Source organism: Mytilus trossulus, chromosome 1 (genome assembly GCF_036588685.1).
Source record: "Mytilus trossulus isolate FHL-02 chromosome 1, PNRI_Mtr1.1.1.hap1, whole genome shotgun sequence".
Classification (NCBI taxonomy): domain Eukaryota; kingdom Metazoa; phylum Mollusca; class Bivalvia; order Mytilida; family Mytilidae; genus Mytilus; species Mytilus trossulus.
In genome coordinates this window covers 6,475,820-6,619,998 of record NC_086373.1, presented here as the reverse complement: position 1 = coordinate 6,619,998, position 144,179 = coordinate 6,475,820, and the positions used below count along the sequence as shown (strand labels likewise).

Here is a 144,179-nt window from a genome sequence, read left to right as displayed (position 1 = left end):
TATCGGACTTCAATATTTTTGGTTGTAATGAATTTTCTTAGTGTATGTTAAAGGTAATTCATAACACCAAAAATTAGTATTGTTTTCGCAACAGTTAAAAAAGTATTGCCAGTTATATTTCGGTGGTGCTTAACTTTTGGCGGACTGTACAGATTAAATATTTTACAATACAATCAAAAATAACAATTTGTTAAAAAAAGAAAGAAAAAATCAAGACTAGTTTCTTTTCTTCTAGATGCTCATTTGCGGATTGATATCTGACTGGCGATTACATTCTGATTTAGAAACTTTTGTAAATTAAACATTATGTGGTTATTAATTACTTCTAGTAATAGAGAGATTAAATGTTTGATTTCGTTGGTATCAAATCGTTGAATGTCTATATTATAACACGCATTAAACTTAAACCAACTATTGATTTGGGTTAATAAACGTTTGAAACACTTCTAAAGACTTATTTGATAGTAAAGAAGTAGTTCAAATGGGCCTGATTTTGTCCTTTAATAGGTGATTTGTTTTCTCTCCTTGAACAAAAGTTATGTTAAATTTTCCTCTGAAGTTAAAGAAAAACAAGCACTTTTGCGTTTTAAGATTATGCTTGTAAAATTTTGCAACGATATGTATGTTCTTAATTGTCATGAAAAGAATACCAGCGACTTAAAGACAAACATCAGTATACAAAACATTACATAAAAAACACGTCATTTAGTAGTGGCTGCTGAAACGATGATACATTTAGGAACCAATATCACATGAGCAGCGTTATTGATGTAGTGTTATATAAACATTGAAATATACAATGTTATGTATCCGATGTGCTTTTTCTATGTTGTATATGGGCAGTGATAATACATGAGTGAAAATATCAACCTTACAACTCTTAAATATATATATATGTATAGGCAGGTTTGGTATGCCACAAAACAAGGTTCAATCCACCATTTTGTCTTAAAATGTCCTGTGTCCAAGTCATGAAAATGACAACTGTTATAGTTTGTTTCTGTATCATTCATGTGGTCATTTTTATAAATTTCCTGTTTACAAAACTTTGAATTTTTTCGAAAATCTAAGGATTTTCTTATTGCAGGCATAGATTACCTTAGCCGTATTTGGCACAACTTGTTTTTGAATTTTGGATCCTCAATGCTCTCTAACTTTGTACTTGTTTAGTTTTATAAATATTTCGAATTGAGCGTCACTGATGAGTCTTATGTAGACGAAACGCGCGTCTGGCGTACTTAATTATAATTCTGGTATTTTTGAGAACTATATCTGTATTTTTACATTTTAATGTTATGTAACGTTGTGTCGTAGTTCTATTATATTGATGCGTTTCCATCAGTTTTAGTTTGTAAACCGATTTTTTTTTCTCTATCGATTTATGAATGTCGAACAGCGGTATACTACTGTTGCCTTTATTAAATAGTTTTTGTTTTTTATTCTTTTATTTATAGAAGTTTTACCCTGTACCTTTCGAGTAACATTTCAACCAACAATTCAAGTTTTTAATTTTTGAGGTAGCACCTTGTCATCCGCATGATAGTATTTTAAAGGGTGGCGATAGTTATCAAAGGTACCAGGATTATAATTTAATAAAAGACTTTAAACTCATAAGTCGAAAAATTAACTGGTATCTAGGGGGAGGGGGTTGTTAGTTCATTGTATCTTTTTTTATTGACTATTTTGATATTGTATGCAGGGTACAAATAAACCGTTACCTTATCTCTGTCTAAACATATACTTTATGAATTATCCTGTACAGAGTAAATGGAGTCATCTACAGGACTATCGAAGTTTGATTTCCTAGAAATGCCAACTGTGTACGTGAAATAATTCTAAACAGTATTTTGTAGAATAAGGATTGCAAAGTCACAAATTAAATTCCGAAAGTGCAGTCGTAAGAATTAAACAGTTAAAAAAGTAATACAAAATATTAAAAAAAAAGAGATTAACCAATGACTCATATTTCAAAGCAAACTACTAAATTCTAAAAGGAGCCTATAGTTCTAAATCATAATAAAAACCTAATCAATTACTATAAGAATAATGAATTTGAATTAAAAACTAGGTAACCTCTTAAAGACATCATTCTTTTGAATTAAAATCAGTCTTAAAACTAGTTGAATTATTTTACATTGTCTTATCGGGGCCTTTTATAGCTGACTATGCGGTATGGGATTTGCTTATTGTTAAAGGCCGTACGTTAAGCTATAGTTGTTAATGTCTGTGTCATTTTGGTCTTTTGTGGATATTTGTCTCATTGGCAATCATACCACATCTTCTTTTTTTTTTTTTTTTTTTTTTTTTTTTTTATAGTTATTCAATTTAATCATTTTAAAAATGATATCATCTTTTGTTCAAAACGATTTCGTAACCACTACAAACAAGGAGAAACTGCAAGGTACGACGCAAAATAATGACACGTGCAACACTGTAATGCAATTATTTCTTACTCTATCAACACGGATTAAAGAGTTCTAAGTAAGTTGGTTGACCTAAAAAAATTGGAAACGACATTTGCAAAAGTCAAGGGAATAAGACGACAAGAAAAACATTTCTATTTGTTTTGTTTTTCAGTTTGTTTCAATCTTATCTAAAGCACCAAACAAAAGTCTAATTCAATTAAATCCAGTTTATGGACATATCTGTGAAGTCCAGACTCGTATGGTCTGGATTTACCTTTCAACGCTAGATATGTCGGTTGTCCACAATAAAGTGTAGAAACAGAAACTGTTTTAACATTTCGTGTCCATTTAAACTGATAGAGAAAGGAAACAGATCGATACATAATCAATACGCTACATACTAATGTAAGCTATATCCATGTCAATTAAATTGTGATATGATTGCCAATAAGACAACTCTACACAAGAGACAACAATGACAAAGAAATTAAGAACTATAGGTCACCGTACAGTCTTTATTATTGAGCAAAGCCATTACAACATAGTCAGCTAGAAAAGGTCCCGAAATAACGATGCAAAACAATTAAAACGAGAAAACTAACGGCTTCAAACAATTTACGAAAAACAAATATATACACATAAACAAACGACAACCACTGCATTACAGACGCCTGACTTGGGACAGGCACATACAATGTACACTATATATAGTATAGTCTCGCCATTCAATGCATACCATGGTTTCCAAACATAAATATTTCGAATGATTTTTTCAATGTCTTTTTTTTCATATTTCTATATGTTCGTTAATTTTCTCCGTCATCCGGGTCTTATTTTACTTTTAGAAGGAGACATTTCAAATTGGACTATTTTCTATTTATTTGATTTGTGCATTATAGTTTGTATCATGACTTTGATAACTTTTCAAATTGCTAATTGTGTTTGTATAGGAACTATATAGCCCTTAGATGGTGTAAACTTCCAAAAAATCGTGTATTGTATATGGTGCATTGGTGTAAGATGTATGGTGCTTTGCTGTATGGTGTAAGGGGAATGGTGTAATGATCTTTGAGGAATGGTGTGATTGTGTAAAGAGCGATCGGGAATGATGTGAATGATGGTTTACGACATTTCATTGGTTAAAAACGAAGTTCGTTTTATTTCATTTTATTTTCGAATTGTAAACATAAACAATAATAATAATCTTAATATTTGAAATTAAGTTGCATAATGGGTAATTTCGGATCGTGTAAATAGAACAGGGAATGGTGTATGTTGTAAAGTGTAAAGTGCATGGTGCAAAGGTGTAACGTGTATGGTGTAATGGTACAATGTGTATGGTGTAATGGTGTATGATGTTAGTGGGAAGTTTACACCATCCAAGGACTGTACCACCACTATTTATACTTCTAATAATGACTCATTGAAATTTTGCAGTTAGACAGATCATACTTTTTACAATATTTTACGCGAAAAAAAATTTGGGTCACCGATGTTATTTTTAAGATATGACGTCATCAAAAAGTAAAGAATCGCGTTATACCGAAATATAGAAAAAGCGCATTAAATTGCTAATTACAGGCATTATTATTAAAAAACGATGTTTTACTGGTAAAACTAAAACAGTCAATTGTAACTTTTACCTTGGCTTCTTCACATTTATTTTTCTCAGTTTCCTTATTTTTCTAGGCCTTTGAACATTTCCCGCCATTTTTAATTTCGATTTATTATAGATTTTTCTTGAAATTATAAAAATCTACTTATGTTTTTTCCTTCAAACTTCTGCATAAGTTGCAGCTTCAGGGAAGATTTTAAAATCATAAATAAAAATGGGGGGTCACCGATTTTTTATATCCGCTAAAACGTAAACAATCTTATTATCGATTTTTGGCGGGAACTATAACTAACGTTATAGAACGACGTTGCTAGCATAGGAACATTTCTTGCAATGCTTGGAACTATCGGGTTGAACTAATTAAAACCTTGTCACTACAAAATATAATTACATTTTTTCAGGGTATTTTGATTACTCATTGATATCTTTATCAATCTATCGAAACGTTTAACATTTAAAATACAGTAACAGTTTATTATTTTAATAATGGTCAAAGTTGAAACAATCTGCATTTTTTAAATTGCATTCATTGTATAGGGTAAACGATTGTCTGCCTCATGCGGTATTAAAGAAATAATTCACAGCTTGCAGATAAAGAATCTTCTACCTCGGAAGAATGATGGTATCCGGACTGAAAAATAACACTTTCCAGTAGACTACAAACGGAATAAACTCACTTACTTGTATATTCGCACCAGGAAGATAAAACCTGATATGACCTGTTTAAAAATCTACAAACTCGGCAATGTAAAAAAAAGCCCTTAATGACACCATTTTCGGAAGAAATTTGAAATTGGTTAACATTTCCGTAATTACACAACGCTCCATATATATATATATATATAATCGAACCAAATTAAGTTCGACTTCCAGGTAAATTTTGAGGTCTAGTTTTATTTTGCTTTCGAACATTTATTCGAGTAATATTTCTAGTCAAAGCTAGAGTTACACTTAGAAACTTTCGAGTTATGATGTTAGATAGAGTAAAAATTCTGGAAAGAGTACATACATATTTTGAGATCCGATGAAATTAAGAGTAAGAAATATTGCAGTTTCTATTTTCTGTTGGTGCAACTCTCTCTTTGAATGTATATTCTTTTATCACATTATTTTTCATTACGGTATATGTTTTTGTTTTGCCAATACTGATTATTGATAGTTAATTTGAAAATAAATGATTGAATCGGTGTGTCAATTTAAGCATTCTCTGCTATATCATATTGGCCTTCTTTTTTTAAGAACCAAAGAATGAGAGTTTAATCAGTTACCTTTGTATTTTATAAAACTAGTTGTCTTTTAAGTCATGGTCAGAATCCGGCACTCTGACCGTACCACTGTCGACAGGCAAGTGATCTGAACTAGGGTTTGTTTATTGTTTTCATGATTTTTGTAAAACTTTCAGTGGCGAATTTTTCATGATCATCAGCATAAAACTTTGTCTATATGAGTGGAATATTCCTTCACCAGACGGACCATTAATGTGTTGGTTACAGTTAAGCAGTACTCTGTCAGACATGTAACTTTACATAAATACATGTGTGTGCACGTGTGTGTGTTGAATATTTCTCTTGATGGAGACCTTTAAAGCCAAATGTATAGTTTTCGGACAATAACTCAATAAGTGCTTTATGCAGTTCTCATGAAACTTAAGTGCATTGTTCATATCGATTGATGTAACCTCAATTTTATAGATTTTCGATTTTACAATTCTGAGATATGGGGTTTTATTCATTAAAAAGGGGGGCTTTTCCAGTTTCCGTACGCTAACTATTTCACCAATTTTCATACAACTTTGATGAATTGCTTAAATCTGTTGATGTAAATTCCGTTTTGATTTTTTATTAATTTCTTATATGACATTGAGAAGTAATGAATCTCTCTGAAATTGTTCCACAAGGTTTCATATCACAAATTGGGGTTGGGGTACATGTAATTGCTCAAAACGTTCAGGAATAAGGGTTCAAAACAAGCATTTTACTATTTTACACTAACGTGTGTTTAAGTGTATGGATCTATCTAAAATTTTACTACAAGGTTCCACACGACAAAGAGAAGGCTGGGTTGAGTTTGGTCGTGTAATTACTACAAAAGGAATGGGGGTGGGGGTCATGATTTTTCTCCAAGTTTTTGAAATTCAAATTTTTAAAAATATATCAAGAAGAAATCTCCAATTGCACAATAGTTTTTTAAGTCCTTCGACCGTATTTATTTTGTGTCAGAAACATATATTATGTAAAAAATTAGTCCAAATTCAGTATATATATCAAGCTTGGATATTGTGTCCAAACGTGTCAAAACTGTTCAACCTCTTCGGGCGTATCAGGCTGCGCTCAGTGTAGCATTTTATTGTTGTTGGTGTAGGTGATCAATATTACCAAAATATATAACTATGCATAGTGTTTGATATTCCCAGATTGTTTGACATCTAGCGGCCTTATTTTTAACTTGCTGGTCCTATACAGGTCGCCATCGGCAGTTTGAAGAAATACTACAAAATATGATTTTTATGCCCAAATTATGCTAGCATGAACAAAGCATTGAAGTGAGATTGAGTATCATGTACAATTCAATACGGTGCTGAATTTTCTTTGATATGACAGCCAGCAATCGATGTAAAATTTTGGATGATTTTAGTTATTTTATTAACGTTTTTAATTGAATATTTCAATAAATTTGATTACTCTACAAATCACTCGTTTTCATGCCCCCTGCCCTCCTAAAAAAAAGAAGAGTGAGAGGCATTAGATGTCAAAGGAACATTCGGGAAAGATGGACGACACTTGAATAATAACTGTTGTCACATGTGAAATAAAAAACGAGATCAAATAGCACTTCACACATTATTTACGTCCAGTGGAAAGTTTAATGCATACAAGTATTCAGAACGCTTTGTATTGACCCGACAGACTGCGCCGGATAAATATAAATATGAAATGAGATTTTTGATTAATTATTTAAACATGTAGTATAAAAAACTATAGTTATGACGTTTCATGTATGTGATATGAGAAAAGTGTAGAAACTCATTGTCCTATTTACAACCCTCTGTTCTACTAAAAACTACAGATTCTGGAAGGTGCACGCTTACACGCTGCTACTCTTGGTCTATTTGACCCCCCTCCCCCCCGAAAATATGCCATGAACTCTACATATCGCATCGCGAAGATACGCTGCCAAAGAAAAGTATTTGTCACCAACTTCGTTTTCGAGAAAATGGTCCGAGAGGGTACTATTTTTTTTTTTATTTTTTCAGATCATATATTGTCAACTTTTGCTACACAAATTCTATACATGAAAAAAAATATTATATCTAGCTATTCATGATCATATGTATCTTTTTACATCATTTAAAAATTTGCTGTTTTTAGCATTAATATATATGTTAATTTCGTATGTTTTTAAAAATTCATTTCTGAAAACTGCATAAGCGTCTATGTCTTTTTGTTTATAATTTGATATATGAGTGCTTTTATGAATTGAATATAATAAGACAGTTAGGAAGAGATTTATATCATTATACATAGGATCATGTATTTTATAGCCAAGTACTAAAGTTTTAAAATTAAAAATATGTGACCCAATTTTGATTTTGCTTACAAGTACATATATTTTCTTCCAAAATTCATGAAAGAATTGACATTTGAGAAAAAAGTGTTCGTAATCTTCAGTCACGTTACACAAGTCACACATACTTGTTTCTTGTATGTGCCATTGTAGTAATAATTGTTTACATGGTAGGATGAAATGGAGTAATTTCCATCTTAACATTTTATATTTGTTATTAATTAAATAGGTAAAAGTAAATTGAAGCACATTATTTATTGGAGTGATTGATTCTAGATGAAAGATATTTTTCCATTTGGAGAACCCTAGTGGTCTCTCCTCATTTTTGTTATTTAAATAGTTATATATATCTTTGGATGACATATTTTCAATTAGTTCTGGTTTTTTTTTAACAGTCAAGGACAAGTTTAATTTTGTTTTTACAGAAGTTTTCAAAGATTTGTCAGATTTTAATGTACTAACCCATTCTTTTGGAATGCAATTTTTCAATTTTAAAAGTTCTGAGATCCAATTGGTTTTTGAGGTTAGTTTCTCCAATATAAGTTTTTGTGATATGTGCCCTTTTTAGTCAATTATATCATTAATGAAAATAATAACATCTTTTATCCAATTTGGATAAACTAAACATTTTCCTTTAAATTTTATATTTTTATTACCCCACAATATTTGCTGCCTAATATTTCTAAAATGTATGATAGGCGTATTACTTGTTGGTGTATTATATGCTTCATACCAGCTCTTTAATATGTTCAAGTAAAATGAAGGTAGAACATTACTTAAATTAGGTAATGATTTTATGTTGTCAGGCATCATATGAAATATAAGGTTGTTTTTACCAAATTTATTGAAATAATATGTTGGAATAACTTTCCAATTAGCAAATTCTTTTGCCGTTAATCGTTTAACCCATGAAATATTTAGTGCATTTAAGAAGCAATCAATGTCGGTCATTTTAAGACCTCCATTTGTGTAATCTTTGGTAAGTGTTGAGCGTTTTACCTTTTCTTGTTTATTATTCCATATAAAATTATAAATAAGTTTTTTAAAATCTTTTATGTACATTTGGGGTTTTGAAACAACCGAAGCTAAAAAAGTAAGATTAGGTAAAATAAGCGACTTAACAACTGTTATTCGTCCTATCATGGTTAAATTTCTTTTTTCCCAATCAAGTATTAATTTTTTTGTCTGTTTCATTGTTTTTTCAATATTTAATTTGTCACATTCACTTTTATCGAATCCGAAGTAAACACCTAGACTTTTAATTGGTTCTTTGCTCCAGTGTATATTTTCAATTTTTTCTTTACAATGTTTAAGTCTACCTAACCATATACCTTCTGTTTTAGATTTATTCAGTTTCAAACCAGAAAGTGTTCCAAATATTTCTATTAGGTTTAGTGCTTGGTGTATTTCATTTTTTGAACTGAGAAAGAGTGTTGTGTCATCAGCCAATTGGGAAATTTTTAAACTATGCGTTTTTTCATCAAGTTTAATTTGAAACCATTTAATGTTTGAATCTTGTCTTACCCTACAGGCCAGAATTTCAACTGCTATAACAAAAATAAGAGAACTTAACGGACATCCTTGTTTTATACCACGGTGAAGACTATAGGTTTCTGAGATCCAGCCGTTATTAGACAGGCATCCTTTAGTATCATTGTATAACGTTTTAACCCATTTTAAGAAGGAGTGTGGTATTCCAAATTTTAGTAGAGATTCATACATGAAGGGCCATTCTAAAGAATCAAAGGCTTTGGAAAAGTCTATGAACAATAAAACCCCATCTATATTAATTTTTTCTGAGTAATCTATAATATCTTGAATCTGGCGAATGTTAAAACCTATGTACCGATTTTTTATATATCCATTCTGATCGCTATGAATAATTTTGGACAACACTATCTTTAATCTTTGCGCTAAGGCATAGGCCATAAGCTTAGTGTCTACATTTAATAAAGTGATTGGCCTGTAGTTATCTAATGATAATGGATCATTTTTTTTATATAATAAGGAGATAACACCTATTTTTTGGAGAGTTGTCATTTCTTCTTTTTCATAACATGTATTAAATACTTTCACTGCAGATTCTTTCAGGTATGGCCAAAATGTTCGATAAAATTCTACACTGAGACCATCTAGTCCAGGGGATTTATTTAGTTTCATGTTAAATATAGCATTTGTACATTCTTCTAATGTTAGGTTGCCCCCCAATAGTTCACTGTCATTATTGGATAGTGAGTGATCTATCTTTGTTTGACTTATATAATTTTTTATTTCTGAAGGGTCCGGTTTAGTACTTTTATACAAATTTTGGTAGTAATTTTTCCCTAGAATAAGAATATCCGACGCGTCTGTAACAATATTACCATAGTCATTTCTAAGGGCGGAAATGGTTTTCTTGGTTTGTCTTGATTTTTCAAGACCCAAAAAATATTTTGTGTTTTTTTCCCCTTCCTCTGCCCATCTGACTCGGGATCTAATTTGTGCACCTCTAGTTTCTTTTACATATAAATTTTGTAAATTGTTTTCTACATTATTTATTTCTTTTTTAAGATGTTGAGAATTACTTGATTTTTCATTTAAGAATTTTAACTTATTTTCTAAATGTTTAATTTCATTTTTACTTTCAGCAGCCTTTTGTTTGCAGTATGCAATGGTTACCTCCCTTACTTCAGTTAAGTAACTCGAGGATCATTATTTTTGGTGAGTATTTTTTCTTGATTAGTATCAATTAGTTTAATTATTATTTCTTTGTATTTTGTATCATTCAGTATACTGTTATTTATCTTAAAGAATCCTTTGCCTTTATTTTGAGCTTTAAGTCTTATTTGTAAAGAGATTGCTTGATGATCTGTATGTGATATTAGTGCAGGTCTTATGTCTGCTGATATTATGTGCGGTCTTATATCTGGGCTTATTAGAAAAAAATCAATTCTGCTTGCAACACTTCTATTGTTTTTTCTTCTCCATGTAAATTGACTGCTGTTTTGATTTATTTCTCTCCAAATATCAATAAGTTTATATTTTTTTATAAGTTGCTTTAAACTGTTAACAGGTTTATTTTGATTATAAGGGCTAATACTTTTTCTATCAAATGAAGTTAAACTTTCATTCATATCACCCCCCATTATTAATATTCCTAAGCGGTTATTGTTAATGATATTGTTTACTTTTTTGAAAAAAGAGTTTCTATTTCGACGAATGTTCGGAGCATATACATTCAGTAGCGTAAAAATATTACCATCAAGTTCTATGTTAATGAGTATTATTCTTCCATCATTATCTCTAGTTTCATTAATAGTTTTATATTTTATGTTATCTTTTATAAGAATTGTTACGCCTCTTGATTGTGAATTTCCAAAACTATGGTAAAGTTTCCCTTTTATCTCATTGTTTATGACATTTTCATGTTTTTCAATAAAGTGTGATTCTTGTATGAATAAAATATTACATTTTTGGTTTTTGCACCATAGGTTTAATCTTTCTCTCTTTTCTTTTTGCCCTAAGCCTTGACAGTTTAAGGAACATATATTTAGTTTTTCACTCATTATGGAGATTATTTATTTTTATATTACACGTCATGCACATAACTTCAGAATTATACAATAGAGACAGAAGGTTGAGCTTAAAAAGTAAATAAGTTGATATCATATTGTTAATATACACACTGAAATTGTTTACATACACATATAAGTTATACACATATAAATTATACACATATAAATAATATAGATAACAGTTGAATTTTATTTCTAAATTACGTAGTGTCATGTGTTTAAACCTAACATTAATCATGATGATGAATTTTATGTTGTGTGTGATAATCATATACATGTTCACATGTTTGTTTAAGAAAAATAAAAAATAAATCATTATGACGTTTATTTTCTTTTTCAGGTTGATGTGTCTGTTGCATAGAACATGTAGAAGCGATTTTGTATTTTGCGCAAATTTACTTTTTGGATTTTCATGATACACAAATAGGAGTATTTTTCTCACAGCGTTATGAAGACTGTGATTTTGGATATAAAGTAGAAGCATAATAATATGACAACTGAACCATGATGACTGGATTTTCCTGTTCTCTTTGCTCAACAATTTTATTTTGATATTGAATATCCTATGAATATTGAGAAGGAAGTGTACAAGAAAATTAAATATTTGTGCAGTGTATAATGTACATTTGATTGGATTTAACAAGCATAAAAGTATTGGATTTATGATAATATTTGGATTATGTCTGTGTGAAAATGTGATTCTAGAATTTTCCTGATCTAATCTGAGTGTCTTAGAAAAATGCTTAGCATGAGGAACTGCTGATGTACATGTACATGTATCATAACTCTTTTTATGCATAATGTTTTTTTTGCGGATAACGTTTACAAAACATTTGATAGTTGTGATCCAGCTTTTATTATGACATTTAGTTGATAGATATATAGAAATTTGTTTGCCGTTAAATAGATTGTGAATTTTTAAAAGATGAGTGCTTTTCAACATGTTCAATATCAAAAATAAATTACATGTATACATATATTTTTGTATTACTCTTTCATGGGAATATGTATAATCTACTATTATACCATATCCGTTTTTTTTTCCATTTTTTATAATATAGGTAAAAACAACAAAAGAGACAAAAAGAACATAGATAAATTTACATACACACATGATTATTTACAAAGAAATATTTGGGTGTTGGCCACACAAAAAAAAGGGGGGGAATTAAAAATACAATTTGTTCTTTAATCATAGTACATTGACCTGAATTATTTCGTCTTCAAATGAGTTAATGCCCTTTTGGTTTTTGAATAGGGACGGATCGTTCATGGACTTCATCAGTCGGTGTTGTTGCTGGACGCTTTTCACTGCGAGAGTCTGGTGTTCCCGCACCAAATTGAAACATTGTTGTCTGAATATTTGATTTTTTGGCTGTAGCGTCTCCTGATTTTTTCCTTCGTTTTGTTGTTTTCTTTTTTTTCTTTTTGGGGTTTTCCACTTCCTCCAAAATATCATTGGTTTTATTTTCGAAAGAAAATGTCTCTTTGGTGATTTTCTTCGAGGCCTTTCCGAGTACATTTGATAACTTTTTCGGATTGACTTTTGTTGCTGATTTTGAAGCTGCTACATGCATGTTTTCTTCTGGTGTATCATCAATTGACTCAGTGTTAGATTCGTCGCTGTCAGTGTCACTTTGAGAAGAGCTGCTGCTTTTTGACTCATTTTCGTGAGGCATGCTGTTACTCTCCTTGTTTTGAGCTTCAAAACTTGGAAAGTCAGCCTGTTTATGCCCTGGGAGTTTGCATTGTTTACAGACCCAGTCATTTTGACAGTCTCGAAATCTGTGACCATTTTGAAAACATTTATTACATACTAAGTTTTCATTTGTTGGTGGCATTTGATCTTTGTGGAAGACCGTAGCTCTATACTTTCCTATTCGGATAAATCTTGGTAGGGGTTTTTCTAAAGGGTCGCAAAAAATAATGCGGTCACCCGTTTGGCATTCTGTCAGCAACCCATCTACTCGGAGTCGTTCTCTGTTTAATTTGTGAACGGTACATTTGCCTTCATTTTCAATGGCCCTCAAAATTTGACCGTCGTCTGCAGAACACGGAACGTCTTTGACTCTGACACGTAGGTACAAGAGTGATGAGTATTCATTTGATTTAGGGTTTGTACTATACACGTTTTAAATTAGCTTGTTACGTACAGTTATCTTTTTGGTAATGAGAGTTTCTCTGTCATTCTCAGAATCTGGGTAGATGCGCCACATACCTATTACTCGTTGTAGGCCTTTCAGATGGCTCTTTGGTATACATGAGTCAATGGAGTTGTAGAGTTCGAGGTGTGTAAGGAATTGATCTGGGCTGGGTTTCACCTCACCAAAGAGGTCAGTTTCCAGAATAAATACAGGTTTTACAGAGCTAAGAGTTTCGTGAATATTGACACGAGGTTCACCATTCAGATAGTCTTTAGGTATAAGACCTAGTTTAACTGCATCATTGTATGCTACGGATGAATTAGTGTTATGGCTGACATCACTGTCATTTTGTGGTTTACCTGCAGTAGCCATATTGGATTTACTGAGGTTTTTTTTCAACGTATTTTTGTATGAATTACAAGTTCAATTTAACTAATTAAACAGTATATACACGTCACTACACTTTCATAGGTTTGTTATATCGAAAAAACAGTGGTTTGAAGTCTTGTATTTACGATTATTTCGAAGATTTGGTAAGAGCTCAAAATTCTCCTTGGATAAGCTTGAGGCCGCTTACGTACAACGACCGAGAGGGTACTAAATTATATTGAATATGCTATGAATTTCCATCGTTGTTAGTGTTGATTATTCATGATGATTAGGTGTTTTGTATTGATATGTTCTTTTTATCATAAGGGTCTGGATAGAGGGTCATTCATTTATTGATATTTATTTTGTGTTATCAATGTTTTTTATTCTTTATATTTAAGCTTCATTCTCTATTCATCTGGGTTTTTGTTTTTGGCCTTTTATTCTGCAGTATTTGCCCATTATTCTGTATTCCGTAAATTTACCCCAATACCATCAGACCCTTTTTTGTGGACACGTATTTTTAATTTGATTTTAACAGTTGTAAAAAATATGATATGTTCATTATCATTTCTCCTGCTTTAGTGGAACGTCCCTTCGAGTGGCTCGCTATTTTTTAAATTAGCAACCTTTACGACGGACAAGAAAACGGCGACGTCATAATACAGTAACGACACTATAGCGGCGCCGAGAGCGATGCGTATAAACAATAGTGTGATTTCTTTTTGATGGTTTCTATGGACTTTGGTATCAGATTACGATAAAACAAACTAGCTTTGACCGATTCACTAAAACATTTGTTCTGAAAACTTGTACAATACAGAATCTTTTATCAATCCAAACACGTTTAACTAGCATGTGTGGGAAATATTTGTTTTCATTACAAGTAACATCCGGTACAAAACAAAAATCTTTTATAACACTCAATTAAAACTACTGAATTAGACTATTTACAGGATTTGAAGTCACATAAGCAACACGGAGTCTGCCACATAAGGAGCAGAATCTGCGCACCCTTCAGGTGCACCTGAGATGGTCCCAAGTTTTTTGTGTGGTTCGTGTCGTTTATTCTTTAGTTTTCTATGTTGTGTCATGTGTACTATTGTTTGTCTGATTGTCTTTTTCATTTTTAACTCTGGCGTTGTCAGTATATTTTCTATTAATGAGTTTGGCTGTCCCTCTGGTATCTTTCTTGTTTCTTCGTTACTAAACCATAACTATAAACCTGTTCGGTTTTAAAATGAAAATCAATAAGATAGGAACAAATGTTTAGTGCAATGAAAGCTATTGATGGACAACATTAATTTTTTTTAACTTTCTGCTATGTAGGATAAGACACAGAGATCAAGCTGTCGAGATAAGGCGTGCACGTTATAACAAAAGACTTGACTGTTAATTAGTCCACTTAGAGTTTTGAAGATTTGAAGACGACATATCGAGAAACAAAATAGTTTTGAACATATAATTGTAGGATAATTTACCCTGGTGAAAGAATAATGTATTTATATAAAAATTAGCAGATGAGGTATGATTGCCAATGAAAAAACTGTACACCAAAGTGCAAATGAAAGGATGTTAGCAATTTTAAAGTTTTTTGTACTCAGTATTTGCTCGACGTTGACGTGACCTGACACCTACATCGGCAAATTTGTTTTCATCAGCAATTATGGAAAACAAAGGTATCGAAATAATCAGTTGAACTCAAAATGACTATTATTATCATTTCATACGCCGTTAAACTCATAGTGTGCGGTTCATATTGATGAAACTCAATTAAACCTTAATGCTTAATAAACAGGTAACATTATGAAACAAATTATTAAGTACACTATTTTGAATAAAACGTTTTAAAGCAGTTTTAAAACAACTACTACAGTTTAATCATTTTGAAAAAAATATTAACTATTGTTCCAAACGATTCAATGACCAGTAGGCGCTAAAAAAAAGGACTTCAAAGTACGACGCAAGACAAACGACGCCTTCAAAACTGTATTGCAATTCTACTGTATTCTATCAGTACGGATTCAAAAGAGTACTTAGTAAGTTGGATGACCTCAAATTGTTGGAAACGACATTTGCAAAAGTCAAGGGATTAAGCAGACAAAAATGACTTTCCTTATTGTTTTGTTTTCGTGTTGAACACTGCCGCAGTGCTGCCAGTTTGTGTCATTCAAATGTAAAGCATTAATAAAGAAGTCCAATTCAATCATTACCAGTCTAAGGGAATACTTTGATTTGTAGACCATATGAGTCGTGAGTTACCCTTTAACGCAAGATATGTCGGTTGTCCTCAATACAGAAGTGAACCAGAAAAAGATGAAGCGTTTCATAACCGTTTGAACTCATATGGATAGGACACATGCATGTACAAAACCAAAACGCTACAGATTAAAGTTAATTAGATCCACGTCACTATAACTGTGATATACAAAATAAGATGTGGTATTATTGCCAATGAGACAACTATCCACAAAAGACCAAAATGACACAGACATTAACAACTATAGGTTACCGTACGGCCTTCAACAATGAGCAAAGCCCATATCGCATAGTCAGCTATAGAAGGCCCCGAGAAGACAATGTAAAACGATTCAAACGAGAAAACTAACGGCCATATTTATGTAAAAAAAATAACGAAAAACAAATATGTAACACATAAACAAACGACAACCACTGAATTTACAGTATCCTGACTTGGGACAGGCACATACATAAATAATGATGTATAGTTGTCTTATTTACATTCATATCACATAGCATTATTGTTTTCAAGGAAAAAAATATAAATAAATTGCATAAGTCTTGCCAATCCATCTTCAATGGTTTCAGAATCCTTAATGTAAAATAGACGAAGTAACTTTATGTTACAAATCATTCAAAGTACACTATGTTGAAAAAATGGTTTAAAGCAGTTTTAAAACAAGTACAACAATTTAATCATTTTGAAAAAAGATATCAGCTGTTATTCAAAATTATTCTGTAACCATTAGGCACTACAAACAAAAATAGACTGCAACGTGCGACGCAAAACAAACGACGCCTGAAACACTGAAATGCAATTATTTCGTATTCTATTAAAATGGATTAAAAAGAATACTACATAAGTTGGTTGACCTTCTTATAATTGGAAACGACATTTGCAAAAGTCTAGGGAATTAGACGACAAAAAGGACTTTCCTTTTTGTAGAAACTGCCGCAGTGCTGCTAGTTTGTGTCGATTACATTTAAATATTAAAAAAAAAGAAGTCTGATTTTATTTTTAAAAGTCAGACGGAATGTCTCTGATTACAAGAAAGATATGTCGGTTGTCCTTAATATAGTGATGAGCTAGAAAACGATGAAACTTTTCATGTCCTGTTGAACTAATAAAGATAGGAAATAGGTAGGTACACGATCGAAACGCTGCAGACTAGAGTTATCTAGATCCACGTCAATAGAACTGTGACGCAAAGATGTCGTATTGACATTCATACCAGATAGCATTATTGTTTTCTTGGAAAATATCATTAAATTGCATTAGTCTTGCTAATTTATCATTTTATTGTTTCATAATACTTAATGCATAATAAACCAGGAAAGATAAGAAAACAAATCAATTAAAGTTCCCTACTTTGAATGGTTTAAAGCAATTTAAAAACAAGTACTACAATTGAATCATTTACAAAAAAAAAGACTGCAACGTACCACGCAAAACCAACGAAGCCTGCAATACTTAATATGAATTATTTGTATTCTATAATCACGGATTAAAGATAGTACTTAGAAAGTTGGTTGACCTCAAATAATTGGAAACGACATTTGCAAAAGTCAAGGGAATTAGACGAAAAAAATGACTTTCCTATTTGTTTTGTTTTCATGCAGAAAAATGCCGCAGTGCTGCCAGTGTATGTCTTTTTTACCTAAAGAATTCGAAAAAGAGTCGAAGTTCAATTAAAACAAGTCTTAAGTAATTTCTGTGATTTCCAGACCATATGAGTTTGTAGTTACCCTTTAACGCAAGACATGTCGGTTGTGCCGTATATAGTGGTGAATCAGAAACTGCTAATTTATCATTTTATTGTTTCATAATACTTAATGCATAATAAACCAGGAAAGATAAGAAAACAAATCAATTAAAGTTCCCTACTTTGAATGGTTTAAAGCAATTTAAAAACAAGTACTACAATTGAATCATTTACAAAAAAAAAAAAGACTGCAACGTACCACGCAAAACAAACGAAGCCTGCAATACTTAATATGAATTATTTGTATTCTATAATCACGGATTAAAGATAGTACTTAGAAAGTTGGTTGACCTCAAATAATTGGAAACGACATTTGCAAAAGTCAAGGGAATTAGACGAAAAAAATGACTTTCCTATTTGTTTTGTTTTCATGCAGAAAAATGCCGCAGTGCTGCCAGTGTATGTCTTTTTTACCTAAAGAATTCGAAAAAGAGTCGAAGTTCAATTAAAACAAGTCTTAAGTAATTTCTGTGATTTCCAGACCATATGAGTTTGTAGTTACCCTTTAACGCAAGACATGTCGGTTGTGCCGTATATAGTGGTGAATCAGAAACTGTGTTTACGTTTCATGTCCATTTAAACACTTAGCCATATAAAACATATAGATACACATTCACTAGATACAAACTGAAGAAATTTAGATCCACAAACTCTGATGTATAGTTGTCCCACTGACATTTATTCCAAATCGCATTATTTGTTTTTATGGAAAGTAGCAATTCCCCAAAATAGTATAGTCTTACTAGTCAATCAATACCAGGGTTTAGAAACCTTAATGTTTCGATTGTTTTTTTAACTTTTATTTCTAATTGATCTTTTGTTTTTTTCAATCATATGTTTTTTTTTTATTTTTAGAAATAGGTATTACAAATTAAACGTGTTTTTTTATTTTATTTATAAGATTAGTGATTTGTATCTAAACTTTGACTTTTAAAATCCCAAATTGCGTTTGTACTTGAACAGTACAATAAACCAAAATCTGTAATGCATTCAATGTTATCAAATTCTCGAGACAAAAAATAAAACTATTTTTGTCTTCGACGTGCAAAAACCCCACCTAACTGAATATATGTTTGTATGCGACATCCTTTATTTGATGTGACTAATGAGTTCAAAGCAGACTACCAAACAAATCATTTAAGACATGCGATCATACAAGTTACCGACAATTGAAATCATATTTCCTATCAAGTAAATTCTAGTCAAAACCTGTTGGAAGCAGCAATGCTAGTATCACATTTTGTGAACATAAAAACCAAAAGAGTACAAGACACCACATAAGGATAACTTTCCTTAAATACGTTCAATTAAAGTTTCAGAACAATTACATAATTTATGATTTGACAAAAACATGGAAGTACGACGCAAACTAATGACGCCTGCAGCACTGTAATGTAATCATTTTTTATTTTATCAGCACAGATTATTAAGGATACAAAACAAATTGTCAAGGTTACAAAATACCAAAAAAAAAACCCAGCAAATTTTCAAAACATTTTTTTTTCATTACAATTTTTATTTTTTACACTATTAGTTGTTTCTTTATGATATGGTACAAAACAAATCAACCAAAAAATCTATTCGTTTTGGTCCTAGATGTCTTTTTAAATGGTTATATCAAATAAAAAAAAAAAAACATTATTTCGTTTTTAGTGAATAAATGGTACTTTTTGCATTAAAAAAATATCTTTTTTAACTCATCAGTGGCTAATATTTTTTTTTATTATTTTATTTAAGTAATCTGTTCTTAAACTAAACGATGGTTAAATTTATGCGAGAACTTTTTTTATTTCGATATAACCTCTATTTCTCCTATAAGTTCCAAAAAATGTCCCTCCACAAAAAAGCATGCTTCTTTCTTTGTGAGCTTAAATGAATAGTGACACCATTTTTATATTTTATTTTGATATTAAGTATAAGATGAAGTTCATTTATAGACAAAATTGGGAAATCCTATAAATGAAAAAAAATTGATGTATAACCTTGAGCCTCTTTAAGAGTACATAGTAAGTTGGTTGACCTCATATAATAGGAAACGACATTTGCAAAGGTCAAGGGAATTGAACGACCACAATTGAATTTCCTATTTGTTTTGTCGCAGTCAATGTGCTGCCAGTTTGTGTCATTCTGATCTAAATCATTGAAAAAAGAGTCTAATTCAGATATTACCAGTCTAAGGGAATTCCTTTAATTGCCAGACCATATGAGTCTGAAGTTTCCCTTTAAAGCAAGACATGTCGGTTGTCCGCAATTTATATAGTTACAGTGGTGAATCAGAAAATATTTTAACGTTTCCAATCCATTTAAACTGATAAAGGAAGGAAACAGATGTAAACACAATAAATACGCTTCAAACAAACAATGTGCCTGATATTCATAAGATGAAATCATAATCTTTCAATCAGTGTAATTGAAGTCTGGAGCTGGCATGTCAGTTAACTGCTAGTAGTCTGTTGTTATTTATGTATAATTGTCATTTTGTTTATTTTCTTTGGTTACATCTTCCGACATCAGACTCGGACTTCTCTTGAATTGAATTTTAAATGTACGTATTGTTATGCGTTTACTTTTTCTACATTGGCTAGAGGTATAGGGGGAGGGTTGAGATCTCATAAACATGTTTAACCCCGCCGCATTTTTGCGCCTGTCCCAAGTCAGGAGCTTCTGGTCTTTGTTAGTCTTGTGTTATTTTAATTTTTTATTTCTTGTGTACAATTTGGAAATTAGTATGGCGTTCATTATCACTGAACTAGTATATATTTGTTGAGGGGCCAGCTGAAGGACACCTTCAGGTGAGGGATTTTTTCGTTACATTGAAGACCTGTGGGTGACCTTTCGCTGTTGTTTTTTCTATGGTCGGGTTATTGTCTCTTTGATACATTCCCCATTTCCATTCTCAATTTTATTAAAAATTAGAACCACGTCAATTGTGATGGCATACATAACGCATTATTTTTTTTTGTATGGAAAGCAACAATTCTCCAAAATAGTATAGTTTTGTCACTCCACATATACCATGCATGGTTTACAAACCTAAATGTTTCGAATATTTTTTCAGTCTTTTTTACTCATTTCTTCATGATTATTCATTTTCTCAGTCATCAGGGATTTATTCCACTTTAAGAGGTAAATTATTCAAATTCTACTTTTTTTTTATTTTTTCGATTAGTGTATTTGTAATTGTGTCATAACATTGATAACTTTTTGAATCGCAAATTATGCTTGTACAAGAACTATTACATCATCCAACCGTATGATTATACATTTATTGTCAGTTATTATTTACTTGTCCTATGACGTTTTACAACAAGATATATTTTTTATTGAAATTTGATGTTATTTTAATTTACAATTAGCACTGTATGGTCGCTCGGGACTTTGGTATCAGATAACGATTAATAACTAGCTCTGACCGCATAGGCCTTGTATGAAAACTTATACAATACAGAATATATTATGCATCTATACAATATAAACCAGCATGTGTGGGAATATTTGTTTTCATAACAAGTCACTTCTGGTGCAATACAAGAATCTTTTATAAAACTCAATTACTAAACCATAACTTTAAGCCTGTTAGGTTGTTTTAAAATGAAAATCAATAGAAGTAAGAACTAACGTTTAGTGCAATGAAAGCTTTTGGTGGACAACATTGAAAATAACATAAATTATGAAGGACAAAAGAGAGAGATCAACATAATCAAGTCGGCGAGAAAAGGCGCGCATTTTATTTGAAGACATGTCTGTTAACTCGTCCACTTAGCGTAAGTTTTACACACGACAGTATATTCAAGATATGTAAAAGAGGGACGAAAGATACCAAAGGGACAGTCAAACTCATAAATATAAAACAAACTGACAACGCCATGGCTAAAAATGAAAAAGACAAACAGAAAAACAATAGTACACATGACACAACATAGAAAACTAAAGAATAAACAACACGAACCCCACCAAATGTTTTGAACATACAATTTTTAAATAGTTTTATCCAATAAATGGATAATGTATTTAAGTAAAAAATAAGCAGATGTGGTATGATTGCCAATATAAATATTATACACCAAAGTTGAAATATAGTGAATGTAAGCAATTGTAAGTGTTTGGGAGTCAGTGTTTGCTCGACGTTGACCTGACCGGACTCTCAACCCTGCCTTATATAACAACATCAAATTTGTTTCTTTAAAAAAATATGGAAAATTAAGTTATCGACATAAAAAGTTTGACTCAAAAGGACTATTCCTATCATATCAAACGATGTAAAAGTCATATAAAGCGGTTCATATTAATGAATTCAATTATAGGAAATTTTTTTAAGGAGGATCACCTACAAACGATATCACTTTCACATAAACGTACTAAACTATCATGGTGTTTTTCCACAGAAAAACAACTCTCATTGCATTTCTCTAAAGAACAAATAAAGAGTAAATAAACTTATCATAGATACCAGGATTCATTTAATATAATTTACGTCAGATAATTTTAATAAACGGATTTAAATCCGTCTTTGAAATTAACAATACAATAATAGATAATTCAATATAACGTTTGAACGTAAAGTAATGCGTGCCTGTTAAATATGTGTCTTAAATAATATAAATCTATTTCCTCCTAAAAAAATACAGTTAACAAGCTGTATGAGAGACCAATACATGTTGTGCATGTTAAAAAAACGTCTTGAAGGAATTGAATCCTGTTATCCCTGAAAGGATATACAAACTAAGTTTTCGCTTTGTAACTAACACGCGTCTAATTCACTATAATAAGTTTGTTCTTTAAAAAAAAAATTGTATGGACATGTCCTGCATTTTACAAATACCATCTGTCCATTTAAATTATTCTTGACGAAAACAAAATTCAATAAAAAATGGGAAAGGAAATGGGGAATATGTCAAAGCGACAACAACCCTACCATAGAGCAGACAACAGCCGAAGACCACCAATCGGTCTTCAATGTAGAAAGAAACTTCTGCACCTGGAGGCGTTCTTCAGCTGGCACAAAAACAAATGTACACTAGTTCAGTGATAATGGGCGTCATACTAAACTCTGAATTTCCAATTTTTCATATTTTTTTTAATTTTATATTTATATCCAATCTTTAAATAATCCACAGAGAAGATATTTATGAATATAATTTGAAAATTTAACAAATAAAGGCAACAATAGTATACCGCTGTTTGAAAGTCATAAATCGATTAAGAGAAACCAAAGCCGGGTTACAAACTTAACCTCAGGTAAACACGTCAACTATAAGAGGAAGACAATGAAACAACAGAAAAACTGAAGTGCAACAAAAAAAAAACGACTATGCAACCCACACAGAAACCAACTATACGATAACAATTGCCATTTTCCTGACTTGGTACAGGACATTTTACGAAAACTTTGTGGGTTGAACCTGGTTTTGCGGCTAGCCAAAGCTTGCGCTCTTATGACCATGTTAATTATAACACTAAAACGTTATCTCTACATGACAGGACTACAGTACAAATAAATGCAAGAACATTACGGAAAGAGAAATACACAAAAATAAACCTTTCAATATTGAATATATTTTTCCACGAATATTTGTCGTTATAACAAATTATAATCTTTTCCACGAATGTGACGCCACTGATTCTGTGCTTAATACGAGGGACATGTTACGTGTTCTGTTCGCATTGTTAAGTATTCATAAATACAACAGATAGACCACAACTTCAATGTCAATTGGTGTCAAGGTTGCATTGGAAAATGCCTGAGCCACGTCAGGAATGTCTCAAAATGTTTTCATTCTTACGTTGGTTCATTATGTTGAACGCATGATTTCGTCAGTTTAAAGTGACTTCCCGGTGCGGTCTTGGATAAAACTATCATCGTATAGTCGTCTTTAAAAATTGTGAAACAATCCAAACCAAAATCTAACGACCTTATTTATTACAAAACAATTTACGAAACACAAAGATGAAAATTGAGAACGGAAATGGGGAATGTGTCATAGCGACAACAACCCGACAACAAAGCAGACAGCAGCCGAATACCACCAATGTCTTCAGTACAACGAGACACTCCCGAACCCGTCACTGTCCTTCAGCGGGCTCCTTTAAAAATATCTATACTAGTACAGTGATAATGGACGTCCGAATTATACACAAAAAACTTAAATTAAAAATCATACAAGACAGATATAAACCAACAACAACCAATAAACTACAGTGTCCTTGCTTGAGACAGACACATACAGGAAGGTGACAGGGCTAGGTATATAACCGCTTAATCCTCCTTTTATCTGGGACAGTAAACATCAGTTGTTTTTGGCTTAGCTTAAACGATTGGTACGAGAAAAAAAACCTTACATCAATTTAGCAGACAAAAAGCACCAATAAAAGAGTACTCGCAGTTACTAAACTAGTTCTGAACCAATTACGTCTTACAACTAAAATCATATTCTAATTCATCTTCTTTTATAATAAATCAGTTTGTTATGGTAGTATTCAAAGTATTTTAACTTGATCTGTTCAGATATATTACAATCTCCAAGCAATTAAGAGCCAATTTTTATTCTCACCGAGTTTAGGTCAATTATGTCTTCTATGACATTATTGTGCTTTAACTAATTTCGGAATTTGAAGTCTTTCTATAGATAATAATTAATCAAATGAACATTTGAAAGAAATGGAAATGGAAACCTTTCAAGTATTCCATCTTGCGCTACGGATACGTGTTTCCTATCTTCCGAGATAACCACCATAACTATATCATAATTAATCTAAATAAGGTCTCTTTTCAGACATTGTTGAGGAATTGATTTTTTAAACATAGTTATTTCAGACATTAAAGCTGAATTGTGACTAAGATGACCACTAACTAAATTTTTGACAATCTATCATTCTTTTGCTAAAGTTTTCTTACAGTAATTTGTCCGGTAAAATATCAGTCATCGGTATTTGTTGATTGATCTCAATATTTTTATCTGAATACAAACAACATCATCTGCAAGCTGCATCGTTTGTTTTCTGGTGGGAAGTTGTCGCATTGGCAGTCATATCAAGTCCTCTTTTTTATACAGCATGTTTTGAATCATATTAAATGTGGTCGACAATCCATTACCTGTTTCTATCTAGAATAAAATAATGGCCTCTATTACCAAAGAACTTAATAGTTAAAGTTTTACATTCTCCGGTTCCCCAGGGCCATAAGAATGTAAATTTTTCTGGTTCCACTAATTTTTTATATTAAGTCTTGATAGCAGCCATAATTGTATTATTCGATAAATTTAAAGTAGATATTTTTGCTCATTAAATATGTGTGTTTTTATTTCTTGTGAAAGATGTCAATATGAAACAAGACAGGTTGTCTTCATTCGGCTTATAGTTTATTCATTCGTAACTTTTATCGACATACATATTGAAAAACAACTCATTGTGTCTTCCATTTGTACATGCGCATACATTTATTCAAAATTGTATGTTTGTATCTAAAGCATGATTTAAAACTAAGGATTTTCTCACCCCAGGAGTAGATTACCTCAGCTGTATTTGGCACAACTTTTTAGAATTTTGAGTCCTCAATGCTCTTCAACTTTATACTGATTTTGCTTTTCAACTGTTTTGATATGAGCGTCACTGATGAGTCTTATGTAGACGAAACGCGCGACTGGCGTATTAAATTAAATTCCTGGTACCTTTGATAACTATTTTACCCATTATGATAAAAATGTTGCTGCATGTTAGGTATTAAAGAGTATCTGTCTTCGACGTGCGAAAGACCGCGTAAGTGAAAAATCTAAAATAGGTTTGTATACAATTTCCTATTTTTGATGTGTCCAATGATTCCAAAGCGGATTACCACATACATCATTAAAAATTCGATCAGAAAAAATACAGACAATATGTTCCTACTAATTATAGGCAAAACCTATTGTAGCAGCAATATAACATTTTGTAACCATCAACGCAAAAGGACACTACCTAAGAATAACATTCCTTGAATACGTTGTAATTTGAGTTTCATAATAATTACATAATTCATGATCTGACAATACCAGGACGTATCTAAGTACTTGCATCTTTACAGAATATTAGGTGCAGGTAAAAGGTGAACAGTTTAGCTATATTATACTACACCCAAAGTCTTGATCTTGTGGTCAGTGTCACAAATTTAAATATTAAATCCGACGCTGAAATGGTCACAAAAAGGGAGCATGTCTGTTTGCATTTATATTGCAGATTTACTTTGTTATTTCAAACTCTTGATGATGATCCATGATGACGGGCGTCACATATGGATAACTACTTATATTCTTCCACAGCAACAATAATCACCCCTTGTTTATCTATGGGCTCGTTCATTCATTTGTTTTTGTGTTGTAATTAGTGTGTTGTGATAAATGTACTGTTGTTTGTGTTGTTTGTGTTGGTTTATTTGTACAATGACGTTGCCGCTTTGTTATATACTTATAATTTTGTAAATCCTATATACGTTCATATCAGAATATATATCTTTATACAGAACATCACAGAAAACCACATACCGTAAAGTCGTTGTTAGTGGGTCCGACATGCAAATTGTGAAACAATCCTTGCAAAAAATCTGAAGGTCTGATTTCAAACCAAACAATCTAAGAATAAAACAATTCTGACAGACATCCAATTAACTTTCCATCAGTATAGGTGTATAATCATTGGGTCAGACTGGCTTAGAGTGCTTACTGAATTTAGATACAATGCTTTGCAATGCCGAAGATGTGATTAATGTTCATTTAGAAACATGATGTGATTTAAAAACGTTTAACCCATTTCTTTACCTTTTCTGTTATAGTTAACTTCAGACTATAAAGAAACGGGTCTGCAAAGAAAAGTGACATGATGTGATTTAAAAACGTTTAACCCAATTCGTTTCCTTTTCTGAACTTTTCAATATCATACAAATACAGAAACAGGTCTGCAAAGAAAAGTGAAATCAAGAGGACATAGAAATTGCATTAGCAATTGGCACTCGACGTTCATAATCTGATTCAGTACATAAAAGTTAGCATTAACAGATTTTTCCACCTGAGTAGTCTCATGAACTATCAATATTGTCTATTCTATCTGCTGTGAAAGAAGGATAGAGGATACACAGGGGACATTCAAAACTCATAAGTAGAAAAAAACCTAACAAAACAATGAATAAAAAAGTGCAACACTTTTTGATGATCGTTTTCACAACACCATATAACACACAAAACATCAGACTGAGTAATACGACCCCACTAAAAACTGGAGGTAATCGAAGATGATCCGATAGGGTGAGCAGATCATGCTCCACTTGTAACACCCTTCATTCTACTTCTGTTACTACACACCCAGTGATAAGCCAAAGTTGATACGTCACAATTGCTGGAAAGGGGAATTATTCTTATTTTGTTATAGATGATTGGTAGAAAAAAAATTAATGGACAAATAAAGTCATTTATTACAATTTATTACATCACAATAGCCATTTATAATAATATTTACATAATGAATACATCGTTGTTGAGCAAAATCTTTGAGCTGAAGAATTACCTTAGTAACGAGCCATGAAAAGGCTAAACATTTCCTCATACGAAACATCAGTGTTACCAAGATATCGTTATGGTTATTGTTGTTTTCGTAAAAAAATACTATTTAAGTTTTGAGAAAGTGAACGGGTTTTATTTTTACGTCACAAAAAATTATTACTTTGTGGCTGTATTAGAACAAACATATCATCATCTTTATGTCCTGCTTTTTAAAATTTTGTGAGACAAACGATAACATTTTAAGAAAATGTTATTTTTATCTAAATAGAGCGATAATTCAAAAAGTTTTAGAGAAAATTGAAACATATTTTTGCTTGTTTCTTAAATTTTGGAGCGAGTGAAACCGAGAAATTAATATCAATTTGAAGGAGATAATTTAAAAAAAACTTGAAATACTTGTAAAACCCATTAAATTAATGTTTTGTCGGATATTGTTTGTGAAATTCTGAATATCACTGAATTATAAATTATAAAAGCCTCGTATTTTACTCCAAACTGATTGCAATGACACATGCGCAGTTCACATCGTATCGTTGTAACCATTCCATATCGTAAACAGCAAACGTTTAACGTCTGTATACATATATGTTGAAAGTTAGATGCAATTCTCATAAATTTATGTGTTAAAGATTTTAAACTTTAAATGCGTTTGATATTTCTTCCTTGAGGATTCTATGTAATACTAGGAACATTAAATGTTATCTTATTTGTACATATAGACTGATTATTGAAGTTATCTGAATGTAAACTCATGTTGAAGTTGGTGGTATATACCAATAAAAGGATATCCAGACGCATAAGTCGTGATTTGCTATGGCATTGTCTGTTCGTCTTCGACTTGTAAGTTTTAATATCCCTTTGGTATATGTCGCCTCTCTGTTAGTATTTTTTTTTATCAAATTATCAGCTGGATTATCGTGAACATAGGTTACACTATCGTATCAATGTATTGTAACAATATCGTAACATATCTACAAGTCTGTTCATGTTTGACAAACGCCTCTGGTTCATACCCTTTTTATCACTGAGATCTCATCGAAGTCGAGGGAGGCGCGATAACATGTTCGTCAGACATTTACATGAATACAAACGTAAAAAACTAAAAGCTCCCACTTCTTGTATCCGGTATGAAGAATGGCAACGGTCGCCTCCTTCGACGACATGGAAATGATTCTTTAAAACTTTTCCTAAAGTTTGCTGAGAATAGTGCGTATAAAATAGGATTTAATGCGCTATTTAGATATAATATTAGAAATGACACGGGAGATAAAACCCGTTCAAGGTCATACATAGGCACTTTCCAAAATAACAGGAGAATTCTTATATGATGAGGAAGTACACAAACAGTAAATGAGATCACAACGGCTACCAGTAGTCTTATTACACGCCTTCTACTTCTTACTGCTCTTATACTGTTCATTCGCGTTTGTTCAGTGTTAAAATAAACACGCAGTTTGGGAACATTCTTAGTCTCTCTTGTTTTATACTCTACAAACGCGACATTGTTACAATTAAACCTTGAATGGTTAGTGTTTATGTCGACCATGTTTGACGAAGATGCCGAACTCCTTTCAGATTCCACTTTTTCACAAGAGCAGCGCTTTGTGCTCTCCTTAAGTGAGTTACGTTGGTTTTGTGGTTTACAGTATAAACATTTATCTTTTTGTTCTTTGTGATTACATACAGACGACATTTTATGCATTCTAAGAGAACGTTTCCGACCTTGACCTTCCGATGATGATGTTGTATAATAAGAATCCTCAGCTGGTATTTCTACTGGTTTTGGAGGTTTTGGAGTGCGTGGTTTTTTACTGACCTTCCAGAGTGAAATACCGATTCTACAATACATATAGGACATTAATCCAAGTGGAATGACGTACCAAATGATAAAATTGGCCGTTACTAGAGCTTTCATATTAATACGTGAATAATCAGGGAAACAATAGTATGTTATTTCACCATCCATTCCGGGCATCTCATATAAATCAAATATGAATAAATACGGCGTTCCATATACTGCTGCTATCATCCATATTATTGCTTGCACTAAAAACAGACGTTTTTGAGTAATACATCTTCTAGCTCTCAGCGGGAATCTGATGGCGATATATCTTTCCGTAGCAATGGCTGTCAAAATAACAATTGACGCCGTGTACGACATATTCCAGACAAAATAATATATCTTACACATCGCCTACAAATAGAAAGAAACACTTATGTCATATTAAACATGGAAATAAATGGTAATTTAAAATAATATTTACATTTTGTTAGTCATCACAAGGGACAATAATAGTTTTTTTTGTATGCATATTGTGTCTTGGAGACTTAGAAGACCCACTTTGCAACTGTCTGCAAATTGTCTTTAACTAGTAACTACATGGTGTATGAAAAGAACAGCATGAATGTCAACTAAATTCTACTATTCTATTATTCACTCTACATACAGACTAGAATTTAGTTATCGTTCAAAAATTCAAAAGGGAACATGTATTACATGGGTGTTGTAATAAACGATTATTCAAAATGTTTTTGATATTGACGCATAATATATCGGTGCTATTTTCCAGAAATATAGACTTAAAAAAACGCGTTTGCGTAAGCTTGCATGTAAACACAACTTGGATGGAAGAATAAACGAAATGTTGTTGTATCTTTTAAAAAATATAACGACCCAATTCACGAATCCATATTTACTTACAACGCTTTCACATTTGTGAAATTTCTAGGTATACTTAACAACATGTTTTACGATTGAATGTACTTAGCGAAAAATTACGTAACATAGAGATGAAATATTCATTGATCAAAATAGCCATAAAACTGGCGATTTAAAAGACATCGGAAACAAAGTATTAGTAAAGCTGTCCGTGTTTCTTTGAAAGGAAATAAAAATCACTTATCATTGATAGATTTTCCTATTATAAGCGATTGTCGAAAAACTTCTGTAACATAAGTGTCATTTTATCTTAAATGAACAGATGGTTCCATAGCGCTGAACATTAATATTGATGACTGCAGCATATTTTGTAAGATATCACCCAAGTTTACTTCTGAGTTATTCTTAGTTTCTTTTTAATCTTCATTATTGTTATCGTCCAAAAAAAGGGCACGAAAAGATTAGGAAAATTAAAAATGCATTATTACTATACGTTGCATGATACTTTAGTCTGGTAGAACATATTTTATCAATTACTAGTTGATCATAGCTTTCAAAATTTCAAGTACTCTAATACAATTACGTTGTATCTTTTGTCGTTACATTAGTTGTTTTTGTCACATGCTTCGTGCTAATCTGAGTCGAATCATATACAACAGCTGATTTTTACAGTTTGTTCTTATACTGTGCTTGTACATTTCTATATCCTTATAACTTATGAGGTTTCCTTATTTATAAAGGCTATATGGTGACCTATACATGCTTAAATCTGCTTCATATGGAGTCTACTGGACGGATGTCTCATTGTCAAACATCCCATTTTCACATGTTTAACTGTTGACCTTATATCTTGAATCTCATCTACAAATTGATACTAAGGCTGATTTGGCACGAAACTGTTGATGCATACTAGATTGTGAATATGAATCTTATGCCATCATTCCCCTTTTCACAATACATATGCAATAAGATAAATTTTTAATGTATTCTGTGCATGCCCAAGACTCGTAAACATTTCTGGATTTGTAAAGCAGTTTACGTGCAATATTGAATGGTTGAGTTTTGAATTGACATTAAAGATCTTGGCTCTTTTGTAAACGATAATGTTCGTTTCTAAAGAAATGATCAACCCATATGAAAGGAGATGATTTCGATTGCATCTTTACTATAAGGGAATGTTGAATGGGAGTAGAAAAAATACATTATATCTGATTACCTATGTTGCTCCAAACATTAACGCACATCATAACAAAACAATGAATCTAGGTGTATGAACTTACCCTGCCTAAAATCCACTTTTGAGAAAAGAATGTCGACAGGTTAGGCAATACACAAAACACACCAATCCAGAAATCCGCTACGGCTAGATTGGCTAGGAAAAAGTTTGTCAAACTTCTTAATCTAGCACTTTTAACTATCGCAAACAATACCATAATATTACCTGAAATTCAGAGAAAAGTATTTTATTTTTCAACATACACATTTAAGTATAAAACTGAGATATTTTCTTTGTTAAATTAACACACATATCAAACATCAGAAAAAATCAGTGGGAAAGAATCATTTTCACAGAAAAAACACAAACTACTATAACATATAATAACATAGAAAAATCCTATAGATAGAAGTACACTTATTCACATTTTCAGTGAAAATAAATTAATTCATAACTAATTTTGATAATTGTATTATTGATTTAAAAAAAAATCTCTTTTTAGTGTGTCTGTCAGGGTGGTTGTGAGTAAAATAAAATATGTCCGCATTCTCACGTCCTTGGTCTATTTAGATTAAATAACACAAAGTTGATGTCAGTTTGTTGTAATGCATTTATTCTTTGACCTGAAACTCTTGTAATATATTGACACATGATATGAACAAGTGCTTAATTGAATTTCTAATTTCAATCAGTGTGTGTTTACGCTCTCTTTCACGCATCTCCTTGAGTCCATTGTTATACTTCAGATTCTTATAAGTAGGTTACAATGGATATATATTGGAGATGAAGAAATAAATACAACTAATGTACTCGAATTAAAACACAGACAAATTGTTCTAGGTGTTGCGTCTTCAATTAGTATCCTTTACAGCTGTTGAATGTCTTTTTGAACGTACAAATACAACTAATTATTGACTGTGGTTTATTGCTTGTATTTATCCCTAATGGACCATCTGATTAGATTTACCCACAAAACGATAAAAGTAGCCTTTGGTAATCTGTGGAAAAACGTGTCATTGGAATAATCTGTACTTATATTTTTATATGTCAAAGCTTAATCAGTACCTAAATCTAAATCCGGTCCAGATGATGATCAAGTGAGAATCGACGATTTATACGTTATAGTTTTACACTAATTGAGGAGAATTGAAAGGTGTTAATTAGAATCTACTTTGGGGGTCCTCCATTGCTGTATTCTTTTAATTGTTGATGATATTGTTCTCTATTCTAGTTCTTTTTATTTTATGTACATTTTTAATTACTTTCTGTAGATTTTTAACTCTCGTTTATTTGGTTTTAGTGAAATAATTCTATATTCAGCATAGAATACCATAGGTTGGTGTTTTACTGTTTTGATTTTTTTATGGATGTTTTCCATTGTAAAGCCAGTTTAGTGGCCTATAATTATTAACATCTTTGTCTTTTGGATTCTGGTGATGGTAGTACCACATATTGGTTAAAGGAACTTGTCTCAGGAAAAAACTCTTCAGACAAAAGCCTGAGATATAGGTTTATATATTATAAACGTACTAAATTCGGTTATATGGATGATAACAATAATGACGATGGACCTCATACTTTTATAAAAATGGAAACGTCAATTTTCCGTATTTGGCACAACTTTTTGAAATTGTGGATCCTCAATGCTCTTCAACTTTGTACTTGATTTGGCTTTATAAATATTTTGATATGAGCGTCACTGATGAGTCTTATGTAGACGAAACGCGCGTCTGGCGTACTAAATTGTAATCCTGGTACCTTTGATAACTATTCCTATTTATGTGTGACATTTTTAATCATGCTGGTTTTAATTAAGATATTTATTTGTACTATTGCTTGGTACATGAAACAATTGTCTTCTGACACTATTACAATAGCTTATTAAAGTACAATGTATTTTGTGCTAATAGTATTTGACTCGATGTATGTATTAGATAGTTTAATTACGTTGCATATTTCATCTGTAACAAGTGGTGAAACATAATCCATTTATTTATAGGTTTATTAATTTTAAAAGTGTCACATATGATTGTCATATAACATTTACAGAATTTGAATCAATGGAGAATGTGTCTTGTGTACTTTCTGGGTATTTCTTCAATAAGTTTAATCTTCAAATTAGCATTGTTTGACCTAATTGAGCGAAGTAAATTCAAGGTTCCACGATTATAACTAATGACGTGTTTTTTCTTCTTTATTTAGATATAAATGAGGGTGAAGCCCAATTCTTTGTCATTAGTAATGTTATGTAATACCATTATCTTAAACGTCAAACACATTATCTAGAATTTATTTTAGTCAAAATTAAAATAGTTTGCACTTCACATTGGGATTGGTATTATAGTTGATTGTCTATAACACTATGTGCGAGTTATTTTCTAGAAAGAAAGTATAAAATGGGACGCTGTTCGTCATATGTTTCTGATGGCAAAATTCTAGATGAGCTTTTTTCAATATATAATATAACACGAAATAACTACATCTTATAGACGTTTCCAAGATTTTAATTGGTTGAGAGCTTGTGTACTTCAACATTGATTTAAAAATGTGGTAAACCAGAATTTACGAACAAAACTTTTCAGTTGGTCTCTGGTGGATAGTTGTTTCATTGGCAATAATACCACATCTTCTTATTTTTATATTAATTTTATACGAACAATAAAACTATTTTCCTGACTGATAAAAAACCAATTCCTTTAGTTGTGTACTATAAAACATTTAAGCTTTTTAAGGTTTACATCTAAAATATCAAATTGACTGTATAATGGGAAATTTAAATAGAAAGTGTTGACCCTGCATACAGTTTTATTTCCAACCTTCAGAAATCCCGGTTTATTGGACAAAAAACTAAGTTTTTTTTATTTTTTATTTCGTCACTCTTTTATAAACGCTGTCTAGATGTGTTAGTGGATTTTTCTTATTGCGATTTATCAAGTGATTGATATATGTACCCGACATTCTCTGTTCATATCATTCAATAACCTGTGGCATTACTGAAACATGAAACAAATACTTAGTTCTCAATACACTAAACACAAAGCCAAAGGTAAACATGTCATATAAATTATAAACCACCAAGGGATTTTGTAAGTTAATGGAAACTGTGAAAACAAAAGACGTCTACGTCAGGAGTGATCAATTATATTTAAATTCTTGTGACATTATTCAAATTAGAAATTGTGCTAATTAACAATTTTATCTATTGTTTGCTATTAAAATCCCATAGGAGTTCCATTCACTGTTCAAAGGGTTATTAAACTTAGAAGACAATTGCGTAGAATAAGTCACACTTTTCATTTACCGGTCGTTTTCTCTTTATTTCAAATACAAAATTACAGAACCATTTCTTCAAGACATTTTAAAACGTATGGCATAAAACAACAAGCACATTTGATATGAATATGGGATCAGATTTCCCTGGTTTTCTATCGCTTCATCCAATTATTGCATTTTTTTGCTTTTCTGAGAAATTGGCCATAGAAGTATTGATGTTAAACGTATCTTTATTTCTATATCAATCGAATTTTAGGAACCCAAAAGCCTCTTCAAAATGAGATACGTGAAGAATCAAATGACAATAATTTAATTCATGAGAAAAAGTAAAAAGTTCTGATTACTTAAGGTGTATTAATAAATTTAGACTAACTGACAAACACAAAGCACCGTTTACTGGTTTATAGGATTTTGTTTATATCTGTTCCCTGATCAATATCATTATATGTATGTATGACCCTGTGTTTGACATTAAATTTCCTATTCAGACTGATCATTTTGGGATTTCGTATATATCCACTTTAGTATAGAGGGTTATCATGATTAAGTATCAGTTTGTAGGATTTATTGTCCCTTCAGGGCAGCGAAAATATATAACATGCTGCTAAATTCTCCCATAATATAACATAGTTACATGTTAACGTTTTTATAAGTTGTGCATGACTGTTCACGCACAGGTACTCTATTTGGAATGGAGTATATGCGAATTTAGATTTAGTTGTATTCATTTTATAGAAAAGATTACCTTAGCCGTATTTGGCACAACTTTTTGGAATTTTGTGTCCTCGGGTGCTCTTCATCTTTGTACTTGTTTGGCTTTACAACTATGTTGATATGAGCGTCACTGATGAGTCCTATGTAGACGAAACGCGCGTCTGGCGTATTAGATTATAATCCTGGTACCATTGATAACTATTATCGATTGATGACTCACTTTTTTCTTTGAAGACCATTTACCAGAACATACCGTACACAACGAATATAGTAGATATAGGAAGATGTGGTATGAGTGCCAATGAGACAACTCCCCATCCAATTCACAATTTGTAAAAGCAATCCGTTATAGGTCAAGGTACGGTCTTCAAACACTGAGCCTTGGCTCTTACCGAACAGCAAGCTATAAAGGACTCTAGTAATGATTAGCGTAAAACCTTTCAAACAGGAAAATCAATGTTCTAATCTATATAAAAAAAAACGAGAAACGAAAAACATTAATGAACCACATCAACCAACGATAACTACTGAACATCATAATAAGTTTTGGTACCAACTTCTTAAAACCAGATCGTACAAATAAAGCAATGAAATGGTTCAGTATGGTATTTATTTATTCTATTAAAGTTTTTCAGCGATTATGTGTATCTTTTTAAATGCTATTTTTTTCTACATTTGATGGAAATCTTATACTTTGTACACTGTTGCGTCTGAGGATAATAAAACTTGGAAATTTTGAATCTTGGGATTACAAACCAATTACATATTCTAATTCATACGAATGTATCGTGCCCGCACTGGAATCGGTGTGATGGTTAATATAGCGTTTCCAATATAATTGTAAAGTGATGAATAAATGATTCAGTAAAATAAGTTCCATGTGTTTTTATTTGTCAGATAAACTTTCTAAAAGAACTAGTTCAATCTTTTTTTTACCGTATTGTGATACATATATAAAAAATCCCTTTGACATTTGATCAATAGTACGCACCATATTTACAAAATTAAGAATTCAAGTAGAATTAACAATCATTGAAAAAAATACAACGGTCAATAAAATGGACTTAACAGCAGTATAAGTGGGATAGATAAAACAATAATCCGCTGTGTATGTTATGGGGTGATAACACTCAAGATCCTTTTTATTGACTTATTTATTTATCAATGACATGTGTACCGTTATCTGGTGAACAAGTTACGGTATTCTAATATAACATTGTTTGATTGTGGGTAGCTTCAAGCTCATTGACAAATATTTCATGCATGTTCAGTACCAAAGAAAAGAATTGAATTATTATGATGTATCCCATGATACCATGCTGTTAAGTTGATATCTCTTATTTTGTGTTAACCGTTTTGATTTGGTGTAGATTAGATATTTTTGGAATCTGAAAAGAGACATCAATGTGTATTTGTTTGATTTTATTTTTATGTTGTCATGCCAGGGCCTTTTATGTGTAACTAAACAGTATTGGGTGTTTATAGTCGACGGCAGCGCACCCAACGTGATTTGTAATCTGGTGGAAGTTACAAATGACTGTACTGCATCTGTTTATTTTGTATTTGAATAACTCCTTATTTACATCCAACGACTGTATTTCAGATGAGAACCAATTAAACCAAAATTTCAAAACCACATAAAATTGAAAATACATTTTATAACTATTTACAACAGAAAGCATAAGTACTGGCACATATGAGATCATATAAGTTTAAGCAAGACAAGTAGTGTTGGATAGATATAGTAAACAAGTTTCCCTTGTAGAAAAGTGCTAAGGCGACCCATTTTGTTTATAGATACATAGCCAACTTCCGAGATGATCATTTATAACCAATTGGTGCTATCATCCGTGAAGAATTAAGTAATTATAATATGTTGATAAACATTATTCTGAGGTAATCCATGAATTAGAAAGGTTTCATAAGTCTATGACGTATATATTTGAGCTATTTAACTTAAAAAAAACAATGATTGGCTTTTTAGTTCAGACTCATGTAGTAGTAGATACAGCACCTTGCCGTCCATAATAACGTCGTAAAACAGACCTAAAACATTGAAAAATGGTTTATTAAAACACAGGATTGTTAATTATAATCTTGGTACCTTTGATAAATTCTAACAGATAACTGCAGGCGTGATATATTTACTTATTCGTTTAAACAAAATATTTGGTACTGGTAAACTATTTAAATGATTAAACACGTTTAAATAGAATACTGTTCAAAAGACCAACACAAAGCCTTTTTATAACTCTTATAATTATTGTTAAGTAGCATTAGAAAGTTCACAATTGGGAATCATAAACCTTATCTCTTTTCTTATTCTTTCGTTTTGAACTGACCCTCATAGTTCTTTTTTAAGACGTAAGACTTAACTTATCTGTTGTATCTTTTTATCTAAAATTAGATTTGATGGATGCATCAAACAAAGTCACAAGATATTGAATTATTTAGTGAAAGAACATCATCTTTCTAGCAGAAAGTAAAATTAAAGGATATGGCTAACTGCCAAATGACAATGAGATAAAAGTTGTGATAATTTGAACCAGGTTTTAAAAAGATGTTTGTATTAAAGGTAATTCACAACCACCATGTACGTACAATATATATATGACACTTATTTTCTTAAAAGATTTAATGGCAGTCTTGGAAAATTGTTATTTATTTCCAGATACCATTCAAGGGCACATTACTTTGATCACATTAGTTGTAAGCCAAATATGACTACCAGATATAGAGTGGGATTCCTTATTCGGTAACAGATTAATTTGATTAAACTCGTCTCGTTTTTATATACGTAGCTTTAAGGATATTTAGGTAATACCTACTTAGTTATACAGACACAAATTACATTCTGTAAATTCAATATTAAACAAACTTTTTTCAGTTAAAACCCCACAAATGTCGTCGTAATCAGTAACAAAAATAAATTAGACAATTCTATTAGTTTACGCCTTTCTGTTAATTCTGCCTAAAAAAATGAACATTAAAACTAAAGATTTGCTATTTTGAGTCCACGTAGTAATGAGTGTTGGCATTACGGAAAGTGGTTGTTTTGTTTCAATTTTGTTTTAAAGACTGTCGTGAATTGATAGTATACTCATAACAGAACTAAAATGAAAGCTCTATATCCTTGTTTATGAAATATAAGTAATTGAAAAGTTGGCAGGAAAAGATTCTCTCTAGATTTTTCGTACAATTTATTATTGGCTCTGTTTTGTTTTATATTTATTTTTATTAACTATGAAAATGGCTTATACACTAATAGGATTGTAAAATGAAACATAGGGGTAAGCGAGCAATTTTTGCAATGACACAACACGAATTAAAATATTTGAACTGAATACAAGATACTGGCTAATGTTTAACCGCGGGATATTATCGACACGGTTGTAAATCAATCCTCTATGACGGGATACCGACGGATTTATAAGTTTAATTAAGATAAATGACGTAAGATGTATCTTTTTTTATGTCTTGTATGAAAATAAAGCAGACAACCCCAATGACACACAGACATAATGATAACGAGAGAACACTCCCTAAATCTATCAGATGTCATGGAATGCTGGAGACCTGCCTGAACTTATATAGGTTACTATTCATGTATCTGACTATTCTGAAATAGATTCTCTCTATTGTGATTGATGAAGGTAATTAACAGAAATGGAGGATTATATTACAATTTATCTTAAGCTTAGGTTCATATAATGTATTGGTTTTATTTGATATACAATGTAAGATTCTTGAGATGTGTAATGTTAGATATAATTGAAGAGCAGAGATTTCAGGGAAAAAACTGCTTGATTAATGACGATTACAGCAAATAAACATGTTTTAAATTTACGGCTTGAAAATACTGTCCTGCTTTACCAAAGCGCTGCCATGATATGCATTGTAGTTTTCAAAATATCACATGATATATGTTTTTTTTTTACCAAACTACGTTGACTCCAGTTAGAATCAAAGACAGGTTCGCAGTCATGAATATATAAAAATATACAAAATATACAAAACATTCATTTTGTACTTACTTCACTGCACTTAATTACTTTTAAGGATTCAAACAATCAGCTTTGTTTTTACTTTTGTTTCATTCCTCTACGTGACATACGTGATCGTTTACCAGTCTTTTGTTTTGCAAGTATTTATAGTAAGCTATTATATCGAAAATATGTTCTGCTCACGTCTAAGACGTTGTCATATTATATAGATTCCTGCCAATATATTGTAGATGACCTGTAAGGTTCTGTAAGCGTCTTTCGGTTTACTATATCTTATTGACATATTTTAATCACTCTTAACTGTTTCAATTCAACCGGTATTTCTCCCGGAAAACATTATATAAATATATTTTCCAATTGAATACAAATATTCAAAACATGTTTAAACTTGTAAAATTGCTTTTCTCAATTTGGTGAACAGTTTGTCTGGCCGCATCAACTTACATATTTAGTAACAATAGTATTCCTTTTTCAATTTCCTGTGTCGATTCTTCTAGATTAGTTTCAATCAACACCAGATTCAAAGACAACCTATTTTAGTCATTTGTATGGGACATGATTTCATTGAAAATTCTAACTAACTTTTTTTCAGCGTCAAATTGTCTGTTCATGATCAACTGTTTTCAAAGTTTTTCATCTGAACTAAGGTAACGACCATTTAATTTCAAAAGGGGGGGAGGACCTTAAATATATTCAAATATCCCCAATTTTGACGAAAAATATTCTGATCGAGCAGATGACATAACAAATCTATTCTGAATACAGATTCCCTCTATACCTTGTAGTGTTAATTGATATTGTTGAAATGAATCAGAATAAACATACCCCTCGCTTCTAGTTAAATCGTTGCTCTTACACAACATTAAACTTGTTGGGAAACACATCAAATGCTCACATGAAGTATTGATAGAATTATACTGAGTTGACCTTTGACATTATTCTGTCTTATTATGTTTTATGATTTTAGGCTTATAATACATGAGACCAATGTCCGTTTGCCAGTGAATAGTATGGATTTTAACTTGAAATTTAAATAACTATGACAGACATATTACAAGGTCTCGTTTTAGTTATCATCATTTATCTCTCAATTCTTGAACAAATCTTTACGCAATACATAACTTAACCACTGACAAGTGGATTAATAAAATATCAAATTATGACAATAACATATGCAACGCCAAAGCTGTTTTATGTAGAACTCTGATATCATGCTTTAGATATAGGAAGATGTTGTATGAGTGCCAATGAGACAACTCTCCATCCAAATAACAATTTATAAAAGTAAGCCATTATAGGTCAATTTTGTTGTTTTATTTTTACTTGAAGGTATTTTGTCTTTACATACTATGGTTTTGGCATTACGTAAATATCTCGTATTGGTAAATCCACATTGACTAATGACACATTTAATAATGGTGAAACCATTTTTAGTTATGGCAAAACTAAATCAAGTCAATACGAAACCATATCGTGTCATATCGAAATATTATTAAGTTATGACCAGTACAGATTGAGTTATATGAAAACATTATGTCATAATATAAAACCCATATTATATAAAGAGAACATATCATTATGTAATAATAATATCAGAGTTCCACATAAGACAGTTGTTGCATTCCAGAACAACATATACAAACGTAATAATTAGTTGCATTGTTGGTAATTATGTCTATTTATATTTGTTAAAACTAACAAACGAAGTTCAATGCTACACGAATAAAGTGCAGGAGTACCTGGTTGCACCTACAATTAAATATTATAATCAGTAGGTCGAGACAGTTGGAATAACACAGGTTAACCCTTGACCTTGCACTAACATCTTTGCAGCAGACAATGAAAAGTTTAGTTCTATAACAATGTAAGTAATCCAGTCGTACCCAAAGCGAATATTAGATTAGCTAAAGTGTTTTGTATAATCTATACAGTTTTTTTTTTGTGTAGATCTTGATTAATCTGACATGGTAGACATTAACTAATTTTACATATTTCGCATATACTACGTTTATTTAGGTTCAATGTTTATGATTTAGTGTAAATGACCTTTACCCATATCACTTCCATGATTATACAACAGGTATACGAAGAGGATAACCCGCAAGTATTAAAAATAGTTGTGTCGGTGTGTCTCAGGCTTTGTTTTGGAGAGTTGTCGAATTGACAATCATACTGAATTTTCTTATTTATATATATGTGTTGATTCAGAATAAATCAAACAGTCAAGATTCAAAGCTTGTTATTGTAGTATTAACGTAGTTAGGTCAATAACATATCTATTCCTTTACGATATCGTGTTAATAGTTTGTTTAATTATCTTATACAGGGAAATTAATTATAACTTATTCATATAACTAAATGGTAAATGTCCGCTTATGATTGATAACTAATATTTACAATGTTGGTTTACCTTTTATTAAAATTGTTATTTGGATGAAGAGTTGTCTCATTGGCACTCATACCACATCTTCCTATATCTAATTATCGTATTGATAAATCATTTTCATAATCATCATAAATAAATAATAAACAAAGTGCCAGAAACATCCAATTTGCTTCATTTCAATGATAATGCACAACATCCATTTCATTCTGTTTACAAATATAAAAGTTATATCTAAAGTAATGATTTTGTAGACAGAATTTGCAGTTGTAATTACATGCTTTGAATTAGTGTATTCATCTTGTCCTATAAAAAACCTTAAATGATTTGATGTAGGACTGTTCAAAACGCGACGTTCAAAAAATATCTGTAAAGTCTGTAAAAGCTCCAAAATAACACATCACTCGAAGAATTTTATGGATAATACTGGCATATATATTACTATCTTGACAAGGTCTTAGCAGCAACTTAATTTATAAGTTGTCTACATGATAAACGGAAAATGCTATGATTAATAATAAAACCTCTAAATGGGGGATAAATGAAAAAGTAGAATTACAAAAAAACTGAACTCCGAGGTAAATTGAAAACGGAAAGTTAACTAATCAAATGGCAAAATCAAATGATTAAAAACATCAAACGAATTGACCACAACGAATATGATGTACACAATTCATGACAAATAATCACTTAGCGTACTTTACAGAAACCAAAAGCAAAGTTTTTTTTTGTACTCCAGTTCTTTATTTAAACGTCACAGCGTTATTCATTAGAACACCGTCTAGCACTCTCAAAGATGTGAAATTCTTAGCAATAAGTCGATCATGCTTCATCGGTGTATCACTGTCACGGAATATTAAAAAGTTATTATGTACTAGATTCACCAAGGAAATTGGTAAAGTCGACAAATTTTGCGGGAAACAAATGCACGAACGTATCTATAAATAATAATTAAAAAAAAAGATTTGTTCTGTTACGAAAAAGATAATAATACATACTGTATTATGGTACGTCAACATTCTTATGAAGAATAATTAATCATGATTGGCATTTAATCAAAATAAGGTATATGACTATGAAATCACACATCTACGTCAGTTACTATATTGAATGATATCAAATATTGCCAAATGTCCACCAAAAATAGACATGATCAATCAGATATCACAGGGATAATCATAAAATATGAAACATAAGATGTCATGTTTATACGTATACTGCACTTAATGGTCTCATCTAGATTCAATTACAATCATTGCAAACAATCAGATAAAAGATAGACACGTGCAATCCTGATAAACATGGACAAGACATCTGCTTATGAAATAATTGTCAACAGGTACGATCTGAAAGACGTTGAAGTCACATTGATTTATCACAAATGAATAACAAACACATTCTCTACACCATATGAATTAGGTAATACATATCAAAATGTTTTGTATATTGTTGCAGCATATATTACATTGCAATGGCAATCGGAAACACAAATCTACTGTATACATGACAACCAAACAGTAAAGCGTAAAAGTAAAAGATGCGTGAACAAAAAGTCACAATTGAGGGTACAAAAACAACACGAACCTTACCAAAAACTAGGGGTGATTTCCGGTCTCTGGAAGGGGAAACAAATCCTGCTCCAAATGTGGCACCCTTTGTGTTGCTCATGTTGTTATAAAGTCGGTAAATAGTCTAATTATATAGATAACATTTGTGAAAAAGGGAAAGGGATAATAGTTCATCAGGACATCTGGAACATATCCGATATCATATGTATAACGTATATTCCATAACGTTCAACCAACTTGGATGTCGTCCTTAATATTTATGAGTGATTATTACACTATCCACATTTAGATCTCTTGTTTTCAAAAATGAAAGGTCACAATTTTGAAGCTGAAATCATCTCTTAAGTCGTAAAGATTTGTTTTCAACCGACCCTCATAGTCAATTTTTTTAGATATAAGTCCCACTCAAATTGTAAAAGCAAAACACACACATCAATCGAATGGATAGCAACTGTCATATTCCTGACTTTGTACAAGCATGTTCGTGTGTGGAAATGATGGATTGAACCTGTTTTGTAAGCGCTAAACCTCTCACTTGTATGACAGTCGCATCAAATTCCGTTATTTTTCAACGATTCGTGAAAAAAATGACATTATCGGTAAAAATAGTCAAACTATTGTTACAACAGTCATCATTGTGTAACAATCCAAAACACATCATTTTAACTTTGTAATAGTAATAGGGAATACATACACTATTATGCTGGAAGCAGTCATCTATTGCTTTGGATTTCAATATTTTGGCCGAGAGCATTACTGAAGAGACATGTATTGTCGAAATGCGCATCTGGTGCAAGAAAATTGGGACCGTTAATTTTGTTGTACAAGTATTGTTTTGTCATATTTATACTCGTTCAAATAAAGTCACCTTTTATCCCACTTCATTGTTGAGCAAACGGTGGACAAATTTGTTTTGCTCATAACAGTCAATATTGCGGTACTCTTCGCAGTTTAAACTTTTCGCACTCTTCAAGAACATCTACTATATAGCTTATATCAAAATGAAAACTTCTGAAATGCCAGTCTCTGTAAGCAAGCCAGAGAGACATGAAGGAATTAGTTATTGGCAAGTGATGAAATTACAAGAAAGGGATTAATCAAAAGTGTAGCATAGTAATAATGGGCAAAATCCGATTTATTAATCCTTGAATTCCGTTTTTATGGATTTTAATGATGTGCCTTTGAATGCTGCAAATGTATTATAGGCGATTTGAATGGATGTAAGCATAGTGCTTTAATCTTTTAATTTGATTAATCATTATCGAATTCGTACGTCCACCTCCCCATTGTTAGCAAAGGCAACAGGTATATACAGTTATAGACTTGTTATAACTGACAGTTCACCTACGATTTACATGTGCATAATCGGAAAAATGAAAGACAGAATTGAAGCAAGTAAAATAAAAATTCGCATCAAGTGAAATGCAGATCGGCGACAATGCTCAAAATGATAGGAGTGTTAAGTATGGCTTTCACCTAATAATTAAATTCCATACATAATATAAGGTCTGGGTTCAGTTACTACCATGATTAATCTCTCAATTATCGCATAAACATTTACGCATTATATACTGTTAACATGTGTATCGCTGGGAAGTGACGTCATACAATAGCTAATTATGACAATCACACATAAAGACGTCAAAATGGCATGCATAATCGGTTACAATGTCTATTAATATTTGTTCAAAATAACAGTTGAAGTCTAGCTTATTCTATGTTCGAAGCAACACACATAAAGTGCAGGACTACAATGTTACATATGCAATTAAGTATTGTAATCACTAGGTCGAGACAGTTGGAATTCAACCTGTTTACCCTTGACCTCAGGCTTACGCCTTCTCATCAGAAAATGCAATGCATAGTTTTTGTAACAATGTTAGTTTTTTAACCTCACCAACGCAAACATCAGCTTTATAATATATAATTAGTCTTTTATATAACTCAGACAGGATTGTTTTTTGTACAGATCTTGATTAAATTGACAGCTGTAGACTTTAATTAACTGTTACATATATATATATTCCGAATGTACCGCTTTTATTTTGGTTCGATGTTTCTGATTTAATTTATATCCCTTCCAGGATTATAGAAGATATCTGGGGGAGTTGCAACGGAATCGCCTCAAAATGTAAGCGCACTTTTCTATAATATATATGATCTCAAAAGTGATATTTGACTGAATCTTAAAAAGCACTAGCTGTCACTATCGTGTTCATGACTCAAATTCTCATATTTAACTTATAGCCATGTAAATTATATAACCAAATTATGAAAATGTCTAAAACTAACATTAAGGGGCACAGGGTCGATAATATGTAGCTTCGTTTCATGTGTATTCTAAACTGAAAATGGAAATAACTATCGAGGTGACCTCCGCAGACTTTTGATGTATACATAACCGATATAAACATAATAATCGCTATGTAAAAAAAAAATCTTTAACCTTATTGAATAATTTCCTTTCTCAGCACAGTAGATCTAGAGTGATATGAAAATTTATTACTAGGAACTTCTAGTACAATGCCGTGCCTGCTCAAGCCAGAAAATCAATCTCATTAAGTTGACCAACGCGAATTAAAAAAATATAGATATAAATACAAAGCGAACGCGAACGCGTGTAATTTGATTTTTCTAGGTCTATTCAATAATATATTATGTATTAAAAATATATATGAATCATCTTTTTTGCTTGTATTAAAATGCTTTGTTTGTGTGTATCGAATCAGCTAATTTAAATGATTTAGCTTTATTTCACATTCAAAGTTAGCATTGTTTTCCTACCCGAATTAACCAAAAACGCACAAAATCCGTTATCCGTATCGAGCTAGGGGGTAAAAATAAAGTTATCATGCAAATGGATTTAATAATATCGAATAATTCACTTGCGAGTGAATTATTCATCATCAAACTTTCTTAGCTTAATTTGTACAAATTGAACCATACTGGTTACTAACAGCGTATTATCCTTCAACTTTTCCGCTCTCATTTATGATTGAACTTACACAAATCATACTTTAGATTTTATACAGAAAAGATAAGGTGAGTGCCCCTTTAAAGAAGTATGTATGATAAATGCCCTATTAGGCACGTACTTGTCAGAGATAAAAAGAGTTTAAAAAAAATGCAATATGGAGTATTGTCGCATTGACAATCATACACATTCTTTGATTTACAAATTCTACAATCATACTGTGATTATTTTGTTTAAAAATGAAATAAAAATGCACAGTTATACAAACAAATACTATTTGGTGTCTTTTTGTCTCAAGCTCTATTGTGAAGAATTGTTTAATTGGTAATCATATCAAATCTTCTTATTTTTATGTATATGTTAATTCAGAATACATTGAAAAGTCAAATTCATAACTTGTTATTTCAGTATAAATGTAAGTAATAAATTACCGAACAAAGGCACCAGATTAATTATCTTATACGGGGAAATTATAAAATTATTCATATGGCAAATTGTTAAGGTTCCGCTTATGATTGATAATTTTTTTTTTATAATCTTACCTTATTTATAAATCATTTTCATAATTATCATAAATAAAAAAGGCCAGAAACAATCAATTTGTGTCATTTCCTTGATAATAAACATCATCCAAGAAATTCTGTTTAAATGTTTTTTTTTTTATCTAAAGTAATGATTTTAAAGACAGAATTGGCAGTTGTAATTAAATGATTTGAGTAAGCGCATATATCTTGTCCTATAAAAAAACCAAAATGAATTTATTGATGAATATTCGAAACGCGATGTTAAATAAAAATCTGCATAGTATGTAAAGGTTCCAAAATAGCACAGCACTCGTGGAATTTAATGGAAAATATTGGCATATTTATTACTATCTTGCCAAACTATCATCAGTAACCAAATTTACAAGTTGTCTACATGATTAACGGAAAAAACAATAACTGTCAATCAAACTTTAAAGACGACGGATAAGGGAAAACATATGGTGTATAAATTCAAAACAACAAATCACCTATCGTAGTTGACAGAAACCAAAAGCAAAGAAATATTTTTTTTTGTATTCCAGTTCTCAGTCTAAAATTCACAGCAAAACACATCAGCTAGCATTCTAAAAAAGTTAAAATACGACCCCTAGCGGTTATCCGATATTCTAAGCAAACAGTTGACCAGGCTTGATCATTGCATCACAGTTATGGAATTATTTAAAGTTATTATGTTGAAGATGTACCACAAGAATTTACCAATAATAAAATCAAGTCAGGAATATGACCATTGTTATAATATAGTTTGTTTCTGTGTGTGTTACATTTTAACGTTGTGTTGCCGTTGTGTCGTTTGTTTTCTCTTATTTTTGAGTGTGAATTCACATTACTATAGACGTGTCACGGTACTTTTCTATCCCAAATTCATGTATTTTGTTTTAATGTTTTATTTGTTGTTCTCATCGGATTTTGTCTAATGCTTAGTCCTTTTCTGTGTGTATTACATTTTAATGTTGTGTCACCTCTTATATGTAATGCGTTTCCCTCAGTTTTAGTTTGCTACCCCGATTTAGTTTTTTGTTTATAGATTTACGAGTTTTGAACAGCAGTATACTACTGTTGCCTTTATAAATATGTAAACATTCAATCAATTCTGTGGAAAACAATTATATGAGTTTATAAAAAAATAATTACAAAGGAGCTGTCTTGTATTACGAATACAATAATAATAAATATTGTTTAATTTATCAAGATTGGCATTTATTCAGAATTAGTAACACAACTATCAAAGAACACAAAGAACACATCTACGTCAGTTTATATATTGAATGATATCAACGATTGCCAATGCCTTCTCCACCATAAATATACAGGATAAATCAGATATCACAGGGACAATCACAATCATAAGATATGAGCCAAAACATGTTATGTTTATACGTATAATCCACTTAATGGTTCCATCTAGATCCAATTACAACCATTGCAAACAATCAGATAAAAGATAGACACTTGCAATCCTGATAAACATGGACAGGACACTTGCTTATGAAATAGTTGTCAATAGGTACGCTCGGGAAAACTAGTCTGAAAGATGTTGAAGTCACATGGATTCATTACAAATGAATAACGAATACATGAATTAGGAGTACAAATCAAAGATGATATACATTGTTGCAGCATATATAAAATTGCAATGGCAATCGGAAACATTAATCTACTGTTTACATGACAACCATCATCATTTTAACTCTTAGTAATAGGGAAAACGTACGCTTCATTGTTGAGCAAACGGTGATATAAAGATTTGTATTTTATAACAGTTAATTTTGGGGTCCTGTTCGCTGTCCTCGTTTAAACTTTTCGCACAATCCTAACATATGTTTTCAAGACCATCCACGACAAATATCAAAATGAAAACTCTTGAAATGCCCGTCTCTGTACGTAAGCAAGAGAAAGAACTGATGGAGTTCGTTGTTGGGAAGAGTTAAAATTACAAGAAAGGAATTGATCAAATGTGTAGCATATTAAAAAAATTCTGATTTATAAATCATTTCGATTTGAATGAATATAAGCAGAGTGCGTTAATCTTTTAGTTTGACTAATCCTTACCGAATTCGTTTGTCCACCTCCCCACGATAAGCAAGGACAACAGTTGTATACAGTAATAAACATGTCATGATTGACAAGTCATCTATGATTTACATGTGCATAATCGGCAAAATAAAAGACAGAATTGGTGCAAGTAAAAAATAATTCGCCTCAAGTGAAATGCAGATCGGAGACAATGACCAAAATTGTAGAAGTGTATAGTATGGCTTTCAGCTTAGAATCTAGGTCATTTTGACAGAAATAATATAAGGTCTGAGATAACAGTACACACCGTTAACGTTTACAGTGCTGAGAAGTGACGTCATAAAATAGAAAATTATGAAAAAAAACACATAAAGACGTCAAAATGGTATGCACTATTGGTTACAATGTCTATTAATATCTGTTAAAAATAACAGACAAAGTCTAGCGTATTCTATGTTGGAAGCTACACACATAAAGTGCTGTAATATCAGGTTACACCAAAATTACCAGGACGAGACAGTTGGTATTAAACCTATTAACCCTTGGCTTCAGGTTTACACCTTCTAATTACACATTAGAATTCCTTGCTCTGTAACAATGATATTAATTCAGCATCACCCATGGCAAAAATTAGATAAGATTTAGTATCTTTATTTAACCTGTAGATAGCTAGACAGAATTGTGTAATTGGCATCATTCATTCCAAATCTTGTTATCTGTATGTATGTATATAACTCAGAACACATTGCACAGTCCAATTCCACAACTTGATATTTCAGTATTAGTGTCATTATGTTAATAAATAACCGAACAAGGGCACAACATAAACTATCTGTTATCAAAGTAAATTAAAGGTATGTAATACAAAGTTTACGATTGAAACAGGAAGATTGAGAAATGAACCACGAAATGAGAGAAATTGTCCACTTTGTAAAGCTGATCTCGGGGATATGTACCACTACATGTTTATGTGCCAGTGGTGAAGTTAAAGATTTAACGGGGAAGCTCATACCTCCATATTATTTAAAATATCCAAATGTTAAAAAAGTACTGGGCATGCTTATAAATTGTAATAATAGTGTGTTGTCTCAGCTGTCAATTTTTATTCAAAAGGTAAAAAAGATGCTTGTCTGATTTAAAATTGCAATAAACAAAGATTTATTTCTGAAGATGTATGATTTAAAAATGTATACTGTATTATGAAATATGTTGTGATTTATATTGTGTATAATATGCTCCTGCTACGCAGTCTTCAGAGGCTGAGTTTTCTCTAATAAACTATGAAAACGTTGAAAATATCAAATGTCCATATAATCCTTTATCTTATACAAAGCACTTATATCATTATTTATAAGGCAATCTGGCTAATTTTTGCTTATGATGGATAGCAACATTCATGATCTTATCTTATTTATAACTCATTTTTATAATTATCATAAAAAACAACAGGAAACACTCAACTTGTTTCATTCCCATGATAATAAGCAACATCTATAAATTATATTTTTTAAAATTATATCTGACATAATGATTTGGAAGACAGAATTTGCAGTTGTAATTATAAGATTTGAATTAGTGTATATATCTTGTCGTATACAAAACTAAATGAGTTGAATAATGATTGTTCAAAACGCGATGTTTCTTATAAATCTATATAGTCTGTAAAAGTTCCAAATTAACACATCACTCGTCGATTTTATGGACAATCCTGACATATTTATTTTATTTATTGTGTCTGTTTAGTTAACGCATCAATGTAACTTTAACGGAATTTGATGAGACTGTCATCAAAGTGAGAGGGTTAGCACTAAAAAACCAGGTTTAATCCATCATTTTCTACATTTGTAAATGCCTGTACCAAGTCAGGAATATTACAGTTCTTGACCATTCGTTTTTGATGCGTTTTGTTATTTGATTATGGACTTTCCGAATTGAATTTCCTCTAAGTTCAGTATTTTTGTGATTTTACTTTTTTTTTGCCAAACTATAACAAGCAACTAAAATTGCAAGATGTCTACATGATAAACGAAAAATATCATAATTGTCAAAAACATTTCAAAATGAAGGATAAGAGAAAGTATATTATATACAAAGACATGAAAACAAATCACTCATTGTCCTTAAGAAAAATCAAAAGCAAACAAACAGTTTTTTTGTATTCTAGTCCTTTGTGTAAACGTCACAGTGAAAACCTCCAACATGCACTCTATAAAATAGGAAAAACTATCGCAAGCGGTAGTCCGAAGTTTGTATTAAGAAGTCAATCAGGCTTCATAAGTGCATCACTGTCACGGATAATATAAAGTTCTAATGTCCAAGATTTACAAAAGAAATATACGAAATACAAATAGGTAAAAAATCATCAATTCTGCGGGAAACAATTGTAAAAACTTATTTTAAAACATAATTACAAATAACAAATAAGCTTTGTTCTCTTCATATGCAATTCACGGGAAAATGATAATACAATATTACATAATTATACGCCAACATTCTTAGGAAAAATAATTAATCATGATTGGCATGTACTTAAACTTAAGAACATGACTGTGAAAGAATACGTTTTACGTCACTTTTAATCGAATCTCGTTAAACATTGTCAATGTCGGTATCGTAAATGTCCACCAACAATTGACATGATAAATCATGACGACCAGAAATCCAAACAAAGATACACAACGTGTAATATTTTATCCATATTGCACGTAATGTTTGCATCTAGTTCCAGTTGTTACCATTGCACACAATAAATATTTGTACTTGTACAAATATTGTTAAACGCCAACTCGCTTCTTTGTTGAACAAACAGCGATAAAAATATTTCTTTTGAATAACACTTAATTTTGGTGACCTCTTCGCGGAATTGCAGTCCGCGTTCAAACATGCATGTCTTCAAGAAAATCAAGTCTATTACTTATATCAAAATGAGAACTCTTGAATTGCCAGTCTCTGTATGCAAGTCAGAGAAGGAAAAGATGGACTTCGTTGTTAGCAAGTACAACAAGTGAAGAAGAGATGGGATTAGAAGGAAGAAATTTATCAAATGTAAAGCATATTTGACAATTTCAGTTTATGTCTGCTAAAGGGGTCGGATGGTTCTTTCTTAACTGTGTAAAATATATTGGGGTTATTTATTTTGTAATTGGCACGTATACAAGTATACACAAAACAACTTATGAGGGTCTTGCAGCAGTAAATAGAATTCAAGGTAAAAATATTTTTGTCAGTTTAATTTTTAGCCATGGCATTGTCAGTTATTTTTGATTTATGAGTTTGACTGTTCCTCTGGTATCTTTCGTCCCTCTCTAACATTTTAAGGGTAGCACAAATGCCTATGTCAGAGGTTAGGGGTGCTATGGTATGTAGAAAGTTGCGTATCATACATTTTCTGGTATTGTTTTTATTACTGAATTGAATTTTGTTAAAGTCTCAGCAAAGTTTTAATTGGTAATTTCCCCCCATGATAGCTTATTTAAAGAAGCTCGACATCATATAGGTACTAAATTTAAGATGTTATAGATAGATAATTTTTCGTGATTTTTTCTAATGCGTATTAAAGAACTCCCAATCCATCCTCACCTGTCACAAATAGACTGGTATGGCCCATTAATAACCAAAGAAGCTCAACATCATAACGGTACTAATTTTAAGATGTAATAGATAATTTTTCGTGATTTTTTTCTAATACGTATTAAAGAACTCCCCATCCATCCTCACCTGTCACAAATAGACTGGAATGGCCCATTAATACTCAACAGATGTATAGATCATTGAATTCCATTCATTTAGTGTTGTGCGTTTGGATGCTTTTTAAAAAGTTCGACATCATATAGGTACTAATTTTTAGATGTAATAGATAATTTTCCGTGATTTTTTTCTAATACAAATTAAAGAACGCCCCATCCATCCTCACCAGTCACAAATAAAGTCTCAGCAAAGTTTTAATTGGTAATTTCCCCCCATGATAGCTTATTTAAAGAAGCTCGACATCATATAGGTACTAAATTTAAGATGTTATAGATAGATAATTTTTCGTGATTTTTTCTAATGCGTATTAAAGAACTCCCAATCCATCCTCACCTGTCACAAATAGACTGGAATGGCCCATTAATACTCAAAGAAGCTCGACATCATATAGGTACTAATTTTTGGATGTAATAGATAATTTTTTGTGATCTTTTTCTAATACGTATAAAAGAACTCCCCATCCATCCTCACCTGTCACAAATAGACTGGAATGGCCCATTAATACTCAACAGATGTATAGATCATTGAATTCCATTCATTTAGTGTTGTGTGTTTTTAGAATAAATATATCTTTACTCCGTGATTTTAAAGGATGTAATCGTGTAATTTGACTTATCCTGATCGCATTCGTACTTCAACCTCCCCGTTATGAGCAAGGACAGTTATATGCAGTTATATACATGTTATAAATAAACTCATCAAAGATACCAGGATTACATTTTGTATTTACACCAAATGCTCGATTCGTCTACAAAAGACTCATCAGTGAAGCTCAAATCCAAAAAAGATAAAAAAGATTAAATAAAGAACGAAGTTGGAGAGCATTGAAGACCAAAATTCTTAAAAGGTTGTCAAATACAGCTAAAGAAATCTATTCCTGAGGTACAAAAGCCTTAGAATTTCAAAAACATATTTTATAACCTAGTTAAAAAATATAACCATATCCATGATAATTCATGTCAGCACAGAAGTGCTGAATACTAGGCTGTTGATACCATCAGGGAATTAGAACTCCACCATTAGTGGCATCAACCTAGTGGTTGTAATTAAACTCATCCTAGATACCAGAATTAAATTTTGTATTCACGCCAGACACCCATTTTGTCTACGCAAGACTCACCAGTGACGCTTACCTGAGATCACCCCTAGTTTTTGGTGGGGTTCGTGTTGTTTATTCTTTAGTTTTCTATGTTGTGTTATGTGTACTATTGTTTTTCTGTTTGTCTTTTTCATTTTTAGCCATGGCGTTGTCAGTTTGTTTTAGATTTATGAGTTTGACTGTCCCTTTGGTATCTTTCGTCCCTCTTTTACATTAATTGACAATAAATATGAATCATATTTGCACAATCGGTTCAAGTAAAAGTAAATGTGGTGCAAGTGAAATGCAGATTGGCGCGAATTCACAAAAATATTCCAATGTAGTATAGATTAAACTTACAATTAAAGTACATTTGACAGACATAATATAAGGTCTGAAGTCACTTACTACCATGATTTATCTCTCATTTACACAATGCATACCGTTAACGTTTATACCATCGAGAAGTGACGTCATAAAATAGCAAAATATGACATATACTAATAAAGACGTCAAAATGGCATGCACTCTTGGTTACAATGTCTATTAATAACTGTTAAAAATAACAGTCGGAGCTACACACATCAAGTGCAGTAATACCAGGTTAAACCAAATTATTAGGTTGAGACAGTTGGTATTAAACCTGTTAACCCTTGGCCTAAGGCTTACGCCTTCTTGGCAGACAATGAAATGCCTTGTTCTGTATCAATGAAAATAATTCAACCTCATCCAAAGCGAAAATTATATTAGATTTAGTCTTTTGTATAACCTATACAGGATTGGTTTTTGTATAGATACTGAGTAAATAGACAGGTGCAGACTTAATTTTACATATTTAGAATATGTCATGTTTATTGTGGTTCAATGTTTTTGATTTAGTGTAGGTGAAATTCATATATGATATATGTTGACCACATTTCAAAGAGTAATGTGATACTAGCCCTATTAGACACCAATCATTTAATCCATTATTTCAAGATAGAAAGTGTTTCAAATGGAGTGTTGTCGCAATATTCACAAAGCTCTAAGCCGATTCAACACACATCTGAATTTGAAAAATAGGAGTAATTGTTTTTATGAAATTGCAGGAATTATTCGTTTCTACAATCACCGTGAAATTTTTTTTCTAAAAAAAATAAAATGCATAATTTATAAGACGTGTAAATTTGAATAATAGTGCATGCGTATTTGTAAACGTCCGCTTATGATTGATTACAATATTTATATTGTTATCTTAAATCATTTCAATGATTATCATAATTAAAAAAAGAGAAAAACTCAATTTGCTTTATACCAATGATCATAAAATACCATCTATTAAAGTCTCTTAAATTAGTTTTTTTTAATCTATAGTAATGGTTTTGTAGATAAACTTTGCAGTTGCAATTACATGATTTGAATAAGTGTATAGTTTTTGTCATATAAAAAAACTTTATAAGTTGATTTATGAATGTTCTAAACGCGATGTTCATTACAAATCTGTTTAGTGTGTAAAAGTTCCAAATTAACACATCACTCGTAGATTTTTATGGAAAATTGTAGAATATTTATTACAATCTTGTCAAAGTATCAGCAGCAACTATATTTACAAGTTCTCTGCATGATAAACAGAAAATTCCTTAATTAATAATAAAACTTCAAAATGACAGATAAGGGAAAGGATATTACGTAAAAATACATGACAACAAGGCATTTATCGTACTTAACAGAAACCAAAAGCAAAGAAACAGTGTTTTTTTGTATTCCAGTTCTTTGCATAGACGTCACAATGAAATACACTAGCTAGCACTCTCAAAAAGGTGAAATACGACCCATGGCGGTTGAGTGAACTTTTTGTCAATAAGTCGACCAGGCTTTACCAGTATATCACTGTCACGGAATAATATAAAATTATTATGTACGATATCTATAATTTTTTTTTATCAATTATAAATAGGTAAAAATTGATCATTTCTGCGGGAAACAATTGTATTAGCGCGTATTTATAAAAAGGAAAAATACAAATAAGCTTTGTTCTATCCATATGCAATACGAAATAAATAATATATATTATTACATGCTACGACAACATTCTTATGAAGAATAATTAATCTAGATTGGCATTTATTCAAAATAATGTACATGACAACTAACAAACACATTTACGTCAGTTTATATATTGAATAATATCAATCATTTCCAATGGCTTCATTATAAATATCCACCGACAACAGAAACGATATATCAGATATTACAGAGACAACCAGAAATCATAGGATGAGATACATGTTTCATCAAATTCCATTCGAAACCATTACCAACAATCATGCAAACGAACATAAAAAACATATCATGATTAACATGGACAGGAAACCTGCTTATGAAATCTGTTCACAATTATGACGCATAGATTTTCGGGTGTTCTACATGTTGATTTCGTAAAATATCAGCCGTAAGCTACATTGTAAACTTTTGAAGTAAGTGTTTGCAGCGAAAGAGCTAAAATGTTTCACATTGTGTACGCTCTTTTCATGTTATTTTTTTCTAATCTCGGAAGAGATATTGGACTATATTTAAACAAGTGTAATACTTGCTCCATCAAATGTTTCAAAATAAAAAGTGGTTCAAAGGAATGCAATATGGGGAGTTGCTGCATTGACAAGCATACCTCATTTTTTTTATATTTATATTATCATGTGAAAAAGTATTTCTACAATCACGATGGAATATAATTTATAAAATAGAAAATGAAAATGCATTTTTATAGAAACTCGCAAAGGACAAGGAATGAATACAATTTGTGTCATTTTGACTCTTGTGGCTAGTTGTCTATTTGAAAATCATACCAATGTTTCTTGTTGTTTTTATATTAGTGGTAACGTAGAAGAAATTAAAAAGTAGAGATTCAAAACTTGTAGCACACCATAAAATATCTTATATCAGTTTTCAAAATAAAGGGAATTATACCATTATTTATATGGCTAATTTCTGTAAAAGATTGATAACAAAATAAATATAATCTTATGTTATTGATAAATCATGTTCACAATTATCATAAATAAAAAAGCCAGAAACACTCAATTAGATTAATACCCGTGATAATATACAACATCAATAGCATTTTGTTAAAAACAATTTTATCTACAGTTATGATTTTGTAGACATAACGTGCAAAACGCTTCGTTCAATATAAATTTGTATAGTCTTGTAAAGGTTCTATAATAACACATCACTTGTGGATTTTGATGGAAAATGCTGTCATATTTATTATAATCTTGCCAAATTATCATCAGTAACTAAATTAATAAGTTGTCTACATGATAACGGAAAATACAATAACTGTCAATAAAACTTCAAAAAAAGGGATAAGTGAAGGGATGTGATGACTTGGAAGAAAACAAAAGCAAAGAAATAGTTGTTTCTATATTCCAGGTCTTTGTCTGAACGTCAGAGTTAACTCTCAAAAGGTGAACTACTACCCTAGCAGTTGTTCGAAATTCTAAGCAATAAGTCGATCAGGCTTCATCGGTGCATTGCAGTCACGAAATAATATGAAGTTATTATGGACAAGATTTATCAGAGAAATTAACCAATCATAAATAAATACAAATGAGCTGAGTTCTATTTATATGCAATGAACACAAACCTATGAATACATGTTGTATAATGTTGCGTCAAAATTCTAATGAAGAATAATTGATCAACTATTGTACACATAACTTCTTTCTATAAATAGCGTACAGAGACTGACATTTCAAGAGTTCGTCTTTAGATATACGTTATGGCCTGGATTTTGCTCAAAGACATTAATGTTAGGAGGGGGCAAAAAGTGTAAACGCGGACTGCGTATATCATTGATTGCTAAAAAGGGAGCGGGTTATCAGGTTACTTTTTTTGTACAAGTACACATATATATAGCAAGAAGTTTAATTATTGCATTCTTATGCAATAGATGTTGCAACCAAGTACAACATATTGTAATCTGTGTTATTTAATTAGAATGTATTTGTTATTCACCTTTGATAAATCCAACGTGGATTGTTATTGAAAATTCTGGCATATTTATTATTAGATTACCAAACTATCATCAGTAACTAAACTTACAAGTTGTCTACATGATAAACGGAAAATGCAATAATTGTCAACTTCCAAAAATGTCGTTATAAAGGGAAAGTATATGATATTTAAACTCATGACTACAAATCAATTATCGCACTTGACAGAAAACCAAACACAAATAAACATTGTTTTTTTTGTATTCCAGTTCTTGTATAAACTTCACAGTAAAAAACACCAGCTAGCACTCTCGAAAACGTATGCATTAAATTAATCAGGCTACATCAGTGCATCGCAGTTATGGAATAATTTTAAGTAATTATGTACTAGATTTACCAATTATAAATAGTTAAAAATCTGTCAATTCTGCGGGAAACATTGTATGAACGTATTTATAAAATATAATTACAAATAAGCTTAATAATAATAATGATACATATTGTATAATGTTACTTCAACATTCTTATGAAGAGTAATTAATCAATATTGTTATTTTATCATGCAAAATTAGGTACATGACTACAAAAGAACACATCTACGTCAGTTTATATGGAAAATTGCTAATGCCTTCATGATAAATGTCCACCACAAATAGACATGGAAAATCTGATATCACAGGGACAAGCAGAAATCATAGGATGAAGAGAAAAGATAAAATGTTTTATACATATACTGAACTAAAGTTTTGCATCTAGTTTCAGTTGCAACCATTTCAAACAATCAGATAACTATAGGCACGTCCAAAAATGATTAAAACGGACAGGACACTTATGAAATAATTGTCAACTTGTACGCTCTGGAAAATTAGTCAGAAAGACGTTAAAGTCACAAAGATTTATTACGAATGAATATATTATCTGCACCATGTTAATTAGGTAATACTGATCAAAATATTTTGTACATTGTTGCAACATCAATTGCATTGCAATGGCGATTACAAACACCAATCTACTGTATAAATAATTGTATTAAATGTAAGAACCGTCACGTAAAACGATATCATAAAGCTCTGATGTATTAATAAAATAACAATAGAAAATCATTTTCATTTTGTCATGTGAGAACACATTTTTTTTAATTATTCTAATATCAATTGTTTTTAAATCATAATCATATGCATGAAGAGTTCTACACCAAAACAGTTTCAAGTCAAATTCAGTTCTAATTCATATTCCATTTTTTGTCACATAATTCATTTTAAATTCATTTTCTAAAGATAGGATAATTTAATGATGATGACAGCATTTTTTTCTCAGCGAATCGCATCTTACTTTTTGTTTAAGAATAGCTTTAATATTGAATTAATGAGAAATGGTATCCTTAATTTGAAATCAAATGTCCTTAGAGTGACATGTTGTGCATTAACGTTTAATGAATCTGATACTGTCGTATTACAAACGTGAAATAATGTTCCTCGTTTACGATGACTTATTTGTAGAGCTCGTAAATTGTTTCTTTTTATGTAAAAATTAGATACTTTAGTCTATCTATGTTTATCTTTTCAATAAATGAATTCTTAAAAGATATAATTTGTTTGAAGTGCAGGTAAGTTAAACACCTTAATTAGGCTTCTAGTATGTTTCTGGATAAACACTCAAGCATTGCCCATCAAAAAGCACTTCTCTTTTTATACATCAACTAATGACTATGATTGATTTTATAAGTGTTATTTGTAAGTTATTGCTTTTGAATCTTTTATTTAAGATTGTGAGATTTTATTGTTTATTGACACTGAAAAACCAATACAAACTTCAAAAGCATATCTTTATGACCCGGTAAAACTACTAAGCAATGATTCGTGAAGTTCATCAGTGGAAAATAGTTCTGTTATTGTCTGTAAACCTTTCTGTTTACGTCATAAGACAATTCTCATATTGAATGAAAATTGTAATATAATAGCGTGTGAATGGCTCAAAGCTGTGAGGGAGCCGTGGTGTAGTGGTTAGTGCATCGGACTACTAACACAAAGGTTTCTGGTTCGATTCCCGTTTGGGATGAAAATTTCAGGAACTCAATTTTCGGCTCTCCCTTGACACCATTTGCGAGTATGGTATTGAGGGAACGATGATAGTCCGTCGGACGGGGACGATAAATGGCTGACCCGTGTTAAGAGAGAGCCATATATCTTGCACGTTAAAGACACCCTTGTAGATTTCGAAAAAGAGTAGGCTAATGCCGCTACAAGGCAGTACTCGCACCCGCAAAGTGGAAAGGGATTAATATAAGTTGTAAAAACTTGTTTCCCAATCCACTATAAACAAATATGTTTAAACTAAAGCTGTGATAGAAAAGTGTCAGTTTGACACCAACTCTTATTTTAGATTACTTTTTGTTGTCATTTTGTTATTATACTACATAATGTGTTTCCCTTATCACGATCAAATGTTCTATTTGTGTAAAGAAAAAGAAGAAATCTATCAGTAATGATGAAATGCCGTCTTTTGGAGATCTATACGCTGGTAGATCCGAGGTAAAATCAATTGTGTTTCAATCTTTAAGATACGTTCTTAAACTTGTAAATGATTTTTAACCTAATAACTAACACATGGTCTCTCTAAACAACTAAACACCTTGTCAGTACAAGTATGAACAAAACTGAGGGAGTGATAGTAAACCTGATTCAAATCGGGGAAAATCGTGTACATTGACAAAGATAGCCTCTCTTCTGTTGTTCCAACTGCCAAACGAGTCAAAATTAATGACAAAAAACATCGAACTCCAAGGAAAATTAAAAACGTAACGTCAGAAGCCGATGGCAAAATCAAAAGCTCAAACACATCAAACGAATGGAAAACCAATTGCATTTTTAATAATAAATTTCGATACCACGAACAGGAGATACCATGGATCGGTATCAAACAAATCAATAGTACACAGTCAAGGAAAGCCAATAAAGCTGTGTATTGAGGTGCTTTGAATAAATCAGCACCTCATGTTCTTTGAATGCCACACGTGGTATTACCCACAACAAATTTGAACAAGTGATACATTGTATCCATTGCCTCTTTTTTGATGAACGGAGAACGTGAATAAAATTCCAAAAAGTGAAAACAAAAACCGAGAACAGATAATTATGTACCGAAATGTAAAGACTATATATAATTAGAACTCATCTCATTTGTGTCGTAAATACTTTTTATCAATTGTACAATAGCATCAATTTCAAGACATAACATGTATAAAGTATAGGCCCTTTTTTCCTTTTTAGTCATTTACTCCAGTTTACGGCAAAGTTGAAGTTGTAATCTTTAACTGGTGAAATGCTGGTGAAATGCAAATACGATCAATATATTTTAAAGAGTTATTAAAACATTTCTAAAGTTATTTTTAATCTTTTCTCTATCAAAGTTTTGTATTAATTCGGTTATATATGAGAACAATCACAATGGAAATGATTTATCTCCTTTAATTTTCAAAACTTCAACTTTTTATATTCTAAGCTTATTTAAATACATCAAAGGTAAAACGCTTACAAAAAAAAGTCACTTTAGTTATTAAACATCGACACTTTCAAATATTCTTTATACATTACAAATACACATTTACTGACGGGTTCGTTTAAATCAAACTGAACAATTCAACATATTCCTGAAAAATACCAATTAAACCTCATACAGATTTGTTTCTCTGAAAAAAGTTGACAAAAGTATGATTTATTGCAGGATATCATTTCACGGATATTTGATTCTATAGATACCTAAAGATATATATAAAAAAATCCTTTATCACATTATTAATCTATCCAACAGTTATTAATATGTCCCGTTTATGCTTTATTGCCATTAGTAATGCATAGTTAAGATAAAAAGAAAAGTAATTAGAACTTTGAATAACCAAAGTAATTTTCATTTGATTTTCAAGCGCACTATATATCTAACCTAAACATGCTAATTTTAAGTTTGTTCACACCAAATTGAAGTAGCAATGACACATATTTTAACTTGAGCACATTGATAATATCTTTATAATGTCAGATATAAAAAAGAAGAAGATGAGGTGTGATTGCCAATGAAACAACTCTACTCAAGAGACAGAAATGAACAACTATAGTTCATCGTAATGCAATTAACGATGAGTAAAACTCATATCACATAGTCAGCTAAAAAAGGCCCCGACATAACAAATGTAAAAAAATCAAATGAGAAAACTAAATCTTTTTACAGTAAACTAATTTCCAAACGAAGAAGGGAAATGAATGTTTTTAAATAAACGTAAATTCATAATGATAACTATAATGGAATACTATAATTTACATGGTTCGCTACTGACCTCCATAAAATCCTTAGGTGCTGAGGCCTTTTCTCCTGCTGCGTTTTGTAGAAAACATCCAGGAAAATACAACAACAAGTCCTCAATGGATTATACTCACCATCTATGGATTTGTAGGGGGTCAGTAGTGAACCGTAGTACGAATTCATCGTTCGCAGGACTTTTCCTGCTGTGTTTTGTAGAAAAAACAAACAATGCAATACAACAACATCAATAGACTTCGTCACCATTTAGGGTAGACGTGACGTCATGAACCCCTATGAAATTTACTAACCCCCTACGGATCCATAGGGGGTCACCACGTGACGGCGCTAAACCAATCATAACGTGATATTTTTCCAGCGGTGCGATAAAAGTACACACATGAAAAATATTAAATTCAGAAATAACAACACTCCTGTTTCAATTTATTATTCATGACAAAAATGTAATCATCCGATTTAAATCATTGCATCCTCTTATTAGTGCATCAATTGGCATAATAAAGAGTATTACTGGTTCTAAAAGTTCTCGTCTCCCGGAAATGTATAGATGTTTCAGCCTTTTGTGTTCCTATTTAGTATAAAATAATGATCAGTATCAGGAAATATGGCTAAATGAAGAAGTAGTGAACGAGCACCTAAATAACTAGTATCAGCTTTTGCACTTATTTTACTATAAAAATCCTTTGCCTTCCATACAAAATTACTGAATAACAGGTAAATGCATGTTTACTTCCTGTACTGAAATTATCATTGCCATTATGTTTATTTCGCTTAAAAACGTAACATCTTAATTTGATTTGAAAACATAAAAAGAAAAAAAAAACCTGATTCATCATAATCTATGATTTGAAATAAATCAAATTCTATTAAATGATTAATGTTTAATTATACGTTTCTAACTATATTATAGCCTTTTATAAATCATGCATAAAACATTAAAAAAAGCATTAAACCACGAATGCTGTAGTGAACACATTGCAATCATTATGAAAATCGTGAAAGACGAACCATGTTTTCTAAATCAATATGTATTTGAATGAGGTAAAATTATATTGAAACCTTTTTCTGTTGTGCTCAAACCAGCAAACAATCGTAAAGGAGTATCACTCAACACCATTATGTAGGTATTAATATATTGATGGAATGGCGTTAAAGATGTAATTGTTGAATTAAAAAATATGAATGGACTCTTCTGTGTTTTCATAATACTAATAATAGTAAAAGTAATCGTAGTTTTGCGCAAATAGTGTACATGCTCATTGCACTACATCGCTATTTAATTTATCTTATGCTATTGCCGAATTTCTAAATGGAAATAGGCGTTGATACTAGGTGTGAATCTTTTGTTTCGAACATACACTGTAAACGTTTCTAAATCTTAGAGTTCAAAGCAGTTGATGACCCTTAACCTATTTTTTCCAAGCAAGATGTTAGTCTTCAGATACCTTTTTTAGGTTGGTATAAAGTAAAATCACAAAAATACTGAAATTTCAAATAAACTCATCATAGATACCATTACTAAATTTAAAATATACGCCAGACGCGCGTTTCGTCTTCAAAAGACTCATCAGTGACGATCGAATCCAAAAAAAATAAAAATGCCAAATAAAGTACGTGTCGAAGAGCATTGAAAAATTTTGCCAAATACAGCTAAGGTAATCCATGCCTGAGGTAGAAAAAGCCTTAGTAATTAAAAAAATTCAAAACGTATGTCATAGGCGACAAACAACAGAACTTCTTTGAAAGCCCTGCAAACAGATGATCTATAATTATGATGATTAAGATGGACTTTTAAAATAAAATGAAAGAATGATATCATCCTTGTGTAATTGTCAGAACAGTGCACGTTTTAACTCCAGTAAAGAGTTGTATCTTGATTACTGAATTATTCAAAAGAGTTCATTTTAGATTACTTCCACTCTCAGGATAATTTATTATGCATTAGTTTTGTAAGTACATGTGTATCTTTTTTCAAATTAGCTACAAAAGCTTACTTCCTTAAAAATGGTATTTCAATTATTCATGTACGGACCAAATTGTGGTTTACAAAGTTACATACCAAAAGGTATATAATTATAGGAAACAAGAGCACGAACAAATTGAATTAAGTTCGCGTAATACTTACTACGCGTACTTCGATAAAGTCTGTCGAAATATAATATCAATTGTAATAAGCATCCCTTCGGCTAAAATGATTTCCACTTATTAGTCATATTCTTAGATAATAACATCTATAATAGCTATGCACCTTTATATTTGTCCTTCTAGTATGGGTTGATGATTTATCGTAATAATGTCGGGCAAAGTAAGCATCATTTTTTTCGAACAGTCTTCGAGTTTATTCTGTCTTTAAAATACAATTTCAAATGAATTTGCTGTTGTTTTCGTTTCGAAATTACTTATGAAGGCACATCTTGTTTTAGTCCCTGATGCATATTTACAAATTATTTTGAAAGTGTAACTGTTTTTGTTCTTATTCAGCCTTCGCCTGCAAATATTAAGATTTTAGTGTTTGTAGTGACGGATGAAAGACATTTATGAAGTGATCTCAATTTTTGTAATGACTTTATGACATTTACGAATTTACTTGTACTAAATATAGTCATTTGCACATGACAGTTTATATTGATACAATAACTGCTTCGAAATGTATTCGAACAACAAAACTTGGAACTAATCATTTATAGAATGTACACAGTGAGCCGTTCAATATTTGGATTTTAATATGTCTGAATAAAATGGAACATGAAAGGTTCTTCGGATGCATGAAATACAAATGTCGTTTCATTTCATTTTTATAAGTCACGTTTGTTCAATTTACTACACAAATTAAAATATTCGGATGTTTAACTTATTATTTTTTAGTTTTTTCCTTCAAACGACTTTACATTTTGCCATTTGATTAAAGACTTTCCTTTTTGAAATTACTGCGGAGTTCAATATTTTAATGATTTTACTTGTTCAATATTAGCAACAATAAAATAATGTTCGGTATACATAAGACTCACCATTTGCGTTCGAGTCATTTGAATAAACAAAAGTTTTAAAAATACACCGAACAGGTAAATTAATTGACTTGTAATATATACTAAAAATCAACATTTTCCTACTTGTGTATATTTATTTTATTTCAATGTGAACTATTATTGTTAGGGTTATTTTGCAATAAGTCTCCATCCAAGTCAAAATTTTTAAAATTAAAGCATTATAGTTCAAAATGGAGCCTTGGCACACACCGAACAGCAATGTGCCACCACACAAGACAAATCTAAAACCATTTAAACAGGAAGGCCAACGGTATAACTTATTTAAGAAACGAGAAACGAGAAACACTAATACACCACATTAACAAACGGTTTCTCGTAACACTGATACACCACATTAACAAACGACAACTAATGAACATAAGATACCTGAAAGTACAGTTTAAATAGATTTTGGTTAATTTCTGGGACACATTAAAAGAAAATTTTGTGTTAATACACGATGAATAAATTCATATTTTGAATTAACTTGTAACATTTAACCATAACATAAATAAAATCCTTGGTTAGGATAAAAAATGGATTATATAACAATGCTATATAATGTTTGTCAGGGACTACTTATTTCTTGACATATCAATACATTTTTACGACAACCTTGACATCAGATTTTTTAAAACTATGGTTATTTATTTTATTTATGGAATTTCCTCGCATGTCAAACTGATGATGCAATGAATTGTTTAAAATTTCATAGAAATATTTGAATAAAAAATATATATACAATTTAAGTTACGGTTCCGACTTTATTTTTCGTCTGTTCACTTCTAATTGATTTAAGTAGTATTTCAAAAAAATAGTTCTCAAAGGTACCAGGCTTATAATTTAGTACGCCACAAGCGCGTTTCGTCGACATAAGACTCATCAGTGACGCTCATATAAAAAAAAATTATAAAGCCACACAAGTACAAAATTCGAATGCAATACAGATTTATAATTTTACAATTAAAATTTTAATGAAAAATACCGTTTAAGTTATTTTTAACTTTAAATGACAAAAATACCGTTTAAGTTATTTTCACAATTGGGTCGATATCGTCACATGTGAACTGTTGGCTCTTGAGAGGTTCCGCACACTAGTAGCCATGTCTTTGGTACTCGCATAAAATCACTGATTTTGGTATTTAAAAAAATATCTAGCATTCAAACGTGAGATTTAGCAAGCTATACAACTAGGCTTAAATCCAAGTTTTTATTTGTAAAATACATGTTCAAAGTTCGGAATTTGACAGTTGTTTTTTTACTTGTTCCGGCGATTGAAAGTGTTTGATTGTTTGACATTCCTGGAATGTTTTCGGTAACGCCCTTTTCATTCAAATATTAAGGTTCAAACATTCTAGATAAGGATAGGTCAACAAAGGTTCTTGATGTTTGAGATACAAGTGTAATTAGTACTTAGAATTATCAATCATTGAAATACTTGATTATTACCACATTGATATCACAGTATTTCATTGAATATGTTTATAATCGATTAGGTCTAGCTTTATATGAACTTTTCAAAAATATAAGTCCCATTATTAAATATGATTTCTTCAACCTGTTACAATGTCATCAAAACGATTTTTCACCGTACATTTATTATTGGTTTAAGTACGGTGATGACATAATAGAATTCATACTTTATATAAGTCTATTTATTTGGTGTGAAAGGCATCACGAGAAAGAAAAACTTATTAAAATGTTTTAAACTTTCCCAAAACCCTCCATTGTTTCGTTTAGATATTGATTTTCTATTCTGTTCTGATTTGCTTTTTTTTTTAACTCTATATATTTGTTCTCCTCTATTTTTGTTATTCATCCAATAAAGATGTTAGTACCAATGCAATATAGAAACATTTATTTTGTTTTTCATCAATATTTCAAATGTAATAAAGGGTTGTGACTAGAGTGGCAGAACGTTGTAATTATTTAATGCACAAGTATTTGTTCTTTTTGTAAGATAAATGTCAGGTATAAGACGTTATCAAGGTTTATTCAAACTGCTTTACATTAAATCAAGCCTCTTAACGCTTGTGGCAATTTCGAATAAGTCTTTACACTTGTTATTTGCCGACGATTTAATTTTGACTGTTTATGTGAACTTCATATAAAGTCAGGAGGTTGACCTGATATTCCTTTTTATTTTACAACCAATTGAGCCGAACAAGATTATATATGCATTGTTAAGTTTGATCTTTAAGTAAACGCTGTTCAATAATATTTTTATCGTTTTGAAAAATTTGAAAATGCCTGCACGAAGTCAGGAAAACGACAGCTTTTGTCCATTCGTTTTTTGTGTGTTCTGTCATTTGATTTTGCAATGTGACTACGGACTTTTCGATTCTATTTTTCTCTGAGTTCATTTTTTGGAGGGATTTTACTATTTTTTTTACTTTTTCTGAAAAACAGACTTCGCGTGGCCAAACACGATATTATAATCTGAATTAAAAGTCAGGCAGAAATAGTTCAATAATGAAAAAACACAAAAGAGAACGAAAGGTCAAAATACGTCTCCAACACTTTTTCTTTGCTATATTATAAGGTCTTAATCGCCAAAGTCTCATACAACGGTTTTGAAACTACCAAGTAATTGCCACGTGCTAGAAAATGAAAATTAATTTGATTGGCATTTGTTCTTGCCTACAGCTTGAAACCTTCAAATGACTACATTATTTGACACTGTAATTTAAAGAAACGAGTATCAATGTACAATATGCACTTATACATCCGATCTTATTTTGTGAGCTTTCATTAATTCTAATAATATGGAGGAAATTAACTATGATAGTCTTAGAAAAAGCAAATTAGTGCCTACAATGTATCCTGTTGAAAAAGTACATTTACTAGAAAAATAAAGCTTTTTTTGGTTTTTAGTAGATATAGGAAGATGTGGTGAGAGTGCCAATGAAACAACTCACCATCCAAGTAACAATTTATAAAAGTAAACCAAAGGGCCCCAAAATTACTAGTGCAAAATCATTTAAACGGGAACACCAACGGTCTAGTGCCTTAATTTCAGTATCTACAATCTATGCAGGTTTTTTGTTTGTTAATAATACTTTGTATTTATTTTTTTGAATACTTAAAGTGTACTTTATATGCTGAGATATCGCTGTTGGATGTTCTGAAGTTGCTTTCTCTGTTGCATATTATTTTAATTTTATACTTACAACATACCTTTTTCTTTTGCACATTAATAAACAAAATTATTTTCGTGTAGTGTATTACAAAAGTGTTACAAAATATATCATTTTAATTTTTATTAAATAATTAGTTTTAATAAACTATTATCAAAGGATTAAAGTCTGGCAGGGGAGAGTATCGATTGGTCTTGAGATAAAAAAGACAAAAAAAAACCCCCACCGCCATGTCTATTAGACTCTAAGATACAAGTATAATGAATATTACACATATTGCTTTATCTTATAATGAGAAAGTGATGTTTCTTTTGCTTATTAAAAGTCATCAATATAGGGAAACACTTGTATAATATGTTTATTTTTCATTTTAAATTTAATAGAGGTTCATTTCAGTATACTCGTAATCTGGACTACGTATGTATACTGATGTTAAAAAAAAACTTGCCATAGATACATTTGTACCAGGATTCAAATTTTGTATGCCACAAGTGTTTTTCGTATACAAAACACTCATCAGTGACGCTTGAGTAAAAAAGAATATGTCTAAAACGTGCACAAAGGTTCATTGCTATGATAGAATACGGTCACTTCTACCAAGATAAAATTGAATATTGCGAATACATTTGCCAAAATGGCATTCCTTATCCGAATTAAGGGTAGTCCTTTCCTTTCCTTTCATGAATTACTGGAGCACTTAGATAAACACAATGTTATAAAGTTTGCATGATGTCATTCATTAAATGCCCCTGGTAATTTGGGTAGATTACTTTACTGGCATTCATATGAAGTTGACTATTATATAACATAGACAATCGTATAGTACGTGCACGTCTTATAAACCATTTCACAAACTAAATTATTCGCCAGAAATTTCAAGCAATTGTGGCACATTCTCAGTGGAAATTGTTAATTAAAGCGCTAGAGGATGCTCTTTCGCCGACCATTTTTGTGAACAACAGCCGTCTGGTTCCTAGATAATTGCTCATTTAATGAATTTATGTAGGAAGTTCACTGCTCGATCATACTTTGCTTTATTTTTTTTTGTCTGATTCCTAGAAACAACATTTGTTTGATTTCCGAAACCTTACAGTAAAATATCTCTTAAGTAGGTCTTATAAATAGACAAAGTTATACAACTGAAGGCTATACTAACACGAACTCTGCATGTAAAACTATTTGATCAGCCACATTTTTGTTGTTGCAATTTGTCAACATACAAATAGGCTCTAGTGTGTGTCCCGTCCATTTTACAACATCCGTTTGATTCTGTAAACCATGTAAGACATACATTCTACTGTATCCTTTTGCTTATTAAAATATGTTCAGTTTCAAACTTATAAACTTTCGGCACATCTCGCGTATAGAAGTATAACAAAGTGGAGCGCAAGCCGTGTTATCAGCGATAAGTAATCAATATTGAAAATGTATTGGGTTTGTATGAACAAAATTAATCGTAAAAACAAATGACTATACTTCATTATGCTTCGTAACGGATCCAGCAACTGAATTTCGAGTTTAAATTAGGTCAAAAGTATCATTATATTTTAAAAAGTAATTTCAACCACTATTTTGGGAGATTAACATAATGATCAAACACATTGCAAATATCCCAAACATTAAATTGGTTGAGTGTCAGACAGAAATAATCTTAGGACAATGGTTTAGTTCTATTACACCTGAGTTAAATGATTGATTGATCACTTTTTCACGCACAATGTCAAAAATATAGCCAAAAGGTAGCCCCTTGTACAACCAGGATAATGGGAGAGAAATCTTGACCAATGGTGCTACAATACTTTATAGTGCCGCTTCTCGTATTTTTTTGTCAAAAGATTTACACGAATTTAAACCAAATGTTATGTATCCTGTTAACAGTTCCCCCTAAAAAAAACTAAATAAAAAACAATGTCAAATAATACAACTTTTGAAAATTAAATCGAAATCAAAGCATTTTTCTTTGATACTTCATTACTGACCTTACATTGATCTGAGTCAATTATAATATTAGAAAACGGTTGAATGTCCTGATCATGTATCTCGTATTATAGTTCAAAAGTTCATTTTCCTTGGGTCATTGTTATCTAATTGACAATCGTTCTGTATCTCTTTTATTTCTTAACTGGCGTTGTTATTACATGGTTGTTGAATGTTAATTGGTTTTTAAGCTCACTAATCATACAAGCTGTTTAAAAGAACTGAATAAACGTCATAACAGTGGTTTAAGTAAAGGGCACGATTGATAAATGCATTAACAAGCATATTTTCAGGAACAATTTAAAATCTTTCTTTTTTCAAACACCTACTCATTTTCTTGTTATGAACGGGTAACAACCTTGAGTACTGATATGGCAAACTTATCATACAATAAAATGTAATCTTGACTGCTACATAATATCAATAACTAAATTGATATTATAACTACATGCATACATAAAGGAAGTTAAACATTACATTATATTTGCTGGCTGTTGATGACCTCTAAATGATTGATTTCAGGAACTGAATAACTGGCAAAAAATGCAGCAAACTGTCCATACATGATGTCGGTAAGAAAATATGATTTGTAAAAAAACAATTTACAGTTTTGAACCATAGTATCTTGGGGGTCATCTTTTAATTATAACACTAATTGTTCTAACTGGTTATATACTCTCATCGCTGAATTCTTTTACTAAATGACAAATATTGTTTTCTTTACATTTAAAAAAAGTAAAATAAATATATACATTATATATGAGAATTCTTTGTTCTCAGCTATAATATCATGACTTATAGTTGTTCTCAGCTATAATATCATGACTTATAGTTGTTCTCAGCTATAATATCATGACTTATAGTTGTTCTCAGCTATAATATCATGACTTATAGTTGTTCTCAGCTATAATATCATGACTTATAGTTGTTCTCAGCTATAATATCATGACTTATAGTTGTTCTCAGCTATAATATCATGACTTATAGTTGTTCTCAGCTATAATATCATGACTTATAGTTGTTCTCAGCTATAATATCATGACTTATAGTTGTTCTCAGCTATAATATCATGACTTATAGTTGTTCTCAGCTATAATATCATGACTTATAGTTGTTCTCAGCTATAATATCATGACTTATAGTTGTTCTCAGCTATAATATCATGACTTATAGTTGTTCTCAGCTATAATATCATGACTTATAGTTGTTCTCAGCTATAATATCATGACTTATAGTTGTTCTCAGCTATAATATCATGACTTATAGTTGTTCTCAGCTATAATATCATGACTTATAGTTGTTCTCAGCTATAATATCATGACTTATAGTTGTTCTCAGCTATAATATCATGACTTATAGTTGTTCTCAGCTATAATATCATGACTTATAGTTGTTCTCAGCTATAATATCATGACTTATAGTTGTTCTCAGCTATAATATCATGACTTATAGTTGTTCTCAGCTATAATATCATGACTTATAGTAGCAATATAACACCGTGATAATCTCAAACTTCTTAAGCATATATACACCCGATGAAATTTTAATGAAAATCCAGTTAATTGTTTGTGTCTATGGAACTTCAAGACTCTCTTAATACTACTAATTATAAATTCAATAACGTATGCAATTGTTTGAAGAAAAGATTTGTGGAGTACTGAGGTTCTTGTAGTCAATAGACCACTTTCGAGTTCATCCGTCACCGGAAAAAACTCGTCAATTATACGCGCCTTTATCATCGTCATTTGTGCGTTTAGGGGCGTCGTCACTTCTTTCCAATGTTGAGCGAGTGGTTGGAAAACTATAATTCTATATTGTACAAATTATTCGGCAAATTGAATTCTCAAAATTGACAATCAACACTGCTGTCATTAGGGAAATGTCAGTAAGTACCTACAGAGCAACCATTATTTCTAGTTTATCCTGCACAAAGACGATCACTAAGACGCTTGATGAACGTAAATAGTGCAGAGATACAGGCGAGCCCTTCTATCTGGTAAATGACGTCATAAAGGCGTGTATAATTGACGAGTTTTTGCCGGTGACGGATGAACTCGAAAGTGGTCTATTGTTACATATCCATGTCATAATGCTTTTAGTGTTTATTGTGTGCATCATCGAACTAGTGTTACTTTAAGGTTCCTCGATTATCACAAATTAGATATGGATACCTTGTTATATTTGAAGACTTACTACTAAAATATATTTGTTGTGCTAATCGATTGCCTAATCGAAAAACATTCATAAATTGAAAACGATTTGTATTGTACTACATCTAATGAAACATATTACAAGAATTTTAGCGAGTTAGAAAGCTCATTGAAGATCACATTGCAATTTTTCAATACAAATATAACAAAAGCTGAGCATCCTAACAGTAAAACGCAATGAAGCAAAATAAAAAGCTGTCAAACAGTCTTCCGCATTGTAGTAATTTACTTTGTTGAATCCTAACTAAAGTTTAATAAATATATTTCTAAACATGTATCTAGGACATACTGTGAAAACGATGTCACAAACCATCAAGATTAAAATAGTTGAAATTTTTAATTGAAATATTCATCATACAATGAAAACCCATTTTTGATCATTGTTTAAAATGGCATGTGCAAGGAATCTGAATTTAATAAGACCAGATAATATTTTATTAAAATATTCAATTACAGGTATGTCAAAATTTCTGAGTCATAACATGTAGATTTGGTGTTTCATAGCACCGTTATCTTTTTTCAATTTGATGATTGTATACAATAGTTTTGAAACTGACGGTAACATGGCTACTAAGGCTTGAATCAGGAAGGTAATGGATTGACATTTAATTGGTTACCTTCCAGCGGTCAGGAAGGTAATGGATTGACATTTAATTGGTTACCTTCCAGCGGTCAGGAAGGTAATGGATTGACATTTAATTGGTTACCTTCCAGCGGTCAGGAAGGTAATGGATTGACATTTAATTGGTTACCTTCCAGCGGTCAGGAAGGTAATGGATTGACATTTAATTGGTTACCTTCCAGCGGTGAGGAAGGTAATGGATTGACATTTAATTGGTTACCTTCCAGCGGTGGCTACTAAGGCTTGTAATCAGGAAGGTAATGGATTGACATTTAATTGGTTACCTTCCAGCGGTCAGGAAGGTAATGGATTGACATTTAATTGGTTACCTTCCAGCGGTGGCTACTAAGGCTTGTAATCAGGAAGGTAATAGATTGACATTTAATTGGTTACCTTCCAGCGGTCAGGAAGGTAATGGATTGACATTTAATTGGTTACCTTCCAGCGGTGGCTACTAAGGCTTGAATCAGGAAGGTAATGGATTGACATTTAATTGGTTACCTTCACGCGGTGGCTACTAAGGCTTGAATCAGGAAGGTAATGGATTGACATGTAATTGGTTACCTTCCAGCGGTGGCTACAAGGCTTGAATCAGGAAGGTAATGGATTGACATTTAATTGGTTACCTTCCAGCGGTCAGGAAGGTAATGGATTGACATTTAATTGGTTACCTTCCAGCGGTGAGGAAGGTAATGGATTGACATTTAATTGGTTACCTTCCAGCGGTGGCTACTAAGGCTTGTAATCAGGAAGGTAATGGATTGACATTTAATTGGTTACCTTCCAGCGGTCAGGAAGGTAATGGATTGACATTTAATTGGTTACCTTCCAGTGGTCAGGAAGGTAATGGATTGACATTTAATTGGTTACCTTCCAGCGGTGGCTACTAAGGCTTGTAATCAGGAAGGTAATGGATTGACATTTAATTGGTTACCTTCCAGCGGTCAGGAAGGTAATGGATTGACATTTAATTGGTTACCTTCCAGCGGTGGCTACTAAGGCTTGAATCAGGAAGGTAATGGATTGACATTTAATTGGTTACCTTCCAGCGGTGGCTACTAAGGCTTGAATCAGGAAGGTAATGGATTGACATTTAATTGGTTACCTTCACGCGGTGGCTACTAAGGCTTGAATCAGGAAGGTAATGGATTGACATGTAATTGGTTACCTTCCAGCGGTGGCTACTAAGGCTTGAATCAGGAAGGTAATGGATTGACATTTAATTGGTTACCTTCCAGCGGTGATTATCATCTTATATGCAATGACATGGTATGTCAAATTTTGTCTGTAGTACTGTAGTACTGGACATGATCAAAATTTCCTAATTTGAAGATTCTTTTTATATTCAAAACAAAGATAAATACTACACAAATTTTAAAAAGTGAAAATTTAACATAGACTAATAAGGAGAAATCAATTATAGTATTACACCTAAAAAAGCAAACCATTAAATAATTTTGTGGATTTTTTTAAATTGAAAAAAATTAAACAAAGGTGTAAGAACTTATCGCCCACACAATTTAGTCGGACGGCATATTCATTACATTAAATGAATGTAAAAAAGAATTAAGCATGGTTCGGAATCACTGAACATTTTTTTATAGATAAATCATCAATGACAATTATAGTTACAGCATTTAGTTAACCAAATCTATTGTAATATTTTTTCTTATACAATTTGATTGGGTTTACCAGTGTAACGTGATTTTATATGTTTACTTCCTTGTTTAAGACGTGTAAGACATCAATTATTATGAGTAACAGTTCGAACTCAAATTCTCGTAAAGTGATTGTAACTGATACGGCATCTCGTAGGAATTTTAATCACATACTTTAATTTTGCGAATCACTTAGAATTTGTCAGGGAAGTGAAGATTCCTTTAATAAACCATTATGATTATTCTATTTCAATAAGAATCAAGGATTAATTTGTTTTCGAATTATTAATACAATTCCATTTGTTTATGGTTAAAAATCATCAACTTTTGATTTATAATTCATGGTGGTATTAAATCGTTGATTTTCTTTTGACAGAAGAACGTGGAAATCTATTAGAATTAAATTGACTTTCCAACAATAAATATGTCTACAAAAATACTAATTACATTTGAAATATAACCAATCCATGTAAGTATTGGGGTTGTCTAAGAAGGAAACTATGCTATTTTCTAAAATAGGAATCAACAACATTTAAGGACGATTCAGGTTGATAGTCACAACATTAAAATGAAGACAAAAATTGTCTACAGTAATTAAAATTTATAAAATATTTTCAAGAAAATTATGCGTGAACATGATATGATTGAACTGAACAAAAAGTATTTTGTAAAATTGAGGTTCAACATCCTTAATAACAAAAGTGAAACATTTGGGTTTTTTGCTTCAATTGTTTTACATACCGGTCATTTAGACTTTCATAATCAAAACACATTAAAATCGCAAAACGAAACAAAAATGTTTGAACTGGAAAAACTGATTGATTTTTAATGCATCAGAACAACATAATGAACAAAAATATTTTTAAAAATCATGCTGGATGCTATGAACCACAGGCGCTTTGTGACTGTTTCATTTTTTAATATACTGCATGTCACATATGTTTATTAATTTAGGTTTGAAAATTATATTAATTGTTTTACTCGAATCAACAAAAGGTAAACGTGTTTTTTGAATGATTAGTCAAACCCCGACTCCTATGCCGCTTTTAAATCCAAGGTTAAGGCCGTATGCTCACGAACTTTATTTTAATCTACCTCCAAATTAAAAGAATTGGCATGCTCTGAAGACATATTAAGCCAATGGAAAAAAGTATCGATTGAATATCATTGTTCTTTAGTGCGTTAAGAATCGCCTGTAAATAGCATAAATAAAATACTGAACTCGAACACAAAATAAAAAAATGGAAGTCTAAAACAATAAAAAAAATCAAATTATATCATTCAACAGAAGAACAAAAGTAAATCAACTGAAATTTTCGCTTTTTGGTTTCTTAAAGAAAATCATGAAAAATTTGTCAATGAATTTACTCATGTAACTATAATGTTTGGTTGCGGCCCAAATGTTACAAGATCTGCTTACATTTCAGATCACCAGGTATTGACTACATATTTTCTTTTGTTCTGTTCTGTTAGATTGTCGTTCTCCTTGTCAACTAAAGTATGTCTCCAGCGTAGCGTTGTTTTGCGTCGTCGGTGCGGTTTTGCATGTTTCCTTTGGTACTTTCGAAAATTCCTTCATAACTGAAAAATGTGTTTAATAAAGAACAGTTTTCTGACTACAATTGGCATATGAATTTCCAAGAACGGTTGTCAATCACCATGAATGTTTCGTTTGAATAATATAAAGACAACTCTTGCTTATAAACTCATCATAGATACCATGATCTAACAGGTAGATAGATATATGATCAAATGAAACATGCATCCTGACATGATTATCATTAAGTGTTTAGTAGGGTCAATATATGAACTATGTTTTCACTTAATGGGTAATTGCTTTGTAAACGGTGTCAAATGTCTACTTTTAACAAGTTGAAAATTATCACTCTTTATCTTTACATACTGGAATAGCTGAAACTGTCTACTGAAAGGCCAAAAGCACGTTTCTTTGAGTATTCACTTTGCTTTCATGGTTCTCAAGGCTGTTAACTGTTATAACTTTATCTTAAGTAGGTGTTAGGAAATAAAAGATTAAATCGACTCTGAAACATTTTTCAGTTAATGCATTTATTGCCTCTATTTAATATTACAGAATAACTTCCGCTAACTTCATTACGTTTCAATCCAAAGAACATCAATTTACTATAAAATTTAAATTAAGATACACAAGTGTTTCTGTTTTATCATTGAAAATCAGTATTGTATTTATATTTCTGCTGTAAATTTCATGTTAAATGTTTATACGTGGCATTGATAGGCATCTAGTACATATGCATTCATTAGATTGTTTTTGTTAATGGTAGTTACTCCTCAATCTGATTGAAAAACAAATCTGCTATCCACGTTAAGCTTACAAGAATCGAAAAGAGTTCCGTTCTTTTTTTTTCTGTTTCGAAGATCTGTTCGTCGTAATGGCGCACATCTTCCATAAAAAGATGACTTACATTTCATTTGATAATGTAAGATAACAGCAAAAGTAGTGTACCGCTATTCAAAAGTCAGAAATTGGTTGAGAGAAAACAAATCAAAGTCAAAAACTAAAACAGAGGGAAACACGTCAACTATAAGTGAAAGCAACGAACCAACAGAAACACCAAACGACAATGCAACATATATAGACACGAACTATACTGTAGATAACAACTGCTATATTCCTTACTTGGTATAGTAATTTTTATATATACAAAACAAGAATGTGTCCAAAGTACACTGATGCCCCACTGGAATTATCATTTTCCATGTTCAATGGACCGTGAAACTGGGTAAAAAATCTAATTTGGCCGTAAAAGTAAAAAGATCAACCAAAAGGGAACATGTGTACTAAGTTTCAAGTCGACTTTAACTTCATTGAAAACTACCTTGACCAAAAACTTTAACCTGAAACTCACACTTTTAGTGGGTTGAACCTGGTTTAGTTGCTAGACAAATCTCGCGTACTCTAAGGCCAAACGAAGTCAAAGAGCATTGACAACCCAAAATATCAAAAAGTTGTGACAAATACGGCTTAAGTTATCTATGCCTTTGATAACACATCCTTTATTTTCAAAACATTAATAGTTTTGTAAACAGGTCAACATTACATGACAGGAATGCAGTATAAATAAAAACAAGAAGACTCAAGTGATTAATATCATAATAAATTTCGACATGTTAACCACAGATAAACAACGAATACCTAGACCCGATTTAGGACAGTACACAAAACAACATGATACAATTACGAACTTTAGAAACGCCACAAAAAGTAACGTCGGTAAATTTAAAAAAAAGGGATATACATCGATATTAGGTTTGAAATTATGTTATCTGATGTATTTTATGACAATTAAAAGAATTTTCATTTGGATTGTAAAAGTAATTTTGAAACTGGCTTTACTATCCAACTGTTTCGGCCTTTCTTCTTCGTCAAACTTTTGTAAAACAAATTAGTCCTGTGAATATCATTGCTTTAAACTTAAATCATACGAATGAACTGGGTAATTGATTAACGGTACTTTTTCATGAACGGACAACGCCATGGCTTAAAATAAAAAGACAAACAGATAAATAATAGCACAGAAGACACAACATAAAAAACTAAAGACTACAAACGATAAGACACAACACAATATCAGTTCAGGATTATACATAAAACATCATAACTTAAAACATGAACGCTGGATTAACAAATACCAATACACGTCTTATAGCCATGCTAATTCACACTCAGCAAAACAGTCATATCAGGGAATAGGTCATGTTTGGTTTTTTAAAAGACAAGCCGACGTAAGTAACAGGTATCAAAACAGAAAGAAGAACAGATTGTTCTCGGATGCCAGTTAGTAAGAGGTGGAGACATGTACATGACATGTATTAACACATTTATGGTTTTTACTTGGCACATTATCGTACATTGATAAACTCTTATAGTTTTAATTTAATGAAAATTTACCTTCATGTGTTTTTGTAAATATAAGTTCAAGCTGTGGATTCAATAAAAACCGATGGTATATATAAAAAAAGAAGATGTGGTATGATTGCTAATGAGACAACTATCCACAAGAGACCAAAATGACACAGACATTAACAACTATAGCTCATCGTACGGCCGTCAACAATGAGCAAAGCCAATACTGCATAGTCATCTATAAAAGGCCCGATATTACAATGTAAAACAATTCAAACTAACGGCCTTATTTATATAAAACAAGAATGAACGAAAAGCAAATACGTAACACATACACAAACGACAACCACTGATTTACAGGCTCCTGACTTGGGACAGGCACATACATAAAACATGTGGCGGGGTTAAACATGTTAGCGGGATTCCAACCCGTACAGAGAAACCCTTATTGATGGTTTCATATATGATGGTCTAAATGAGGGTAGGATATGACGCAGCTTTTTTTTTCAAAAGTAATGATTTTCTATCAATTGTTTAATATTTCAAAGTGGTATATTACTTTGTTTAAACCTGTTTATTAACTTTTGATCGTTATTATTTATCCCGTATACATTTTTATTAACTATTAATTCAAGAATCGAAAGTCAAATTTATGTGTTCATTATGTGTTAATTTGCGTTTTTTGATTGAGTTAAACCTTTCAATTGATATTTTATAGTGTGTTTTTCTATGTTGTGATGTCATACTATTGATTCGGAAAAGGGAAAAGGTTTGGTCCCTTCCTATGTCACGTATCTGATCTTCAGTTGTTGTCGTTTGTTTAAGTAGTTCATACGTGTTTCTCGTTTCTCGTTTTTATATAGATAAGACCGTTGGTTTTTCCGTTTAAATGGTTTTACATTACTAATTTTGGGACCCTTTATAGCTTGCTGTTCAGTGTGAGCCAAGCTCCGTGTTGCAGGCCATACCTTGACTTATAATGATTTACTTTGATAAATTATAACTTGGATAGAGATTTGTCTCATTGGCACTCATACCACATCTTCCTATATCTATTAACTTAATAGAGTTTAAAACTTTAATTTAGAATAAAGTAGGTAGGACAAAGAATGAAAAATGAATCAACTAACAGAAATGAAAATATAAGGATGCTTAAATGTGAAAAAAAAGAAACAACAGCACTTATGTTAAGTCCGACAGTTGCCTCAATTTGGAATATTGGATTGAATGACCTGGTTAACACTTGTAAAATTCATTGTTATTCAGAAGAGTTATAATTTTCATCTTGTTTGATTTATTAATCAGGCACTGTATGTCCAAACTTTGTTTCCGACGAAAATCACCGTTATCACATTTAAAGAACACGTTAATACTTAATAAAATAACTCGAAACTGTTAATTACTCATTCGATCGATTCCAAATGAAACCAAACCAAGGAACAATCATTTTATGACGTTTAAGGTATAATGTCTTATATGTTGACCCAGTTTATTCAAACAAACGCTGGATCAAAATAACCATAATTTAAAAACTAATGATGCATCAGTTTTTTTTTAAATAAGTAAAGATATTTTATGACCAAAATAGATCTTCAAAGATTAATTAAACACGTAATGAACATTATCCTTTCTTATTTCAAATAGCTATGATGTTAAATGAGATTGAGAAGCAAGGGTTTTACAGCTTGATCTTTCATTTCTAACGGTATTCATTGTATAGCAGTCTCGGAGGATTAGTTTTGTATAATGACCTAAAACATAAAAATTCTACTGCACCCGATATTCATTTTAGCAATAAACATTCTCCTAAGTAATGCTTACTGTTCACGATTACATGATTTGAAAGTCTTTTTGATGTCTTTGGCATTTCTTTTACTCTAAAACGCTGGTTTATTTCAATATAAAAACAAATATGTGAAGGAAAGTTCTCAAAATGAGAACAGAACCGTAAAAAAATGTGTATTCGATAAGTACATATGTAAACAGCTGCCTATTACTGCCTATTACTGTCATGACTAATCGCTCACAATACTAATTCATTAATGTCGAATATTTTTTTCAAACAAAGGGTACGACATTCACTGTTGCATAAATGTTTTGCTTATCATTTTTTATTATAAACTGATTTCGTCAAGTGAAATAATTTGGCTATTCAACTTGATTTGATAGCAAGCATTAATTCATATGATAAAGTTTAACTTTGTTTGGTTTTGTTTTATTTATACTTTACTGAACAAAAAAAAATAACAAGTTTTGATAAAAGTAAGATGAAATTATAAAATTTAAAAAAGTTGACTATTTTTTACAAATCTAAATGGCAAAATTTTACTATAAGACAGGAGAACGGAAACTTTCGGGTACAATTAAATCCTTATGAGTATCAAAATCGTCATGAATCTACAGCTACTGATTAAACACTTATTAAAGAAACCAGGATTGAAACGTTGTATATGCACCAGACACGCGTTTCGTCTACAGAAAACGCATCATTGACGTTCGAATCAAACAATTTTTAAAAGGCCAAATCAAGTACAATTAAAGTTGAAGAGCACAGGACCAAAAATTTAAAATTGCCAAATACAGCTGAAGTTATCTAGTACTGAGGTAGAAAAGCCTTAGAATTTCAAAATTTCTAAGTTGTGTTAACAGTTATGTTTTACAATTATGACCATATCAATGATAATTCATGTCAACACAGAAGATTAATTATTGTCTTCCCGTTAACTAATAAGTTGTTATTTTCCTGTAGTCAATAGTAATAGCTTATTCTTACAGAACATATTTAATGGTAATGAAAGTCCCAACTATGTACCGGCTTCCGAAGCTACACAAAAAACCTTACAAATATAGACTTATTTCATCCTCAAGCCATTGTTTCACTATTAAATTGTTTGTTTTACTTACTAGTACACTTGGTACAATGAAAAACCTGATAATAAATTGTTAAAAGAAGGCCATTGAAAATACTGGAATTAACTACATTTCGAGTTTCAAAAACTCGTTGGAAGTACTTGATAAATTGCATGCATATATAGGTGATTTTGAATCTGTTCAAAGTTTGATTTGTCTACCCTATATACTACTTTGCCTCATATTCTTATTAAGAAACAAATCACATCCCTAATTAACTGGGCATTTAAAAAGTCAGAATGCGAGTACATATGTTCAAACTCTTTTAGGTAATTTTTTTAGTATCAATAAACAAAAGAACTATGTCAATTGAACAAGCGTTGATACTATATACATGTATGCGCTTGAATTTTTCCTTAATAACATTTTCGCTCGCTTTGGAGATTCCGTATATCGTCAAGTTATTGGAATTCCAATGGGGACTAACTGTGCACCACTTATTGTGGACCTGTTTTTGTATTGTTACGAGTTACAATAAAATTAACGGTACCAATTTTCTTGCACCAGATGCGCATTTCGACAATACATATCTCTTCAGTGATGCTCGTGGCCAAAATGTTTGAAATCCAAAGCTTATATAAAAGATGAAGAGCTATAATCTAAAAGGTTCAAAAAGTATAGCCAAAAATCCGTGAAAGGAATCAGAGCTTTGCATGAGGGAGAATTTATGACTAAAATTAGCAAAGACCTATCGAAACAACATTTGATACAAAAATTTAACAATACTTTTAGATATTTGGAAGATACATTGACTCTCAATGATGACGACTTCATTATGTATACTAATTTTTTTTATCCTTTTGAACTTACTTTAAATAAAACTAGTACTAACAATGACCACTACGATTTCCTCTATCTTGATATCTATATATATATTATTAACGGGAAGCTTAATACAAAAAAATATGATAAAAGAGATGATTCTTCATTTCCTATCGTTTATTATCCATTTTTAGATGGTGACGTTCCCTTGTCATCTTCTTATGGTGTTTATATATCTCAACTTGTACGATTCGCTCGTGTATGTAACAACGTATTATATTTTAGCGAGAGAAATTTATGTATTACTAAACATTTATTACACCAGGGTTTTCGATATCTTAAACTGGTCAAAACATTTACTAAATTTTATCACCGGTATAAAGAAATAAATCGTAAATATAACTTAACATGCAGACATCTAATACGTTCAGGTATTTTACATCCAATCTGTTTTAGTAATATTCTTTACAAAGCACAAACATGTCAGTATTCACCTCAAAAGCTTACAAAACATTTAAACAGACTTATTAAGAAGGGATATATTCACAATACTGTTGTCAAGTCATTAAAGATTGCATATTTTGGCTTTAGTATTGATTCACGTATTGGGTCTTTGCATCGGAACTAAACCCATTTTTAAAAAAAAACAGTTGTTGGTTAGAAACGGGTTATGTTCTTCTCATATATTGTATGATAGAATGATACTAAACTCCTAACGGGAGGGATTGTGCCTGATATTCATATGATGAAGACAAAATCTTTCTATCAGTTTAATTGAGGTCTGGAGCTGGCATGTCAGTTTTCTGCTAGTAGTCTGTTGTTATTTATGAATTTTGTAATTTTATTTATTTTCTTTTGTTACATCTTTTGACATCGGACTTGGACTTCCCTTGAACTGAATTTTAATGTGCGTATTGGTATGCGTTTAATTTTCTTCATTGGCTAGAGGTATAGGGAGAGGTGTGAGATCTCATAAACAAGTTTAACCCCGACGCAATTTTGCGTCTGTCCTAAGTCAGGAGCCTCTCGCCTTTGTTAGTCTGGTATATGATTTTTAATTTAAGTTTCTTGTGTATAACTCGGAGTTTAGTATGACGTCCATTATAACTGTACTAGTATACATATTTTTTAGGTGCCAGCTGAAGGACAACTACGGGTGCGGGAATTTTCGCTACATTGAAGACCCATTGGTGGCCTTCGGATGTTGTCTGCTCTATTGTCGGGTTGTTGTCGCTTTGACAAATTCCCGATATCATTTCTCAATTTTAATAATACAACAAATCATCGAAGAAGTGTTAAAACGAACTTTAATTACAAACGTACAGACAATATAGAATACAGAAATACATGTGTCTTTCAATAACATGCTCCACATGATATTTGTTGGTATTTTTTTTCTTCAATATCACGATCCGGTAAACTTAGGCAACAACCTCGAAAATGAATGGGATCAACAATCACTGTTTGAATAAAAATGGTCGATAATACTATATATATATTTGTTATTGCAATACAAAATGTGCCTGCAGGACCCAATTTAGAATATATGCATTGGTGACCTTCTGCTGTTGTGTTTTTTTATTTTGGTCGGGTTGTTGTCTCTTTGACACATTCCCCATTTCCATTCTCAATTTTATGAATGGTAAACTAACTTCGATAACATTTATTTATAAGAAACACGTTTCATATTACTTTAAGACAAACTTGACCTTTATAAAATATTACTGTATATGTTCATTTGTATATATGTGTGAACAGCAGTATGTAAATAAAAAATCGTTCGCTTGCAATCTATTAACAAACAATAGATATAAATATATTATCTAAGATATTTGCAGTGGTTAGAGATACACAACCCATGCTTGGAGTATGATCTATGTAATGCAAAAAAAATATTCAAGAGACTATTGTGGTGTATGCCGACGAAGGGGACTTTATGACTACTTCTTTAAACATTTCTAAAACTTCAAACCTCTCCACCTTTTTGAGTTCTGGAATAAGTTATATACCTTCCTTCCAGATGCTATTTAGTAAATAAAAACTTTACAATAGAAGTTGTGTAAAATTTTTATAATATTTCATTTTACGGCTAAAAATTTTCAACCAAAAAGAAAGACAATTTCCCCTGGTCTATGTTCAGGTAAACGAAGTATTAGTAAACATAAAGTATGTTCAGTGTTGTACATGTATTTATACCTTCTTTCTGTATTCTTATACCAGTTTTGTTTCCGAATTTTATAAGTTGCTTCTCTCGGAGATCGGCATGTTTTTATTTTATTTTGGAAACTATTTAAATTGTATTTTTGTATTTTTATACTATTTTCATTATAAAATTCTGTCTTCACTAATATCATGATTAAATGTTTGAATTAGAAAAAAAACAACTGAAAAAGTTTTAATATTGCACAACAATAAGCATAAAGTACATTGCCACAAGCACTATATCTCATAACTAAGTAGTCTTTGTTATTTTTGTAGCAATAATTTCAATTATTTATTGATTTAATCTAATACCTCAAGCGTGTATGCTTATTTTAATAAAGTCTTTTTGATTTTTATTAACCGTAATGAATTGGAATAAAATACCTGAGGTACAAAGGAATAAATTGTTTACATAATAACTGAAAAGGTGATACCAATAAATGTACTTGTTACATACTTCCTGTTCTTGTAATTTTTTGTTTCTAAAATGTCCATAATTGTGACACAGTCGAATAAAAAGGCAACAGTTGTATTCAAGTGTTCAATTGTCATTAACCGATAGAGTTAAAATAAATCGGAGTACAGACTTAAACCAAGGGAACATATCAACTACAAGAGAAAGGCTAAATTTCCAAAAGGAATATTGAAATGCATAAGTCTAAAAACTGATAATGCCATTGCAAAAAACAATAACAACAAATTAAAAGACAACCAGTAGTACACAACACACGACACAAAAATATGTAATACTGAGTAATACAAAACGAACCAAGGCGATATCAGGTGCTCCGTAAAACCTTTTTAACGATATCGAAGCAGCTATGAGATCCAGAAAAACCATTTGTCCTATTAATTCGTTATTCTTACCTTGTTTTGTAGATTTTTCTAAATAGTTTTCAAAGGTATCAGGATAAGAATTTAGTACGCCAGACGCACGTTTCGTCTACATACGTCTCATCAGTGACGCTCATATCAAAATATTTATAAAGCTAAACAAGTACATAATTGAAGAGCACTGAAGAAAATTATAAAAAGTTGTGCCAAACACGACTAAGGTAATATACGTCTGGGATAAGAAAATCCTTCGTTTTTTCGAAAAAAATGAAAGTTTTGTAAACAGGAAATTTATATAAATGACCAAATTATTGATATTCATGTCAACACCGAAAACTTTGTTTTTGTATAGTTAAAAATATTGCAGTATTTGATAAATTAAGTATGTGTAATCTGTTGGATTTACAAAGTTTCTGTGTGAGGCTATACACAGTTGAGTGTCTATCAACATCTTGTCCGGACTACTTATTGCTATACACAGTTGAGTGTCTATCAACATCTTGTCCGGACTACTTATTGCTATACACAGTTGAGTGTTTATCAACATCCTGTCCGGACTACTTATTGCTATACACAGTAGAGTGTCTATCAACATCTTGTCCGGACTACTTATTGCTATATACAGTTGAGTGTCTATCAACATCTTGTCCGGACAACTTATTGCTATACACAGTTGAGTGTCTATCAACATCCTGTCCGGACTACTTATTGCTATACACAGTTGAGTGTCTATCAACATCTTGTCCGGACTACTTATTGGTATACATAGTTGAGTGTCTATCAACATCTTGTCCGGACTACTTATTGCTATACACAGTTGAGTGTCTATCAACATCTTGTCCGGACTATTTATTGCCATACACAGTTGAGTGTCTATCAATATCTTGTCCGGACTACTTATTGCTATACACAGTTGAGTGTCTATCAACATCTTGTCCGGACTATTTATTGCTTTACACAGCTGAGTGTCTATCAACATCTTGTCCGAACTACGTATTGCTATACACAGTTGAGTGTCTATCAACATCTTGTCCGGACTACTGCTGGCACTTGTGCTAAAAAAGGGACAACAGATACCAAAGGGATAGTCAAACTCATAAATCTCAAACAAACTGACAACGCCAAGGCTAAAAATGAAAAAGACAAACAGACAAACGATAGTACACAAGACACAACATAGAAAACTAAGGAATAAACAACACGAACCCCACCAAAAACTAGGGGTGATCTCAGCTGCTTCGGAAGGGTAAGTAGATCCTGCTCCACATGTGGCACCCGTCGTGTTGCTTATGTGATAACAAATCCGGTAAATAGTCTAATTCGGTAGGTCACATTCATGAAAGGGGAAGGGATTCTAGTTACGACGTGAGGAACATACTGTTATACCACTGTCCCAGGTTAGGGGGAGGGTTTGGATCCCGCTAACATGTATAACCCCGCCACATTATTCTGTATGGGCCTGTCCCAAGTCAGGAGCCTGTAATTCAGTGGTGTCGTTTGTTCATGTGTTACACATTTGTTTTTCGTTCTTATTTTTTACATAAATAAGGCCGTTAGTTTTCTCGTTTGAATTGTTTTACATTGTCTTATCTTATTTTGTAGCTGACTATATGCGTTATGGGCTTTGCTCATTGTTGAAGGCCGTACGATGACCTTTAATTGTTTATGTTTGAGTCATTTTGGTCTTTTGTGGATAGTTGTCTCATTGGCAATCATACCACATCTTCTTTTTTATATAAGATTATTTTGAACTTAACAAACAAATAAACTGTTAGTTTGTGTATCTGAAAATGGGATCGCTTCAACCACGTTACATGTTATACAACTGAAATTGATAAAAGGATATACTTTATGTGTTGCAATTATTGAACGAATACTTGAACAAAACAATACACATATATAAAAAAGAAGATGTAGTATGATTGTCAATGAGACAACTCTCCACAAGAGACCAAAATGACACAGAAATCAACAACTATAGTTCACCTCACGGCTTTGTTCATGTTTTTATAGTAAACAGTTACTATAATCCAATCCACAGTAACTTAAACAGTTACCATAATCTGGTCTATAGTAGTTTCTAACTCTAATTTGACGTCTCTGATTTACGGGTATCACAAATGGAGCAGAATCTGTTTACCCATAAAAAGCAAACGTGATAAACCTTTCATACACACGGGATCATACTAGTCAGACATTGACTTTTTTGGTGTTGAGTTTGAACTTTTTTTTGTTGTCGTTGCTTTTTAATCGTTTACTTATGAGCTTTACTATCCTCTGTCTCATTTTAGGAAGCAAAATGTATAGAATTTGTTGTATTGAACAAAACACAATACTGTTATTACTATCATTATCATTATCAAAAGTTACAGCAAATATAGAGTAAGAATGATAATTGTACCGGGAATATTCATGCATGTAGTTATGGAAGACAGGTGGGACAATAATGAGAATACAAGAAATGTCAGATACAGAAACTATTTATTCATATCTTACCAATATACTTCAGCAATGAAATAATTCTCATCAACTTTGGTAAACATTTGATTAACCTCAACTCAAAACCATTATTGGAACTAGTTGCATGTTAATAATTAATAACATTTGAAAAGACTTTCGATCCCCTTGACGAGATTAACCTGAAATGATTTGCCAACGCGCGTTCAATTAAAATACGTGATGGAATAACAATAGACGTTTCAAAACCATAAACAAGGTTTAATACACCATGCATTTGTTAAGACGTAAATGAAATTATATGCATATGTGCATTGGAACACGTGTAATAGAATGCTAGGTGTTTGGCATCAAAGACAATGAAAATTGCATTCGGACATATTACAATAGTCTGTGCATAAATCATTTTGTTTATATTAGAAAGGCTGAACGAATATTCGAATGCTGTTTTTGTTGTATTTTGTATAATAGAACCACATTTTACTAATAGTAATATGTTGTCACGGATGTCCGATAACAATATGGATTGTCCCAAACCAAAGGAATAATGAGTGGAAAAAGAATGCTTTACAAATATAAACCAAATCAATCGTCTATTATCCAACAGATGTCCACCTTTTGATTAAGTACACATATTTTTTTGTATAACCTGCTTCTTATAAAGTATGTCAACTTAATATATCCAATATCAAATCAAAACTATGAGTTGTTTTCCTTTCATTAAAATACATATGAATGGGATGCTCAGCATTATGGTGAATGCTTTTGAAATCACCAGAATAAGATAATTTTGAATTTTTCCTAATATTATTTGACTTCATAACTTTTAGTACGTAAATACTTACCAAAAAAGCACAAACAAAACACTGTGGAATATGCACAAATAAGAACTGCTTTGGTGAACATATCATCGAAGAAAAAACTAGTTTGAACACTACTTGATGTCCCATTGAAATACTCTCCATTTATGCTTCCGTTTGCTTCCATTGTTTTTCAAATTAAAAAGATTCCATATGATATATAAATAAGTTTTAAAGGTAGACGAATTCCAACTGAACTAATTATCATGATACACGAAACTTAGTTATATTTATAAAACATTGTATGTTAAATATCTGCCATATGATACACAATAAGATAAAATCAATCGGAAACATTCACCTTTTTAGAAATTAATAAATGTTCACTTCATTTTGCGTTGACACCTTCAGCCTGAAGAATCGTATCAACATCATTTTTGTAGTGCTAAACAACTGCCCTCTTTAGCGAGGGTATCGATTCTCATATATTCATATATTTTTTATGATTTAATGCGCTTTTATGTCCCATTCTATTATTTTTCTCGTTTCTTTGTCAATCTTCCCTAATTACTTGTGACGTCCGGAGATACATGCAGTATTCATAAAGCATATTTGTACTAGTATTTATATATTGTATATGCATTCTCTGCTGTAAGATCAGTTGTATTCTGAACAAGTTTAAGTTTAGGACAGAGAGCAACTTTAGACATCTCACGTACATTATAATCAATTAATTTAAAAAAAACACAAATAACTTTAATTTTTGATCGGCATTCAATCAGTACTACTGTAGCTGCACTTTCTTTCCATCAAAAAGTTTGTATATAGGTTAGGAAATTGTTCTTTTAACTTATTGGTTTTTTACCAAAAATGAGATTATTTGTTGTTAATTCAGTAACTGATCGAGTTATTTGTCTTGTATTATTGTTGTCACATTGATTACAACCCTATTACGTTCCTAACCATTGTTTGCTTTTTCATTATTCTGTATTACAAGCGGAAGAACTTGGTTTTTATTATTTTTAATTAAGAACCGATTCTTGACTTATACAGAGCAGAACTACATTACATTCCTATGATGGTAATTTTTATCTACGTACACTCAATCAAGGTCGAAATGTCATGTTCATGATTCTAGTTGGAAGGTACAATTGATCAAACTTCAATGAAAGTTTGATTTCAAAGACAGACACACACTGAATGTATTGTTATTATCTAACGATCTCTTTGGTTCAAAGTCAAACGTTAAGACGTGCGTATATATACATATATAGAGAACAGTTACTTTAAACGTACATTACTTTAGTTTAGAATAATCTACGGTCACTACTATCAATCACGATAAGATGATTTATTCCTTCGTGAATTAATTTAGTATGATATAAAGGAGATACAAGAGGGACGAAAGATACCAGAGTGACGGCCAATAAAAAAGTTCATATTAATTCTTCCACTGCGTTCAAACGAAAAAAAATTGTTACCGAGGAAAATAATTTCGTAACTATCGATGGTAGTAAGGATTTTTAATCAATTGATACATTATTGGACAAACGTGTGGGCATCGGTTAAAACAAAGAGGGGAACGATGTAAAAATATCCAAAACAACAGACGAAGAACAGTTAGTTCAATAATATTTTTATTAGCATAAACCTTCATTCAATACAATCAAGTAGGATAACGCAAGCTCTTGAATATCGTATAAATGAAAACAAAAATGTATACAACATATGCAGGTTCTGTCCGAAATGTCAATTGTTAAATCCACCAATTTTCTACATGAAAATATGCCTGTACCAAGACAAGACTATTACAGTTGTTATACATTCGTTTGATGTATGAAAGCTTTTGATTTTCCTTTTTGAGTTACCTCGGGGTTCAGTGTTTTTGAGATTTTTCTTTTTTCTCTTCATAAACATGGACTGTTTACAATCGAGAAGCGGAAATTATCTTTTGTGTCGCCAAGTTTGATTCTCAAATGAAAATTATCAAAGAAAACAAAATAAATGAATTTCGAGCGTGGGCAAAGAAAATTCATTGCTTTTTGCATCACTTGGTCAAATGTGCTGCAAATTTTATCAAAATGCGACCTCCCTCTCTTTGACTATTTTATAGAAACTTTCTCTAAAGAAGTAGATAGTTAACACATCTAATAAATTTGGTTATAACGATTATGATGCCTTTATTTATAATGCAATCGTTGAAAAGCTATTTATGGAAACACTGCTGCTGCATAGTTGACCTTAACATTTTTCTTAAGATGGTGTAATCATTTTACTTTCGCTACATTGATAATTCATTGGCGTTCATCTTTTTTCTGGTATACGACAGCTGGTATATATTTCGTCGATAGAGTATCAAACATATATTTTGTAAAATGACAATGGCAATGAAATCTTGTTTTATTGACTTTCATGGGCTCCTTTAATGATAAACAACTAAAATTGGAGATGGAAATTGGGGATTATTTTGATTTAATGATAGCATTTTTGCCTAAATCTTTAGATGCAATTAAATCAAATATTGGATCATTTGCCAAAAAGCTGAACTGTTTTGTATTCTGATCAAAACTTTTGACGTAACAATTTTCAAGATACATGCAAATATTTTTTTTCTACTTTTAACTTATTTTTGTTCATTTTATTTGTGGTCATATTAATCACTTAATACGATTTTTTTTAACGTAAACATATGCGTTACCCTGCAGACAGAAATAATAAAAATAATAGCATTTGATTACACCCTTAGTCAACATATATTTAACAATCATGAAACATATTTCAAAATTCAAAGATAATTGTTCATTAGAAGCAGGAGAGATAGTAACTATTCTGATACTACAGATAACTCTAACTCTAATCAAAAGAGAGGCGAAAGAAACCAAATGGATGATTAAAGTTCCAAGTCGATAAAAAACAACAACTTCGGAAAAAATTGAAAAACCACAAAATCAATAAGAAGTAAAATCTCAAAAAAAAGCTCCGAAAAAATTTCAAAACGGAAGGTCTCTAATCAAATGGCAAATCAAATGATAAAACACACCAAATGAATGGACAAAAACTGTCTCCTTCCTGACTTTGTACAGGCATTTTCAAATGTAGAAAATGGTGGAAATGTACCTGGTTTTATAGCGTTAAACCTTTCACTTGTATGACGGTCGCATCAAATTTCGTTATATTTACAAGATTCCACTGCATTAGTGTTATGCGTATTGAGGACTTTTCTTAATTTAGTTTGACCAGAAATGCCCTTGTCCAAGTCATTACAAACTAAATACGTATAGGTACTGACACAGGTCAACAGATATGACAAAAAGCGAAAGAAACCTAAACAAAAGGCAAATGCATCTGAGGTCAACTGTGGCTGAGGAATAAGAACCATATTTTCTTTTAATTTCTTAGTTTGTAAATGGCCAATTCAGGATTGCAATGTTATAAATTATGTATATGATAAAGCAGTGGCTACTGATATGACGATTAACAACAGTAAACAAACAACAACATAAGGATGCATAGATGTTCATCGTTGTACCTGTTTCATAACAGAATATACTACAAATTCTGTGCTAATTCATCCCTTTTTGTAAAATAACTATAATAATTCTTGTTATATATATATAACAGCCAACTCATCAATAAGTCGATTAGCAACTTATCTACAAAAAGTAAATCGATCTATGTAATATATAATATGAGAGAGATGTGATATAAATAAAGGCAGCAGTAGCATACCGGTGTTTGAAGTTCATAAATCGATTGAGAAAAAAATACCTCCGGGTTACAAACAAAACATGCGGTAAACACATCAAATATAAGATAATAACTACGAAACAATAGAAACATAACACTAAAATGTACAACTTACAGACACGAACTATAATATATTTATATCAATGGCCATTTTCTTGAATAGGTGATATAAGTTTGAAGATGACCACAACTCTCAATACAATAAAAAAAAAAGCTGTCACAATTAGACATCTTGATAGAATTGTGAACGCTATATCTTTCAAACACTTTAATGTAATAGATAAACCGTGTACAACGAGGCTTACATTTATTAGTTCATCAATGCACAGACACGTGTAATTAAATGCACTGTTGAGAAAATATATCTTACACAGATATTCTAACAAGTATAAAACTGTCTCGCGATTACAAAAAATGATATCGTCACAAATAATGTGCGTCATATTCTTATATTATAAACTAAAGTGACAAGTAAACGATGAATGCCTTGTATGTTCTAATTAAACATGCGAGTTTTGACTTTTATAATCCGTAATAAATTGCAATAAAACGCATGCGGTACACACACATTATTGTAATTACATTATAAATTATGTAAGCAATAACCATTTGTAACACATTTTTATGTCTAATAATTATTTGTCGAATTTCTTGTATCGTTCAAATATGTATTCAAAATTTTAATGCTGTTCACAACAAAAATCAACTTAACTCATATACCATTCTTATAATTTAGGCGGTAGGATTTATCAGTAAATTTACAGAAAACAAACCTTTCAATATATGTTACGTGTACATAAAAAAACAATGCCGACTACTAGGCTGCCCAGCCAAGTTCAAACGTGTTACCGAAAAAAAATTCATTAGGACTGGTAACACATAGTTTCATGAAACCATTATATTTGATTGAATTTTTTGATTCAATGTTTTAAAAATTATACTGTTGGGACAAAATGTCAGATATCGCTAAATAGTTCACATTAGTATTTTTAACATTCTTCGCAGCTGTACTTTGTGTTCGTAGATAGATGATTTTAAATTGTTCCTTTTGAAATTGTTTAATCCACCATTTTCTACATTTGAAAATGCCTGTACCAAGTCAGGAATATGACAGTTCTTGTCCATTCGTATTTGATGCGTTTTGTTATTTGATTTTGCCTTGTGATTATGGACTTTCCGAATTGATTTTCCTCTAAGTTCAGTATTTTTGTGATTTTACTTTTTTTTTTTAAATATGTATCCACGCTACTGTGTTAAGACAAATATAACATGTTCCAGTACTTAAGCAGTGTTTTAGTTGGCATTGATGGCAAACCACATCACTGCAATTAAATTGAAGAACTCTATAAAAAAAATAATTAAAGATGAGTCGACATCTGCAATCATATTTTAGTTATACAATGCAGTAAATAACTCCCAAATAAAAATATTTTTACGACCACAAAATTATTTTTTATATTTGAACTGAAAATATCATCAAACGTTAGTTCTTCGAAGTCGATAAACAATCTATAATTTTTATCTCAGAACTCAAATAGGATCTTGTCATATGTAAATAACCAAATAACCTGTCAACAAATTATAGATCTATCGGAACAGATTTATTACAAATTATTTGTCATCGTTTACATAAAACCCTTCATTGATTATGATAGAAGTTTAATAATCTTGAATTGGAACATATATGGATCCAGTTTAGAAATAATTAGTATATCATTTTTTGACTTAGATTCCACTTTTACTTTAGGCTTATTTTGTTCATCACCAAAACGGAAATAGAAGTATGCATAGCTTTGCCTTGGGAATAGGTCGCAAAATCCGGTTTTTTCATTTTCTTGCAAATGACTTGCATTTTGTCTTAGTTTATATATTCCGATACACAAAATTGCGTTAAAAAACAGGCAAGATTCTTAATCAGATTTCTGTTCAAATACATAAACACCATGTGTTGTAATTAACTTGCATTCAGAATTATAGACAATAAGACTTTTGTATCCTAATAATTAAGGACATCATAGCCAATGCCTCGTGTAGGAAGAGTTCCACGCTATATGCACGCTAAATGGTCTCTTGAATATTAAACCTTTTGGCCCGATCAAAAAATCCATGCACCCCTTTTATCATGTCATATACCTATTTACTGGTCGACCTACTGTTCTTGTGATCTAAAAGATTCGTGAAACATTGGTTACTGGTCGACAACTAATATAAAGTTAATAAAATATCTTCAAATATTTAAATTAAAAACTGCAAAAACTTAACCATTTATGTTAAATGACTTTTAACAAATTTTTAAAATTAAAAAATTTACAAAAAACAACAAAATTGAGTTTTTCGTCAGATGTTTAGTAAGGTGGGTTCTTTCTTTCTTTCTTTCTTTTTCTTTTTCTTTTTTTTTTCTTTTTATTTCTTTTAGTTATGATCAGCTTTTGTTATAAAAAGAGGCGAAATATACAAAAAGAACGAAAAAGCTCAGGAATTGAAGAAAAACAACAAATCAATGTCAACAGATACAAATCGACGAAAAAACGAAGATTTCACGAAACAAACTCAGAAGTAGCATACTGACCATTAAATGAATAATTAAAGTAAGTCTTAGTCACAATTACAGTTATAAAATATAAAGTATATCAGCAGTTTAGTTGGCATTTAAAACGAAATAAATGAATACTTACCAAAAACACACAAGGCAAAGACAGTTGAATAAGCACATATGAAAACTACTTTCGTAAACATATCGTCAAAAAAACTAGTTGGAATACTGCTTGAAGTCCCATTGAAAGAATCTCCATAAATGCTTTCATTTTCTGCCATGCTTTCCGTAAATTTAATTCTTCCTAGGAATATTAAAAAGTTTACAAAATACACAAATTCCAAGTAAAACAATTATTGAAATACATTAAACACATAGTTGCTAAATATAATACACCGTAAGTTAAAATCTGCCATATGATACACAATATTATACAATAAATCGGATCAATTCACCACTCGGCAAAAACTTTTAAAGTAATAAATGTTCACTTCATTGACGTTGACAACTATAGTCTAAGGAATCTTATTAACATCTTGTTACCAGCGCTAAACAATTGCCCTCTTTAGCTAAGGTATCGATTTTACTACATTCATATATTTTATGATTTAATGCGCTTTTAAGTCATATTCTATTATTTTTCTCGTTTCTCAGATAGTTTTTCCTAATTACTAGCGATATTAAGAGAGAAATACAATATTCATTAAGTATCTTTGTAAATAGATATTTGTATACTTTTTTGCCTTAATAACCTTGCATAATTTAAGTATCATCTGAGCAAATGGCTCAATAGATCGGTATTTAAAAAACAATCAAATTATATAAAAAAATTAACTTCCAGATTATAGTATCAATCATTTTTTTAAACATCCTTTGAAGATACAAACTCAGAACAGAAACTGTTGGAATCACATGAATTTGTAAAGGTGTGTCGACCGGTTGAAAAAAAGGTGTTACCAAGCTTTGTTTTGACTCATGAATTATAAATATTAGCGGTATACTACTGATTCTTGTATTTTATATTTATTTAAAAGAAGTTATTGTTTGTTTTGTTCAATTTTGAAAAGGCTAATGAAAAATTCATAAACTAATTGCTTGCAAGGCAACTATCAGTTTTGAAGGAGCAAAGGTATTTAAGAGTCCAATAATAGTTATCAAAGGTACCAGACTTATAATTTAGTAAGCCAGACGCGCGTTTCGTCTACATAAGACTCATACGTGACGTTTATATCAAACTATTTATAATGCCAAAACAAGTACAAATTTGAAGAGCATTGAGGACCCAAAATTCCAAAAAGTTGTGCCAAATACGGCTAAGGTAATCTTTACCTTGGATAAGAAAGTCCTTAGATTTTCGACAAAAAAACTAAGTTTTGTACGCAGGAAATTTATAGAAATGACCACATTATTAATATTCATGTCAACACCGAAGTGTTGACTACTGGGCTAGTGATACCCTCGGGGACGAAACGTCCACCAGCAGTGGCATCGACCCAGTGGTGTAAATAGTTATCAAAGGTACCAGACTTATAATTTAGTACGCCAGACGCGAATTTCATCTACATAAGACTCATCAGTAACGCTCATATCAAAATATTTATAATGCCAAACAAGTACAAAGTTGAAGGACTACCAAATTGTATGGATATTCGAATTGTCGTAAGACAGACAGCTGAGTATAATTGCTTACATTTACTCATTTTGAGCACTGGTGGACTTTATTTGCATTGAAAATTTACATATTCATATTATGAAATGTTAGTGCCGTACCTATGGAATGTGTTTTTCTACGGGCACTGTGTCTTCTTCAAATAAAAACATTGCCCCATGACAGCTAACAGTGTTTAAAGTGGCTTTACAAACCATTCAATAAAGCACATATAAATCTCATTTTTTTTCTTTTGCGAGTAGAAAGATAACATGAATATTAATTGTCGCCAATATGTATAGCTATGATCTTTTCTAATGTATCTATATTAAATAAATATGAATTTAAACGACGCGAATTGGAATAAAAAAAAAAATTTGCGAAATAAAGTATCCACAAAAATAAGTTTTAAAAAAAAAATATTTGATCGAATTTGTAAGGACACTTCAACTTGTTACTGTTAAGAGAGTAAATATCAATATGTGTTCGTGTATATCAACCAATTCTACTCTTGACAAAATTTTTGTGTAAACAGTAATTAAACATAAACCGTTTCACCAGACAAAACAAGTTTGAAAGCAAAATCAAACACGAAGTTGAAGATAATTTAGAGCCCTAAAAATTTAAAAAGTCCACATTCCGAAAAAGGACATGTATGCATGGGGACAATCCGCGGTGTTTTGATGTTTTTGATATAAAAATAAGTGTTATTTTTATTAAAAGTAAAATCACAAACATACTGATCTCCGAGGAAAATTCAAAACGGATTTTTTTTAATCAAATAACAAAATAAAATGATAAAACACATCAAACGAAAGGACAAAAACTGTCATATTACTGATTTGGTACAAGCATTTTTAAATGTAGAAAATGGTGGTTTTATAGCGCTAAACCGCGCACTTGTATGACAATCGCATCAAATTTCAATGAATAATGGGCATTTAACTAGAATTGTTTTCCTGTTTATTCAAAAAGTAATCAAAGGTACGAAGCAAAACGAAAAAGAAAAACTCAGTTACAAAATCAACAAAAGACGACAGCCGATAGCCAATATCGACTTAAAAGGACATTTGTTATTCGTTTACAGTTGTTTTCTTTGGTAATTTCACTGTAGACTAATACATATAGCGGCGTAGTCTTTCTAAAAATATTTTACCTAAAAAAATCCATATCATTCGAGTAGCCGATACTGCTTCGAGCATAGGCTCGTTTTTTTTTATGCTTGACTTTTTCTAGTATTGCTTTGGAAAACCCATCATCTAAAGTACATTAGAATCAACGTAGTGATGCTTAAATCGAAACAGCTGCTCCTGAAAATCAATCGTTACAAAGTTGAAACTCATCTACCATGGTTATCTGTTTACCTTTGACTAGGAAGTTTAAATATCTCTTCGATATCTTCAACTTCTACAGAAGTCTTCATGTCTTCAGTTTATCAATTATGTTGTTAATAAATGATTAAAGAATAATTGTACTATTTATAAGTGCGTTCCTTGTGATTGTTAGTAATAATAAAAATAGAAAATTGTTTCCGATATAAATATCAATGAAACAAATATTTTTTCTTCTATTTCAAACAGTTAAATTTTTTAAATAAACTACTAAGTTAAAGAGTATTTAGGAGCACGAATGCCGAAAGGTTTTGCAAAAATACAACAATGGTAATATATTAAAAAAAAGTAAAATCACAAAAATACTGAACGCCGAGGAAAAAGTATCTTCTTCTTCAATTTATAAAGTTTGAAAATAAAAACCCGAAGATGAATTTATATCGGTAAGTTGTAGTCGTGCAAAGAGACGGGATAATCTCCAGTTGGAACGGACCCGTCGTCAATTCAGATATTAACGGTACCAATTTTTCTGCACCAGATGAGCATTTCAACATTATCTGTCTCATCATTGATACTCGAGGCAAACATATTTGAAATTCAAAAGACGAAGAGCTATAATCCAAAGAGATACAAAAAGTATAGCCAAAAACAACGCTTTATAAAATAAATCATGATAGGCCATGCAAGAAATATAACATCGAATTTACATCAGGCCCTTTTGGAATGTTGCTATATAGATATAGAAATTTCCCAATTTGGAAGCAAACAATTTATTTTGTCGTTAAAGAGTGTTTTCAACCTAGGCTTCTAGATGGAATAAATGCGTTAATTATAGTCATTAAAATGTTTATAACTGTGTGGAAGGATATCTTCTATACACCAAAGGATACTGATACTATGTAGCTTTTTCTTAGACTGACAAATTGTTTAGGAAATGTCTGCTCCAAACCAGTATTATAACTTTTGTTTTTCATTCGTGGCGTTGGTTGATATTGCATAACGTTTGATATTAATGCTAAATCAACAAGTAACTATTTTGTCTTTACAACAATATGATGAATTGTTTCATTTATTAAAATACGCAATGAATGTTCTTTGAACGTTAAATCTGCAAAATTTCAAATTATAAAAAAAGTTCCTTCGACCAATAAAAGAACGAGTTATAAAATCTGCTTTTTAAATCTTCTAACAATATTCTCTACAGGAAGTGAGACGAAAATTAATAAAACACAATTTAATGGCTTCATGTCAAGATTTGAATCAAAAGATACATGTTAATTTGACTGGATGATATAAACGGATTGTGTAATAGAGATTCATTATCCGGTGTGTTAATACAAAACAGAAAAGTGACAGTTTTTCACTGATAATAAACACAGAAATGACTGATATCATATTATAACCGGATGATGCTATCCAAGAGTTGTCCTTCCGTTAAGTACGACTATATATTGCAGAAGGAAGGACAGAAGACTTTTACATGTTCATAAAGTTTTTAAAGTGCAAACATTCAGTTAAATGTTTCAAAGGAAAAATAAAAAGGAAAAGCATCTCACAAATTTATCAACTATTACATAACGTTTTCAATATCATTTTGTTTCGCTGTATGCTTAAACTAGGCATCGTACGACCGTATTGCACCCTTCCTTGCTTAAGTTTCATTATCACAATAAGTTTATAACTGCCCAGGTGATGTTTCGAATATGTTTTCGGTCCTTGTATCTCTACATTAACATTGTCAACAGGAGTTATCGTCTAAATTTCAGCGTTATCAAATTCAATTTTTCAATATCTGGTGTTCTGTAAGTTGAGTGTATTTTTCTGTCTATTGTGTGTGCGAAACAAGGACTTTTTTATTCAACAAGTATTAAACTAAGGCGAAAATTTATTTTTCCAGCGCAAATTTATTTTTTACATAATTCCGTGTATGTAGGAAATGGAAATAACCCTATTTACAATTGTTAGGTCCTTATCTCTTACCTCAAAGATGTTGGACATTTGATCAAGCCCTATCTAGTGATATTTCAGCAAATATATGCTGATTAATACTATAGTCTAGAACTTTCGTTTTCTCTTTATGCTCCTTGACAAAAGTTTCAGAAGGGTCAATGATGCTCAGCTGTCTAATGTTATTTAGAAAGTGTTTTATTGCTCACTTGGGTGGTGACTTTGTAGTGGTATTGTTCTCTTCTGATACATTTTTTCGGATAGAATTGGTAACTGCTCATGTCACATTAACAGCTAGATTTGTCATTGAACGAAATTTTGCAGTGAGTTGTTGTTTGTGAGCTTCGATGCGACGTATTTGAAAGGTCATTAATCTACATATCACTTTGATAATGAGCTTGAATGGTATGCGTTAAGACTTAAATAACCTCAAAAAGATGTAGGACTATTAACCAAGATTGGTCCCTTCCAGTTCAAATCTACCGATGCACTTGATGTTGCATTACAAACTTTCTCCACAGCAGATCCTATACCTAACACTAACGATAAAATACAAGAGTCAGTTCCACAAAAAAAATTAGGACTAAGATCGGTCGTAAGAATACTGAATTTTCATGACTAAAGATCTATCTCAGTCCTAAGTTTATTTGTGAAACCGACTACAAACTTTGAATGTATACTTCAAAAAGTAAAACTTCGTCTAGTATTTCTTGACACAAACCTTTATCTCTAATGTTTTTAAAAAATCAGATTGGTCTACCATGAATTTGTGTTAGAGATGGCATATCAAATTTAATATCTACAATTCGCTCTTGGTACTGCTTTTCAAAAGTCGTCAGCATTTTACCGTGAACGACACTGCTACAAATGGTGAACAAAAATAACAAAATTATATGACCACAGGAGTAAAAAAAAAAAATACATGGATTTCTCTTGCCCTGCACTTAGTGCCTTACTACAGTGACAGTTCGTTTTTTGTAGTGCAGGTAAAATAAATATGGACCAATTTCGGTCGAAATGGGGATGAAAATATGTCTTGATTTCCCTGCTCTTTGCATTCTAAATGACCTTTGCAATAGCTCTATAAATGGTCAGTAGCATTGCCACTGTGCGTAAATCAATAAAACATTCAAACATTACCCTTTGTCAGTTATACTCCGAGAACCTGTAGTTGTTTTATTTGGAAATAATGTGATACCTCGTACAGATAATTGTTAAATGTTTTGATTCATTTTTTTTGGGGGGGACGCTATCCAGTTGTAATGTCAACCGGTGTCAAATGTGGTGCAGGTTCTGATACCCTCTCGGACCACATTATATTTGTGGGATTAGTGTTGGTAATTCCTTTTTTATATTATGTTTGTTATACCTTTTTTGCCATTTGATTTTGTTATGTCGATGGGGTTTAGCTTATTTTCGACAAATGAGATAAAAATATTCTAACGATTTTCGACTCTGAATTTCAATCAACTTCCTTAATATTATCTTTCCCTGTAACCTTTCATGCTCTTGTGTTGTAAATGATTAAAAGACGCAGTAGGACGCAATAGCAACAACGAATGAGATGGAACATACGGTATCTATATATTGAATTTTGTAAAGCCTGCAGTTTCACAATCTTTTGGTATATTTACAGAATAATTATTCTATTAATTTGAATTTCGGTAGTATTTTCTTTGATAAATACAGATTCATTATTTATTCCTGTTGCCTACATGCAACTAAACTAATGAAAATCAATCAAATAGGTACATTAACTTCAAAACTAATCTTTATTAGGGTGATCTGTTTGTGTTATGGTTGTACATTTTGATTCAGAATGTCATTAATGTATATACTAGATGCCATAATGGACGATTTTATTCGTAGATAAGTAATATAATACTACAAGGCATTATGTAACATGACGGAAATCAAAATAATGTACGCATATATTGTATAACTGGAAGTGATAAATAAATGGGGTGATAAAAGGGAGAAAAACATAAATGTTGCATATTAAATGAACTAGATTGATAGTTGCTGACTTTACATCCAGTGCTGTGCATTAAATGTGTAATCAGGACGAAATGAATTAGACGGTACATATGCAGGGAAATGGTCAGTAAGGTAAGTAGTTTAGGACGACATTTAGATGGGTAGACATTTGCCTAGTATCAGGGTCGTCCGATGACTCCCCAGTGATTTCTTTAAGTGTTTACCAAGCTATAAAACCAGATTTAATCCACCAATTTTATTATTTAAGTTTTTTCTGAAGTCTGTTACACAATTTTCCCAGATTAGGAGAAAGGATCATTATTCATTGATATGTTTTACTGCGACATATATGTCAAGTCCAAGAATGAGGATTGTGTCCTGCCGTGCTTGTCTCTGATTGCTGTTTGACTGCCGTCTTGCTGTGACAAATAAAGAGGCGTGACTCAAATATCCGACTGACAATGAAAGTATTTCTGTATTTGATAAATACATATAAACAGAGACATTTTAGCGTTAAAAAAAACAAATTTCCCAAAATGTGTGTGCACATATATAAAACATGACGTATACAAAACAAATAGCTTCATGCACAACCACTTTAAATAGCAACAGAGCATCTTAATCTATTGTTATTAATACGCTTCATATAAATTAACATGCATACACGTACCGTTTATAAAGTAACTTTCTCATAACATATATATATATATATTATATTTAGGAAAATGTGGTATAAGTGCCAATTAGACAGCTATCCTGCCAAGTCACTCTGTATATAGAGTAGATATCTATAGGTCAGAGTACAGCCCTAGCTTACAACGAACAGACAGATATTCAAAATTGAGAATGGAAATTGGGAATGTGTCAAAGAGACAGCAACCGGAATAAACAGCAGAAAGCAGTTGAATGCCACCAATTAGTCTTCAACTCATCAAGTATATCCCGCACGCGGTAATATATTAGTAAATAGACATTTTTATTATCGGTTTTAAACCATATGTTTTTTTGTCAAAAATGAAAGTGGCCGCATCCGTGTTCATCCTCAACCTTTATATATATAATTTAGGCCTGGTATCTATGATGTGCTTATTATGTATTATCATCAAATACAACTTATATTTCAATATTAGGAATGAACACGAATGCGGCTGTTCCAGTTTACCCTTTGAACTTGTGTTTATCTGGAAAAGAGCAATCAAACATACACTTGGATGCCAAAAGTCTACAGAACAGTTACTCTTATGACGATTTCAGATCATTTGAAATATCATGACAGGTTGATCGTTCCTTTTTTCACTTTTGTTGACGCCAAATACTAGATTAAATCTTGAAGGTTTAGCTCTATCGCCAGTTTTTGCCTTACTTTCAAAACAATGATTTACATAAATCATCTGTCCAATGTTGGTGAAAAAAAGTATTTTTAAACTTCTAGAATATTTTCTCTCTTATTGATAGTAGAATTCCGGTCCTTGAGTAGAAGGAATTTTTTAAAGGAGTATTGTCCTTTCATTATCTTTACATCATATTTTCTTAGTTGAAAAAATTTGACATTCACATAACCTGTCCTAAATATGTTTTGTGACCATCATCTTGGAATAAGGGGTGTAAGTCGAAGACACTCAATAATTTATAGAAATCAGAAAAAACAACATATTTTGTTTAGATACAAGCTCATTGACATTTTGAAAATTCACAAAAATGATTCGATTTATGTAAATTTTATATTGGCATTCTCTTCACAAAATCAGATCATCAAATTGTTTTGGTATCAGAAAGAGGTTTTTTGCCTTCTATGAAAGATTCGATCTAATTGTTTTAAAACTAAATGTCATTTTGAAAAAAAGGTAGCTGTGATGTAACTAACTACATTCTGTCCAATATTTCTTGAATGTATGTTAATTTTATCTTATTGATCTATTATTTTTTTTTGAAGAACCACGTTTATTTTGGAAACTAAATAACTCGTCAATTGCACTGTAGTTCTGAAATTTAAACATAAATTGATATAGGAAGATGTGGTGTGAGTGCCAATGAGACAACTCTCCATCCAAATAACAATTACACCATTGTAGGCTATATAACCGTACGTAAATGCAGTTTAACAGAACATTTCATTGGTAAATGAAAAAACTAATTCACTTATTATAAAGAAATTAAGGTCTCATTTTTTTTAATACCCTTCCAAGAATTTTGTTCATGTTTGGCTTTCCAAGATCTCAGCGGTCGATTTAGATGCACGTGTTACTCTCATTTATTACATTTTTAAAAATGAATGAAAGAAATATTAAAAATGCTTTGCGATATCTTGCATATACAAAATTTATTACCGAATATTTTGACTTTTAAAAAAACCCAACACATTCATAACTTTAAAACCAGGTTTAAGCCACCATTTGTTTCATCAGAAAATGCCTGTACAATGTCAGGAACAGGACACTTGCCATTCATTCTTTTCATGCGTTCGATATTTTGATTTTTCAATTTGCTTATGGACTTTCCGTTCCGAATTTTTTCTCGAAGTACTTTCTCATAAAATTTCACACTTTCAAACTTTCATACATATAACTTATTTCATATCTTTACATAAACTTATCTAAAAAAAACCGGAAGTGAACATAGTACACTTAGCAATAATCCCCTCAACAATTACAATAAATAATTTTAAATGAAGCATGTGAAATTCATCTACTATATTTCTATAGAAATCCGGAAATGAACAAAATATGTTGTTTAATTCTCACCTCATTAACCTTTTGAAACACGACTGAAATTATTCAGTTAATCAAACTTTTCTAGAAATTCTGTAATCGAGTCGACTGACACCATTGTTATAAAATCAGATAAACAACCTTTCTTTTTACTAGTGGTTACTTTTATTTTAAATAAAAATCAATTTTAATTCCATTTTGTAAACAGATTAGTCATGTAAATGATGTTACCGAATTGGTTTATATTTTACAGTATATTAATCAAATATCCTTTTATAAAATTCCGTTTACCTTGCCATAGCTTTATAGAAAACCATCTTTTGATTAAAAGAGGGACGAAAGATACCAAAGGGACAGTCAAACTCGTAAATTTAAAACAAACTGATAACGCCCTGGCTAAAAATGAAAAAGACAAACAGAAAAACAATAGTACACATGACACAACATAGAAAACTAAAGAATAAACAACACGAACCCCAACAAAAACTAGGGGTGATCTCAGGTGCTCCGGAAGGGTAAGCAGATCCTGCTCCACATGCGGCACCCGTCGTGTTGCTTATGTGATTACAAATCCGGTTAATAGTCTAATTCGGTAGGTCAAATTCATGAAGGGAAGGGGTTGTAGTAACGACGTAAGGAACATATCCGATATCATTTGTGAAACGGTTATTCCATAACGGTCAACCAACTCGTGATGGCGTCCGTAAAATTTACGAAGGGATGATTTCAACTTCACCATTTGGAACTCTTGGTTTAATAGCTTCCTTGTGAGCAGTAACCCTCTATCAAGAAAATCATGATAGGAAATGCAAGCACGGGAATATCGTATCAATTGGGAGATATATACCCCGTATGCAGGTGCTGCTGGAATGTTGCTACTTAGAAATGGAAAGTTCACAATTGGAAAGCTGAAATCATCTCTTTTGTCGTAAAGTTTTGTCTTCAGCCGACCCTCATTGTCATTTCTAGATGTAAGTCAATATATGAAACCGACTTAACTGTATCTGTAGTATCCTTTATCTCCAATTCGATGGGATAGATGCGATCCACATAGTCACCAAATTTTGAATTGTTTAGTGAAAGAACGTCATCTATATAGCGGAAAGTAGAGTTAAAGGATATTGCTAACTTCTTATCTGTCTTCCTAAGAAGTTCCTGCATGAAGTCAGCCTCATAATAATAAAGAAACAAGTCAGCAAGTAGAGGGGCACAGTTTGTTCCCATTGGGATGCCGACAGTCTGTTGAAAAACACGTCCTCCGAACGTAACAAATATGTTGTCAATCAAGAAATCAAGCATCTTGATAATATCGGTTTCAGAGTATTTCAGCTAATTGTTTGTAAGCCTTGTGATAGTTTTATAAAATTCCCTGGGAGTAATTTATGGTTGCTTTTGTCATAGCTTCATAAAATGCCATCTAATGAGAAATTGTCTGTATACCTTTTACATGAATTGTCATTGATATGGTTATATTTACAAATTTACTGTTTACAAATTTTGGGAATTTTTTGAAATACTAAGAGGCTTTTTTTACCTCAGGCATAGAATACCTAAGCTGTATTTAACAAAACTTTTAGGAACTTTGGTCCTCAATGGTCTTCAACTTCGTACTTTATTTGGCCTTTTAAACTTTTTTGGATTCGAGCATCACTGATGAGTCTTCTGTTGACGAAACGCGCATCTGGCGTATACACTAAATTTAGTCCTGGTATCTATGATGAGTTTATTTTCATACTTTTATAAAATTAAATCATGTGAATAATTATTGTATACCTTGTCATGGCTTTATAAAAAAACATCTTATCAGTAATAGTGTGTAAACCTTGTCATATCTTTATAAAATATCATTTTATGATTAGTTATTTGTACACCTTGTCATAGCCTTATAAAATATCATCTGAATTATTCTTTGTATACATTGTCATAGCTTTATAAAATAACATCTGATGAGTAATAGTTTGTATATCCTGTTATAGCTTGATACAATGAGTATTTGTCTGTTGAATATAGGCAACAGTTATATACCGCTGTTCGAAACTCATAAATCGATAGAAGAAAAAAAATTCGGGTTACAAACTAAAACTGAGGGACACGCATTAAATATAAGAGGAGAACAACGACACAACATTAAAATGTAGCACACACAGATACGAATTAAGCAGTAGACAACATTCAATGAGAATAACAAATATAACATCAAAACTAAATACATGAACTTGGAATAGAAAAGTACTTGATATAGTTTTTTGGGGATTAGATTATTTCCTAATTTATCGTACGCGTATGAATGACCTCTTTACTTTAATTGCAGTAAAAAAATGTCAAAAGATTTCAAAGGAACTTATAAGTATAAATAAACCAACAATGCCATGGCTAACAAAACGACAAGCAGACAAACAGACTAACATTTACACGAAAAAACACAACATAGAAAACTGAAGACTGAGCAACACCAACTACACAAAAACAAGGACTGATCGCAGGAGCTTTAGAAAGCAAACAGATCCAGCATGTGATACCCATCGTGTTGCTTATGTTAGTACAAACCCGGAATGAAGTCTAATTCGTTTGGTCACTTTCTAGAAAAGGGGACTGGGTTGTAGCTATGACATAAAAACATATACTTTATCATATATAACGGCCAACAAACTCGTAATGGTGTTCGTTAAACTTATGAATGACTGATTTCATATTCATCATTTGGAACTCTTGGTTTAAAAGCTTCCCCGTGAGCAGCAACCCTCTACAATGTTTCAATGTCATCATGATAGAAAATAGATTGTTTTAATTAGGAGATATATACACCATGTGCAGGCAATGCTGGAATGTTGATACATAAAAGTTGAAAATTTTACAATTGGAAGCTATAATCATTTATATTGGTCAAGTTGTGTTTCATATCGACCCTCATTGTTAATTTCTAGATGTAAGTCAAGATATGAGGCAGACTTAGCTGCATCAATTGAATCCGTTTTGTCTTGTTCGATGTCTCTAGTTGTCGATTCACACAGCTTCACAAAACATGTAGTATAAACACTTAAAAAACAGTTGTCTTGAACCCATTCAGAAACTATTGAATAGTTGTCATACGACATATCTCAATATTCTTGTATTTTGTCTTTTAGTTCGTTTTTTGTTTGTTGTTGACTGTTCATACTTTTGCTTTTAGGGGGCGTCGCAAAAAAGTACTATTTACGGTTATATCATTTATATAATAGAAAATGACTTATTCATTTAAGTAAATTAATTGATTTAAATTCTATGCACAGAATCATATTTTTATCAAATCAGGTAAATATTCTTTCAATCAGAGATTCTTTCATCTTTAATACATAAAAAAGCGTCTTAAAATTGTGACCGTTTATCCATTTATTTAAGCATAAAGGTCAGACGTTTGTGAAGTTTTATTATAAATCTTTCTGTCAAATATTTTGGTTTAATTGTTATCTTGAGGATATGTAAGGATATGGTTTCCATGAGTTCAATAACTTTTCCAATTTATTTAGATTTAATTTAAGCATTTATTCAGCATCGAGTCGTTAATGTCGATTTACATAGAAGATGATTTGTAATTAGGAATAATTGTTATATTTTCGTATGCATGCCCTCAAACAGAAACCTATTCAGTGGTTGTAATTTCATAATATTTTCCTTTAATACTAGAAGATCATTGATAGTGTTTCTGTTTGATTTAGTTAAAATATTTCATATTGTATAAATAAAACCAGGTCAACCACCCATTTGTTTCAACAGCATCCTGTACAAATTAGGATATGACAGTTGTTATCATACAGTATGTTTCTATGTATGCTGGAGTTTGCTTTTGTTGCAGTTCAGTGGTTCTGTTATAATGTTGTATTCCTCTCATAATTGGTGTGTTTCTTTCAGTTTTGGTTTGTGGCCTGGATTTGTTAATCTTAATCGATGTATGACCATTACACGCAGTTTACTACTGTTGCCTTTATTTTAACTTGAAACTACTTGAACCATACGCTGTCCATGTTTATTGATAAAGGACCATCTGCTTCTTACTTGCTTACTTTTGATTGGTTTTGAAAACAAAATTTACTTGCTTTACTTGCACTTTTCAGATGTTTTTTTTTAAATTTCCATTAGATTAGAAAGAGGCAGATATTCCTTCTAAATAGTTGAGAACTTTAAACAAAATGTCTCCAGTATTTCCATTTGAAAATAAAAAGCTATAATGATCTAAATTACTATTAATGTTATTCACAGAAATCAGAAATTGAGCCACATTAATTTAACCAAGAAAACTTAGACCTAAAACCATGGACGACAATATAACGTCTGGTGAATTATTTTTTGCATCTCATACCTCACATGAAATAAGTTGTAATTGAAAGCAGTTTTAATTCCAAAGCAATGCTGGTCATATAATTGATATCTGTAATAAAAATATGAGTAATCTATTTTCTTAGAAAAACTTTCAGCAGATAAATATTTGACACAAAAGTAAGCAAGTGAAGAATATCTACTATATGACTATAGAAATCAGGAAGTGAACAGATAAATGTTGTTTTTAAAACTCATCTCATTTACCATTTGAAACATGACTGAAATTATTCATTAATTCAACTTCTATTGAAATTCTGTACATGGAGTCGGCTCGTACCATTGTTATAAGATCAGACAGAGACAAACATTCAATTTAAAAAAAATATTATTTTAAATAAAATTGGTTATTTTGCTAACTCAATTTTTTGGAAACAAATTACTTATTATGTAAATGGTGCAGCCTGTTTGTTGTATTTAAAAGGTTGTTTATCGTATATTATCTTTATAAAATCTCATTCGAGTAATTGTTTGTTTCCCTTGTAGATGCGCCCTTGGAATTAAATGGTTTAAAGGTTAAAGCAGATGTTTTATCTTGACATTCATTATTCAGCCTCTACACCAACTTTCATTTTTATACAGTTTAACCATTCCTACATGTATAGATGAAAAAAAACTAATTTGAGACTCAAGTAAGAAACTTGTTAGTGGTTGTGTAATGAAATATAAATGTGTTCCTGTTTTTGTCTTTTCTTGGGGGAGAGAGTGACAGTTGTGATTGTTGATTTGTTATGTTTTTATGATTTCTATTTCGTTTTGGATGAATTATAACATTTCTACACAGTTTTATATTCATCTTTATTCACACTTTGGACGATAAATCGCTAATTCTTGGTTTTTTTGTATACTCAAAATTTCATTGTACATTTTTAAGAAAGTTTCTTTAAAAACACGATTTCATTTGTATTTTCTGTAAATACAAATCCACAGAATAGTATGTCAAAACAAACCTTCCAATAGACTATAATATATTTCGTTATACAAATTGAAAATATCACTTCATTAGATTGTGTACATCTGAAACAATTTATTCTGAATTATCTTCTTTCGGAACGTTATTTGTAGTAAGGTCAACAGCACAGGTGTATGAAAATTTAAAAAGGTGAATAAACTAAAAGGTAAATAAAGTACAAACATCAAGAAAAGGTCAACTTATATCAAATCTTACAAACAGTCAAAAGAACGCCATGTTTTTTTTAAATACAAATGACTCCACGCATTCATTTTACTAAGACAGGCATCTTGATCAAAAAATATATAAAGGGACCGTGGTATGCTTGCCAATGAGACAACTATTCACATCCGTAATTTTGTTGGCAGAGTGATTAAATAGTACATCAGATAAATGAAGCATAGAATGTTACGTCAATTGTTCTTTGCTGGAATGTTTTGTCAGTGGTAATCATACCTCAATTAAAATGCCAGTTGTCATTCATTCGTTTGATGTGTTTGGACTTTTTTTTTAACAAACTTCTGTTTTGGATTTCCCTGCAAAGTTGATTTCTGCTTATTTTCATATACAAGTGAAAACTTTCGAAAAAGTATCAACTAATAATGCGTCCATAAAAATATTAAAAAAACCGACTCAGCGAGGAACGTAAAAAAAAAAAAAAAATCACAAAAATACTGAATCGGAAAGTTCAAAATCACTTAGCTAAATCAATTGACAAAATACATAAAACGAATGGACAAGAACTGTGCTATTCCTGACTAGGTACGTCATGCGGTATAACATGTTTACAAAGCCTTATAAAAACATTCTAGAAATTCAGATATGTTGTTTCCTAGAAATATATGACAAAAAATTCCTACGGGACTAATTTGTGTGATTATTTATAAGTTTTCCGTACAAAGGAAGACGATTGGCGATACATGTGACAGCAAATCAACTAGTATACTCACACTTAGCTAGACTTGGTGTGAAACCAGTTCTTATCTAGTTATATCTACTTAATCGTTACGAACCGATTTGTATGTATCAAGTGAGATACGTAGATAGATATAGGAAGATGTGGTGTGAGTGCCAATGAGACAACTCTCCATCCAAGTAACAATTTAAAAAGGAAACCATTATAGATTAAAGTACGGCCTTCAACACGAAGCCTTGGCTCACACCGAACAACAAGCTATAAAGGGCCCCAAAATTACTAGTGTAAAACTATTCAAACGGGAAAACCAACGGTCTAATCTATATAAACAAAACGAGAAACACGTATATAGTACATAAACAAACGACAACTGTACGTTAACGGTATATGTTTGACACGAGGATATGTCACTTTCTTAAGTTATATATTGCCAAATGTATAATTAACGTTTAATTTAACTTTTTAAACGTATGTATATGTGTAGAAGGAGATTTGGAATGATTGGCAATTAGACAACTTTCCACCTCAGTAATTTTCTTTGATATTGATTATAAAATCTCTGAAAAAAGCTTTTTGCAGCGGCAAGAATACACTATTTACATATTTTACATGTTTTCATTTTGAGGTCTTAACAAACGAAAACTTTAAACTTATAATGTTTTTGTGAGGATATATTTTTCTGATAAGAGTGTATGTCACTTTCCAGTGATGTATATTAAAAAATACACTTTTTTTTTTTTTTTGAAGATATTGAATCTATAGGACGATTTTAATTTCAGATACCCTAGAAATAGATATAGGTAATAACGTAGAAATGCCCAAATTTTATAAGTAAAACGAATCTGTCCACAGCGGTCCCTAATTATTGATTTACTTAAGCATGAATAAAACCTTTTATGTTTTTAACGTAACAATATCTGTTTTGCATATATGCTGTAACAATTAACTAATTTAGAACACGTCAGCTTAAGCAAAGTATGTTCGCTCTCAATTGCCAAATTTTACACAAAAGGACACAAATGAATTCAACTTGTATATGATAATAGAAATTATGCAACGCAAAAAGTCTTTTTTAAAGGTCAAATCATTTATATTTTAGAAAAAAAACTTACATTATTCATTTAAGTAAAATTGATTTTTTTCAATTCTTTGCACGATTTAAAGTTTTTTTTTATAAATCAGGCAAACATTCTTTTTATAGGAGATTTTTTTCATCTCAAATACAAAAAAGTTTCGTTGAAATTTGAAAGTTTAATCAATTTAATTCAGGTTTTATGACAAATATGTAATTAATATGGGCATTATAAATCATTCATTCAAATAGATTTTTTTTTCACCAAATCAGATTTTTATCAAATCAGGGAAATGTTCTTTTTCTCAGAGTGTTTTCAATATTTCATACAAAAAAGACTTTTTGAAATTTTTAATGTTTAACAATTTAATTACTGTTATTGTGTCACGTTTTAATATTTTTAAATTTTCATTGTAAATATTTCTGTCAATTATTTCTGATAAATTCAAAAGAAAAGAAGGACGAAAGATACCAGAGGGACAGTCAAACTTATAAATCGAAAATAAACTTACAACGCCATGGCTAAAAATAAAACAGACACAAAGACAAACAATAGTACACATGATACATATAAAAAAGAAAAACTGAAGACTAAGCAACACGAACCGAACCAAAAACTTGGGGGGATCTCAGGTGCTCCGTCAGGAAAAACAGATCCTGCTTCACATGTTGCACCCGTCGTGTTGCTTATGTTATTACAAATCTGTTAAATAGTCTAATTTGGTAGTTCACAGTCTTGAAAATGGTATTGTAGTTACGACAGAAGAAACATATCCGATATCATCTGTGAAAAGATTATTCCATAACGGTAAGCCAATTCGTGATGCCGTCCGTAACGTTTACGAAGGGATGATTTCAACTTCACCATTTGGAACTATTGGTTTAATATCTTCCTTGTGAGTAGCAATCCTCTATCAAGGAAATAATTCTCAATTTTATGATAGAAAATTCAAGCCCAGGAATGTCGTATCAATTGGGAGATACATACTCCGTATGCAGGCGCTGCTGGAAGATTGCTACATAGAATTAGGAAATTCACAATTGGGAAGCTGAAATCATCTTTTCTGTGGTAAAGTTATGTTTTCAACCAACCCTCAGTGTTAATTTCTAGATGTAAATAAAGGCAACAGTAGTGAACCGCTGTTCAAAAGTCATAAATCCATGGACAAAAAACAAAATAGGGATAACAAACTAAAACCGAGTCAGGATATGAGTCAGACTGATCTGTATCTGTAGTATCCTTTATTGCCAATTCGATGGGATAGATTCGTTCATCATATTCTTTAATTGTGTATTTTTTAGTGAGAGCAAATCATCTATTTAGCGGAACGTAAGGTTAAAGGATATTGCTATCTTCTTATTTTTTTCTTCCTAAGAAGTTTATGTATGAAGTAGGCCTCATAATTATAAAGAACAAGTCGGCAAGATGAGGATCACAATTGATTTCCATTGAAATTCCGACAGTCTGTAGAAAAACACGTCCTCCAAACGTAACAAATATGTGTCAATCAAGAAATCAAGCAACTTGATAATGTTACTTTCAGAGAATTTTTGGTTTGGCTCAATTGATTCTTTACAAAGTAAGATGTATCCCTCCTCAATCGCCAACTTTAAGTGCGGTTCGTGTTGCTTAGTCCTTAGTTTTCTATGTTGTGTACTATATTTGTCCGATTGCTTTTTTCCTTTAAGTCATGGCGTTTTCAGTTTGTTTTTGATTGACGAGTTTCACTGTTCCTCTGGTAACTTTCATTCCTATTTTTAGGAGATGTAAACATCAGAGAAGCATTTCAAATATCGAATTATTCATAATAAAACCTTTTAATATAGTCTTATTGATATATAACTGTACGTTAATGGTATATGTTTGACACGAGGATATGTCACTTCCTTAAGTTATATATTGCCAAATGTATAATTAACGTTCAATTTAACTTTTTAAACGTATGTATATGTGTAGAAGGAGATTTGGAATGATTGGCAATTAGACAACTTTCCACCTCAGTAATTTTCTTTGATATTGATTATAAAATCTCTGAAAAAAGCTTTTTGCAGCGGCAAGAATACACTATTTACATATTTTACATGTTTTCATTTTGAGGTCTTAACAAACGAAAACTTTAAACTTATAATGTTTTTGTGAGGATATATTTTTCTGATAAGAGTGTATGTCACTTTCCAGTGATGTATATTAAAAAATACACTTTTTTCTTTCTTTTTGAATATATTGAATCTATAGGACGATTTTAATTTCAGATACCCTAGAAATAGATATAGGTAATAACGTAGAAATGCCCAAATTTTATAAGTAAAACGAATCTGTCCACAGCGGTCACTAATTATTGATTTACTTAAGCATGAATAAAACCTTTTATGTTTTTAACGTAACCATATCTGTTTTGCATATATGCTGTAACAATTAACTAATTTAGAACACGTCAGCTATAGCAAAGTATGCTCGCTCTCAATTGCCAAATTTTTGGTTTGGCTCAATTGATTCTTTACAAAGTAAGATGTATCCCTTCTCAATCGCCAACTTTAAGTGCGGTTCGTGTTGCTTAGTCCTTAGTTTTCTATGTTGTGTACTATATTTGTCCGATTGCTTTTTTCCTTTAAGTCATGGCGTTTTCAGTTTGTTTTTGATTGACGAGTTTCACTGTTCCTCTGGTAACTTTCATTCCTATTTTTAGGAGATGTAAACATCAGAGAAGCATTTCAAATATCGAATTATTCATAATAAAACCTTTTGATATAGTCTTATTGATATATAACTGTACGTTAATGGTATATGTTTGACACGAGGATATGTCACTTCCTTAAGTTATATATTGCCAAATGTATAATTAACGTTTAATTTAACTTTTTAAACGTATGTATATGTGTAGAAGGAGATTTGGAATGATTGGCAATTAGACAACTTTCCACCTCAGTAATTTTCTTTGATATTGATTATAAAATCTCTGAAAAAAGCTTTTTGCAGCGGCAAGAATACACTATTTACATATTTTACATGTTTTCATTTTGAGGTCTTAACAAACGAAAACTTTAAACTTATAATGTTTTTGTGAGGATATATTTTTCTGATAAGAGTGTATGTCACTTTCCAGTGATGTATATTAAAAAATACATTTTTTTCTTTCTTTTTGAATATATTGAATCTATAGGACGATTTTAATTTCAGATACCCTAGAAATAGATATAGGTAATAACGTAGAAATGCCCAAATTTTATAAGTAAAACGAATCTGTCCTCAGCGGTCCCTAATTATTGATTTACTTTAGCATGAATAAAACCTTTTATGTTTTTAACGTAACCATATCTGTTTTGCATATATGCTGTAACAATTAACTAATTTAGAACACGTCAGCTATAGCAAAGTATGCTCGCTCTCAATTGCCAAATTTTTGGTTTGGCTCAATTGATTCTTTACAAAGTAAGATGTATCCCTCCTCAATCGCCAACTTTAAGTGCGGTTCGTGTTGCTTAGTCCTTAGTTTTCTATGTTGTGTACTATATTTGTCCGATTGCTTTTTTCCTTTAAGTCATGGCGTTTTCAGTTTGTTTTTGATTGACGAGTTTCACTATTCCTCTGGTAACTTTCATTCCTACTTTTAGGAGATGTAAACATCAGAGAAGCATTTCAAATATCGAATTATTCATAATAAAACCTTTTGATATAGTCTTATTGATATATAAGGGCATTTGATTTTGTCTTAGTTTCATATATTTCCCACATTTAAATATTCTTTTATTTTTTTGTACTTTTGTTTATACTTTTAGGTTCTTTAACTTATATACATAAGAGTGCAGTTTAACCAAGGAAACCTAACATACATTCGCTTTACATCTCAATTAATTCGCAAAGATTTGTCTACATACGGACACTAATCATGTTATTTTATTCCCCTATTGTTATGTAAGTGATCCAAGTAAGGAACATCATTAGTGGTTTCCTTTGCCAACACATATTTCATTTGTCTTTGTCAGTAAGTGCTATGACGTTTAAAAGTAAACTTGAATAATGAGGAATCTCGAATTAAGACATACTAAGAACACCTAGTAACCAAATTAACATAACAAAGAATAAGATATGTATTTTAGTCGAAGTTCCAATAAGAGCTGTCGTGACTGATTATATTACGTCGCAATCGAGCCAATGGAAGACATGACAAGTCATGTAACAAACAAGATCAGAGGTAACAGCAAATCCGCCCTTTTTGTCCTCGAATGAAACCTACCAAATTAAATTTCCAACTATGTTGGTACTTATATGAGCAGTACAACGGGTACGATAGGTTTCACGTTGATCAATCCTTAGGTTTCTGTGTTATGCTTTGTGTACTGTTTTTTTTTTTGTCTTTTCAACATTTTTTGTATTTTTACTTTGTTAGTTTGTTTTTGACCTATGAGATTCTCTTTGGTATCTTCGGTCTCTTTTCCACACGCTCGCTGCCGACCCTTGAAAATTAAAATGGTGTCAGCGGTAAAAATTAGACCGTTGCAATGTTGTCTCATTGCCACTCAAACCACTTCTTCCTATATCTATAGTTTTATAAAAAAAAATCTTTCGTAAGTTGAAGCAAGAATACAGTGACGAATAATTCAATTTCAAACTATTTTGAACTTTTTGTAATAACAATATTTTCTATTTTTACAAATAATCGTTAGTTGATACCTGACTTTCTTAATTTAATTTTTGCGTACGACTTGAAATTTAAGACTTAAAGAGATTTGTGTTCAACGTGCAATTACGAAATGATTGGAAGACGGAAACCAACGAGGTCACAAGATGACAGCATTAATATGACATGTCATTTACAAAAGCGTGAATACGAAAGACAACGATTTTAATGATACAGAAATAAGCAAGCCTACGCACAAAACATTTAAGAATGAGGAGCAATAAGAAAATCCAGGTATCAATAAATTAAAGGCAACAGTAGTTTAACTATGTTCAACTTCCGTAAATCGATAAGGAAAAGAGAAATGTATAACAAACAAGACCAAAAATAGTGAACCATATATTATTCAATAGCATAAAGAGCGCATGCTTTTATCAGAGCCTATGGCAATGCTGAAGATGTATCATTAGACATCCGAATTCACAGGTAGCATACTAATCGTCACAGCAAGTTCAGATAACGCTATTTTGGACGTGATGTCTATATACAGCCACACGAAAGCATTTATACAGAAGATAGTTTTATACGCCCCTAAAAATTCAATCATCAGACCGGGATCAGAAGTCTCCAGCCGAGAACATGATAGTATATATGCTTGTACAGATTTAAACAACTGCTGAACATTTCTAGTAATAAAAACTTTCGACAGAAAGAGTACATACATTTTACACGCTAGATGTTTTACTAGATGTCACGAATACTAGTATATCATGTTTATGTCACAAAGAATAAGACAATACAATTAACCACAGAGAGAAATTGTCAAAATACATCATGCGGTATTTCAAGTTTATACGAAGACTTATTATACATTTCTAAAAACTTAGATATGTAGTTCACTTGAAAGCTGAGACAAAACGTTAATATAGGTCTAATGTGTAAGAATTTATAAGTATTCCGTAAATAGGAAGTGCTAATGGACGATAAATATGACAGCGCTTTAACTAGTATGTTAACATTAAGCTAGCCTTGATGTAGATCCAAACCATATCTTGTTGAATCACATTAATCGTAACGAATCTATTATTTGGTATCAAGTGAGATACGTTAACGATATATGCTTAAAAAGATGGTACCAAGACTTTGCTGATAAATATTCCGTGTGAAAATCAACTTCACAAATAATACATGATGGCCTTGATGCATAGATTTTGCGTACTGATGATGTTTGTTATCTTAACAACGTGCTATATATTGTTCTTTCATTTGTCTTTGTGCTATTATTGATATTACTTTTACTGTTAAATTGTTTAATGTGATATCTATTATAACGTAGCTCGGTACTTAAACATCCCGTCAATGTGTTTTATTATTTTCATTTTTGCTGGTGTGTTTTATATATGCGACTTTGTGTGTTTCTTTGGTTCTTATAACATGTATAATTTTGTACTTTAAAAGATCCTGTCAGTATGTTATTGTTCTATAATATGTCATTATGATATATTTATATTATGAATTAGAAAATACGTTGAACCAGAAACGTAAAAATTATTCAATCGCATAGTGAAATGCACTTTTTGTGGATTCTTATAAATTTTAAAGAACTTTTTGGACTATTATTAATCTCGGTCTATTTCTGTAATTAATTCTAACATACTTTTATCTTTTAACCCTGCATGCTAACATTGCCCATATGAAATTTTAAAATTGTCTGTATAAACATTGGACGACAAAAATATGTGAAGTATATGAAATATCATGGTTTATTGTTTTTAAATTGGTATTTGGATTGAGAGTTGTCTCATTGGCTCTCACAATACATCTTTCTATATCTATATAATTTTCTGATGTCAGATTCGCGAAACAATGAATGTGTTTGTAGATATATGTTTTTCGTGTTCTGATAAAATTTTCCTTTTAAAATTGGTACACGATGATGAGTGCGGTGCCCATATTTTGACTACTTTATTTATTATGTCTGTCTAGTTCACGCATCATTCTAAACATTTTGAAATTTTATGAGACTGTCAACAAAGTGATAGGTTTTGCGCGCTTTAAAATCAGGTTTAATCCACCATTTTCTACATTTGTACCGAGTCAGGGATATGACAGTCCTTGTCCATTCGTTTTTTAGGTGTTTTGTCATTTATTTTTGTCGTGTGATTTTCCTCTGAGTTCAGTTTTTTTGTAAGTTAACTTTTCTCTTCCTACGGTTTTATTGTTAAACATTATATATATAACACATAGCTGAGAGAGTGAAACGCGGTGAAGCCAAGGTTGACAATGCTTTTTCGAAGGGAACCAATCTGCTCTATCACCCTCTCAGCTATGTGTTATTTAATTTATTATACATAATGTTTCATCATTATTTTCATTTACAAATTTATTTTATTTTAAAAGTATTTCATATGATGTCACGTACATAGCAACGACGTATTAGCCAATCAAAATATGACATTTTTTACGTGAAGTATAATAAATATATCGTGTTAAATTTAAATCACATTTTCAAAAAATATATATAAAAAAAAAGATGTAGTATGAGTACTAATAAAACAACTCTCCATCCACGTTCTATAAAAGTAAACCATTATAGGTCAAAACGGAGCCTTCACAGCAAATAATAAGTTAAAAAGGGCCCCAAAAATTACTCGTTTAAATCCATCCAAACGGGAAAATCAACGGTCCAAATGTATAAAAACGAGAAACACTCATAGTGCACCGGCTACAATAAAAAAAAGAAGATGTGATATGATTTCTAATGAGACAACTATCCACAAAAGACCAAAATGACACAAAAATTAACAACTATAGGTCAAAAAGGACCCCAAGAATTACTAGTTTAAATCCATCCAAACGGGAAAACCAACGGTGTAACCTGTATAAAAAAGAGAAACACTTATAGTGCAGCGGCTACAATATAAAAAAAGAAGATGTGGTATGATTGCCAATGAGACTACTATCCACAAAAGACCAAAATGACACAAACATTGACAACTATAGGCTACAAGCATATTTCAGACGAATTGTACACATCTGCTACAAGCATGAAATTTGACATAAACCTTCCTTAACTTTTACTCTTTTATTTCAGATAGAGAGGCAATTGAAAAAAAAATGTCTCACTTCTTGTAAAATTCAAAATGGCGGACATCATACTTAAATCAGCCGAATATCGAAGGCTAGTATGTGAAAAGGTGTACTAATCATGCTACTATCCTAATATTTGGTACAATATAAAAAAGAAGATGTGGAATGATTGCCAATGAGACAACTTTCCACAAAAGACCAAAATGACACAAACATTAACATTTATAGGTCACCGTACGACCTTCAACAATGAGCAAAGCCCATACCGCATATAGTCAGCATTAAAGGCCCCGATAAGACAATGTTTAACAATTTAACCTTTGTTATGTACTTCTTTTGGATATATTATATAAATTAGATGTCTATTAAAACCCTATTTCTTGTAAAATCTAACATGGCGAACATTGTACTAAAATAAGCTTATTTTTTAGGGAGGGTGAATGAAATGTGTTTAACGTATTGCTACTAGCATTACACTGTGCAGGGACCTTTCTTTGGTGCTACTCATGAATAGTATGATATGCGTACATAGACAATACCGGTAGTTTGAAGGCTACTACAAGAAGCAAGAGCTACATTCAGGGGAAAGAGAATACACAGGCAAACATATTCCTAAAAAGTGGCAAAGTTATCTCAGAGATGACGATAGTTTGAAAGAACTTTTAAGTTTTCATTCACACCATCTTGCTCAATAAAAAGGTAGTTTTAACAACAAATGCTCAGGATGCTCTGTGTTAACCACCACATGATGAGGTTTCACGTTTAGCACCATGTTTACACGAAGAGGCTGACTCTAGAATAAAGATGCATGTGTCTGATGCAGTGAAACACATACTTAACTGAGTAGTGCCTCGAACAGTCGATACTGACGTTGCTGTCATTGCTATTTCGCTATATCGTGACATAGGGGCACACGAACTTTGGCTTCAATTGAAAGTGGGAAAAGCTTTAGAAATATATCTATCCATGACTTTTCGAATGCACTAGGCTTTGAGATATTACACATTTGCTGAAAAAGGAAATGCGTCGGTGACATGGATGGCTAACAATAACATTTTTTGAAGAGAAAAGACTTCTTGTTGAGGCTATTCCCACGACTCAGTCTAGTCTTTTTCGGCTTATAAAACGTGCAATATACCATGGAGGGTGTGAATGCGTAACAAGCTTGGAATTGGTCCCCATGCTAAGTAGTCCAGACGCTTATGAATGGCGAAGGGAAATATGATCCATGGGAACCCTTTTGGATCAACTCTTTGTAAGACCTTTTCATCTTATCAGGAGCTTGTATATTATAGATGTAAGAAATAATACCACAGTCTTTTTAAATGTTCAAAATCAACTCTTCGATTGTGAAAAAACATGTATTTGTGGCCATCAATTAGTAATTCTAAAGGTGTTTTATTCATGTATTTGGTTTTGTTGTTATGTTTGTTATTCTCGTGGTGTATTGTCTGTTGCTTGGTCCGTTTCTGTGTGCTGTTGCGTTTCGGTGTTGTGTCGTTGTTCTCCTCTTATATTTAATGCGTTTCCCTCAGTTTTGGTTTGTTGCCCCGATTTTGTTTTTTGTCCATGGATTTATGAGTTTTGAACAGCGGTATACTACTGTTGCCTTTATTTAGTACTTCAGTAATTTTATTTTAATCTATTCAAAATTATACATCGAAGGTATGGATTAAGGACTCAACTTAGAAATTTACGCCATATTGGTTTTTTTTTTACCGGAAGTGTTAACATTGTATCTTAACATTATAGCTGAATAGAATAAACGGTTTTGAGGATACCTTAAAACCAAAAGCTTAATGACTTGAACGAAAAAAAACATCAGAAAAATAAGTTGATCACTATTTCTATCTCTACCATATTGAGTATCACCGGAAGTAGGGGCTTTTAAGTTATATGTCATATATTGTATCCATGCGAATCACCAAAGAAAGTTTCCTGCACATTATAATGATAGAAGCAATGCTTTAAAACACATTTCAATTACCCTCCCTAAAAATAAGCTTATTTTAGTTCAATGTCGGCCATGTTAGATTTTACCGGAAATAGGGTTTTTGAAGACATCTAATCTATATATTATATCCAAACGTAGTACATGACAAAGGTTTGTACCAAATATTATCATAGTAGCATGATAGTAACACCTTTTCACATGCTAGTCTTCAATATTGGGCTGATTGAAGTATGATGTCCGTCATTTTGGATTTTTAGAGGAAGTGAGACATTTTTTTCAAATGCCTCCCTATCTGAAATAAAAGAGTAATAGTTGAGGAAGGTATATGCCAAACTTAATGTTTGTAGCAGGATGTGCACGTTTTTCACAAAGCCGCCGTAATTTTATCAATACATAAAAAAACGACAACAACTGAACATCATTAGAGTACAGAAGGAGGTGTGATTTGCTGATTCGACACCTATCGACTTCAGTAATTTTATAAGGTAATGATGAAAAAATCCGCGACAAGAAAAGATTTTTTCAGTGACACGCAAACACCATTTACATATTTCACATTTTCATTTTGAGGTCTAAACAAACGTAAACTTTAAGACCATGATGAATCCGTGAACATATTCATGAATCTCGGTAATTATCAGTGAGGAAAGGTAAATAATATCAACCGAGTAAACTTGTTAACACGAAAGACATTTTCTTGACTAGTGTTTGTCACTTTCTAGTGATATATATAACAAACATAACAAAATGCACTTTTTTGTTTTTAATGTAATTGAATTTTTTAGGACCATTTAAATATCAGATATCATAGAAATAAATATCTGCAATCAAATAAAGGTTTAATTATAACGTAGAAATATAATGCCATAATCCTTAGCATGGATATATAGATTCTTACATTGATACCAGTGGATTATCGCATTTATCCAATCGAGATAGTTAAATTATCAATTTTAAAGTTCAAGCCGCTTCGGCGAATATTTTAAAATTTATAATTTAACTATCGAGATTGGATAAATCCGATAATCCACGAGTAACTATGTAAGAATCTGTTTTTCTAATGATTAAAAAGACATTTTCTTTTTTTTGTTTACCGAAAATCCCCTTCGAGTGCCTTTCACATTGCACGAAGTTGTCAATTTCATTAGCACCTGTTATCATATTTTGGTTCATCCAGTCAGCCAAAAAGGTCATGACCCTTAAAATCATCCAATGATCTTCTCTGAGATCACCAGCAACCACACGTTGATTAAATTTGTTTATACAATGGGTTCAAAAAGGGATAAATTTCCATAGAATTAGAGAAATAAATATAGCAATATATTTTTGTATTACACAAGAGGATACATATTAAGTCATTTACTTTAGAAAAGAAGAAATCCTCAACATAAAAAGTCATATTTGTAAAAATCAAATCATTGCAATATTAGAAAAGGACTTAGATAATTTATTTAAGTAAATTTAATTATTTTAATTCTTTGCACGACATAAGGTTTTAAATAAATCAGGCACACTTAATTTTTTATAGGAGATTTTTTCATCTTAAATACAAAAAAGTCATTGGAAATTTAAAAGTTTAATCAATTCATTTCCGGTTTTGTGACAAACAATTTGATACTATTGCATTTTCATCATACATTTTTCTGTCAAATGGATTTGTTTTCACAGCTTAAGATTTTGATAAAATCAGGCAAATTTCCTTTTTCTTAAAGATTCTTTAATCTTTTATACAAAAAAGTCTTTTTTGAAATGTTAAAAGTTCAATGATTTAATTACTGTTAAATGTCTAACGTTTTAATATTTTCAATTTTCATTATAAATATTTCTGTCACATAATACTGATTAAGTGTTATTTTATTTATAAGATTTGGTTTACATGAATGAAATATTTTTCCTGTTAATTGTAGATTTATTTTTAACATTCTTTCATCAATGTATCGTCTATGTAGCTTTTGGACTTCTCTTGAACTGAATTTTAATGTGCGTATTGTTATTCTTTTACTTTTCTACATTGGCTAGAGGTATAGGGGGAGGGTTGAGATCTCATAACCATGTTTATCCCCGCCGCAATTTTGCGCCTGTCCCAAGTCAGGAGCCTCTGGCCTTTGTTAGTCTTGTATGATTTTAAATTTTAGTTTCTTGTGTATAATTCGGAGTTAGTATGACGTCCATTATCACTGTACTATTATGCATATTTTTAGGGGCCAGCTGAAGGACACCTACGGGTGTGGGAATTCTCGCTACATTGAAGATCCATTGGTTGCCTTCGGCTGTTATCTGCTCTATGGTCGGGTGGTTGTCGCTTTGACATATTCACCATTTCCTTTCTCAAATTTATTACTTGTCAGATAATTTCAAAATAAAGCAGTTGTTTACAGTTTGCTTTTACATTCTACACTGTCCAAAGTTTAGGCAATTTTGGTGCCTTTTACATACTTAACTTCACTACATTATATTTGTGTCCGTGTGAAGTCAAGAGACTGTAATTGTTGGCGTTATTTTTGCAGTTTTTTATATTTGTTTTGGGTTTATTGCTTGTATATTGCTTGCTTTATTGGGATTGCACAGTTTCTTCTTCTGATGTACCGTAATACCACTATTCACGTAAAATACAAGAGTTTGGAAACAAGTTACCTGTTTACCCCGCAATGAGCTTTGTTTGCCTGTCCCTATTAAGGAGCAAGTAGTTCAGTGCATGTCGTTTGTTCAACTATAGATCACCATACGGCCTTCAATAATGAGCAAAGCCCATTATGCAAAAGCTTTAAAAAGTCTCGAAATTACAAATGTAAAACAATTCAAACATGAAAACTAACAGCTGAATTTATTTACTCAAAATGAACGAAAAAGCCTAATCAATTCATACAAATAATCCTTAGTTTATACTTGACTTTTTCAATTTAATTTGTCAGTGCGACTCGGTCGTTTTTAAATATAAGATTAAAAGAGATTTGTTGTTCAACGTGCAATTACGATTTGATTGGAAGACGGAAATCAGCGAGGTCACAATTCGACAACAATAATATGATATGTCATTTACTAAAATGTGCGAATACGAAAGACGAGGATTTTAATGATACAGAAATTAAAAAGCCTACGCAAAATATAAAGAAACGAGGAGCAATAAGAAAATCCAGATATAAATGAATAATGACGACAGTAGTCTACGGAGGTTCTATTTTGACATGGGCGCAGATGTCTTTTGAAGTGAGTCTACTGTGTGTTTTTTTTTATTCTACATTGGCTAGAGACATATGGGGAGGATTGAGATCTCAGGAAACACGTTAAATTCAGCTGCATTGTTGCACCTGTCTGAAGTCAGATCCCTCGTGTCTTTGCTCTTCTTATTTTCCTTGTTTACGTTTTTTTTAGGTTTTGGAGTTTAGTTTCACATTCTCACTGAACCAGTGCAAATTTTGTATTAAGGGGCCAACTAAATGACCCATCCGGTTTAAAAGTTTTCTCGCTGCGTTGAAATCCCAATCCGGTTTCAAAATTTTCTCGCTGCGTTGAAATCCCATTTTAGGCCACCGGTTGATAACTGCTCTTTGGTCGGGTAGTTGTCTTATTGACATATTACCAATTTCCATATTCAACTTTATTAATTGTACACAAAATGAAAAATCACACAATTCAAAATTCATATGATCACAGACAACAACACAAAATAACGTAATGGAAGACCTCCACAATACGTAGATAATTAACCAACTTTAAAAATAAAAAAACAATTCGTGAATATTATGGTGAAAACTGGAAATATTTTTGTCCATCTGATGATTTAAGCCTTATTCAACTGATTTTTATAGTTCGTTCTTATGTTGTACTGTCATACCACTGTCCCAGGTTAGGGAGGGTTAAGATCCCGCTAACATGTTTAACCCCGCCACATTATTTATGTATGTGCCTGTCCTAAGTCAGGAGCCTGTAATTCAGTGATTCTCGTTTGTTTATGTGCTACATATTTGTTTTTCGTTCATTTTTTTCACATAAACAATGCCGTTAGTTTTCTCGTTTGAATTGTTTTACATTGTTCTATCGGGGCCTTTTATAGCTGACTATGCGGTATGGGCTTTGCTCATTGTTGAAGGCTGTACGATGACATATAGTTGTTAATGTCTGTGTCATTTTGGTCTTTTGTGGACAGTTAACGTTGTCTCATTGGCAATCATACCACATCTTCTTTTTTATACAGTTGACTTGAGAGTATCAAAGACATAAATATTTGTCAGATTGGACCAATTTAATGTATCTACCCTCTCTAATTTTATAGTTTAACAGATGCGGTGGACTCTATGGAATAAGTAAGTAATAACTACTTTTCCCTGGAAGATTAGGGGTAGGAGCAAAACAAACTGACTACAAGGCTGTACTTTATTTGTCTTTTGAGCGAAGGAGACAAAGACGAATGTTCAATAGATTCTGCACTAGATTTTAATGAAAGGTACGCATGACAAATGTCAGCTCTATAAGGCGACTTACATCGTGCTTTTTTGCATTTTGTTTAGTTGCGTTCACCCAAACCTTTAAACCATTGATATACAAATAGCATGTGGTTGACAAAAATATGTTTGAATTGTAAATAACAGCTCAATTGCTTCCGGAATTTATTGCGTAATAGATTTACGGGGGCACTACTGCAATAATTGAAAGTTTCTTACAAACTCACTGTTACTTGTAAATTCAATCATTGTTTGCTTACAAATTTCAGACAAAGAAGAAAACTTTATTATTCTACATTTAGATGGGACATTATAACTATGTTTTAAACATTTGTCGGAACTAGTTTTAACGTTATATCATAACATTTGAAAACAAGAAAACATTTAACCTACTTTCTCTTTTTTATTTAAAAATAGGAACACTATATTAGCATTGTGATGCTCGAAAGGATATACATTTGTGTGTCACTGAGGGAAGGAAGAAAAGATAAAAAAAAAATAAACCATCGCTTTAAATTTTTTTCGATATTTGTTCATGATTGATGCCATTTTTTGTATACATAATCTTTAAATTAAAAAAAAGAAAAGCAAACAGTATATGAATATATTGGTGGTTATATAAAACAATTCTTCTATTAAATTGGACGAAGGAAAAACCTTTTCACGCTTTTACTTAATAGATTCAATTATTGCAGTTACAGTTTTCATTTTTATTTCCAATTTTTACAGCTGACTTAACAAAAGAAAAAAAGATGTTTACAGTTTTTTCATCTTATTCTGAGCTAATACAACTGGAGTTTGTCTATCTACCTTTTTCGTGTTCTTCTTTTGAGCAGAGGGAAGGTTAAGATAAAAAAAAAAAGTAAACAAGTTGAACCCCGATAAACCCTGTTCAGGCAGGACCGTGCGAGGGCTGTAAAGCAAGTCAATGTAGTTAAACACTTTCATTATCAGTCCGGATTGTTTTTAGTGGTTACCTGCACAACAACGGGTGTTGCATGTTAAGAACGATCTGCTTACCCTTTCGAATCATATGAGATCATGCCTAGTATTGGAATCCATGTTGCTGAGACCGAATTTTTCTATACTGTGTTTTGTGTATTATGGTATAACTGTTTGTCTTCCTTTTTGCAATGGTATAGTTTTTGTTATACTTGAATATCCATTCGGTATTTTTTCCATTTTATGTTGCCTTCAGTCTCGTCCGCTTGATGTTGTATATTATCGAATCTTTCTTTTTCTGATTCTACCTTTGTTATATTTTTAATTCAAATAGTATAGAACAAAAACAGATGAACAAAATATACTTCAATTTACAAGGTTGATTAATTGATGTCATTAATGATTTGAAAAAACAATACTTTTATAATGCTCTTTTGTTGAATTCATATCGGAGTTATGTAGTTAAGAATAAATCATATTTGTTTTCAATTTGTTCGCTTGAAATCAGAAGGGAGACAACTACCCAGACAATCCATTTTAACGTATTTTACATACAATTCTTAGTTGTAATAAGTGGTCGGATGAGTGTAAAGAATTATGACATTAGTAATTAGTTTTCAAAGAATGTATCACTTTAAGAAGTATATACATAAGACTAAGGTTTAATTAGATATATATAAATGTGTATTGCATTAATATAACACACAAAATGTTTTACTATACACAAATTGATTGCTTACAGCAACACTACGTCACATAATTGAAATGTCTTTCAAAAAGATTGCAACATTTTGTATTGGTCAAAATAACTGTAATAAAAATGACGATATGAATTATTAAAGCCAGTCTGGATGGACAAAAATAATACGACTAAGTACAAACTCAATTTATATATTCCTTATTTGAATGTACTAAATCACAATTGACGCAATCCATATGCTACTTTTTTCACTATTAAGCAGTTTTCAAGTGAAAGGCTGATGATAATTTTGGGTTTGATAAGGGAAACCAAATCTTAAAAAAAAGACAAATGGGTCATTCCTAAATGACTTCAAACAAAAGAAAATATTTATATTACTGCAACCTAACATTATGTTGTGGTACTTCATATTTAACTGTTTGATGATAGTTGAAGCCCGATCTAATAAGAGTTATAAACTGCATTCCCGATGGTAATTTTACGAATCGAAAGTAGTAAATATAAAACGATGTGGTATGACTGCCAATGAGACAACTCTCTACAGGAGACCAAAAATTACACGGAAATCAACAACTTTATATCACCGTACGCCAATCAACAGTGAGCAACGCCCCTACCGCATAGTCAGCTATAAAAGACCCGGAAATGACAATGTAAAACAATTCAAACGAGAAAACTAACGACCTAATTTATGTACAAAAAATTAACGAAAACCAAATATTGCAACACATACACTGAATTACAGGCTCATGACTTGGGACAGGACATACATTCAAAATGTGGCGGGGTTAAACATAATAGCAGGATTCCATCTATCCTTAATCTGGGACAGTGGTATAACATATATTATTTTTATTTATCTATTCTGACAGGAACATGTTGATTAATATCAAATAATTATTTAGTGTTCTTTCCGTTTAATATCTGAACTGAATTTTAAAGCAAATCAGAAATTCATACTTTTGCCAATTCGATTATCTTTTTGAGTTAAGTCTTTCTGAACTTATTTTTATAGTTTGTTCTTATGCTGTACTGCACTACCTACCAGTTAAAGTCTGAAATGTCCTATATCTGTACTAGACTGTACTGAATTTTTCTCGACCAGACAGAATTGGTCTGACTTTTACTTGACATTACTCGACCCCAGTCTGAACCATACTCGGATGTACTGCATCGTACTTGATCCTTATCTTTGCCGTTAAAACTAGTCTGAACTATTACTATTAACCCATTCTTGATCTGTATTCGACCTATTTTTCCAGTCTTAACCATACTTAACCAAAGGTCTGAACAATTCTCGACCAGTCTGAACCATACTAGACAAAATAACCTCTACTTTTTTAACTGTTAAAATAAATTTCTTTTTAACTGACATATATAACAACAGCCAACAAAATTTATAAATTTTTTAACCTTATATTAAAAATATATCTATAATTACATTTCGGATAAAAAAATAATATATTGTATACTATTTATATCAAAAAGGAATAAAATTAAATATAAATAAAATTGTTTTTTTCTGAGTAGTAGTGAACATGGTGAAATATAAAGTAAAACCTCTGCTTTGGGCAAACTCATAAATAAGATCACACCTGGTCAGAGGTATTAAATTCTGAATAAGAAAAATTGCAACATCCTGTTTAACTTTTAAAAAAGGGCCTTTCGAATATACAAGATAAGTAATTAACGAATTTAAGAAAATAGAGCTTCATTTTTACCTACAGGTAAGACACACATGTACTGAAGCAATCAAATCATATTAATGTGCTTAATGAATGACATGTCTTTAATTTGACAAAAAAATTTAAATCAATTGAAATAAATTGTTACTGTTACTTTGAAACACATTTCCTTTTTAAAAAAGGTTATCAAGGACCGCTATGGAAATTCTATTATCATGATTATATTAAATTCTTGGTTTACTAAAACAAAGCAATTGATTTCTCATTTTTTTTTAAATTTATTTTGTTGTTTTATATACTATTTTATATAAATATTAATAAAAAAAAACATTCACTGCATTATAAACTAAAGTCAACTGACAACATAAATATATACTAGGCTTAAGTTAATTTGTGAAAAAAGTCCAGTTAGAATAAAAAAATTTGAATAATATTGGAAATATCAGTCACAACTCATTTTTTAGATTATTTGATCAGCTTGTTTTATTTATATTTTAAAGTTGATATATATTATTATGTAAGCGTTGATTAATATTGTGTTGAAGTTATATTATGATTGATTATTGTGAAATTTTAATTTCAATACTATATTGAATACATTTTTTAAATCAAGTTGTTGTTCAAATTTCATTTTCATTAAAAATATTTTCTAAATTGATAAAATTCAGTTGATAGATACAAAGAATAGGTCTAGGTTGGTTAAGTCTAGGTCGAGTATGGTTCAGACTAGGTTTAGAATGGTTTAGACTAGGTCGAGTACGGTTCACACTAGGTCGAGTATGGTTCAGACTCGTATAAAATGTTTAAGAACTGGTCAAATTCAGACTGTTAAGTATGGTTCAGACTACAGTCGAGTATTATCAAGTAAATTTCAGACCAATTCAGACTGGTCGAGTAAAATTCAGTACAGTCTAGTACAGATATAGGACATTTCAGAATAAGCATAAGAACAAACTATAAGAATAAGTTCAGAAAGACTTAACTCAAAAAGATGATCGAATTTTCAAAATTATGAATTTCTGATTTGCTTTAAAATTCAGTTCAGAATTAAAACGGAAAGAACACTAAATAATTAATTGATATTAATCAACATGTTCCTGTCAGAATAGATAAATAAAAATAATATAGGGTTATCGATATCATCAAATTTTGCAGTAAGGAAAGGTGTTTAAAGATAGTATAATAATCATGTAAAATATGTCGAATTTATTTGAACACTTTTTGAACAGGAAGTCAGGAAAATGACTTTTGTATATATTATAGTTCGTTTCTGCTGTGTTTTGCATTGTCGTTTGATTTTTTGTTTCACTTCAGCGTTTCTGTTGTTTCGTTGTTCACAACTTATATTAAATGTATACATCCATTAGTTTTAGTTTGTAACCGGATTCGTTGATGCTCAACCGATTTATGATTTTCAAATAGCGGTATACTACTGTTTTCTTTATTTGAAGACACACTTATGCCTGAATACGTGTAATTAAATATATGAACAAGTTTGTACAAAAAACGGTCCCGTACTCTGTAATTATATTAGACATGGATCAGACTTCAACGTTAAATTGTTTTTTGTTTTGTTTATTAAACAACAATACAATACAGCTTTAGATATTTTTTCAAATATATATATTAACTGTTCATTTGTTAATCGAAAAACTGATATCAGGTGTCCTGATGTTCGAATATGTTTTGTATTGTTTAAAACAAACTATACGTTTGATTTATCAAGAACAGTAGTTTCATGACTCCAGAAATTGTAGTTAAATAATGTTTACTTTCGCCATTTTTCCCTAAATCTCATTTAAATCATAATTGACAAGTATAGCATTTAAGATAATGCTTTAGACATTTTCGGCACCAGTAATTACTATTTCATTTCCTCAATGTACTCAAAAGTCAGTTAAACCATTTGACAGGCTTAACATTTTTAGCATTTTAAAAGACGCAGATATAGATTATATCGCTTAGCCCAAAATATATATTGTAGTAAGTATCGTCTAACAAAGACATATTCAACGAGCCTTTAATTGAGGCAATTAAATCTAAATATAGCTCCAAAGTTATCACCTGAAGGTAAAACAATTAAAAAATGGAAATTTTCTGTTATTCACATTTTTCGCGAATATGACGCCATTCAGACATGTATGTTAAATATAAAAACTGTAAATTTTTTAGCGATTATAATGATTTCCTGAAATGTTAACGCATGCGCAGTTAATTAAAAAGAATTTTGAAATAATCCCGAAGCAGCGTGTACAGATGTTTTTGAATTCAGAAGTAAGTAATTAGACAAAATACAAATACATGCTTTGAAAATATCTTCCAATTAAAACCAAATGACCTTAATCCGTCCGATAAATTGTGCACTAGTGCAGTGCAACAGAAATCGGTTTGGTCATCTAAATGCACTCTACGTTTCATTGTCAGTCAAAACAAATATTGAATAACTTAAACTGAAACCATCAACAAAAAAATTAAATTAAAAATGACAATTTCACTTGTAAATAATAAAAAAGTCATTATAGCACAATCGTTTAATTAGATTATGCCTTGTTAATTTCTATTTAAAACACAAAAACTGGCATAGCTATAATGACCTTTAAAAACTACAAATATCGAATTATAACACTGCAAAAGAATGTTTCAAATTGTATTATGTTTCTTAAAATATTAATTTGATTTACACAGTTTGATAACACGAAAATTTATGGCAGGAGAATTGATGGAATTATTAAATTAAAAAATAGTTCTATGTTATACACTGTTCATTCAACAAGAGAACATAAATGTTTAAACATCTTTCAATTTTTGCATTCCGATGATGTTTTGAATATCAACATGTATAAATAATAATAATAATAATAATAGTAAAAATTTCTATAGCGCCCTATATAACAATAAAATCACTCTAAGGCGCTTTGCATATATATATACATGATAAAAATATAATAAGTTAACCACAAAACAAAATGAAATAAAAAATGTTATATTTAAAAGAACTAAAAACGTAAATATGAAAGATATATGAACATAAATAATTATATTGATAGAAAAATAATAGAATTAAAATCAATAATAAGTACAAAAAAAAAAAAAAAAAAAATTAAAACATAGAAAGCGAAAATATATTAAAAAGGAGTAGGTCCGGTAAGGATCGATTTTGGCCTCAAATTTCAGTTTCATCTGACGAAAGATTTTGACCACTTTTTAAACACTTAAGTGTCTATTTCATTTGATTCAATTATTTTTTTGTGAAAGATTTTAACTCAATCAGTCATAAAAACGATCCGATTCAAGCTAAAATATGAAAAATCTACCAAATATGCAAAAAAATGTCATTTAACAGATGGTTTTTGTCAAAAATGAAAGTGGCCGCATCCGTGTTCATCCTCAATCTTTATATATGTTATGTATTATCATCAAATACAACTTCCATTTTAATATTTTGGATGAACACGAATGCGGCCACTTTCGTTTTACACGGAAACCGTCTAAAATTTAACTGAAATGCTTGAATTTTGATGATTTCAGTAATTTAGCATACCTTAATGGTGCTAGTATTCAATATATATGTGCATTGTATTGCCAAAAACAGCCAATATTTATGTAGCAGAACCATTCTACTATCCAATAAATAACTAAAAGTTTACATTTTAACAATTTTGTAAAACTGCTATATTTTGGGGCCAAAAAGGGCTCTTAGCGGACCTACTCCTTTAGCAGAAAGATTATAATAAATAATTGAAATGGTCATGAAACTTTTGCTAGAATAAAAATTGTACGAAGAAAACAAAAAACAAAAAAAGCACATTTTCAAATACAAGGAATAAGAATTAAGATAACAGCTTGTTAAACGCAAGTCTGTAAAAATATGTCTTTTATTGTTTTTTAAAACACTGAACAGATTTAGAGTGACGAATTTGTACAGGTAGATTGTTCCATAGGGTAGCGGCAGCACGATTAAATTGTCTTTCACCGTACGTTTTTGTTCGGACATGTGGCAGTTCGAGTCTAAGGCTGCCCTCTGATCGTAGTGCCCTAGTTGTTGTTTGGAGATGTTATAGCTTCTGTATATAGTCCGGGGCAGTTCCTTGCAGTGCCGTGTAGGTATAGACAAGGATTTTGAACTTTGGCCGGAATTCAACAGGGAGCCAGTGCAGTCCAGCGAGAATAGATGTATTGTGTTCTCTTTTCCTAGTTTTCGTAACAAGACGGGCTCCAGTGTTCTGAACTCTCTGTAACCTTTCAATTTGACACTTGTTAACGCCGAAGAGTAGACTATTTGCGTGGTCAAGTCTGGAAGTTACAAGGGAATTAACCAGAGTTTTACAAGCATCCGTAGAGATGAAATGTCGGATTCGTCCAATGTTGCACAGATGGTAATTACACGATTTTACGATAGACGCAACTTGTTTTTCCATGGTAAGACGGCTGTCAAAATAAAAACCAAGATTACGTACCGATGTGACACTATTGATGACATTTTCACCTACTTTAAGTTGGAAAACATGCATGCCTTGTTTACCCTAAGAAGCTTTTTTCCTTCAATCAAGTACATAAAACTTGAGTGTTAGAGTCTGCCGCAGCTTTTCCCTCAAGGTAATAACAGGCATGCCTTGTTTACCCTTAGGAAGCTTTTTTCCTTCAATCAAGTACATAAAACTTGAGTGTTAGAGTCTGCCGCAGCTTTTCCCTCAAGGTAATAACAGGCATGCCTTGTTTACCCTAAGGAAGTTTTTTTCCTTCAATCAAGTACATAAAACTTGAGTGTTAGAGTCTGACGCAGCTTTTCCCTCAAGGTAATAACAGGCATGCCTTGTTTACCCTAAGGAAGCTTTTTTCCTTCAATCAAGTACATAAAACTTGAGTGTTAGAGTCTGCCGCAGCTTTTCCCTCAAGGTAATAACAGGCATGCCTTGTTTACCCTTAGGAAGCTTTTTTCCTTCAATCTAGTACATAAAACTTGAGTGTTAGAGTCTGCCGCAGCTTTTCCCTCAAGGTAATAACAGGCATGCCTTGTTTACCCTAAGGAAGCTTTTTTCCTTCAATCAAGTACATAAAACTTGAGTGTTAGAGTCTGACGCAGCTTTTCCCTCAAGGTAATAACAGGCATGCCTTGTTTACCCTTAGGAAGCTTTTTTCCTTCAATCAAGTACATAAAACTTGAGTGTTAGAGTCTGTCGCAGCTTTTCCCTCAAGGTAATAACAGTTGATATTTATGAGGTGATATTTGTATGAACAACATATATTTAGGAACGAAACAATTGTCAATTATCATTTTCATCAAATAACCGACCAGGAAATGATTAAACGGTTTTATAGTGTTATCCTATATGCCTTTGGGAAATCGTCACCCTTTGTCATTCTTTTGTTTTATGTCATTCTGTGTTTGTTTTATGTTGTTGTGACAGTGGAAAGTAAAAACACAAAAATACCGAACTCCGTGGAAAATTCAAAAAGGAAAATCCAAAATCAAAAGGCAAAATCAAAAGTCCAAACACATCAAACGAATGGATAACAACTGTCATATTCCTGACTTGGTACAGGCATTTTCTAATGTAGAAAATGGTGGATTGAACCTGGTTTTATAGCTAGCTAAACCTCTCACTTGTATGACAGTCGAATTCGTTCTTAATCAGGACTCATACATAACACGGACATTTTTTAATTTAATTGCTTTTTTTATGTTTTGCAGTGTACATTAGTGTAACATACACACAAACACAATGATTCAAAAAAGAGGGACGAAAGATTGCAAAGGGACAGTCAAAGTACGTTACCTGAATCAATTGACAGCTAAACTGGGTTTTTTTTAACATATAAGGTAGAAACTAGTCACCCACATCAAAAGAAACCAAAAACGCGCTCATTTGGTCATTTAAATCAATTCTTTTTGTATTGTTTAACAACTGATGTTAAAGCAAGAATCTATTTGTATATATAATGTTTCTCAAAGTGATTATTCATGACTGTAGTGCTCCTTTTTATATAATTCTTACAAGAAACCGATCCAGAAGAACTAAAAATTTGGGTCAAATTATTTTTTTCGCATTACATGAAATATTCATATTCGATATGCAATATAATAAATTAGGTATTAATTATTTTATGACCAATATCCAATTGAGTGACCATTATAGGTTCGAGATGATTTAAAGCTTGAAATAAATGTTAAGGCACATGTTTTCCCCCAGGTATATGATGTTAAATAAGAGTCTTTTTTGTGTTTATGAGTTTTATTACTAATGATATTGCATACAGAACATTTGAGAATATTATCAGTTTCGTAAAAGCAAATTAACAAAAATACCAAACTCAAATGAAATTCAAAACAGAAAATCCTTTTTCAAATTGCAAACTCAAAGGCTCAAACCAAAATACGATCGCTTAGTAGTTGACAAATGTCTTGAGATTTGAGAAAATTCGTATGCTATGCACACTGAACATATTCGAATTATCAGAGCTTTCCTATTTTGAGACGCATTGTTGATTAATTTACTCCAGATTTGAACTTATCTCTTTGTGTTTCAAATTTGTACCCTGCAGAGATTTACCAATTATTGTTTTTGTGTTTGATAAACTCTGGATTAACGTTTACTTTTTGGCCCACATTAGACTTTGTGATTCAAACTAGAACTGGACGCGGAATGCAATCAAGCAAATAGTGATGTATAGCCATTAAACAAGTAACAAAAGAATTTTGAGAATTATGTTTTGAATATATTTTTGCACTCAGTATCTAAATATGATGTTCGTGTGCGTAACATGTGTTATTGGTAAACAGTTACATTATAATCTATAAATGAAAAAAATGTCTTCTGTTACGACTGATAATAACAAATTTTCAAGAATTCGAACACAGCTGAACATACCAGTGGAAAAGTTAATGGGTCGAGAAATTGCACTGTAATGGCAAAATTGACAAAACCTTTTATTGTGTCTGAACAGTTTGATAAACTAATCTTTGTTATTGAGTATCTAAAGTGCATACAATTTATCGTATACAATGGCAGAATTACTTAAGATGAAAAGATAGTTCAATTGATTTAAGTATTGACCAGCTACCCTTTAATGTTAATTGGCACGACAAGGTAGTTATATCATCTGTTTGTTTAACATAGTGCACAAACTAAGTATAAGAATTGAAAACAAACTGTGGATTTGACTATTATAAGAATAACTTTATATTGATGAATATAAGTACACAAATGACTGATTCAAGGAGAAAAACTGTGTTTTGCTACTTAAAATATTCAGCTAAAAATTGGTTTTATACTATTGACGAACTCGCTTATCAAAAACCTGATGCCAAATGCAAATAGAATGCCTCTCTTTTATCAAACAAAAATAAAACTAATTTTGCTGATTTGACTTTATTTTTCTATCTTTCATTAACTAGAAATGAAACCAGTTTGTTAAACCCGGGATAAACAGCTTAATCAAACAGAATGCAAGATTAGAATGAAGATTCTTACTTAACCAAGGTTATGTAAAGCAACTAAAATAGCTGCATGTCATGTTAAAAGGTAATTTGTTATTCTATGAAAATGCCATTTAGTCAGGAGAACAAGGTATATGACTGCAGGTTTTATGATTGATTAGAACGTGGTGTGCCAGTAAAGGTTTTACATGGTTTTACCTTTGAACTCAAGGTCACCATTTGAATGGATGCAAAGCAATTCAACGTGTTTCAACCGAATGTTAAAAAATGCATAAATCAATAAAACTCTGTCCTTTTAATCTTTAATATTTCGGATAAATGTATATTTTGTTCAGGAAAACACTTGTTGTTGCATTTAACATATTACAATGTACTTATTAGGGTATTTTTCAATGTTTTTCAAAAATATTGTGTTTGTGTCTATTATACTCGCGATTGTGTAGGTATCTCGCAAGTAACATAAGAAAAAGTAATATTAAAGTTATCTTATATTAAAGTTATGGTTATATTTATTAATTAACTGTTTACAAAATTTAGACTTTTTTGAAATACTAAGGCTTTTCTACCTCAGACATATATTACCTTAGCTGTATTTGAAAATTTTTAGGAATTTCGGTCCTCAATGCTCTTCCACTTCGTACTTTATTTGGCCTTTTAAACGTTTTTGGATTTGATCGTCACTGATGAGTCTTTTGTAGACGAAACGAGCGTCTGGCGTATATACAAAATTTAGTCCTGGTATCTATGATGAGTTTATTTAAACTAAATAAAGAAGATTTGTTTTCATTGATTTCTATTTGAACTGATTAATGTACCAATTAAACTGATTCAGATTAATAAAGGATCAGTCTGATTGCAAGGCTTGAAAATAGAGCGATTTAAATTGAGATCGGTTTTTCTCCTTTTGTTCGATAATAAAAGATAAAATAAATTGTCTTACTAATAACATTGTTTGATCGTAATTATTCCCATATTAATCTAATTTTTTCTGCATATTTGGGTAAATATGTTGGAAAGGAAATGAAGCTTTGTTTAACTTGTAAGCAAATAAAGATTGTTTTGTGACAGGCAAAATAGTTTAGCAGCTAACACAATATGTGTGTTACACTTAAAAGTACTGTGCGTGATAACAATTTTGATTTTGTTGTGCAATTGCAAACATAAAACTGATAGAAGACCTGCAATTGTAGAACAACAGGCCAACAACAATATGAGAAAAATCTCAGACTAGTGGTTGTTAGCTCAAAACATAAAATGAATTCAACCCTTGCAGCAAATTGATACAAACATGTATAAATCTTTACATTGGTCAAAACCACAACATTATCTATAAGAGAGGGAGATTTACATAGTATTATGTTTAGGGGAGTAAATTAATTGGGTTTATTTTTTTAAGGTTGCGAAAAACGTGTATAAATTTGATCTTTTATGAATATTTTAAGAACCCGTATATTTTTCATTCGTTTTAATCTATGTAGACATGGCTTGCAAATTAGTTTGGGAGGCCAGTATATTGGTTTCCACTTGTTCATATTGAATTTACATAACAGACGGAAACTTACCTTGATTTGTGGATGTGTATATACATTTATTTTATTTATGTTTTGTAAAAATCACCAGTATATATCTTAATATATTCACGCAGGAAAAAATATTTATTGAGAGATAGGTTTGTGATTCAGGATATTGATGATCGTTTCTAGCAGCAACAAACACTCTGAATCTATGAAATTTTTGTAAAGCATCACGATATCCCTACTGTCTCCTGAAAGTGGATGATACCTCAGGATTCAACAAGCTGCTTATTTACCACCGATATACAATTGAGTAAATATGTGCAAAAATTTCCTAAATGTCTTCTACAATACACAGGCTTTTAAACGATACAATAATCTCCGATCTCCGACTTCAGAAATTAGAAATGAATTTAAATAAAATTATAAATAAAAGATCTGCTTACAATACCAAATTCTCCAAATGACGTAATTCCTTTCAAATTATAATATCCGACCTTGTGATTATTACACAAGTAGGTGAGTCTGTACTTTCCTTAATAAGATTACCAAGAGCCATTTTGTAAGAGTGAATAACCTGGCTAACAGAAATTTAAGTTAAATAATCTTGAATAGTCTAAGAAATACAGCTATAGAGAAATAATGCAACTGTAGTAATTGTTGAACAAATGTTAAAATACACGGAACATAAACTTATTAATCCAGCGACGATGTTACGTGAAATGAGACGAGGATCCTCCACTAGGAAAATTATGCTGATCGGCAAATATTAAACTTCATTTAAATTTTAAGGAGTACTTAATTTAAAAAAAATATAAACGAAGATGAAGGAACTTATCTTCAGAGAAATAAAACGTATATGTTTGTTTATTCTACATTGACGAGAGGTATACTATATGGGAGGGTTGCGATTTGACAAAACATGTTTGATACCGTCGTATTTTTCGCCTGTTCCAATTCATCAGTAGCCTCTGGACTTTGTTGGTCTTGTATTTTAATTTGATTTCAATTCGTTCATATGTTTTGCAGTTTATTGTGACGTAAATTGTCAGTGAATAAGTATACATTTTTGCTTTGTGGCTAGCTGACTCCGAGTCAGAAAAATGTCTCTGTGGAAGGATGACATGCAGACCGTATGAATTACCTCATATACAATCCACCTCGTCTTGTCTGTCTAGTACAAAGCAAAATTCATAAACATCTCAGATTAACATGTTATCGTCCTGTTATGCAAATAATAATCGACAATACATTTGAGAGAATTTTTGAAATGACTGAAAATATGCCTGTTTTATGATCTGTTATAGTTCACTTTACGTATCTGAACGGGTTTCGGTTTCGGTTTCGTTTTTTTTTTCGGAGTGAGATTCTCTGTTTAACACCATATGATAGGTGTTGTACTTCAGAGTTAATTGCACTGTTTACACTATATAAAATTGAGAATGGAAATGAGGAATGTGTCAAAGAGACAACAACCCGACCAAATAAAAAAACAACAGCAGAAAGTCACCAACAGGTCTTCAACTATATGGTTGATTTGTTGCTATTCTGAGTTGATTTCACTGTTTTACAATATATGACGGATAGTTGTACTTAAGAGTAAACTACACTGTTCTACACAATATAATAGGCGATTGTACTTAAGAGTAGAGCTTACTGTTCAACATTTAAGTATTGATGGTAATTTTAAAAAAAATGAATTTTACTGTTTAACACTCTTTTGTTTTGTAACGGTCATCCAGGTAAAAAGGCAACATGATGGAAAAATCAGTCTAGTTTAACCGGAATCTATTGGGAAACTATTGTTTTGTGATTTCAAAGACAAATGTAATTTGAATGACAGGACGGTGACCTTTAAGTTCGTACAAAAATAATTACGTCAATTAATTTTGAATAAAATGGATTAATTTATGAAGCTGCCATCTAATAATGACAATAAATGACAACGGATTTTTTTCATCCTGTTTCATATTGTTATCAGTTATTATATATTTTGTGCCGTCATCTGAACTTTTGATCAGGTTCAATAAGATTATATGAAAAGCCCTTAAAAATGATACGGTTTTTAGAAAACCTTGAAGTAATTATTTGAGTAATGGACTTAATCACTGTCTTTACGACGAAGATTATCACCATAAAACTAAAATTATTGCAGGAAACGGAGGAGTACGTATCATATTACTGATACAATAGTGGTGAAATGTTCAGAAGGCTATTACATTAAAATGTATTTATAAAGACTTGCTGATTTGCTTAAAACAAAATCATGCCAGAAAAACCCTAAAAAATAGGAGAAAGATACTAGAGATTCTTAAAACTCATTAGTAGATAGTTATCAAAGGTACCAGAGTTATAATTTAGTACGACAGACGCGTGTTTCGTCTACTTATTAGTAAGACTCATCAGTGACGCTCGTATCAAAATATTTATAAATCCGAACAAGTACAAAGTTGAAGAGCATTGAGGATCCAAAATACCAAAAAATTGTGCAAAATACAGCTAAGGCAATATATGCCTGGGATAACAAAAATTTTTTTTTAGAATTTCAAAGTTTTGTTATCAGGAAATTTATAAAAATGACCACATTATTGATATTCATGTCAACACCGAAGTATTGACTACTGAGCTGGAAACAGACAATACCCTGGCAAAAACAACCATCACACAACATTTAAGTTGTCTCATCATTCTCCTGGTCTGTTGATTATTTGTATGTAAACGACGCGAGGTTCGTCTGCTCGGAATAGCGGTTACGACAATGCAAAGATAACAGACAGTCCATACGAATCGTGATGGAATCCATAACAATGAACTATTTCAGCTTCACCACTTGAAATAGCAAGTTCAATAGCATCCTTGTTGTCTGTTATACATGTATCAGTATTAATTCATGTATAATTTAAGCCGTTATCGGTTTTCGATTGAATATGTTTAAATCTACATTTTTTCATATCAGGGACTACATGTACTATGAATGACTATGCGTTTTTGCTCCGTCTCTTTATTTCATATTGACAAGACGATTATTATATTTTAGCGTAAAATACCATTAATAAACAGTTCATTTAATTTTTTTTTCGGGGAGTGATTTCTCGGATGTTGTACATCATTGTCTCTTCCTGTACAAATTGTTCGAGAAAAATAGTTTAACAGCTATGTATTAAACATGATACATGGTGCAATTTTGTTTAATTTGTTCTAAATATCTTACATTTTTAATGTTATTGACAAACATAAAACTTCATTCTAGTTATGCTGATGGAAACGTAGTTCAATAAATTTTCAGTTTCTAATCTTTTTATTTTCCGTCAACTATTAAGATTTATAAACACTTTAATGAAAACCTTGCACTTGTTGATGACAATAACTGAATTTATTGTTTGAGTAATATCAGGCTAATGAACTATAAGTAATTATAAGGAACAGTGAACCTGTCAACGATTTGTATTCAAAAAGCCAATTATTTGTGTTTAACGGAAGCCACTAAAATGTTTCTTCATTTTTAAAAACATGAAATATTCCAAAACGAGTACAGAAAAGAATATGAACGTAAAAACTTCATTTTTTTTCTTCTGGTTTTAAGTTTTACTGTTTAATTAGATTCAACCAGCCAATTATTGTTTCTTTGCTTTCATATGATAATATATAGCATTACCTCAACAAGATTGTCGTGCAAATCGTGCACGGCTTTTTAATAAACTGTTGATTTGCATTTGTGCTTCTTTGCTCTTTATCTTCTAATTAAACTTAGCAATGGGAAAATTAAAAACACGAACTTATGTCATTTACGCATAATGATTACATTTGAACAATAGCAAGTGTGTTTTGAGTATAAGTTGTCTCCAATCAATACCACAAAGCAATTGTTGAAAGGTTATCCTCAGCGTTGAGAACAAAGAACGGCGCATAAAAACAAGCTCATAGCTGTAAACAATGTCCAGTCGGCACTACTTGACATTGAAAAACGCAGGTTACATACATTGTTCGAGAAAACAATACAAATGGAGAGACTAATGAAAAAAAAAGATATAAGTAAATAAAACACGACATGAACAGAGCCAGAAAGGACAAATACAGAAATAACATTCCACAAATATAACACAAAAACAGTTGTTTTAGCATGAGTAACCTCAATACAAACTTTAATAATTATTTTAATTAACTTATTTAATCTGTCAGGTTATGTAGTATTCTTAAGCTATTATAAAAGATGAACGAAAGATATTAGAGGGACATTTAAACAGATAGATCGAAAATAAACTGACAACGACGCCATAGCTATAAAAGACAATTATAAACAGTCAAACAATACTACACAAGACACAATTTAGAAAACTAAAGATTAAGCCACACGAACCCCATCAAAAACGGATTTATATATATAATGCACCTGTCTGTTCATGTTACATAAACACTCTCTGAATAAGAAGCATTATAGGGGATGTAACAAACAGGGAAGATCCATGACATTGTGGCTTTATGTGACAAAGATATTTCATACAAACGTCAACTAAATCAGGATTCTGCTCAATAAATTGAAGAACCTACTTATCTATTTAGAACCATACAAGCAACATCCTTCTTGGTCGAGAAAATACAAGTGCTGCTGTAATGTTGCTACATAGAAATCATAGTAATCAATGGAAATACGAATTATCTTATGTATCTAACCTTAGTGAAATGTCAAATTACTGGATTAAATGAACGAAACAAAAACCTGCAATCTAAAGCGCTTTTCTATGTTTGCATATTCCTTATGAACACTTAGAGTTTCAGATTTATATAAGCAAACTATCTCATTAAAAAAAGAACAATATGCGTCTTAAAGAACAAGGAGGAAGGAGTATTCAACACGTGCTTTACCTAAATTTATTTTATGTTTCCTTTTTTCCATTTTTTTTATTTACCACACATTTAAAAAATAACCCATTTATCATTGCGAATTTCTATTCAGCCATTAAAGATGTGTGATTTGTTTATAATTTGTATGAATGTGGTTGACTTCCTGTCTCATTTCATCGCAAGTAGTGTAGCAGCTTAACGGAAAGATAAATGATTCAATATAGAACTAAAACCACAAACCGGTGGAAATGGACAATAAAAGACTTGGAATACGGCGACCAATAAAAGAATAATGTGTTACATTTTAGAGAAGAAAAACCTCATAAGAACATGACCATGAACTAACCACAAATTGATTTATTTCTGTAATAGTTATATAATGTATTTTGAGATAAATTCTAGAACTGTAATTAAGAATTGTAAAGGAATTAGGAGAAAATCGAACTTTCTTCTACTTAACAAATTTATCAATTTCACAATCATGCGATTTCTAATTGTTTTTGAAAATTTGAACCTCGAATTCAAGAATTTAAAATATGTATGTGTTCCGCTTTCTTTTTTATTTCTTATTTTCATTCTTTGTCTTTATACTTTTTTTTATTTCTCCTAAAAAGTAGCTCTTTCGTTGTATTACGACTGTGGCTCTATTTTTTTAATTTGTCAATCTTTCTGAGCGTCAAATTTATCTATCTGTAAAATAAGAATATTCGAAAAATGGCAGTTCCGAGTACAGACATATCGCATTTGTAAAGAACGTTTTATTTTTCTTTATCTCCAATTTTCATTGTGAAGATGTTCTTATTTTATTAGTTTAAAAGGATGAAAAAAGCAATATCACACATTATACTTACTAGTCTGTTTAATCTAAAAACTGTATTTATACATTTTTTGTCAAGTCCATAACAATTTAGAAAAATAAAGATTCAGCGAAATCAAGGTGGTCTTCCACATGTGTTTGGTTCGAGCGTCACTGGTCATGTAGACTGAACGCGCGTCTATTGTAACTCATCGTGGGTTTAATATATTTTGATTGATGAAAAGTCAATCGTGCGTTTTTTGTTTTTGATTCATATTTAGAAACCCAAAGAAACGGATAAGATAGTTTGAGATTGGTAATTTGTTATAGAAATTAAATTTTAACACCACTGCTATACTTTCAACATAAATGTAACCTTTCCCTAGTTTACGGAAGTTATTGACATTTCATATTGTTAGTGACATTTGTCATCAGCTGCAGATTTCATTAGAAATGTTTCAGGGCTGTAAATTAAATGTTCTCTCTGATGGATTTGTATAGAAACATTTTTGTAAAACGTGACTGAATTTACTAAAAGAACAAAACATGCATTTCTGAGATGCATTGCGTTATAGGGTCTTACTGACACCATTCATCAGGTTGATTACGTTACTGGGGAAGGACATGACTATTAAACTCATCAAAAATAACAGGATTACAATGTTGTACGTCAGACGCGCGGTTAGTTTACAAAAGATCAAGACTCCGCTGAAATAAAGGGCTTTCCATGATCATACTCGCAAAAAAGTAACATCACAACAATACTGAACATCAAGGGAAATGCAGATCAGAAAGTCCTTATCAAATGGCAAAATCAAATTATAAAAACATCAAACAAATGGAAAACA

General features: G+C 31.3%; 1 protein-coding gene across 1 annotated transcript; it reads right to left on the bottom strand.

Moving 5' to 3' along the window:
• Window positions 1–28,104: 28,104 nt before the first annotated feature.
• On the bottom strand, window positions 28,105–88,573 carry LOC134706483 (galanin receptor 2a-like). Its single transcript, XM_063565462.1, has 3 exons — window positions 88,171–88,573; window positions 31,122–31,282; window positions 28,105–29,376 (listed from the first exon to the last, which is right to left on the bottom strand). Exons 1-3 carry the CDS (start codon window positions 88,310–88,312, stop codon window positions 28,282–28,284), a joined length of 1,398 nt encoding a protein of 465 aa, XP_063421532.1. The 5' UTR covers window positions 88,313–88,573; the 3' UTR covers window positions 28,105–28,281.
• Window positions 88,574–144,179: the final 55,606 nt, after the last annotated feature.

Bases quoted from the DNA above. Each gene is read 5' to 3' on its own strand.
- LOC134706483 (XM_063565462.1), bottom strand. From the start codon at position 88,312: ATGGAAGCAAACGGAAGCATAAATGGAGAGTATTTCAATGGGACATCA. The intron at 31,283-88,170 runs GTAAGTATTTAC...TCTGAATTTCAG, and splicing joins GTTTTGTTTGTGCTTTTTTG to GTAATATTATGGTATTGTTT. The intron at 29,377-31,121 runs GTAAGTTCATAC...TTCTATTTGTAG, and splicing joins AAAAGTGGATTTTAGGCAGG to GCGATGTGTAAGATATATTA.